Source organism: Ailuropoda melanoleuca, chromosome 10 (genome assembly GCF_002007445.2).
Source record: "Ailuropoda melanoleuca isolate Jingjing chromosome 10, ASM200744v2, whole genome shotgun sequence".
Classification (NCBI taxonomy): domain Eukaryota; kingdom Metazoa; phylum Chordata; class Mammalia; order Carnivora; family Ursidae; genus Ailuropoda; species Ailuropoda melanoleuca.
In genome coordinates this window covers 74,160,795-74,294,230 of record NC_048227.1, presented here as the reverse complement: position 1 = coordinate 74,294,230, position 133,436 = coordinate 74,160,795, and the positions used below count along the sequence as shown (strand labels likewise).

Genomic DNA, 133,436 nt, shown 5'->3' with positions numbered 1-133,436 from the left:
GCCTGATGTGGGGCTCCATCCCATAACGCCGGGATCACGCCCTGAGCTGAAGGCAGACGCTTAACCGCTGTGCCACCCAGGCGCCCCCCTAGGCCCTTTTCTGAAACCTTCCATCGCCCTCAGCGGCTATTGTGTTACATTTTAGCAAGCCAGGCTGATTTCAGGCTCTACGTTACCCCAACACCGCTACCTTCAGGCAGGTTTACGAAAGCGTCTCAGGCACTGGCTGGAAACTGGCAGAGAGCCACTCAGGGAGGGCCAAGGGCAACCAAGGAGATCTACACGGAACACTACGAGTGTCTCCAGCCCTACACATACCAAAATGCAAAAACGAGAGTGCCAGTATTTTAGGAATGAAATTCGAATCAGTTTGGATTTACTCTTACATTTTAGTTTCTGTAGATACTGGTGCTTTAACACGTGGCAGGTGGGCTCCTCCACCTCTGGCTGCCATACCCTTTGAGTCATGACAACACAGCTTATGTCTAACTAGATTAGACACTAACTCCATTTTTATTTTAAGAATAGTTACTACAATCTATCTGTGCCTTAATTCAAACTTATTTTCCTTATATTGTAATTGTACGTACAAGCTGACAAGAAATGATATAAGAAAGAGAAGAGGAATCGTTCCAAGGTGAACACATATCACAGGTACATTAACATTTTCAGGTCAAGAAGACTTCTAAATGAGATGGCAAGAGCTGACTTCTGACTGTGTTGCGTGCTCTGACACGACCCAGGCCACCAAGAAACAATAGGAGTTAAGAGAGGGGCCCACTCTTACTGATGCCCTGACTTCAGAGGTGCCTCATGGGCCATTAAACCCACTCCCAGGCTTTTCAGAGCCTCTCCCTGACTCACTGCTAAGGCACAGAAAAGGCCGAGCAGGGGGCTAGGGAAGTTTTGGCAGCCTGAGTCTCTGTCTTCTGATCCTCTTTTTGGCCCCCATGGGACACCTGTGAATCTCTTTCTTGCCTTTGTGGTTATGCTCCTGCCAAAGGAGAAGGAAACTGAATTTTAAGTATGTTTAACCTCTGTGATGTTGTGGGTGAAATTGTTAAATAGATATTTTCTCAGCTGCTGTAGTCAGTGTTGATCTAGGCCATACCATGCATGAAATTCATGTTTTAATCAATATGAAAGTTGTTATCAACCCAGCTAGAGATAACTCCTCTTGCCCATGTTTGTGGAATATAATACCAATGCATTCTGAGATCTTTCTCTTTCTTTTTTTCTTTCTTTTCCTTTTTCCCCTCTTTCCCTCCTTGCATCCCTCCCTCTCTCCCTTCCTATCCATCTACCATCTCTTCGAGAAGGAGATAGGGAGAGAGAGAGAGAGAGAGAGGAGAGGAGAGAGAGAGATCATGTCAAGGTTAAGAAGTAAAGCAGGCTGAAAGTATTTTATAGAACAAATTAGAGGAGTCAATTCTCTGTAGAAATCAACTGATCGTGAAATTCGAGCATGTAGATATAAAAGAAAAAGACTACTCTGAAAATAGTAATGAGGGCTTTTAAATAAGACATAAATCCCAACGTAGGTGGCCTGCTAAAAACTATCACAGTCATAGAAGAGAATATAAGAGGATTCCAGATTGAAGAGTACAGATACTATGTATCTTCATTTACACCGACTAAGGGAATCTCATAAACTCCTAAGTAAGAAAGGAATTAAAAGCCAATTTTAGAACTCCACTATACTAGGATATCAGAACCCCACATACATATGTATCTAGTTGTAATAAAGTATATGAGTGTGTGAATGTGTGTATATATGTTTGTGTGAACTGCAAAAGATTTTTATGGAAAGAGATATGGCTAGCCAAGACACAGCATCACAAGCACCTTAATTTTATTCTTAACAGCTACCCATACCCACAAATAAAACAAAAACAAAAACCATGCATCGAAAACAAAACCAAAGAACACGTTATTGCCGTGGGTGTTGGCGCCAAACTCCTTTGGAGAGCTCCAGTGGGTGGGTAGACTTGACCATACACTTCTTTCGATTTGGCTAATTGGGCCTAAGTAGCCTAGGTCACACTCCTGTGGAAGACTTACTTGCTTTCTTTGTTTCTGCTTCAAAGTTTAAATCTGAATTTGGAATGTCAGCACTCTCGGAGTCAAGGAAAGCACACTGTCTAGCAACAAACGGTGGAGGAAAGCAGAGAAAACCAAGAAAGTGTTTGGCCTAGGGCAAACTGGTTGGATTCCCTTCCTCTGTGTTTTTTGGGTTGGCTGGGAGAGGAACTCAGGGGAGCTCCATTGGCTCTTCTTACGCAGCTGGGTGGGAGAACTAGCCAGGGTTATGCAACATCCATCAGATAAAAGCCCAGCTCAGTTATATGAGGCCAGAAATATGTGTCTGCAAACTGTTTTCTTTCCATAAAACTAAACAAATTGAATCTCTTCTCTTAATCAAAAACATCCTTTGTTCCTACAGAGAAATGAAAAATTCCTCAGATGGATCTTACTCTCAAATTATTCCTATAGAAATATTAAAATTCTAAAATATACACAGAAACCTCTGTTCTCTTTTTGCTTCTTGTTTTGCTATTGGAACCGATGTTCAGGACTTCCAAAGCTTTAGTATGTCAGCTCCAAGTCGAGCAGACCACTGTTGAGTTGATTTGCTCAGTAGCTTTCCTCCTCCCGCAACTACAGCATCTATGCATTCCTGTTTTCATCCACCTGGCTCACTTGGGGACTGATGGTGATGGGTCCATGGATGGAAATATTCCCCAAACTGGGCAAATCAGAGTCCCTTTGCAGGCATTGAATCTCTATCTCTTTTCTGGTCAGGGACTGTTAGGCATGATTGAATAGCTGGGACGAGTTCCACACTCACCAAAATGAGAAATCCAAGAAAATAAAGCTGACTTCCCCACCCCCCTGAAATAGAGGTGCAAAGTAGGGAGAATGTCCTGAGAATATTACTATAAATAGAAGAATCTTTCAGTGTCTGGTTTATCCCTGAGGCTAGTTCAACACCTGTTCTTCCAAAATCTTGCTTGTTTGGTATTTTTCTAAGTTCTGAGCATTAAATGAATATCCTTCCAATGAAACTTCCCTTTTTGCTTAACGTAGGTCAGTGTGGGTTTCTGTCACATATATGTGATAGAGTCCTGACCATTACATCAAAACTTTCATTTTTTCTTTTTTTTTTTTTTTTTGCTATACCAGTTCTAATTGGGGTTCCAACTTCAAATTCTATACTGGGAACTCTAGTTGATGAGGCAGGCACACATAAAGGACCCCTTTTGTCTAGAGTGGGTTAGCCTGAGTGGCCTAGAGCAAAACTGGCCCAAAGTTGTGGACTTTGCCTATTCCACTCAAATTCATTTCCTGGCTTAAACCACAGGACAGAGACTGCTGGTTGCCTATTTCAGTTTCCAGTTTCCTTTTCTTCCTTATAATGGAAACTCTGAATTTTAGCTGGAAATAAGCTTCCTGGAAAAAAAAACAGTCTTCATTTTCTAATTTTTTTTTTTGCAGCTAGGTATGGCAGGCAATTGAGGTGAATGAGAAGTCAGCAGAAGGTTTTGTTTGTTTTTGTTTTTACAGATGTTGAAAACTCTTCTTAAGGGGCAGCTGGCATATGGTCTTTGCTCCTTTCTTTTCCAGGTCTCGTTCCTTTCAGCTTGTGGTTATATAGTCCAGCTGGAACTTGACTAGTTCCCTTGGACCATGAGGTAGAAGGCATGAGCTGACGTTGATGGTTTATGGCATCATGGAGCCCCTACCAGCCCTGGAACACATATCTTCAGGCTTTTTTTTTTTTTTTAACTATTTTGTTTTATGTCACTATTTTTTTTTTTTAAATATGCAGCCAAACTAAATTCCAAGTGATGAGCCATTCCATTTGGAGAAAATTCCAGTGAGATCACATCTACTGTCAAGAAGGTCCCCTAAAGAGAAGGGACCTCAGTGATTAGACCGTCCCAGATACATCTTAATTGCACCCACTAAGACTGTGGCTGAACACGGTGCTCTAAGCCTTGAACAAAATTAGGATAGAGCTCTTCTTCACTGTAAGTAGAATTTAAGGTAGGCTGATGAAAGATGCTTGAGTTCTCCCTAAAGATGACATATTTATGTTTATGTGTGGTAAAGAGTACCAACTACTCAATTTCATAAATGGGTCTAGTCATTCTCAACAAATATTAATTTCTTAATAATAGTCAGGGTCATCTTCTAAAATGGCCATCTGAATACTATCGCTACCCTGCTAGAAGCCCTTCAGTGACTGACAGCTCTAATCATATTTAGCAAAGATTGCATCCATTTGTTTCCTTACTTGTTCGAGATTTTTGTTTGTTTGTTTCGTTCCTCCAGTACTAACTACAAGCTCTGTGAAGGCTGAAACCATGCCGACTTTATTGTCCGCGGGGCCCAGCACTGAGCCCAGCACCACGCACATGCGGCAGATAGTTAAGGAAGATTTAAGTGAGTCACGGAGTTGGATGAAGGAAGCAAAAGTTTATGAATTTGAGAAATCCTTGAGGTAACACTTTCCTACAACGGCACGTGGACTGAACTGACGATTCAACATAGTCAAGATCTGGGTGTGTCAAAAATATTAAACCAGACAACACTTTTGATAAAATCTTGTTTGAAGTGTCCTATTTGCAGCAGGAAGTGGGTGTCATGATATGTTACCTAAAACAGACAGAATTCTAAGAGACCCCCAGTGACCCACAACGTTGTATAACCTGCACGCTATGAGTGGGTGAAACGGTGACTATGATGGAATTTCACTCTTACGATTAGGTGACTGACCAGTTGACTGATAAATCTCAAAATGGAAATTATCCTCAGTGAGCTTGACCTAATGGAATGAACTCTTGAAAGAGATTAAAAAAAATCAGCAGATTCACTCCAGCTGGCCCAGACGAAAGTAAACATCTATGTTGTGGACTGACTCTGGGAGCCACATGGCAAAGAACTGAAGGAAGCCTCTGGTCATCCACCAGCACGTAGAAAAACAATGGGTACCTCAGTCCTACAACTGCAAGGAGAGACGTCTTCCAACCATCTGAATAAGCTTGGAAGAGAACTCTGAGCTCCAAATGACAAGGGCATCATGGCCAGCGCCTTGAATGCAAGTTCATGAGACCCTGAGCAGGGGATCCAGCTAAGCCGTGCCCAGACTCCTGGCTATGGAGAATTTGGGATAATAAATGTGTTGCTTCTAAGGTTGTGGCAATATTGTCATACAGCAATGGAAATACAAACACTTTCATATATATTATTTTATTCTTATAGCAATACGGATTTATGTTTATCTCAATGTCTGCAGATAATGAAACTGATTTCAGAGAGTTTAAACACCCTGCCAGTGTTTATCCACCTAGGAAGTACATAGAAGAGGGAGAGTTTGAAAAAGGCTGTTGATGGGAACGGAAATACCTGTCTTATGGGAACAAGCGATAGAGCTGGTGGGAACTGAGAAGTGCAAACCCCCGCCACAAGGGGGTGTGTTTGCTCCTAGCCCATGGACAGCGTTGACTGAATCTCTTCATGCCAATCAAAGTGTAATAACCTAAGCTAAATCTTTTTAACTTTTAATTGCTTAGAGATCAACTATCACAGCTCTGTTGGTGCTTTTTAGGCTGACAGATTTGTATTTATTTGTACTTTTGTCTTTCTACTCCTATTCTCATTTTCCCATTTTATTGGAGGTGTTTTTTGTTTTTTTTTCTGTTTTTTGTTTGTTTTTTTTTTTGAAATCTCTCCCAATCAGCTGGAGATTTAACAGGCCAAAGGAAGCAGACAAGGAAGGGAGGAAGGAAGAAAGGAGGGAGGGGCACCTGGGTGCCTCAGGCGTCAGACCAGCCCTGCAGTGGGCTCCCTGCTCAATGAGGAGTCCGCTTGTCCCTCTCCCTTCCCCTCTGCTCCCCCCCAATAATAAATAAATAAAACTTAAAAAAAAAAAGGAAGAAAGGAATGGAGGAAGGAAGAAAAAGAGAGTGAAGGTGAGGTGGGAAGATGGAGTGAAAGAAGGTATAGATGAGAGGAAGAAAGAGTAAGATAAGCAGGGAGAAAAAAAAGAAAGTACAGAATTATGCCTTGCGACTGGGGGAACTCTGACTCAGGTTAAATGGCTTGCCTAAAGTCAGTTTCCAAGATAGAATGCGGAGTTCCCAAGTCTCCTTGCTTTAAAATTTATGCATTGTTTTTTTCAGGCCGACATAAATATTTGATTCTCCTCATCCTAGGGCTTTTCTATTTTTAAAGCAGCGTGTATACTTTCCTTGGGCAAATCATGAGTCAAGTACCTATTCCACCTAGTCTCAATGGAAGAGTCGCCAGCACCCCTCTGTTACCAATTAGGCTTTGTAGTAGGTTTGGCTCCTTTTGCTTTGCTAGTAGGAGGCCGATTAAGATAAAAAACACAATACATTTGGATGAGTTTTAACCCACATATGCTCCGGAAATCACATTTTAACTTCAGGATAAAACCAATGCCATGAAAAAAGTACAATTTTAGAAAGGAGAAAAGAACAACAAATTAGAAGGTAATAGAAGAGAGGAGGAAGGTTATAAAAGTAGAGAAAAATAGGTTTTTTTCACAGTAAATCTTAAAATCCATTTGTATTTATACTGCATTTTTGCAAGTCTTCAACAGTTCCTGTTTGTGACTCATTTATTATAGATGCAGTTTGATTTGTACTATGCTTTAGACCATATGGGCTGTCAGAGTATCTAGAACACACTGATCCATCCAACTTGTCATTATTTTATTGTACATTTATTGATGGGATTGCTTGGTTCAAATTACATTTTCTCCAGGGATCAAGATAGTTTTTTTTCAAAGCTTTGATATACAATAACACAGTTCATTGAGGAGAAACGCTTCTCTTGGAGAGAGAACAAATGCTAAGACCTTACCCGTAGTGCTCCCCACCACAGTCAACAGCCATTCCATTCTTTCAGTTGCTCTCATCAAAAAATACTGGAGTCATCCTTAACTCCTTTGTTTCCTCCACACCCCACTTATAACCTGTAACCTAGGAGCAAATCTAGTGGCTCTGTTTTCAAAATAATTCCAGGATCTGACCTTCTACACCAGCTCTGCTGCTACCGCTCTATTCTAAGACACCATCTTTTCTCAGCTGCTTCCTTTGTTCCTTTTCTCCTAATATCCATTCCCAGCCTAGAAGCCAGGTTGATTCTGTTGAAATATTAGTCAGACCAGGGTACTTCTCTGCTCAAAACGTCCAATGGCTCCCCATTTAGCTCAGAGAAAAATACCCAAACTCAAGTGTCATTTCCCTAAAATCTTCTCAGTACATTCTATTTAAATTTGCCAACTGCCACCCCATCCCCCTCCATAATGGAGCTTCACAGCACAGGGCTTTTTTTTTTTTTTTTTTGCATGTGTTTATTTTATTCACTGATGTACTTCAAGGACCGAGAAGAATACCAGGTACAGAGTAGTCAGTATGTGCTGAATATTTGTACAAGGAATAAATGAACGATTTTTGAATTGAGCATCCTCTAAGGAATACAGCATACCCAGTTATCAGACCTTTTATTAACCTTGGTTGATTTAAACTTTTCTACTGATATTTGGGTATTACTTGGGTATAAGTGTTTGCAAGAAACAAGGCTGGAGAAACAGAGACCAGGTGATGAATTCTCTAATACCCTCTGCTAAAAAGGTTAGATTTTATTCTTGGGGCTCATCAAGAAAAAAAATCTGCCCATGAGAAGCAGTAACACACAGCCAGCTTGATTGGGCAGTGCTTGGACAGGGCTGCATGAAAGGGGAGATCTCTCACAGAATGAGACCTTCCAGAGGCTTCTGAGCAAAGAAGCCCATAAGTACTTACATCATAAGTTTTTAATAAATGGTAGCTGTTAACTAATTTTTTAAAGGCAATGGAGAGCTTTGGGAGGATATTTCAATTGGGAGGATACCTGATGTCTGGCAGACACAATGAGGAATGCCTTGTAGAAAACCACATGGAAGGCTGAGTGTACAACAGTGATCATAGGATAGTAATAACAAAATTATGGATTTAAGGAATACTGTGGAAAAATTCGACAATTTTATCACTGGATAAATGTGAAGGTTGGATGCAATCTATGACTTGACAAAATGGACGGGATGTGGGAGTTTGCCAAGATAGGAAAAAAAGACGATAAACAAATTTCAAGGTAGGAGGAAGATGGGGAGTTCAATTTGGGACCTATTAGTTTGACATGTTATAGGACATGCAAATCAGGGTTTGTTTTTCTTGAACTATCCATCAGCTACATGGATCTAGAGTGGACCAGGGTTGGAGATTTAGATGTTGGAATATTAACATTAAATGGTAGTTAAAATCTTGTAAATGAATGAGATATTCTCTAAGGGAGATAAAGAAGGAAAATCAAGAGTAGTTGATGTTGTAACAATCACATGAGGAAGCAATTTCAAGAAGAAAGATGATAAATAACACGAGTAGTAGGGGTCCTGTAAGGTAAGAGCTGAAACATGTCTACTGTTTTCAGCAACGAGAAAGATGTCTGTAGGATTGGATTTAATGGAGATAAAGAAGCAGAGACACAGTGGTTGAACAGTCTTAAGAAATGGGGAAGTGGAGGTAAGTACATATTGGTCTTTGGAGCAACATGGCTCTAAGAAGAAAAGGAAAAATAAGGCGATCACGAGGAGATAAACAGACAAGATGGGAGCTGCCAAAGAAAAAGAGACATTAAAGATACAGAAGAGAGGAAATACACTTGATTTAAGTGAGGTTCCCGAAGAAATGGACAGATGTGATTCAGAGAACAGATGGAAGGATTGACATTCAAAATTCAGAACAACCATTTGGCTAACACAGAAAGAGAAGGGGTAAGTCCTGCTCTAACTATATTTACATTTGTTTGTGTTGTACAGAGAGACAGTAAGTGGAGAATGTTCTTGCTTCATGGTCTCTATTTTCTCACTAAAGTAGAGTTCGTTTGCTGAGTGTGATGGAGAAGATCAGACTGAGTGTTTGAAAATATTATTGTGAGGAATGAGAGAAAAAGTGGACCGAGAGCTTTACTATGTAGTGTTAATAGCTCCACTGTCGGGGCAGACCTTCGGTTGATAGTGGCATCAGGCCTTGTGGTTGGGGCATTGGTTTTCAGTACTGCTTGGCAGCCAGATATGAAACTGGAAAAGGAGTAACTGGTTGATCCAGGGCCAGCAGTTTCCTAATTAGATGCAGAGAAGAGTAAAGGGCAACAACACTGACAGTAATGGCAAGAGAGTTTCTTGAATAATAAATCTAAGCTTTAGGTGGACCAGCATTGACAGTGATCATTTAATGCCTGCTCTTAGCAAGGGGAAATGCTGTGTGTTTTACATACTGGTTTTCTTAATCCTCGCATCGACTATGTGACATGAGTATGACTACTGTCATTTATAAATGAGAAAAATGAAGCTGAGCTGAATAATTGAATGAAATCCGAAGGATGAGAAATTAAGATAAATTGAAGGACCAAGGATGATCGTCCTTAATGAGATTGAAGAATATCGCCTGTGAACCACCATGTTGAGGGAGCAGAAAATTTAGGACATTGTGGACAGAGAGTGGCAATCCAGAAATTATAAATCCAAAACTGGGAGAATTTTGAATGTGGTATGGTCCAGGGTGTCCATATAGAGGTGTATGGACAATGAGGTTGGAGTGCTGGCCATACTACCTGCACAGAAGAGACCGTCATCCAAAATGCAGAAGAAAGAGGGGTGAAAAGCTGAGCTGATGATTGGTCCACTCAAGGCTTTGATAAACACATGGCCAGTGAGGAGGGAGTCAGCAAATGGCAGTTGCACATAACTGTAAAGCAGGATTCTACTCCAGGTCCCGAGTTTCAATGAGAAGTCAAACTTTAAAAACAACAACAGGAAATTTCATTCTTCCAGCTCTTCTTCCTCCATGTACACTCCCCCCATCTTCAGTCACCCACCAAAATTTGTTCCTTTCCCTCTTTATTCTGTGTTGCTTCAAGTCTGAATTGAATTTCCTCCACCCTTTCATCCCTTCCAACCCCATACCCAGAATCCAACACATTACCAAACTTTTTGTCAATTGAGCCCTCCATTTCCTTGCTCTAGCTGAAGTTTGAATGATTCTTTCAGGACGGAGGTGGACAGGAGAGGGGAGCTGGTGATTAATTAGGCAAACCTGAATCCTCTCCCCTCTTGTGAAAATCCCACATCCTGTGCTGGGATTCCCTGGCCTCACATTTCCCAATAAAGCTCAGGGTTGAACCTGAACAGGCAATGGCGTGAGGACACAAGTAAACTGTCACTTTTCAAGATTCCAAACTAATTGTTGAAGGGATTTTATTACGGGCCTCTGAGAAAATGCCCACTCAGATTAGCTGGTTCCCAGGACCTGAGCCTTAGGTGAAAATAGCAGCCCTGGGGGATGGCAAGCTGTCCAGAGCACCTCGCTTCACTAGCTCTTTTAGGCACCTTATTAGATGTTCAGCTCCTATTCAGCTTGTGATCAACCTTTAGGGGTTGATTGCCCCCCCCCATGCTAATAGCCATTAATTCCCTTGTTCCTGTGTAGTTCCTGAAACTTTAATGTGGACCAATGCTTTCTTTTATTATTGATTCTATAATTTTGGTCCCCGTCTATCATTCTAGACTGTTTGGCTGTTTTCCATTTTTAATTTTCTCATCCAAAGTATCAGTTATTTCTCTTAGTACTCTTATCTTTTTTTTTTTTAAAGATTTTATTTATTCATCTGACACTGAGAGAGACAGAGAGAGCGTAAGCAGGGGGTTGGGGGGAGGGGTAGAAGGACAAGCAGACTCCCTGCCGAGTGCGGAACCCTATGGGGCTGGATCCCAGGACCTGGAGATCATGACCTGAGCCCAAGGCAGATGCTTAACCATCTGAGCCACCCAGGTGCCCCAACACTGTTATTTTTTCAAATTTAGGTAAGCGCGTTTTAGCTTCATCAAAGCTATCCAAGATGAAGTAACAGTAAAGAATAACAGGCAAAGACTTTGGTGCACCATTATTGAACCTGCAGGTTGACATAGATAATTTGATCACTATTCCTTACACAGAGTTGCTCAGCCAGATAGGGGGCCATCTAACCGTAACTGCTCTCGTAAATCTTATTCAGAAAAATATTCAGAGAAACACTGTCAAATCTCTTGTTAAATTTAAGATGTAGTCTATGAAATTTCCCTAATTTGTTACTTTAAAATCTCTAAAAAACCCACAAAACCCCTCCTAAACCAACCAACGAAGCAAATGAATAAACATGACAGACAAGTGCAGCTTTTAAGGCAGAGCCTGACACTGAGGCCTGTGAGAGTCCAGATGGCTCGTACAGCCTCCTTTGACGGGCAAGTCTGGCCTTGTGCCTTTATCAGCAGCTTAATACTAGCTTTAGAATTCTGTCAGATATAAACACAACCTCAGTGTAGCCTTCAGAATCTACCTTTGTTTTCCGGGTAGGCCCAGTTATTTAGGGAAAAAAAAATTGTTTTGAAAATAAGGGAATTAAAAAAAATGAACAGTTTTGAGGTGGTGGTAAAAGGTAATTCATTGTTTTAAAAAATGTACAATAAATATGAGAAAATTGCTTGATTTTCTGATCCTTGTATACCCGATTTTGTGATTTAGGATCTGGCTTGAAAGCAAGCATTTCTCTTTTTCATTTAAGAGGATCTGTGAAGATAGGAGATTTTTTACTGGTTATCTGAGCTTCTATTGGGCAGAAAACTAAAATTCTATATTTAGTGTCGGATCTATACTATAAGCGTTAGGTTAAGTTTCTGTTGTAGACATTAAATAAGTTAACGGAGACAGTGTAGCCCTATTTTTGCTGAATATGCTAAGCACGAGATGCTTCCTGTCAGCAACTAAACACATTAATAAAACATCTAATTTTTAATAGCAGAGCTGAAAGTGTGCCAGTAGATGAAAGATGGAGTTATAAACTGTAACAAAATATAACTGGTTTTATTAAATAGGATTGCATAAAGGGGGCTGCCACTGCATGTATTTGAAAAAAGAAAAAAAGAAAATATAAACAAAGAAAAAAATTATGCTTAATGTGAAATAATGTTTAAGAGATCTTAATTTTTCTTAGTAAATTTTTTCAACTAGGTCTTCATAAATTGCCATAAACAGTTTTCCTTCTTGTCAATGATTTGTATTCATGATTCAAACACTGGCTTATAACTCGATTGAGGAGGGGATAGGGAAGGCATCCTTAAATTGATATTAGTAATATTATTATTCTTTATATTTTCATATTTTATATTAAATATGTATTTGATATATTTTATTGTACTTTGTAGTTTACGTTTTTAAAAGGACTATTACACCTATTTTTATTTTATCTATAATTTATTTCTAAAGTAACATATACAAAAGTGGAAATTCATAAAGTATATGTAAGTTCTGGGCAAAAAGTTGAGTAGTCAATATTGCCAAAAAATTGAGAAACTTAACCCAGGTGTTAAGGAGGGCAGGAGATCTGTGTCAGATAGAAAGGCCAGTTATGGTAAATTCGCGTTATTGAATGCTTTTAAAAGGAGACAGTGAAATAAAGGAAAAGGTTAAAAAAATGATCTTGTTGAGAATTATGAAGTGATACAGGCATTTGAGAGAGAACTGGAAGATGTGTTGGGAGAAACAGGTTAGAATGGCAATTCTGTTTATATCGCTATTTGTCTACTGTGCTTAATACGGTATTTTTAGTTGCACTTTTAGTTTATTACAGATTTACATGATTCTACGCCTGACAAGCTAGGAAATTCCTTTTTCCCCTTGCTGCAGTGGGTTAACGAGCTCTAGTCTAATTTCTTTCTTCCTAAAGCCAACCCAGACCCACGTCAATCACACCTTAACTCAGAACCGCTCGGGGCGCCCCTCTTGCACCCGCAGCTCGGCTCCTCTGCTGCCTGCCGCGCCTTTCACGTGCGCAGCTCCCTGCCTCCCACTCAGTTCTCAGCGCGCTGAGCTCTGAATGCTGTACTTTTTTCAAACAAGTTCTGAAAGATGACCAGATCTGTCAGTCCTGGGCACACAGCGTTTTTAGAACGGTTGATTTTGCTGTGGCACTTGGTGTAATCACACGTTTTAATTCCCAACTCCAGCATCTGTGTGTTACCACCTTCTCTGCTCATTATTTACCTCCCAGTCTGTTTCCCTCATCACGTCCTTGTCCTCTGCTCTCTGGTTAAATTTTGTCAGTTGTGTTCTATGCCTTCTTCTCAACCGCATTCTCCTCAGGCCCTCTCACCCGTGTCCTCAGATTTATTAGATGATTAGTCTTTAATCGATATCTCCACGATGCATACATTCTAATCGAGAACAGACCTATATTTCAGACTCCCTTGAGTTCATCTCCACTGAATGTCTCTCGCACTTTTCAAAAAGAGCAAAGCAAACAAGCTATCCTCCTCCTGCCAGTGGTGGATTCTCTGGGGAGTCACCCTGTCCCCCTCAGACTCGCGGAGAAACAAACACGGGATTCACTTCCCTCACCTGCTTCCTCCTACTGGTCCCCATGTTTTGGGGCTACTGCCTCCAGATGAAGTCTAGCCCCTCCTCTCCTTCACCTCTTTCTCTGAGTTAATTCATGCTGTATGTGTTTTGAAGTTGAATAATATAATTTTATACCCATGTACTTAAAAGTGCTGCTTGTCTGAATCTTCTTTTCTTTATTCCTTAAAAAATCCATCCTTTCGTTGACACCAAAGGCATCTGTGTAAGGCAAAAACAATCGTTTCATTGCCCTTCTTAACACCCTTGCCAGACTTTGTCACTAAGTCCCCAGTCTTGTGCTTAGCATAGGAGGCCATGTGTCATCTGTGCCCAGCCCACACACCTCCCAAATCTCTTGCCAGAGAACACAAAAGCTACTTAGAATTCCCCAAACAGCGTATGCTCTTCCCACACCAGACTTTTTTCATGGCCTGTGATGCCACAAATCCTCTCCTATCTTGTTTCACTGCCAAAGAAGTCTCCCCCATCCAACCCCTGGCTGCCGGACACATATTGGGACCATGGGGCAGGAGCAGAAGTGGGAAACACTGAACATCATTTGGGAGGGAGAGGATGGTGAGACGGGAAGGAACAAGTGTCCCCATCTCCCTCTGAAGGGTGCTAGGATTGGGCTGTGCTTCCCAGGAAGATGGGAAGGACCCCCACTAGATCCCATCAGGCACCCAAGCCCAGAAAGCCAGGCCAGGGCACATGAATCAGGTCAGGGGTCAAATCCTGGTTCTGCACATGCAGCTGAGTGTAGTCTTGGGCTAGCCTCTCCAGCCACAATTTTGGGCCTCAACTGTCTCCTCTGGAAAAGGGGAGCACCTGGTTGGTTGCAAGGAGGAGAGAATACAGAGCTCGCTGTGTATAGCACACCAAATAAGCCACACACTTCCTGTCATTGCATCATCATCGGGACCACCTGGAGGGCCACCTGAGAGGGGGGCCACCTTGTTACCCCATTTTACAGAATGACATCCTTTCTTGTGTGGTCACTGTGAGGAACCAGGGAGGTGTCCCCCAGCAGAATGGCCCACAGGGGACAGTGAGGAAGGGGCTTTGGGCGCCAAGCCTCAGGGACCCTACTCGCCCTCCAGGAGCTCATTGTGGTCCCAGTCCTTCTGCAGTCTTGGGCTCAGGGGCTAGCAGATGAGCTCCATCTGTGGCCCCAGATGCCACCCAGGGCCCGTTCCTCCGCCAAGAGGCTGGAGCGGCCAGCTGGCTATGGGACCCTCCTGACCAACCCACCGGGGCCCCAGCAGAGAGCCAGTGCTGACCCTCCTCACAGCCCGTTGGTGGTGGGAGGACTTAAACCTAAGTGTTCTGGCAGCCTGGGTGGCTCAGTTGGTTGAGTGCTGACTTTGGCTCAGGTCATGACCTCAGATCCCTGGGATGGAGCCCCAGGTTGGGTTCAGCGGGGAGCCTGGTTCTCCCTCTGTCCCGCCCTCCTGCTTGTTCTCTCTCTAAAATAAATAAATGAAATCTTAAAAAAAAAAAAAGTGAGTCTTCCTACCTCCGAAGCCTGGCTCTTTTCACTACCTTTCATTCAGTAAGGCAACCCCAGATCTATTTCCTAGTGTTTTCAGTGACTCCATTTATTCAACTTGTTACAACTTGTAGCCTGGGTAAATTTGACCCACCTCCAACCTTTGCAAAACTGTATCTGATAAAAGACTAGAATTTAGAACATCCTTTAGCAAATGGCATCTGGATTAATCAGAAAAAGAAAAAATACGTTATGAAATGGCTGTTACTTTCAAAAGATAATTTTTAAGAGGAAAACAGAGTTCCCCATTTTGCTGGTATACTGTAGGCCATATGTAAGAAATACAATAAATACGTGTCATCCGGAGCAGGCTGTTAGCAGATGATACTGTATCTCAGACCATGTCTGTCATTTTCCTCTGCCAAACACTACTGCTTATGGAAAGAGAAATAAGTACACTTTTTAAAACTACTTAAATGAGATTAAATATTCTTACATACATACTTGACTAAGTGAGAAATATTTATTATTCCACTAGTTATTAACAGGTTTGTTTCATTTGTTAAAAATCATGATTTATAAGCTGGGAATAAGAAATAACAGAGTATGTAAGTTTGGAATAATTTAGCTGATTATTATTATTATTTACTATAAATTAGGCATAAAGGTTTTTTAGGAGGCTTTACAATTTACTCACAAATTACATAAGTTTCTAATGCTTTTTTTTTTTTATGTTTATTTGAGCGAGAGGGAGAGAGCACAAGCAGAGGGAAGAGGCAGAGGGGAAGGGAGAAGCAGTCTCAGGGAGCCCAACATGGGGGCTTGATCCCAGGACCCTGGGATCATGACCTGAGCCCAAGGCAGGCACTTAACTGACTGAGCCATCCAGGTGCCCCTCCAATGCTTTTGTTCCTTTGGCATTGGACATACAACACTTATTATGTCACCTACAAAATTTTTATCAGAGCATTACAGAAAAATAAGTAAAGTGACTTGTAGGCAAATACCTAGCTAACAATCCTTAAAATTTATTAGTAGAAACTCGAGCATTCCATGTAATTATTTTGCACAGGAAGAGAGCCTGACTGGTTGCTATAGTGTCTCTATAAACAATTGAATGGAATCATCACACCAAGTTGGATTTATATGAGAAGCACATGAAACATGGTCTTTTTCCTTGTCATTGCAGTGAATAACAATTAAACATAATAATTACTATAATATTCTCTTACAATAGAAGTGTTTCGTTCTCCTACTATATTACATTGGAGGTTTTGGGTTCCCAAGGCAAAAAGATACAGTTTTCTTGTTTACCAGTAACAATAATAATTAGAGCTAAACATGAACCATTTTCATATTTAAATGTACTGGTTTAGTAACTGAGCACTTACTATCTTAGTTTCAAGTAGAAAACAAAAGAATTAAAATATCATTAAGATTTATCCCAACTTGTGAAAAGATGTTATGGACAGACAATATTACATTCTTTGGGATTTCAAATTAAAATCAGTACGTCCTTGGTTTGTATTTGGTTAATGATGGAAAGTGTCTCTAACTTAAAGAAAAATGAAATCTATACTTTATTATCGGAACTAAGAAAAATTAACACTCTGTCTCATTCTCATTCCACCCCACCTAAAGTTTTTGGTCCAGATGTTATTTTGTATTTATTTTGCAATGTTTATTATGACAGTCCAAGACCTTTATGTTTTCAAGATACATTGGTCAGTTTATTTATAGACAGCTTCTTGAAGTGAAGACAATTTACTCTGGGTATGGGTTAAGCTCCATAGCACTAGAGAGAATGTGTGGCTGGGTTTCTCTAGTGTGTTCTCTGTTAACTCCTTTTATTTCCTTTCATTATGAGGACCCTTTTTTCCTTTTCTTTTTCCTTTAATCTTATAAGGTTTTACATGATTTACCCTGTGAGAAAGAGCTGAGTTCCTGGAGCTATTATCCTACACAGGAAATGAAAGGAAGGTGTAATGGGTGGCTGGGCCTCCCGTACATTGGCTTACAAATCTGGCTCCTGTCAAAGGTGAAACTGGAGATTGTCCCAAGGCTCCCAGGATACAGAGAAGTTAGTTGAGTTTTGATAGAATCACTGGTGCATCTTCAACCAGGCTGAGTACTGGCTATTGGACAAGGGCAGGGTGAGGCACCAGGTGTTTGCGTTTATGCAGTAAAGCTCCATCAAGGTTGTGGAGGCCTCCTGCGGAAAGATTCTGTTGTCCTTTTCCATTATGTGTTGCAAAATAAAACAATATTAAACTGTAACACCAGTATGAGAAAGTTCAACAAAGTTCTCATTTTTCCCATTGTGACTAGTTCAATACCACTTTGGTAATATTGAATAGCATTTTTTTTCCCAAAAATTGTTTTGTAATATAAAACAGCAGATTTTTTCCCCCAAAATTGTTTTCCTTACTTCTGCTTTGTGGAGTCCCTCAGAGCATGCTTAGTCTTCCTGTTGGGAAATCCAGCCCTGAGTCTGTGGTAGTCCAGGCTGGGGGCATTGCAAAACAGAAGCTGGGAATGTGGTAGCCAGTGAAGGCTGGGGAAGCACGGAGGGGAGTTTTGGATTGGGGCTGGTGGGGCATCTCTAGAACCATACATGCAGCACTTTGCAGTAAGATTGAAGCCTCATTTTGCAAATCAAAACATATAAGTGGGGGGGCCTCCCTGGCTCAGTCAGTTAAGCGTCTGCCTTTGGCTTAGGTTCTGCTGCCAGGGTCCTAGGATCCAGCCCTGCCATGGGGGGGGGGCTGTGCTTCTCTTTCTCCCTCTGCTCCCACCCCCGTCCCCTGCTCATGTTCTCTCTCTCTCAAATAAATAAAATCTTAAAAAAAAATAAGGCATATAGGGGATTCCACTTTTAATTATTTTTTTTCCTTTAGTATTATTTTTCTTTCTACATTTTAAGAAGTGATTTGGGAATGAATTTGTTTTCTGAAGCATTCTTCTCAGTTCGCTTTTAACTTAGTGATTGAGTTTTGTATCCTTTTGCTGGCTAGTTCAGTGCTTCAGTCATGATTGCCTTTATAGATAAAGACGTTTTCCTTCAAAGTGATAATTAAATCACTTTATCTCTGCAAAGGTAGACTTCTGCATTTTCACATTTTCTGATTATTTTTGGCCTCAAAACTAATAAAGTTACATAACTACAAATGCAAAACCATGTTTTCTTATAATTTGTACAGACTGGAAGACATTAATATTTACTATGGATGCAAGGGTGGGTAAAGCAATTATTACCAAATAACACAAGGCTTTTAACCTCTACCTAGAGACCTGATGGAAAATTTTAGGAAAATATTTACGGGGCCTAGACATGTGAAAATAGTAAGTCTGATTGGGTAGCTCTTTTGGCCCCTCAAAGCACTGTTGCTAGTTAGCCAAACAGCAAGGATGGCAGAATCTATATTTTATTTATTTATTTAGATGATACATCAAAGGATGGTGCTATAGTCTAAATGTGTCCCCTCAAAATTTGTATATTGAAATCCTTTTTTTTTTTTTTTAAAGATTTTATTTATTTATTTGAGAGATAGAGACAGACAGCGAAAGAGGGAACACAAGCAGGGAGTGGGAGAGGAAGAAGCAGGCTCATATCGGAGGAGCCTGATGTGGGGCTCGATCCCATAACGCCGGGATCACACCCTGAGCCGAAGGCAGACGCTTAACCGCCATGCCACCCAGGCGCCCCAGTATATTGAAATCCTAATGCCCATTGAAGTATATTAGGAGTGGGGCCTTTGGGAGGTGCTTAGGTTATGAGGTTGGAGCCCTCATGGATGAGACCAGTGCCCTTATAAAAGAAACTCCAGAAAGATCCCCATCTCCTTGCACCATGCAAGGACACAGAAAGAAGGTCCCATCTATGAACCAGAAAGTGGGCCCTCATTAGATACCAGATCTGCCAGCACCTTGATCTTGGACTTCCAGCCCCCAAAAGTGTTATCTGTAAACTACCCAGCTTCTGGTATTTTGCTGTAGGAGCCCAAACAGACTGAAACAGGGAGGAAATACCTCTAGTGATTGGTTTTATACTCATTTCCCAAAGTGATTTAGTTCCCCACATATTAAACCTGAAACAAATGATGGTCTTCTATAGTAAGTTCTCTTTAAGTTTATTAATTTTTAATTATTCTTTGTCAATCTGGTCTTTATTTATGATCTGATTGACTGGTTGTTTTGGAAAGCAGAAAGTGTAGAGGCAAGGAAACTCATACTGGCCCGGAATTTCAAATTGCTTAGGATTGCAGGAATGTCTATGATGAAACAATTTTTTTCATGATTGCAGAAAGGATAATTTTCATAATGAATTTGGAAATCTGGAGACCTAGAACAGCACTTTCTAATGATCTCTTCTTTTCTATAAATAATACTGTTTCGAATTTGATTAGATCATGTGGGTATACAAATTAAGCTCAATTCTCTTGGCTCTTTCCCATGTTGCATATTAAGCTACGCTTTAAATATGCCACAATCAACAAGTGGAAATCTTGGTTTACCCCAATAATTCATTTTTTCCCCTCCCATTCTAAAAACTCCAACATTTAAAAGTAGACTAGGATGGCAATCAAGAAAGCTAGAATTCTTTTGCATGAAAATGACTCCCTTTCCTAAGTGGATTCTGCTTGTCTGTGTCTTTTTGGAATCATAAATTATTCTCACTGCTGTTTGGATGGAACTAAAATCTATTTTCCTGTAGTATTTGGTGTGTTCCCAAAGTGAGTCATAACCATTTTTTTTTGTTTTTTAACCATGGGAGAAAGATCGGCAGGAGCAAACTTAGTGATAAACAGGACCTGCTTCTAGAAAGTTACCACATGAGGAAATTTCCTTGGATGTTAAATACCAAGTGCTTTTATTTATTTTATTTTTTTGTTTGTTTTCCTTGTTTCTTTTTGTTTTGCTTTTATTAAGCTACTCCTTTAAGAAGTGTAAATCATATTGTTTCCTTAGTTTGGTATTAAGAGTAGAGGAACTTACTAAATTATTTCTCTTCCAACTTATTCTTAGATTAATTTTTAAATCATTAGGTAATATTTTTTCTTCTCAAACTAGTCAACCAAAAAACATAAATAAGCAAAGTACAGGACCAAAGCAGGGAAAGAGGCCAAAGGCTAGGACGACTGACATTGCCACCAGGGAGAACCCAATGCCTGAAGTCTAGGAGCACGTCATCTTTTTTTTTTTTTTCCCTTTTGGAAGAGCGTTCTAGGGGCAGTGAATGGTTATGATGGAGTGGCTATAAGGATAAAAGTAAGGGCCCCCATTCCTTTCAGGATCAGAAATTTTTCTTTTGTTTTTTTCAAATCTTGAGACTGTCATGGCCAGATGGTTGACTGAGCTGAGGAAGAGCTTCCTGTCTCTTGGGAGGTTGGGACCTACCAAGAGGATGCATGATCTTGGCAGAGAGCATGCATAGTACCAGCAACTGACTCAAACATGTCTCTGGTATAGATTCAAAATTTAGTAGTAGCTTATGTTAATATGTCTGGGCACCACAACCTTTGCAAAGTGAAGTTGTGTCTCCTGCCTTATTTTTGACATAGCTCCAGTGATAGCAGCTAAAGAAAAATATGCCAGAAGGAAAGGCTGCCTGCTGTGTTCTTATATGTGGTCACCTCATGCATTAGTGCTTGTATTAACGCCTTCTTTGGAAAGATCTGTATAATTTCCTCTAAGAAGAAAGCTTCCATTGAGGTCAACAGTGTGAGGAATGAGGAAAGGCCATCTGTTGCTGTATCTAAAAACAGCAGTGGCTTATATATTTATTGTGTTTACAACATCAAAGCACTTATAAATATATTGTATTATTTTGATTTTATTATAGACATGGATCCTCCTGTAAAATTTTTAATGAGTTATTAAACTGGTTGTAAAATATCTATCTCTTGCTTAAAATCTATTTGTGATGGAAATTTGATAGGGATAACTAAAATGGTAACTGATTTTAGTAGTATAAAAGCTAGTATATCAATTAAACCTTAATTTGCAAGAAAACTTTGGTAATTAAACTTATTATTCAGCTTAGCTTAAAATTTTTCTAATATGTATCTGCCAACCCTCTATTTTTAAAGTAAAACCTAATCTTTAGTAGATGAGTCGGTATCTTGGATTGTCTCAACATGGTTTTCAACAATATTTTTCATTGCATACAGCTGTAGATACAGAAGCATAAGATTATTTTTCAAGCTGTTGATATATCAGATTATTTTATGGTCATGTAATTCTGTCTTCTGAAATTATCATGTACCAATTTTCCAGCTAATGAAATATTTTTACTAGTTGAGGTTCTCTTACAACTATATTTTCATGACTATGAATAAAAGTGGTTACTATTTTTTGCTTTTTTTCTTCCCTCCCTCCCTCCCTCCTTTCTCTTACTTCCCTTCTTCCCTTCCTTTCTTCCTGTGCCCCCTGCCTTAGTTGTTTATATGGTGGATGTGTGGATCTCTGAAATGCTTAAGAGACAGGATGGGCAAGAAAAGGTGTGTGACAATTAAAATATTGATATTGGATATCTGAAGTGGCTGGGAGAAAATGAGGCATTATCTGAAGGAAGTTTTTTTGGCAGTTCCAACAATAAGCAAGAGTTGTTGTTGTTTCTTCCTGTATCATTTTAATTCTGACCAAGGTGGTCATGTTGGTAAATGCCTTGCTTTCAAGGAGAAAGAACTAAGCTGAGCACCAGCCCACAGTCATAAAGGGCGATAGCAATGCAGGACTTTCCCAAGGAGCCATACCTGCTGTTACCTTTCTGTTTAAACTTTGGTCCTTTGCTTATGGCACATCATTCTCATTTCTCCTTTACCTCTGAACATACTAGCCTCCTCCTACTCACTGCCCCACCAGCCAGTCCACAGGCCCTCTGGAGCCCACACACAGCTATGCAGACACGGATATAGGCACACACACATTCATACACACATTCGGAGTTGAATCTTATCCTGGGTTAAGGCCTCTCTGATTGGACTTCTTAGCTTCTTTTTCACGAGGTGCTAATTCAGATCACAGGAAAATACTTCTATAATGTGTGTCATGGACATTCAAGGAAATAATAATAAATATGATTTCAAAGGGATATGATGTAGGCGAGGGAGCCCAGGCTTTGGAGTCAGCCAGAGCTGAGAAGGGCTTCTAGCCTTACTGGTTACTACTTGTGTGACATTGGCCACTTCCCTGTGCTCTAATTTCTTCATTTTTAAAACAAGGAGATCAGTAATTCTCTCAGACTACTTTGGGGACAATTACATAATATAACTTAGCCAAAGGGTGAGTGGCTAGCATGAAGGAGAGACAATTTTCTTTTGTCTTTTTTTTTCTAATTTAGAAATATAATAAAAAATAGTACATCTAACTTGGTGAGATGAAGTGTTATGCTTGCAATGGGAAAAGTCTCAACTGATCCAACCACCAGCTTCATTTAATTTTATTATTTCAGTGGAGGATAGATTTGGCTTCCAGATGAACTCTGAAGTAACAAATCAGCCTTAGAAAGAGGACTTTTCTCTCCTAATTTGCAGAGAATAGTTGCCATTGTTTTGAGAAAGAGTCTAGTCATTTCCTCTGCTATTAAAATATATCCATGGGGAAGATGGAGTGTTTTTATTTATGTTCGCTGATAAAATGCATCTGCATACTTTAAAGAATGAGTAATTTCTCAATTTTAAGAGGATTTAAGACAAAATGGTATTTACATCTTAGTTACTATTATTGATTTCATTTCGGTGATTCTCACGTATATACTTGAAATTATTACATGTGCACATTTATATGCATATTACTACTTATCATTACTCAAGAAATAAAATTGATGTATATGTGTTACTTGTGAAATGAGTCATTACGTTTTAGTGATATTTATTTGTATACGGAATAATTACTCTTATATTGAGTGATGAGACTTTCAATTCTAACAACTTTCCAAGGTAGGCATTGCCATTTCCATTTTGCAGATGAGGAATGGAGGCTCTGAGAGACCACACAACCGGCTCAAGGTCACACAGGTTATGACAGTTAAGTAACACAACTGGGATGTTAACCCAGACTGCCTGACTTTAGCTATAGAGAACCTCCCATTTTCTTTGAGATCTTCTTTTGTGAGGATATTTTGAAATCTTCCTGGCATTAGTTGTGTTTATATATTCCTTTTTTCCTTCTCAATGTTATTCATTTCAATATTTTAATAACCACTAATGGGAACAACTTTTAATTCGATAACGACACAGTTCAAGCTGTATCCTTTATGAGCTTATATATTTTCACATTGGGGAAAAAAGCAGGGTTGAGGAACCCAAAGGACATTGCCACTGCTGAGGACTCCTTAGGGGGCATCACCATGAACTAACAGAGAGGTCACGTGGTCCCCTGCCAGTAATCATCTTTAGCTCACCTCTCTCATGTTGCATTTAAGAAAATGGGAACTCATGGGGCACCCGAGTGGCTCAGTCTGTTAAGCGTTTGCCTTTGGCTCAGGTCAGGATCCCAGGTCCTGGGATTGAGTCCTGCATCGGGCTCCCTGCTCAGCGGGGAGTCTGCTTCTTCCTCTCCCTCTGCCTCTTTCCCAGCTTGTGCACGCTCATGCTCTCTCTCTCTCTCTCTCTCTCTCTCGCTCACTTTCTCAAATAAATAAAATCTAAAACAAAAACAAAAATCAAAACCAGGAACCTAGAGCACTCAGGTGATTTGCCAATGGTTAACATCTGGGACTAGAACCTTACTTTGACTACAGAAGACAGACCTCCCCTCAGTTATAAAGCAGAATTTGGAGACCAGGAGTGTGGATCAGACATAGACAGATTTATGCTGCTGCAGCTTTTGATTCTCTTTGAATCAAGAATTTACCAGCCATCCATTACCATCAATAGTTCACCAAATCCTAGAGACATAATCGGAGCAGAGAGTTAATGCCTTCTGTGACTAGTGTGGGAAATTTACCAGAAGTTGATCTTGAGTTTTTGCTCGGAGTTGAGTAGGCTGCCAGTTTAAAGATCATAATGTTTCCATGTGCCTCAAGATCTATTACAGGTATGTTTAAAATTGATGTTATCTTTGTCTTCATTTATATTTCACCCGAAGTATGACTATTAATGCTACTTTTCATTTTTTTCCTTTGCAATAATTCTACTTTTATTTAAGTGCTGCATCAAGGATTTAGATTATCTGCTGCTTTCTGGAGGACCTCAGGGTAAAAGTCCTGAGTCAAAACACAAGGGAAGACGTTGTCATTGCCACAACTGCTGTGTCCTGGTTGATTCAACCCTTTCCCAGCACTGCATTTTCAGGCCTTGACCTTCCCAGTAATTGCTTTTTGAAAGAATAGAGATAATGATTAACATAGAGAGAGACAAATAATTTGGCTGCTTATGCTTGACTAGATAAGATTGAGGACAAAGATGAAGTCTGAAGCCATCCAAAAGTTCTAGAACATGGGAATATACTTCCATTTAATATAGTTTTGTAGGAAAAGGTTTATTTCTCCATGGTGATATAAACTGTAGTTGAAAATAGAATTATTTTCATACATTGGAAATAGATCTAGTTAGTTGAAACATTTATCTCATGCAGACTAGGAAAGAAAACACCAAAGTAAGAAACAGAAAGGCATCATTCAAAAATTTTATATCTTGGAAGACAACAAGAGAAGTGAAAAACGAATTAAGCCAAGCAGTTCACGTGAACAGTACAGTTGGTGGAAAAAGAGTGACCAGAGATAGGCAGCCAGAAGCCAGATGCAATTGCCAATTCTTCAGAAAGCATTGATCTTTAGAGGGCTAGGAAGAGTGGGCAGAGCAGCCAAGCGTCCTTCCATTACAACAGGAAGGTTAAGGTGGCCCATGAGATTCTGTGCTGCTTGCTCAGAGATGCCTCTTCCTGCCCTGGGCTGGCTGTGTCCTCTGTGAAACACTGGTGAGGCCTTCAGCTAGGGTGACTTCAATCCCCAAAAGAGATCCACGGACTCAGAAAATATGAAGAAGAAAAGGCCAAATGTTCAAGATGGAGGAGGAACTGACATACAAGGAAAGATGCTAATTTCTAAGCAATGAAGGGGGAGCAGTGAAATCATTTCCAGAGGCCTACGCATCTAGAATTAGAATTTTGTTGATTAAGGGAAAAGTTGAATAAATATCTCCTAATATCCTATAAGCAAATCTCTATCTACTTACAAAAGGTGGGTTCAAAAAGCAAACATTAAGAAATGTAAAATGTTCAGATTACATAAGATACAGAATCACCTTTCCTAATTTATGAGTCTGTAACAATTTTCTAATAAAACAAACAATAAAACAAAATGAGCAAAACTTTAAAAACTATCAACAAATATATTTATTGTGGTGGCTTTCCCCCCTACTAGATACACCTTGTTAGAAAGTAGTATCCCTTTTAGTTTCAGGTGGACCATTAAGCAGGTAATAAAATTGTTTTTCCCTCAGAAAACACATGACTTTGCAAACATGTTCTATTCTCCTTGCTCTAGTTTTTGTTTTTCTATGAAATCAGAATTTTCTTCTGATTTTGCTTTTGGAAGTTACAGGTGCACGTTTACAGACTTATATAACCCAAGGGGCAGCAGAGGCTGAACCACACAGTGCTGACATCGATTGGAGACCTGTTCCAGGTAGTCACAACCCTTCACAGTTTCGTAAAGCACAGAAGTCATCTCCAACGCTATGGTTTCTTCCACATTTCGCCTTTCTCCAATCCCATACAGTATGCTTAATTCTGGTGTACACGCTCATGTTTCTTGCGGAAGGACAGGGTGAGGGCAATAGAACCGATCTGAAAACAGTCTTTTCTGTGGTGATAATTCCTATGATTCCAAATGCCAGGCCCTAGGATCTGAGCACTCTCTAGATCTCCTGGACAAAACAACACTGTTCTTTGAAAGATGTTTCTCTTCCCTGGTCTCTTACTTACTTTGAAGGGATACTGCATCTTTGAATTTGCAGAACTATCTTTCGCTTCTTAAAGCAATAGCTTGAAAAATTATTTTTATAGGGAAAAGATGTTGCTTCTCCAGATGTCATCATTATGTTGTTACGTCTTATAGCCTATTGATAAGTATGTACAAAATTTCTTGTCTCTTAGAAATGCACAGAAGCATGTAAGATAACCCTTTGAAAAAATCCCTTCTTTGAACTTTTGGCTCTTTGTTGTTAACTATGCTTGTATGAAGAATATAGCAACTATTTGGAATGTTGTTGAGACTGAGCAGTAACTGACACGTTGTCCATTTGTGGTCCTAATGGCTAGAGCACCTGTCCTGGGCATCTGGTTGAGATAGCAGCATCATGAGTTTCCAACGATCTCATGGGACCCTTTAATGTACAGTGCTGACCGATACCGATTTCTGTGGTTTATCTTGGACCTTTCGCTTCTTCTGCTGCTGTTTGTCTTTGTTTTCTCGTTGTTCTGGAGTTTCTCTGCTGGGTTCCAGACCTTTGTTATCAGGTATTGCGTCCTTACTTTCTTCTTTACTAGGTTTTTTTCTTTTCCTCTCCCTTCCTTTTTTTCCTGAAATGAAAGAATACATATTTTAAAAATATATTCAATCATGTTCTACTTGGTTATTCTAAGTTTTAAAAAATGAATTAAATTTCTCTTAGGTTGCATATCATACCCATAGATACCAAGCATCTACTGTTCAAATCATTCACTCAGCTACTTTTGCTTAAATCTGTACCATATTTCAAGAAATATGAACATGGAGCACAAAATACAATGAAGTAATTAATATATGATAATTTTGGACAGCAGAGGGTTCTGTAGTTATAAGTTTGATCATTATTTTACATTTTAGTGACTTTTGGATATTTAATATAAAGTTTTGAATAGATTTCATATAAGAAATTTTTAACGTGTATATGTTATCTGACTCCTATTTAAGGCACTACTTTGTATTCAAATTTTCCAAGTAGCAGTTTACATATTTGCAATGTGCTGATATAACTACATGCCATCTACTAAAAGAGAATTGACTTACATAACAAATATGCAAATACCAGGATAACTGTACTTTATTTCAACAAAAATACTTATATGTTGAAATTAATTTCCTTTGCAATTACATGCAGGGTGCTAACTATAGCTTATCAATAACCCTATGGTATCAGCTATCCAGGAAGGCACATTGTGTCTCTATCACTCAAATGAGCAAATATTTATTGGATATACACTGGATTCCATGGAGGTCCCTGATCTTGAACTGGGTTTGAAGCACAGATTTAGTTCAGATTCACAGTCTGTGGCATTTTAAAAAGTGGAATTAACACGACCTTAAAGGTTTTGATGTGGAAAGGCATACTGCAAGGTAGACTGGAGCCGAGTGAAGAACTGAGTTTCGTTCTGTTGGCATTGGAAAATTGCTAAGAGTTTTAGGGGAAGAGAGTAATTTGAGCAAAGTGCATGAGACCTCCACCAAATTGGATGGGCTGTTTTCATTACTTTCTTTTTTTGTTTTAGTTTTGTTTTGTTTCTTATTTTCATTTATTTCTATACAGCGAATTAACTAGGTATTTTATTATCATGTAAACATTAATATATATATATATATTTAGTCTACAGTGCAAAACAATTTCTGAGGGCATGGTTTTAGTAACATCCATCACTATATATAAATATATATGTATATATATACACATATATATCCCAATGAGAAATTACTGAATTAAATCACTATCATAGGAAATGAAAACTAATGAAAACTAGGAACCAACTACTCCTTGATGTGGCACAAATTCTGATAACATGTATCCCCACAGACTGAACCATGTAGAATTTGAAATTTGTATCTGTCTAGAAAAATCATTTTGCACAAAGAATTTTGGAGAATTTATTTGTGTGAAAGAACCAAAATATTTTCATGTCCTGAAATAGGCTGCAAATATTGAATTCAGTGGGTTGGCTTTCTTCTTCTGAGCTCTGGTTACAGACTCCTAGGGAGCAATATTATTAATATTGCATATGTATCCTGGGCCAACAAAGTTTCCTTGGATTAATGATTTTATGCCACAACTAGCTTTGTCTAAGACTATATTTATAAAATCTTCCAACTACTTTATGAAAACTTGCCTTGTTGGGCTAAACATAGTGCACCTCCAACTTCCGGACTCTAAAGACAGTTAACAAAAATGAGAATTCAGACCACTGTAAGACAAGTATCAGCTGAATTGTTTTGGCTATGCAGAGATGAACAAAAATTGTTAGAACTGACTATCATGGCTAGAGCTGAACTAGTTGTACATGGATTGACCAATTCCATTATTCTTTTCACTTGAAAGAATTTTCTGGATTGATTACATTTCTGAGGAAGGAATCCAGGTTTTGTTTTTTTCTCATTCTGGCTTTAATTACAGACTTCATGTGCTGACTTGAACTTGGTAATTAAACAGAGAAAACTGAAGAGCAAATTTACCTTCCTGAATATGAAGCATAATTTAATTTTCATGAAACTGTACAAACTGAAAGAGAGAAATGCTGGTTTTCATAATATGTGCTTGGTTTTCAGAAGGACCTGGCCGCAAAGGTTAGATTACATAGTATTTCCATTTTGAGGAGCATTTCGGAGGTGTTCAAGTTCAACTCTAAAAAAATTGTCAGTGAAAGTTATTCCAAAGTTCCATAAAAACTACTGACCCCAAACAAAATGTTATTTTTATGGAAATTATCCAAAAGTTCAGTGTTTGACATTGTTCTCTTGATGATGGTCCAACATCTTACAGCTGTGATCTTAACCATAATATTCTGAACACATAAGAAATATATTGTTTCTTTCTTGGCCACAGATTGATTTATATGTTTTTTAGCTACATGTGACAACATACTCAACTTAACAGTACATTTCTGCTTATTAGCAAACTGATATGATTATTTCTTAAGACAGGCAGAACATTTTTGGAAGTAGCATGAAACTCAGCATTACAGTTTTATTATCCAAGGAGTAACTAGTCTGGGCAGTGAGTGTAAGGGGAGGGTCTAATAAAGTAACAGGAAACTAGCACATTGTACATGACTGTTGCCCAACAGAGGGCTATTGCACAATACAAAAATGGGATTATTATTTTTTACACACCACGTGTTAGTGGTTGGAAACACTAACGACCCTTTTGCATAAATAATGTATTTTCCTCTCATCCAAGAAATAAAATAGAAATGCAGGAGAGTAGCTGCAGTCCACTAAAAATCACATGCAATTCAGGAGATTTTGTAAGGTTTTCATTAAAGGGGACTTCTTTTTCTATTCTGATGACTTTTTATTGATGTGGTCAATAGTTGTCTCATACTTTTTTTGGTAAGTTTGCAAACTAAGCAAACTTACGACAATCTTACATACATGTTTGCATTTCATCATTCACTGATTATGCATGTGTACACATGCACCAGATTGGGTTGTAGAGTGTTCTAATGATCATCGTCCCTCGATGTTCCACGCATGAGGGTGATGTTGGATAGAGACCATCCAAGAGAAATTGCTATTAGCAATCAAGTAGGACCTGGGCCTTTATGGTGCAATGTTTATTTAAGATTGCTGTTTTTAGGGTCAGAAAAACACAGTGCTCAAATTCTAGGCCTGCCACCAACTAGCTGTGTGACTTTTGGCAATTTGTTGGTATCTCTTAGGATTAGCTGCTATTTAACATGTGGCTAATTATTACTACTTGCTAAATGTTGTAAAGATTACATGAGGTGCTTGTAAAGCACTTAGCATAGTGCATGGCATACATTAATCATGGAAGAAATGAAAGCTAATGTTATTAACTCATTACACAAACATGAATTAAGCTTCTACTTAAGTGTGCCACAACTTGGGGATACAAATGAGACATGGAGACACGCACAATAATTATAGTTAGAAACTAATGCTAAAATAGAGAGGGGTGTGTGCAAGCTCCTAAGGGGAGCACAGCAAGGAAAGCAATGACCTCTGCCAATGGAGATCGAAAAAGACTCCCCAGATGGGGTGATGTTTTGAGCCTGAAAGAATGAGTGAGTGTTGCCAGGCAGAAGAGGGCAAAAGGGGATTCGGGCAGTGAACAGTATGTCAGTGAAGGCATGCAAGGACATGGTGAATCTGGGGAACTGAAAAAGTAGACTTCCTTGGTTTGATCACAGTCTAAATATAGGACATTACTCAGAGAGGCTGGAACGATGTACAGGACTCAGTTGCCATGTTGGGAGTTTGTCCTGAGGATCAGTGATACTGAAAACCGGAAAATGGTAAGTATCAGAATCTGACAGCAGGGTAGAGTTTGGATGTTTCTGTGACTAGTTTAGAAAAGGCCAATAGGGTATGCTGACATGTGACCTTATTTCCTATTTCAGGAGCACTTTTGTAATTAGAATCCATAAAGGGAGTGTACACAGTGACAGGTATTTATTTTTGTGCCTTAACTTTTCAAAAAAATTTAAATTCAATTAACGTATAATGTATTATTGGTTTCAGAGGTAGAGGTCAGTGATTCATCAGTCTGATATATACCCAGTGTTGAGCCTTAACTTTTAAAAGAGTAGCTCAAATCTCTGTGCAGATCAGTCTAGCCACATATTATTTAAGATTTCACTGCAAACCAGTATCACATAATTGAATAGGTGATATTTTTGATATACTGAAATTATTTCCTATTAATGCAGAAATACATAGTCATTTATCTAAGCACCTGCTAGGGCCTTCTGCAGGCCAGGCTTCCAAGCATATATGACTTTGAAAAATACATATTCTTAGGCCCCACCCCTGGAGCTTATAATTCAGTAGGTTTAAGAGGGGCCTAGGAACCTGTAGTTAACAAGTTCACCCCGAGTTTATTCTGATAGAGAATAAGAACCACAGCTGTAGACCAATAGAAGATCCAGTTTCCTTAAATGTATACTCTTAAAGTTTATTTCACATCATATGGGTTCTCATTTAATTTCTTTATGTATATAAAATATTTTTTTTTTATGTACTGTATAGCTACTCATTTTTAAGACAACTTTTCTGATTAGGCGCATTTAGAACAGACGCCTAGATACAAAATGAAAATTAGTTGCAGGTTGTCTTTTTAAAATCTGTTCAAATAGAAATATGAACTAAAAGGAATAAACATGTAAAAACGAACAAAGAGAGAAGGAAACTGTCCTGAGTTATTTTCCTATTTACGTTCCAAATGAAAAATGAAAACTATAGAAAATGCTAAGTTACCTTTTAAAATATAACAGGGTTATAAAAAAGGTTGCTTCCATAGAATCACAGATAGAATTTATTTGTTGGGAATTACTCAAATTGTGAATATCAGTTCACAGTTTTCTGAATGTTTAGAAGTGTCTAGGCAGAGGTTTTAGTCACTTTATGAAAGTGACTTCTTGGTGAATTTCTCACACGACACCACTAAGGGGAGCCATTGAGCTTTCAGTAGCTCCTCTTCCAAGACAAGCTGTTACAATCTTTTTCAAAAAGCAAAAATGTATCCCACATTCTCGACGGAGGACTAAATATTACCGAATCTATAACTGAAACCAATTAAATAAATATCCCATTAAAATATAAAATGTATTGCTAGGTGTTTTCTCTTCATTGGCTATGGAATGAAGTTCAATCGGAAACGCATGGCTTTATGCCTTCAAAAAAGCACACATCGTGCGAAAATGGGGTTAATCTAAAGATTTTTAAGTCTAAAATTGACCTGATTTTTATGTATAGAGGATGAGAATTCCAAATTTTATTCCTTTTAGTTAATATATCACTGGGGAAACTTTGCAGAGGAGGGGAAATTGCTACAGTCTAACTTCTTTAGCAATTATGATCTGATATGTAGATACGTGTAATATATAAAGGCTTTTGGATTGTGGGCTATACAAACACAGAACAGCCTAACCCAGTGGTAAAGAACACAGCTGAAAGTCAGAAAGACCAAGTTCCTTTTCAGCTGTATTATTACCACGTAGAATTAGCTTCAGGAATGCATTCAAACCTTTTGCTTTTTGCTTGTTTTTTTAAAAAGAATAAAATAGAAATAGGGGTGCCTGGGTGGCTCAGTCCGTTAAGTGTCTGCCTTCTGCTCAGGTCGTGATCCTGGGGTTCTGGGATCAAGCCCTGCGTAGGGCTCCTCGCTCAGCGGGAAGCCTGCTTCTCCCTCTCTCTCTGCTTGTGCTCATTCTCGCTCTCTCTCTCGCTGTCAAATAAATAAACAAATAAAATCTTTAAAATAATAGAAATACTTATTTCCTTGATATTACTCTAACCTAGGAATTTATAACAAATATAGTGAAAATATGAAGGAATGGATTTGTAAATAGACACTTAATTTCTCCAAATTGACGTTTAAAGCTACCTAAATTATTTATTCTGTAGTTTAATACCTGAATTAACTTAATTGCATTCCTATTTAACTTCCAAGATGCCTCTGATTAATTATTCACAGAAAAATAATTTGGAAAAATAGAATTACATACTCTACCAAATGCTGTTAATTTGGGAAATTACCATGAACCATTTTTGCAAAGAAAGCTCTGATCATTAAAATATATTACAATCGAAATAGCATCTTCCCACCAGTTGAAAAGGACTCATACAAGAGATGCAATCTATTTGTGTCACATTCTTTTAGGAATTCAGAAGCAAGACTGTCCTGACTGTAAGACACTGAGTGTAAATTTTAGGAGGTCAAAGTGGATAAACCCAAGTGTCTTACCATGGCACTCAGGGTCCTGGTCCTCTGTCCTGGCCCCTGCTCGCTTTGTCACTCCCTTCATTGGCCTCATACATCTCTTCCTAGTCACCCCTGCACTTCACACACCACAACCCCCTATGTTTACCGATCCCATGTGTTTGATACATTCACTAGAATGCATTCTCCAGCTCTTACTCAGACTTTGTGTTTCATTCTCCACCACATGTCACTCCTTCAGGGGGACTTTCCTCACTCGCTCACCTTTGCCTAGATTAGGTTACTTATATTTTACTCTCTTTGCTCAATAAGGTCCTAATTAGTAGCCTGTTGCAGTAATCACGGTGAAGATGACTAGGGAGGTCTGCTTCTAAAAATAGTAGGAGTAATGGTAATTAAAGTTTAAGGGACACTTAGGTGTACCAGGCATACTTCTTCTTTTTTTTTGTTTAAGATTTATTTATTTGAGAGAGAGAGAGAGAGAGCTCCAGCGAGCAAGTGTGGAGAGGGGCAGGGGCAGAGGGAGAGTGAAAGAATCTCAAGCCAACTCCCTGCTGAGCACAGAGTCCAAGGACTCCTGGCCTGATCTCGCAACCCTGAAATCATGACCTGAGCTGAATCGGAGAGTCCTCCGCTCACATTGTGCCAGGCAGGCGCCCCTGCAGCAGGCATGCTTCTAAGTGAGAGCGCCGTGTCTACGAGTTCTACTAGAACCTCCACCGAACACTGAGGAAAATGAGGATCTTAGCCACACTGGACTCCTCTGCCTCCAGGTCACATCTCCATAGAGTACGCAGCAGCTCGGCATCCTTGTTTTACTTCACGCTTAAGCTACTGGGTCAAAAATGGGGCAAGGCAAGTGTGTGGACTAACCTAACACAACAGAGACTTTTATAAAAATTGTGGTTTAGAATATACTTTCTTCACCTCTTGGAACTGAATTCTGAGCAGCAAGTTGCTCATCAGATCCTAACAGCATCTTGAAAGAGATACTTTGTGTCAGCACCAACCGGTCACCTCATTCTTTCCTCTCTTCTTTCTTATTGCTACAGTCTGTGTGTTTTTCAGTATTTCCATCCCCTTCCCAGTTGTAAAGAGGTAGGATGCAGTATATGTGAATTTTAGAAATTATTTACCTGTTATGTCATTTATATATAATCCAGAAACCTTATTTTACCTTTACACTACCACTGCTACAGTTCTAAAATCCTCACAAAATTATCAGAGATTTTTATATTTTGTTACACTTAACATCAAAAGAAAGAAAAACTGTACTGATTTAGATTTAAAAATCCCAGTGAGGCATGAATGCAGTCCTATTGTAAATCATTTCATTTTATAGCAAACGTCATAAACATCAACAAGGACAAATTTTTAGAACTTCTATTTTCATAATGTGCTTTGCATAATAAACTTTCTTTTGTCAAGTCAAATACTTCCCTTATGAATTGATTACTTTCAGTTCGCCTTGACAGATTTTTTTTCCCTCTGTTGTTTAAATAATTTCATCACTCACTGAAGATTCAAGATCTGAAATTTTGAATTTTAGCTCTGTGCTGACAGAAATTTCCATGCCCCTTTCACCCAAGGTAACTATTCCATCTCATTGCTTCTGCTGCCCAGAACCCTAGCCTGGCTGCTTGCACTCAAGAGGGACATTAGTCAGAGTCCAAAAGAAACTGTTAAAGATGCTGGATATTGCATACTAGGCATATAGCACGTCTTCCTGCTGTAAATTATCAGTGTGAAAAGAACAGTTAAAAGCACAGAGAAGAAAGTGCCCAGAGATTTTTTACTATTTGCAATATTTACAACCTAGTCATTATAAATGTAAAGTGTACCCTATGTTTTATTTTATAATATTTTAAAAACATAGGAGGGCATTACAATTTATATAACTTTTTTTAATGCTTTTTTTTAAGGATTTTATTTATTTATTTGACAGAGATAGAGACAGCCAGTGAGAGAGGGAACACAAGCAGGGGGAAAGGGAGAGGAAGAAGCAGGCTCATGGCGGAGGAGCCTGACGTGGGGCTCGATCCCAGAACGCCAGGATCACGCCCTGAGCCGAAGGCAGACGCTTAACTGCTGTGCCACCCAGGCGCCCCACAGTTTATATAACTTTTATTTAGGTAACCATTTTAAGTTTAGTATTCTTTTTAAGTAAACTTATTTCTCTTGAATCAACTACCTTTCGATGAAAATTTCATTTGAAATTAGTAATTTCGGTGTTTGTTTGTTTGTTTGAGTGCAAAATCTCTTGACTTTGAAATTCTATCCACCACATTAGGTGAGATTACAAAACTCTTGGAAACTAAATCACACACGTTAATTTATATGTCGAAAATTTTTTGGTCTAAGCATGCTTGCATAACATGTTTTGAACTAGATCTTGGATCTTATACAATTGTATCTACTGCATAAGCATGTAAACTTATTCTGATTTTCACTTGTCAATGGGTATGCAGGTAAATTTCACCTATTGAATCCAGTCAAATTTAGTACGTTCCTTTTGCCATAAAGTTCATAGCTAGTCTGTGAAATGAGCATTAACTGCTCTCTCCAGGAAAAAATGACTCTACATATGATTTTTCTTTTAAAGATTTTATTCATTTATTCGACAGAGATAGAGACAGCCAGCGAGAGAGGGAACACAAGCAGGGGGAGTGGGGAGAGGAAGAAGCAAGCTCATAGCAGAAGAGCCTGATGGGGCTTGATCCCATAACGCCGGGATCATGCCCTGAGCCGAAGGCAGACGCTTAACCGCTGTGCCACCCAGGCGCCCCTACATATGATATTCTGATTGTTTAATATACTGTTCGTGAATTTATGATAGGATTAATGTGTACATTGCTTTTCTTCAGAAATTAGATAATGGTGTGGCTGGCTCCACTATTTCAAAAATTACTGAAGCCTGCCTACTTACACTACTGAACGTCCTCCATGAAATTTTCAGTTTAGACAAATCTCCTCAAAGTATTAATGACTATTTCAAAAAATGAACTGATGTGTTTATCTTTTCTGTAACACCAGGCTCATGCTGGCTGCTGCTGTAGGCCATCAGCTTGTATCTCAAGGTACAAAATGTGTGTGTGTGTGTGTGTGTGTGTGTGTGAGTCTATGGAATGTTTATGTCAAATACTTCTTTCTCATCATCCTTAAAAAAATCTATTGCAGTCCACAATATGGAAAATATGGAAAGGGCCCAGATGTCCATTGATGGATGAATGGATAAAAAAAGATGTGGTACATATGCACAATGGAATATTACTCAGCCGTCAAATAGAATGAAATCTTGCCATTTGCAATGATCTGGATGGAACTAGAGGGTATTATGCTAAGCAAAATAAGTCAGTCTGAGAAAGATAAAAACCATATGATTTCACTCATATGTGGAATTTAAGAAAACAGGTGGACATAGGGGAAGAAGGAAAAATAAAATAAGATGAAAACAGAGAAGGAGATAAACCATAAGAGACTTCTAACTATAGGATGCAAACTGAGGGTTCCTGGAGGGGAGGTGGGTAGGGGGATAGGGTAATAAGGTGATGGGCATTAGGGGGAGAACTTGATGTAATGAGCACTGGGTGTGATATGCAACTGATCAATCACTAAATTCTACCCCTGAAATTAATAATACACTATATCTTAACTAAACTGGACATAAATAAAAAAATTAAAGAAAAATCTATGACAGCAACTTAAATATTTTCAAAAGCCAATAAAATAGTCTCTTTGAAAATTCCTATCCTACACATATTGCCAGACTCAAAGTATATAAATAGTATCATGAATAGGTTTTCTTATAAAATTATTTTAAAGCAGAATACATAACTATCATTCAGACTACTTATTCAGTGATTGCCTTAAGTCTGGAAACATTGTTTCTTTAGTATTACATTATAATTAATTCCTTTTTAAAACTTTTCTTCTTCTTTGTGATAAATCAGTTTGCCTAATTCTGTCAATTTAGATTTTAAATGTGTATTTAATATATCACTAATCAGCAATTAAGTTGAAAGTACTGCCTAAAGTGTAGGTTGGTTTGAAAATCTGAGTCTTAAATATTTTTTTGCTGGTTAAATTTTATTTTCTCGCTCTAAATCTTTCTGAGTTGATAATCATGCTATCTCTGTCCTTAAAACACATTTTAAAGTAACACAATAAAGAATGCTTAAATTTGTGACTCAACCAATTCATTTACCTTAGAAAACCAAAAACCTCAGTTGTAGCAATATTTGATTTTGAAAGTTACTGTTTTTCAAATTTTTTCCATCCTTTCATATTCCTCTCAGGAGGGAGCTCAGTATAATAGTGAGTTTTCATGCACAGCTTAGAATAACATTGGTATTTGAATTTTCCCAATTTTTCTTTAGTTAGGTATATAGTGTCACAGTTCAGTCCTTTACACTTGAAATACATGTTCTGGAATTTGTTTAGGGTAAATATCCACCAAAGGCCTTTTTTTTCTTCTTTTTTAAAGAGAATCAGTAAGCCAAGAGCACTGTCTTCATCCTTGATGAAATATAGCTTTCCAATTAACAGAAAAGTCCTTCATTTCAAAAGACTGAACACAATGCTACTTGAAAATTTATTCCAGCTGGTTAAGTCGAAGAACTGAAAGAATTCCAAAGAAAGAATATTCTCTTGGCATTTATCATTTGATTTTCATTTGGATAAATTTATGTTTGTTCCAAGAACTGGCCTCAGAATTTTGTTCTTCTGAGACAGAAAGAGAAGTGTTGATAGCCATGTTTGACTGGGCTTTACTTCCTGCCTTACTCAAGTTGTCTCCTTGGTTGTATTGACAGAAGGGGATGGCCTCAGACTCGCTGACACATTTGCAGTGATCGATTATACCAGAAGTGTTGATATTATTTTAATCTCTTTCATCATTTTATGTGCTAGTTGATTCTAATGTCTAATTCTCATCCTACCACAGCCCACTCTCTTTTCTTTGAAGCTTTTTATTGTTCTATGGGGGAAAAAATGAAACTCTAATCTGGAATTACATTACAGACGGAAAACAACTACCAAGTTTCCTATTTGGCGTGTGCTACTCCAGGATATTTTTAGTAGAGATGTCACACGCATTTATAGCTACAATTTAATATTTTCAGCTATTTATTGATTACCTATGTAAAGTTCACTTTTTAAATGTACCTTCAGTACATTCTCAAATATTTTCACCTTCAGTATTTAAAACATTTTTTTGAATTACAGACTTAATCTCAAACTATTGATTTCTTAAGCTAGGATGGAAAACAGAAAAATCTCATTTAGCTTCTACTATATTAAAATTTGTAATAAATAAATTTTATTCAAAATGGAAATAAGATCAGAAATGGCAATATTTCACCTGTGGCAGATAATGCAAACTGTTTTAGGTACTTTTTATCCTGGTCTCTTTCTGTGAATATCTGTTCTTAATTAGAAATACTTTCCACATGCATTTTCTAAAACCAGCAAGATAGCTTCTTGTAAGTATGTCATCAATACTGGTTACATATACTTGAGTGGAACACAACTGGTTTAATTTGTCTAAGATATTTTGGCAATTGAATGTTTGCTAACCTAGAAATATTGGCCCTATAATTAAGTGAGATTGGTAAGATTTGACTGTATCTCATTTTATGGCTTTCACTGTCCTCCTTTTGTCACTTCACTGATGTGTTTTAGGGTGGGAGAGAGAGTCAGGAGGGTAGGCACATGTGTAGCAAATGTGTGTGCATGCCTGTGTGTATATAACCATATATGCACATATTTCTTTATAGGTTCCTTCCTACCATAAACAGGAAAGTTCTATTTTTCTGGTGGATTTAAAATATCGGGTCAAAGGCAGAGAGCTTGTTTTCCCATTCAATTTTCAACCAGTCTAATAAGGAGATTCATCCTATAATGAGTGTTCTTCAGAAGCTTGTTCCTTTAAATTTAACAGACTCTGCCAGGCTACGTGACTTTTAACTTTTTCTCTTCAAACGTTATTTCCCATATGTCAAATTAACACTTGTAAGCTCTTTTTTCTTGATGAACTTTCAAAATGTTGTAAGGAAAACAGAATATAGGTCCTCTAATAGGCATCTGATTAATGCAGAAGAAATTAAAGAATTACTTTCATTCTTCTGATACACAACCTTCTGTATTTGGACTTTTTCTTCCAACACTGACATGATCATTAGAAGCCCAATTTCCCACCTCTTTGCTACTAACTAATGAGTTAGCAGCACACTAGTTCATTTCCTAACTAGTTCATTTCCTTCCCTTGTTTTGACTGAGTCCCTAAATGTATCATAATTTATTATCTACTGAATTTTTATTATATTCCTAGCCATTTTCGTAATATGTCAAGGTGATACTGAATTATACTATTTTTTGTAATATTAGGAAGAATATGCAGTAATAATTACAAAAATGATGAACTTATTTTTGTAGAAATGCAACCTTAATTTTGATTCCCTATAAAAATACTTCAGAAGGAAACACAATTCACAGAACAGGTTATTTTGGTGGTAGGTAGATAATATTGGGGCTTCTAGCAGTGGGTTTCTGATTCATTTGCATAATTTTGTACACAGAGAACCTTGAGGTGTATGAGGTCCATATACCAGATACAGAGGTAAGCATTGCTACCGTTGCTCCAAAGAGTGTGGTAGATTTGCCCCCTCCTCCTTCTTCTTCTTCTTCTTTTTTTTTTTTTTTTTGCAAGAGCTTTAATGCAGTAGCTACTCAATAAATATTTGTTGAAAAACTTAAATGAAAGATAGGTAATACTTTTTTCCTCTGATTTCATGCCCAGCATTTTATTTGAGGGAAGGCTGGGGAAGGACAGGTATATAGAAAGATGCTTCTGATGTTATTCTCACATATGCAAGCATGCCATGACTGCTCAGTCTTTCAATCAAACAACTTGTCTTTTTTTTTTTTTTTCCTTAGGGAGAGAGAGATGGGGGTGGTGGTGAAGATGAAGAAAGGGGCAAAAAGGGGGAGAGAGAAAGAATCCCAAGCGAATCCCAAGCAAACTCCAAGCCCAGTGCAGAGTCCGACGTGGGGCTTAGTCTCAGGCCTTGCCCTGAGATCATGAACCAAGTCAAAATCAAGAGTTGGACGCTTAACCATCTGAACCACCAAGGCACCCCTCAAACAACTTGTGTTAATGAGTGCCATTTACTACTACAGAGTCCTCAGCCAGTAAGCCACTTCTGTTGCAATATTGGCTTCAAAAGCCTACTCCAGAGAGCTACATCATGGTCTCAAGGAAACAATTTTGACTTACCATGCTCTAGGTCATCTTTAGGACCAAGCCAATGATGAGTAACTAGAATATCCCTAAGGCTGCTTTAAGAAGAGACCGTAGAAGTCCAGATTGCAATAGAGAGGTACCCTACTCTCTTCTATTTTGAGAAGGAATTTAAATTCTAGAACAGTTTCAGGGATTTGAAGGTTCTAAAGTTTCCCTGAGGTGGGGAATGTGACCATCTCCTAGCCCCAAACTGGGGAACAGTGGCTTAACAAAAAGTTTCTGAGACTAGAGAAGAGAAGAAGTCGGAGAGAGGGAGGGAAAGGGGAAGTGGAGGAAGAGAGGAAGGGACTTTGGATGATTGTGAAAAGTTGAAAGATGGCAAAATAACTTTTTCTTCCTTAAATTATCTTCCAAAGCAGGCATAAATGATGCTTTATTTGGTGGAATTGGAATGTAGTCTTCTTTTAAAATAATGAAATATGATCCTGGCTCATCTTGACCCAATCTTGGGGCTTTTGAAGTGCCACTACACAGTCTCAGAAGCCTGATTTTCCCCTTGATTTTGAATGACTGTGGCTTTTGTTGTAATCTATTAAATTTTGCTTTCAGTGGAATTCCATCCAAATAAAAGGCCATTGGGTAGTATGATGAAACTTCTAATTTAAGAGGGTGTAGCAAGGGCAGCAAATGGTATGTGCAATGCACTTAATGGGGAGAGAAAGTCCTAGGAGAGACTTAAACAGATGAACTAAAAATTAAAGAAATCATGACAATTCCTGAAGGAATGAACTCTGTCTTACTTAATCTCCCTGAAAATCAATATTTGTTTGAATATTTAAGAATAAAATAAGATGATCTTTGAAATAAAAAGGCCAACTGAAACAGAAAAAGTTTTAAAGGGATAAATACTTTTTGATAATTCATGTTTTTAGTGTTTATTTTCTGAGTTATTTCCTGTGTGCCAGAAGACCATATTGAGGTAGAAAGGGGAATATGTGATCAATGATTGTATATAAATCCTTCCCTTATCTTCAGGGACTTTTTAAGAAAAGGGGTTGTAGTCAGGAGGTGATTAAAAATACTGAGGGAGGGGCACCTGGGTGGCTCAGTCATTAAGCGCCTGCCTTCGGCTCAGGGCGTGATCCTGGTCCCTGGGATTGAGCCCCACATCAGGCTCCTCCTCTGGGAGACTGCTTCTTCCTCTCCCACTCCTCCTGCTTGTGTTCCCTTTCTCACTGACTGTCTCTCTGTTAAATAAATAAATAAAATCTTGAAAAAAAATACTGAGGGAGTAAAAATACTTAAGAAAGGCGGAAGAAAGATTGGCAGATTTTCTGGGGGTTAGAAGGGTGGTGGATAAGAGGCAGAATCTTCTCCATTACACCTGGGTCACCCTTAATCAAATGCATCTCGGGGGCCCTGCAAACTCTGTTGGTACTTTTTAGCTGTAGCAGGGCCTTGAGGAGTTCAGCACAAAATGTCTCCTGGACAGCCTTCCTTGAGTATAAACATGTCTGGGTATGGGTGTGTGATTCTGTCCAAACAGAAAATTTGATTTCTAAATGATTTCTAGAAATCATGACATATTTCAGAGATCACTTCATCATAGATGATTTTCACTATTGCTTACAACACATGGTAAGCAGTTGCATTCTTTATGCATGTATATTTGACATTTTTGATTCATACGTGGATTAATATATTAACCCATTGCACTGTACTTGTTAAGTGTTTTGAAAATTACTCCTTGTCTATTTACAACCTTCAAGATAGATTTCAAAGGCGGCTTTCTCCATGAAGTCTTCCCCAATAATTTTCTAGCAGGGAAGCAGGGAAGCAGGAAAGTATAGCTTCTGTGACCTTGGACTTTGAAGTTAGATCTGAGTCTGATTCTCTATCAAACCATTTAGCCGTTGTATATGCTTGACTGATGTTACTTAAACTCTCAAGACCCTATTTTTTTAATGTGTGCTTAAAAATATGTGACATTAAATTAAATGTGAAAAATCTGAACTAGGTATCAGAAATGTGCATTTTAGATAGATTTGGCCATATTACTTATCAGCTACGTGACGTTAAATGAAGTACTTTCTGTGCTTCACTTGACCCTAATTTATAAGTTAGAGCAGATCTTTCCTATTATTCTCACTATCTGAGGTAGGCATGAGGAATAAATGGTATATAAGTACTTAGAAAGTGGAAAGAATTATGAAATTGTACTCCTAAAACAATGGTGATAATCATGGTGATGACGATGATTTCTATGAAAATTTGCAGTAGCTGAGCGGATCAAGTCACCTTTGAAAATAAAATAGCCTTACTCTGACTAGGGTAAAACCTCAGGGGAATTTAATTCTTCTAAGACTTTTGGTGGAAGTCCTTAACCCACTCAAATCCACCTGCTTTAGTAAAACCGTGAAAATTTTACCTCTCACATCTCTCTCAAATGTGCCATTTTCTCTTCATTCTCATTTAGTTCTAGCCTCTTATCATCTCCAGAATATATTTTTGCAAAACTAGGGACATTGCTTTTCTTTGCTTCCGGTTACTTTCCACCTTGCTAACAGGCTATCTTCTTAGACCACAGGGTGCTGGTCTCTTTTTTCCGTTAGCCTCGTTTTTTAAAACTCTCCCTAGCGCCTGTATTCCCAAATTTTATAGAACATTATTTCTTTCCCTAATTTGACTCTGCTTCCGCCACACTATATATCTCATGATTAGTTAGTCACATCATGCTCTTTCTTGCTTTTGTGCCTCAGATGCTGCTCCTCAACAGAGAGCTTCTTTAGCTGGAAAAATTCTAATTGTTCTATGAGAGCCAATGACAATTTATCTCCTTTGTTCCCAGAACATCATACTCGTCTACCTATTTTGCCATTGTTTTTTACAGTCAACTCTCCCATTAAATTATGAACTCTCAAATGAGTCTCGGACATATTTGTATATCTTCCTTATTATTTTTACTTCTAGCATCTAGCATGGGTCCTGGCATATGGCAATTACTTGAAATACAAAATCAAATGAAAGGATGACCAGACAGAATGTTCAGAGCCAGAATCATACAAAGCAAGATGAGTGGTGACACCACAAGGCTTAAACTGAAGAGTTTAATGACCATTATATTCATAAACACTAATTTTCTAGAAGGACAAGGTATTTTATTAGACCTACTTTTCCTCTGTCACAATTATATTGCTTTCGCAGTTTCTCTATGTTATTTTCAGGAAAGAAATCTTTTCTTTCTGGTGATGATGTGATCTACTAAATAAAATCGTCCTATATGAAGCATGGTGTCATCGCATCATTCCAGCTGGGAGCAGCAAGGATGCAAGACGTATGGTACCATTGCATGCAGCTTCCAAATTCTAGGCTCCAATTTGTCCTCTGATTAATATGCACAACACATGCATGCTGAGCAAGGGGTGACAGATTTAGTCATATTTTTCTAGTCTGTTTATGCAAGGGATTAACTTTCCTCTTTAAATCAGCAGAAGATAGAGGGGACACATAGACAGAATAATGAAAGAACCAGGCAGACTTAGCTGAATCTGTCAACAATTTCTCATGAAGAAAATCATCACTGTTGAGTGTTCACTTCATAAAACTGAGCAATGCCAGCTAATGTTTGTCCTTGGCTTGGTGACTACTTACCAAGGGTCCATTAAGAGAGTATTATGTAAATTGGGGGCCCCTCAGATTTCCAAGAAGTATGACCTGCTTTACTGGAACAGCCTTGTGATAGGCAGAATAATAGCTTTGCAAAGATGTCCATGTCCTAATCCTAGAAGCTGTGAATATGTTACTTCACATGGCAAAATGGAATTAAGGTTGTCAATCAGCAGACTTTGAGATGGAGTGATTATCTGGGATCAACCAAGAGGGTGCAGTCTAATTGTGAATCCTTAAAAGTGTTAGGAGAAGCAAAAGGGAGGGTCAGAGAGATGCTGTGTGAGAAGGACCTAATCTAACATTTTTTACTTTGAAGATGGAAGAAGGGGCCTTGATCCAAGAAATGTGGGCAACCTTTACGAACTGGAAAAGGCAAGGAAATGGATTCTCACCTAGAGGCTCCAGAAAGAAACACATTCCTGTGGTCACCTTGATTTAGCCTGATTAAACCTGTGTTAGAACTATAGCTCTGACCTATGGAGCTGTAGGTGATAAATTTGTGTTGTTTAAGACTCTAAATATTTGGTCACTTATGGCAGCAAGAGAAAACTAATACAGGCCCAAACTTTGTAATGGTTTTCTTATATTTAGTTCATAAATATATGCCAGAGACATTTCTGAAGACTGCTATCCTACTGTTCAAATGCTCTAGGTTACCTGAATGGTTCACCTTGCTTATGATCAGCACCTAACTTGTCTATAGAGACCATTAGAGAGCAGAAGTACCTTAAATTTCTTTCTGGAAACCCTAATCTAGGAAATTTGGAAAAAATGAATTTACTAATAACAGATACAAAATAATAAATCGGTCAAAGGCAGCCAAGTGTCAAAAAGAAACACATACTCATTTTTTAAAGTTCATACCTCCTCTCTTTGCCCAACCCTTATGAGAACCAAAAGTATGCTTTTCCTAAGAATTCTCCGATAAATTATAAGCCAAATTGTGAAACAAGATGGGTCCTTACTATTTTTTTTTTATGTATATGGTGAATGCATTTTCAGTGTCAATTTGTGAACAAGAGTTCCTATTAAGCAGAAATTCATCTGGACTATATCATCTGCAAGATCAGCTTTAACAGAAATGAAAGAATGTTAAAACAGGGAGATTCTTTAAGAATGAAATTATGCCTTCCTCCGTGCGCCCACACCAATGTGGTTACAGAACTTTGGGGGAATTTATTCCAGTGTTTTCTGTACTCTTGGTGTTCATTGCTTCAGTTCTTCCTATCAGAACCTCCTGAGGTCAGAAAGTTTTGCCCTTTTCAGAGACTTTTTTCAGCCGGTGAAGGCTTCTGAGCTCACCAGAAATCGAAATGGGATGCTGCACTATGTCAGACCTGCATGTTTAGTCTGCTTTCCTAGAAAATAATCAAGAAAAGTTATATGTGAAAAGACACAGATGCTCCTTTCTCAGCAATATTTTCATACTCTTGAAGTATAATGTGAAAAAAATCGAGTTGAAATCTAGAAAATATGTATTTTGTTTATCCACATATTTTTTTGATTTCATTTATAAAAGTTCACAAAATATAAACATCCTTTGGAAATGCCTAAAATTATATATAATGTAATAGAACATGTTATATTATATATAATATGTAATAGAAGCAATAAATGTTATATCATGTGGATGTTCACTTTTAGCCCAGCATACTTTTCTTTGAAAATTCATAAGAAACTGATATTCTACACTATTAATTCTGACTTATAACATGTTTTTATTTGTCAGGCTTCCAATCATTTTAGGGAACTCTTTGAAGGGATACCTAAAACTAGGTTGCTCCCAGTTTAATCATATTACTTATCTTTTATTTTTTATGATTATGTAAAAAATAGGGCTCAAATTAAAACTGCCTTAAGACATACATTTTGTTATGAGTTTACTAATTAAGAAGCTTGTCTGTATATCTCAGGGAAACTCAAAGAGTTGTCTGTAACATTTATAGTTGTTGTTCAGCCCAAACTCTACAAAATGTCTCCATTTGTCAACTATAATAATGTATAATCTATTGTTTAAAAATCTATATAGTCAAATAGAATTAGTTAACATTTTGAAATTTGGATTTAAAGTGACTATAAAGATTCTCTCATAGGATGGGCAGTCCTGGAAGAACAGCTAAGTAAACATTTATTAATATTAAACGAATATCAGGTTTAGGTCACACTTCATTGCTATTTCAGAAATGAGTTGAAGAAGGACTGTATCCCATAGATTATGAGACTGATAGTAGTGTAATCAAATTCATAATTTTATTCCATTGTTGAAACAAAAAACAACAACAGAACCCCAATAACAAAAACAAAAGACCACTGTTTGGCTCTCTCTGACTCCTTTCCCTGGCCAGCCATTAAATAATTGGCTTTTGAGGAAAAAACAAACACATCTGTAACAAGTTTGGCTTCTTGTGAGTCTGTTATCCCTTTGTTATTCATCTCTTTTACTCAAGTTATAAAAAGAGAGAAAGTAGATGCAAATCTTGTCAATTTACGAGTTTCAAACTTTTCAGTTTTTGTTCCATCATTTCAGTTTTTCACCCAGCTCTCATTATTCATTCCTAGAGTTTGTTATGTACTATATTCACACCTTATCAATAATTCTAATGGAATACAGAGTTAAGTTCTTGGGACAAGCACTTATTACTGTCATGGAACTTTTGGTGTCAACCTCAAATCAATTCTAGATTACATCTGTATCCACATCCTCTTTTTGACAGGGGACTACTCTCTGCGGTCTTAAGACAGATATGTGGCTCCTGCCTGCAATATGGCCAGCTGGGTTTAAGGAGGCAGCAGAACCTCAGAGCTGACAGCTACCAGATGAATGTGCCCCTTCTGTACAGCTGAGATATGGAATTTACCATTGGCGAGCACTTAGTGCAATTTGGTAGCTGGAAGGCTGAGAAATCACATTTGTGATATTTAAGAAAATTCTAGTCTCATTGGCTTAGTCCCACGAATTGGGTAACATGTTATAGTTTTTGATGATTTGTTGGTTATTTGTTATTCTTCTAAATTCCCAAGAAATGAGCAAAATATCCAGTGGGAACACTGACGTGAGCAATAGACTTAGCAGTAACTTTTCATGAGCTATCGGCCATGGCACATCACATAAAAACCCCAAAGGCAGGCCAATTTTGGGTCAGGATTCTCCCCAGTTGGAGAAAATTTCTACCATTAAGGAAGGACCGAGTTCAAAAGAAGTCTTGGCTTATAATGTAAGGTTTGAGAATAGTTGTGGATTAGGTGGGGGAGCAAGTAGTGTTTATTGAAGATAAAAATTTGCTGACCCAGGGAATCACAGGGACTATCAAGAGTATAGTCATTTAGCTACAAGTAATTCATATTTTGCAACAGGTGTCACCTGACCTAATTTAAGACGAACTTTTACTTTTATTTGAAATTGAATAAATATTTAAGCCCTGGAGTAGAATATGTCTTCTTTAAATTGTGTCTTGAGCTTTCTCATTGTCCAAACCCTGGATTATCATAAATTTATCCTAAAATACTTTCTGGTGACTCCTGAGATTAAGTGCCTTTTTTTTCTTCCTAGACAGTAAAAAACATTTTGCTCTTTTAAATAAAGCTTGTTTTTCCACCTGTTTGATCATATTAGTAATGGTCATGAAAAATGGCTAACCTGAAGAACTGGGATTTTAGGACCCAAAGAAGCTGATGGGAAGGAGTAAGTATTTTAGGTCTCTTCACAAAAAAGGAAATGTTTCTTGATACTGGAGCTCCCACCCCTTTTGTTACAGGCTTGTACCTCGGCTTCCTTTTCTGCTTAGTCATCGCTTTAACTCCCACTCTGAGATTAATTGCGTGACTCCAAGAGATGAATGATCTTTCACTTAATCTTAGCCAATGCAATCTGGACAACCTCAGGGTTGGTAAGGCTCCTCTTGGGTGGTTTTCATTTGTTTCAAGAACATTAAAGTATCTCATAAATCTATATTTATTATATTGGTGAGTAATCTACTATAATTAAATATGAAATGCTCAAGACAATGTTAAGGTAATACTGGGGTCACAAACTTTTTTTTTTAATGGTGGTTTCATGGCTGCAAAAATACTCTGGAATTTGCTTTTGTCTTTATGTCTGCATCTGTTTAACATTACGAAGAATCCAAGAGCATATCATCTTCAGATGGACACTTTATAAGTGTTTTAAAATAATAGTGATAATTTTTTATGATAAATACACAATATTTATAAGGAAACAATTTAAGATGAATTTTGGAAAGAATATGGTTAACAATATCCTCATTCAATGTGATGTGTTCTCACTTACCATTATTAGCCAATTTGGTGAGCCAGTCTTAAAAGAATACAGTCTTTAAGAATATCCAGATTTGATACTAGATCTATTCTTAGTAGTTTTCAGACTGAGACTAATATGGAGATGCAGAAATCAGCTTAAGTTCATGATTTTGGAGCCTATGATTTAGAATAGACTGTGATGTGTTCTAAAGTTAACCTGTGCAATACTATCAGGGAGAAGGGTTTGTTAAGAATTTAATATTGAAACAAATGGTTGTTTAAATTATCAGAAAGTAGGAAGTCTTCCAGCACTTTGTATGCATTTACAAAAATAATCAATGTTGTCAAGGAAGTATTATTTGATAACTGAAGCAGTCATCTAACCAACATCCAATTGGCAGCAACAGATTAACCATATGCAATTTAAGAAAGTAACACAGCTGAATGTCTTTCAAATATATTCTTTAATTCCCATGAGCATAGCTCTTACTTCTTTGGATTTCTGGAGTTTTCAATATTCAGCAAGATACATATCCTCCCTTGCCCAGAAAAAAGCTAAATAATGTGCTTTGGGACTTTGATAAAAGTCTTCTAATAAAGGACCTCTATTTTCTAAGTTAGACAAGTAAACAAAACAAAACAAATGGAAATAGTTGAAGGTAAGAAACACAAATATAGGGCTAAAACCACAAATCAATAAATGACCACAGATTAATAAATAACTCCTATACTTGGAAAATCTATATTAAAGGATAAATTATAGAATATAAAAAGAGTGAGGTGATCATTGATTGCTTTCAATAAGCTGGGGAAATCACTTCTTTTCATGTTGAAATGAGCACTATAAAGTTTTAAGCTTGAATAAATTTTCATGCATTTGTGGTTAAAGTCAGGAATATAAATGAATGAAGTCTAAGAGTTCCTTACTCATATGATGTCATGGCTAGTTTAAAGAGTAAGATAAAGCTGCCCAAAGACAGAAAACTTCCCCATAAATCTAAGCACTATTTCTGTCAGACTTCCTTGTAAACTGGCCTAAGACAATTTTACTGAGTACTTCAAATGGAAATCTATCATATGGCTGAGAATAAATACAAATAGATCATAAAACAGGCTTTAAGAAATGTGTTGGTGACTATGTTTCCAGTTCTCTGACTCCATACATATTATTTTAAATTACTATGCAGCACACACATATTTAAACTTTGAGAAATATGAAGACTAGTTCCATCCTAATGGTTCTAGAGAATATGGTGGCAGTGCAGTCAACCTGAAAAGCCATAGGATGTCTACTCATAAGGAGAACAGCAACCAAACAAAATCCAGCATAGAAGCATAGAAGTTATATATTTCATATATAACTATTGCCATCATTTCTTAACATTTCAAGTTTCTTTTGCCCTCTTCACACCTCTTGGTCTTTTCCTGATGGAAGCATATCCACTATTCCAACACTAGGCTAAAAGAAGTGTTTGTAAAAATACACGAACAATGCCAAAATGGCAATCACCAATTTGTTCTTATTTCCAGTAGGACATCCTTGAATTTGAAAATCTCTAATTATGTTTCCAGTGCTTTAGATGGCTTAATAGACCACTAGTAGGTTTTACCACATCTTAATTCCAAAAATCTGTATATAATTTAAAGGAAACATATCCATGTGTTTCTGACTAACTTGCCATTAAGGTTATATTGTGAGTTCAATTTCATGTCTAAGCAATATTTAAATGCCTCTTTAAATTTTTAAGCCTTTGCAAAAGCAAGCTATCACAAACACACCATTAGAAATGGGCTGTTCTTTGACAGCCCAAACTAAAGGCTGTAAACAGGTATTAATAATACTACTGGAGGAGGGGCGCCTGGGTGGCGCAGTCCTTAAGCCTCTGCCTTCAGCTCAGGGTGTGATCCTGGCGTTCTGGGATGGAGCCCCACATCAGGCTCTTCCGCTGGGAGCCTGCTTTTTCTTCTCCCACTCCCCCTGCTTGTGTTCCCTCTCTTGCTGGCTGTTTCTGTCAAATAAATAAATAAAATCTTTAAAAAAAATACTACTGGAGGAAATAAAGGCTCCCATCTTTTTACGAATAGCTTACTGCACTCTGCTGCCCTGCGTGGGTGAGCATGCTGTACATTTATAATGCAAGAACAAAATTCTCATTCGATTAACAACCAGTTTCCAAAATTAGGTTATTACATTCTAGAAAAAAATCTTGCACCATTTCCTGAGCCTCAATCTCACGTGCCTTCAGCAGATGTCTACTGCAAGTGAGAGCAGCAAGTGACTTTTCCGTATAGTCGTGAGTTCTCAAAGAACAACCCAAAAGTCATGCCGCATCTACTTTATTCAAACATGCACATCGTGTTCTATCTTGGAACTCTATCCACTTCGATCTTGCTTCAGGCTTGGAAGCCTCCTGGGGTGGGAACTTTGCTCCATGTCTGGCATATCCACTGATTCACACAACACTTGGGAGACCATACATACTTTGTAAGTTGAGTCAAAAATCTGAACCTTTGAAATGCATTTTTTAGTAAATTCATTTTATGTTTTCAATGCTATTTTAGTGTATTTGAATGGGGTACTGATTTTCATAAGCTTTTAGAAAGCCAAATGAGGATCTTTATTAGGATCCATATTTAAACATAACCCTGTGAAAATTGCACAAAGCTCTTAGAGCCTGAATGTTACTGACACTATTGACTGATAGTGTCTTTGTTTAGACAACATGACGCTGCTCACATAACCATTTACTGCATTTAATGTGATGTTGACAATTTGCAAAAACCATTTGGCTTTAAGACCTTAGTGTGATTTGAAGCAAAAGGAGAATCACTGGCCAATTTCCTCATTACGTTCAAGCTTGTTCTATGAACAACAGAATGTTTGTAAAACAGAAAGACTTAAAGACTTGGTGGTAGAAATAGAACATTCTCAATTTTATCAGCAACAAAATGACAATAATAAGAAATAATGGCTAATGCCAACCACATGTGTGGTGGGTATAATTAGAAAAGGTCAGACAGATAGAAATAAATGATCCTCTTGACCATGTGGCAGGAATGTTGGAAAGGGACAGCATGGAATGAAGGTTGGATTAATAGATAAAAGATCCATGTCCTAATCTTAATTCACTTATCTACTAGCTAACACTCTTGAGGTAGTTTTCAACAGTTTTTACCTCAGTAACTTGAAATCTCACTAGACTTGGCATCAGGTCTGACTTTGAGTCCTGTGTCTGCCACTAACTCTGTGTGATTTTAAGTCAGCTACTCACACGCAAAGCCTCAACTTCCTCATTTTAAAAATGGAGTTGATAACAACAGTGCAGAGATGCCTAGAATATTTAAAGGACTACATGAGCTAATTACACAGAACTGCCAAGGTTGAGACAAATCATATTATTAAATACAACCCAATTGGAAAGGATCCATGTCAATGGATTTGGTTATTGGATTTGAGTAAGCTATACAATTCAAGCAAATTATTTTCCTGTCTTTTGCCTTTTGTGACGTGATTTTTGGTTGATTGTAACTCCCCTGGAAAGCCATTTTTTTCCTTCTTCAAACTAGAAGTCTCATCTCTATTTTAATCATCTTATCAGGTTCCCAGAATAATATAACTAGATAACTGAACTCCTGTGTCCTAACTCTCTAGCATACAGAGGTGAATAAATTCTCTTCCAGTTGTTATATTATTTAATGAGGCTCCATGGAATATAAGGATTTAAACTAACTCAAAATTTTGATATTACTTTTTTAAAACTTCTGATTTAAGAGCTCTACATGTTAAACAATTTGGTTTTAGGTTGTGAGATTGATAGTTAAGAACATATTAATGATTCATAAGCCTCCTTTCCAGAGAAATGCTTGTGAAACAGACATTTAAATGTAAAGGAATAACGTTTCATGGCAATCCAATGCTTAATATGTTGAATTAAAAATATTTTTATGTTTCCTATGGAACTTTGGGTGTTCGTAGTTAGAAGATTCTGGATCACAGGGTGGTAGTTTTATTCTTTTCATTATTCCAAATATATATATGCAAGTCCTTTGGGTCTTAAACTAACTTATTTTTTAAAAGTTTAGTATTGCACACACAATTTTAGTTAAGCAATAAACATCTGTCATCTGCCATTTATTAATATTAATTATAAATGGCCAGTGGCTCATGGGATCCAAGTACAGCAGCTGAGATTTTTCTAAATTTGACCTCCTTAGAGTTTATATAAAAAGTGTTCCTAAGCTCCTAGCCAAGTTTAGGCTGATTTGCAACCTAGTATTTTAGATTATGCATTTAGCAATCAAAAAAAGGAGAGATAAATGACAGAAATCCTGAAAAAAGCATTGTGCCGGGGGACTGGGTGGGACCAATAATAGGGAAAGATGTTCAAAATGATCCAGTGCCATACATTTATTACGAGTTAAAGGTTATGTGTAAAAGTGTATGTGTCTCTTTTCACAGAATGTCTCTTTTCCATAGTTTTGCTGCTTCAGATGGAAGCTACACTTCTATAAATTAGTAAAAGTGAATACAAATTTGAGGAAGAATCAAGAAACAGACAAATACAAAGCCCATCATGTTAGTACTTCCTGAAAGAACTAGTGCTCATAGCTACTTATTTCTTGCCACCCTACAACATCTTACAGCTACAACATAATATACTTTAAGATGTCTGACATAACCTCTGCATGACGCACACTGGGGGACACACTGACATATTTTTTCTTTCCAAGATTCAAGCAATTTTCCTAAGAAAAAATACTGTGCTTTACTCTAGTAAAGTGTCCATAGCAATGTCAAGTTCAGATTTTACCTGAATCTAATTGAAAAACATAAAAGAGATTTCATAAAACACCTTGTTTAATGACTTCCTATAGAGAACTCCAACACATGGCTATTGGTTAGTTAGCCCTACTTCAACACGAGCACTTCTGCATTTTAAATTATTTTACATTGCAGTAAAATGCACATAACAGAAAATTTACCATCTTAATCATGTTTAAGTGCATAGATCAGTGGCATTAAGTATATTCACATTGTTGTGCAACCATCACTACCATCCATTTCCAGAAATCTTTTTGCCTTGCAAAACTGAAATTCTGTACCCATTAAATAACAATTCCCGATTCTCTGCTATCCCAAATCCCTGGCAACCACCATTCTACTTCCTGTCTCAATGAATTTGACTACTCCACCTCATATAAGTGGAGTCATACAGTATTTGTCTTTTTGTGACAGGCTTATTTCACTTAGCACTGGGTCCTCAAGGTTCATCCATGCTGTAGAATGTGCCAATTTCCTTCCTTTAAAATTTTTTAAAATTGAAGTATAATTGACACATTGCACTATATTGGTTTCAGGTGTACAACATAGCAATTTGATATTTGTATCCATAATGAAATGATCACCACAACAAGCCTAGCTACCATCTGTCACCATACTAAGTTAACTTTTTGGATTTACTCTCTTGGCAACTTTGAAGTATGCTCTCAAATATTATTGAGGTCACCGTGCTGTACATTGCATCATGACTTATTTATTTTATAACTGGAATTTTGTACCTCTTAATCCCTTTCACCTGTTTTGCCTACTCCCCAAGCCCCACCCCTCTGGCAACCACCATTATGTTCTCTGTTATCTATGATTTTTGTTGTTTGGTTTGGTTAGTTGCTTTTTAGATTCTACATATAAATGAAATCATATGGTATTTGTTTTTCTCTGACTTATTTCACTTAGCATAATTCCCTCAAGTTCCATCCATCAGCCATGTTGTTGCAAATGACAAGATTTCAGTCTTTTCTTATGGCTGAGTAGTATTCCACCATGTGTGTTGTAAATAATGCTGCAGTAAACATGGGGGTGCATATATCTTTTCATGTTAGTGTTTTCATTTTCTTCAGATAAATACCCAGAAGTAGAATTCCTGGATCATATGGTAGTTCTATTTTTAATTTTTTTTAGGAAACTCCATACTGTTTTCCGTAGTGGCTATACCAATTTACATTCCCACCAACAGTGCATGAGGGTCCCCTTTCCTCCACATCCTTGTCAATACTTGTTATTTCTTGTTATTTTGATATTAGCCATTCTAATAGGTGTCACTGTAACATCTATTGTGGTTTTGATTTGCATTTCCCTGATGATCAGTGATGTTGAGCATTTTTTCGTGTGCCTCTTGGCCATCTGTATATCTTCTTTGAAAGAATGTCTATTCAGATCCCCTGAATAGGGTTGCATGAGTTCTTTATATATTGAGTTGTATGAGTTCCTTCTACATTTTAGCTATTAATTCCTTATTAGATATATGATTTGAAAATATTTTCTCCCATTCAGTAGATTGCCTTGTAGAGTGATGGTTTCTTTTGCTGTGCAGAAGCTTTTTAGTTTGATGTGATCCCACTTGTTTATTTTTGTTGCTGTTGTCTTTGCTTTTGGAGTCAGATACAAAAATTTATTACCATGACTGATGTCAAGTAACTTACCAACTATGTTTTCTTCTAGGGGTGTCAGGTGTTACATTCAAGTCTTTAATCCATTTTGAGTTAGTTCTTTTGTGTGGTATAGGACAGTTGTCTCATTTCATTCTTTTGCATCTGGCTGTCCAGTTTTCCCAACACCACTTAATTGACAAGACCGTCCTTTCCCACTTTATATTCTTTCATCCTTTGTTATAAATTAATTGACCACGTGTGTGTGTGGATTTATTTCTGGGTTCTCTGCTCTGATCTACTGATCTGTGTGTCTGTTTTTATACAAATACCATACTCTTTTGATTACGATAGCTTTGTAGTATAGTTTGTAACCAGGGAGGATTATGCCCACATATTTGTTCTTTCTCAAGATTGCTTTGGCTAGTCAGGATCTTTCATGGTTCCATACAAACTTTAGGGTAAGTTTGCTTTATTTCTGTGAAAAACATCATTTGAATTTTGATAGACATTGGATTGAATATATAGATTGTTTTTGGTAATATGGACATTATAACAATATTAATTCTTCCAATCCATGAGCATGAAATATCTTTCCATTTCTCTGTTTTCTTTAATTTCTTTCATCAATAACTTATAGTTTTCAGTGTATACATCTTTTTCCTCCTTGGTTAAATTTATGTCTAGGTATTTTATTCTTTTTTGATGCAATTGTAAATGGATTTTTTAGAAATTTCTTTTTCTGATAAGTCATTGTTGGTGTATAGAGATGCAACCGGATTTTGTATAGTGATTTTGTACTCTGCTACTTTACTGAATTCATTTATTAGTTCTAACTGCTTTGTTTGGTGTATTCATTAAAATTTTCTATATATAAAATCATCTCATCCACAAACAATGAAGTTTTATTGCTTTCCAATTTAGATGGCTTTTATTTCTTTTTATTGTCTAACCGTTCTGCCTAGTACTTCCAATACTATGACAAATAAAAGTGGGGAGAGTGGGCATCCTTGTCTTATTCCTGACCTTAGAGGAAAAGCTTTCAGCTTTTCACTGTTGAGTTTAATTTTAGCTGTGGGCTTGTCATATATGGCCTTAATTATGTTGAGGTATACCCTCTATACCCACTTTGTTGAGAGATTTTATCTTAAATGGTTTATCATAAGAGGTTTATCATAAAGCATTTTGTCAAATGATTTTTGCATCTACTAAGTGATCATATGATTTTTATCCTTCATTTTGTTAATGCTGTACCTCATGTTAATTAATTTGCAGATATTGAACCACCCTTTCGTTCCATGGAGAATTTCCTTCCTTTTTAAGGCTGAATAATAGTCTACTGTAAGTGTATATACCACATTTTGTTTATCCATTCATCTGTTGATGGACACTTGGGTTGCTTCTATCTTTTGGCTATTGTGAATAATGCTGCTATAAACATGGGGGTACCAATACATCTTTGAGATCCTACTTTCAGGGGTGCCTGGGTGGCTCAGCTGTTAAGCGTCTGCCTTTGGCTCAGGTCATGATCTCTGGGTGCTGGGATCGAGCCCCGCATTGGGCTCCCTGCTCAGCGGGATGCTTGCTTCTTCCTCTCCCACTCCCCCTGCTTGTGTTCCCTCTCTCACTATGTCTCTCTCTGTCAAATAAATAAAATCTTCAAAAAAAAAAAAGAAAGAAAAATATTTGCTATACACATGACAAAAGGTTAATACTTCTACCATACAAACAGTTCCTACAACTGATTCAGAAATTACTCAATAGAAGAATGGGCAAAACAGAAATAGGTGCCCTACAGAAATTGAAATAACCAATAACCATGTGATTAGCCTTACTAGTAGTCAGAAAAATGCCTATAATTAAACAATAGAATATCACTGTTAATTCATCAGATTGGCAAGAGTTTGAAGGACTAACAACATCCATTTCTGGCAAGGATAAAAAAAAATAGGCATTTCTGATGTACTGCAAACATGAACTGTTAAAACCTTTTGGAAAAATAATCTGGGAGAGTACATTAATATTTAAAATGTGCACATCCTTTGATTTACCCATCCAATGTTTGGAACTCCATTTTATGTTAGACCTCACAATTATTGAGTGCTTACCACGTGCCAGATACAAGTCTAAGAGTTTCTTACACATTCATTAACTCCTCACTATAACTTTCAGTATCTGTATTTTAAATACTATGATGTATCCCAGCTCTTTTATATTTGATGGAAAGTGAGTGCATCAGTTCATTAACATTATAGAGATTTTTATTATGGCAGTAAGGGTAAACAGGAACAAATTTTACTATCTATTACACCACTACGGTACATTGGTGTATATACCATTATTCTATGTATACATAATGTAGCATGTATACCATTAGTGATATTAAAAAACAATGCTTTTGTGAAAACTAAGCAAAACCCCAAATAAACAACAAGTCTAGAGTTGAACTGAGATGGTTCTGCCTTTCTGACTGTTGCAGTACTTTCTTACTTCACCAAGCTGACACTGCAAGTATTCAACAGTGTATTTTGAATTCTGTGAATGTGAAAAGGAACGATTCTTGGAAAATTGAAGTCTGCAGGGTGGAAAGGATGATAAGGCAGGAGGAGGGGCACTAAAAGCGTCAAACATGGTAGGAAGCCAAAGGGCTGAGGGAGAGAAATTAAATATAAAAACTCCCTTTTCCTACCCAATTCAAAACAAAATTTGACAGATTGCACAAGTGTGAATCCACCAGAGGTTTGCCCATGAAATCCTTTGGTAAGCTGTGTTTTAGCTGTTGAAACAAACAAAATTTGAAAGAAAACAAATCCCTTTAGGATTTTGGTGTTGGTTGGATATGACATGCATCATACCAGATGTTCACAGTATGTATTTATTATTCTGAGTGACATTTCACTATTATATATACATATTCCATAAAACAAGTAGCTATCCAATGAGCATTCTACTAATTACATTATGGAAAACTAGGTTGTTATTTCTGACAATTAGGATAATAAGGTTGCAATTGATTAGATATTAACTACTGATGCCAAGTATGCATATATTTTAGGCCTTATTTTTGGAATTATTTGCAATTACTCATATTTCCCATTTAGTATGTTGCTATTTTCTTGTCTAAAATGTGGTATTATTCAAAATATAGTGAAAAATAAGCAGCAGTATGCCTCTAGACATTAAATTTCATGTAATGCAAAAATAAAAGAATATCTTATTTAGAAGTGTACATGTCTTGCATGGAGATACAAAATGTAACTGGACTCTATTCAGAAACTCTTTCCTAAATCCGATCCTTTTAAAAAATAAGAAAAGCAGGCTTTTCCAGCAGAAACAACAAATAAACAAAACAACCATTTATAAGGCATATTTCTCAATTATGGCAGTCTGGGCTCACGGAGGCTAGAGTTATGACCGGGCGGTGTATACACAGTATAAACACAAGAGTTCAGTAATTAGGTTTGAGTTAATTTTAAAGTTCCAGTGACCTGGTGTATAATCAAGCCAAAGGTCATTACCCACACTGGTACATTTCACACAGAACGCTCAGCAGCTAGAAATGGAAATGGACACGTCTTTACTTAAGCTTGCACAAATCAATCCCAAGAACCACTCAACAGGGGTTGTGGCTTCTTTTTCTACTCATTTCAGAGCCACTTTACTCACATAAAACTGGAGCAATGGTTTCCAGAAAACCAGAGAAATCAGAAAAAGAATAGTTAAATTAAAATATTATTAGTATTATGCTGATCATGATTCTCTAGTCTAAAACAAAGGGAGAGGAACTTAAAGAGAGGGTGAAGAACTTACTCTTCCTCACTTAAATTTTTCCCCCCATAAATAATATTGGGCAGGGATTACCCTGTAAAAGAGTATAAACTTCTCAATTTTAAAAATTTTGAATTTATTTTTTGGAGGGAGGTAATTTATATCTGTTGCTTTGTCAGTCTAGCATCCTTATTTCTAGGTAGAACTATCACTCAAAATGGCCCACATGTCCCTTGGCTTCAAGGGTGGTCATGTAACTCAGGCAGACCAATTGTAGGACTCCAGTTTCCTGGCCAGTGATTGGTTCAAAGGGATGGACGTGTGACCCAAGCAGGGTCAATTTGAGTCCCTTAATGAGAATGCATGAATAAACACTAAAAGGGACAGCACACTATCCTTTTGGATTGAGAGCAATGTGGACATAGAATTAGGACTGCCCAGAGCCAGCTTCCCCCTGAGTAGAGAGAAGTGCTGCAGCAGAGGAGAGCAAGGCCAATAAACAGAGACAAACAGAAGCAGGATGAGTTGAAACGATGAGAAAGACCCAAATGATGTTGTTTGAGCACTTTGAAGCAAACCGTGCCTAAAGCCAATAGTTTTCTTTTTGCTTAAAGTAATTTGAAACCTGTCATTTTTAACTAAAAGGTCCTGATGAATACAGATGGGGTAACAGTGAGCTTAGTGAAAAGGGATTTATCAATGGGGGATATATATACTAATAAACTGTTTTTCTGTTAGAGAAATAATCACCTATATTAGCAAATAATTTTTTTTAAAGATTTTATTTATTTATTTGACAGAGATAGAGACAGCCAGCAAGAGAGGGAACACAAGCAGGGGGAATGGGAGAGGAAGAAGCAGGCTCATAGCAGAGGAGCCTGATGTGGGGCTCAATCCCATAACGCTGGGATCACGCCCTGAGCTGAAGGCAGACGCTTAACCACTGTGCCACCCAGGCGCCCCAGCAAATAATGTTTTTGAAGAAACTAAAAGAAAGAAAAAGCATAGAAAACTATTTTCAATGTAGGACATGAGAAATGGGGTACTTTACACAAAAAGTAAAAGGAAATGAATTGAAGATGAAATGGAAAGAGAAATATACATGGAAGGGAGCAGAAACATAGTAGATTAAGATGTTTTAATGACTTTGCATTATATATCCATTTTGTACATGTTAATAATAATAGCTCACTGGTGCCAGATACTGTGCTAAAAACTTTAGGTTTGGATTTGTCTATCATTAAAAATTATACCTCATCTTATTTGGGGTCTGGTTTGACAGCAGTGTGTAAAGATTAAACCATTTGAGAGGTGCATGTCCATTCAGGATGCTAAACATGATATGGTTCTAATGTAAACAAGTTTGAGAATGTTTCTGTTTCAGTGATGTCACAGGATTTAATTGTAATCTCGTTGTATTTGCCTGATCACACCTCTTGGGAGGCCTGAGTCCTTTCTGCAAGGCCTTAACAATCTACAAAGTTACTCTGTAACGCTTCTATGAAGAAGTTGCTGGAGTAGATAAAAAGAGGACAAGATAATGATCTACGGAAAGAATAATTCTTTTGTGCCTTCAAATGTCGTGTGTCTTCTCTGCCAAAGAGGTTTCAGCAACACCAGCAGTTTCAAGGAGTGGCTGTATTAGGGAGGTGGGGAGGAGGACAGAAGCATGAAAGGAGGAAGTGTCTTTTTGCTGGAGAAATGTTTACTTTGTAATTAGCAAAGGACAAGAAAGCTCTTTTGGAAACTATACTTGGGGGTCCAGAATTTAAATTTATGCTGATGCTCTCCGAGTCTCTCTCTAGGGAACCCTCCTAATTGGCAGGGATCTCAGTTGGCTAGAACAGGCTGCAAATGAAGCCAAGGTCTTGGGGTCATTTCTCCAAAGGGCCCGTTAACTCAGCTCTGTTCCATAAGCCACAAGCTGTATCTTTAACCCTACTTAACCATCTTACAAACACATATTAGCACATCAATATGGTGATCACGGAAGAAAGACATATATTCGCCTTGAGACCAAAACAAAAGTAGGCAGAGATATTTCATTTTTGCCAGGATATACGAATGTCTTTGTGACTGATTTAGCGAACTCCAATTAAGACTGCAGCTACTGATGGAGCAAATCGCAAAGATGAAAACTCAACACAGTTACATGCTACAAGTGAGCTGATCATTGGCGGTTACTACCTTCTGAAATGACATATCATGATGCCAACATCTAGAATAAGAGATCGGTGTTGGGAGGGGCTTTTGCCTTTTTTGTTCATTGCTATATCCTCAGCCTAGCACATAGCTGGTGCTTTAGTAAATATTTGTTGAGTGTATGAAGGTCCCTTGGCCTGGACTTTGATTTATTCTTCCTATTCTTCCCATTACAAATTGGAAAGTACAACAGAAATATTGTACATACAGAAACAGAAATACAACATCTCCTGTATTAACCACTGAGTGTGTTTTTACAAGGGAAGAGATAGTACTTTATAGTAAAAAAAAATATTGAATGAATGAACAATCACACTCACCTAACTGCAAACAAGAGAAAGACCTTGTAGTAAATGGGAAAAATGCTTGTGGCTCTCTGATCATCCCTGTATATGCACACCACCTTGCAAAGTAACTCTACAGCTTCTCCCACCAAAAGGTGAAATGTATTTCTTCAACTCTTGAATCAGGGCTGGCTTTGACTTGCACAGGCTAAAAGAATGGTGAAAGTGAAACTGTGCCAGTTCTGAGCCTAGCCTCAAACAGAATGCCTTCTAATCTCCCTCTTGGAACACCGTAGATCCCCTAGCCGCCTTATTGATGATAGAGACCTAGCACAATTTCCTCAGTCCTCTAACCAGCCATGAAGGAGCCCAACCACAACTGCGCAGTGGATCTCAGCCCGCATTGCCAACTCACATTTGTTGTTAAATAGACAGTTGTTTTATTCTTCTATGTTTCAGGATTAATTTGTTACGGAGCAAAAACTAACTGAAACAACTCTACCCTCATGCACAGGATCTAAACAATGGCAAGATAATTTCTTGCTCAGGGACTGAAGAATGCTTTGTATAGTACAGCTACTACCCTATTCAAAACACTGACCAGTATGTGCTGTGTTACACATACCAATGGTTTAAAAAGCATTTGTTATTTATAAACGTCACAAAAAAGAAATCTCAGAAAATACAGGCATTTGCATGGATAATTTATTATGAAGACTTCTTTAGAATAAGGATGCTGAGGTACACACCGACCCAGCAGAGAAGCCTAAAAATGATTCTATCACCACATCAAGGAAGGGACTGCACAGATAATACTAACACTTAAGTATTTCCCCCCCTAAATATGTCCACATGAATCTGACCACCATAGATAATGTCTCAAATATCTTAGATAGTACAAAAGTGAAATGATACAAACTTGGCATTCATTATAAAGAGTTCATAACTTCCGGTTAAATGATAAAAATGGTATAGTGCTTAGGATTGCAAGGCATGAAATAAAAGGCTTCTCATTTTCTGTAGAAATTTTCCTTTAACACAGAAAAGTTTAAGAACGTGCAACGGGATTAGAAAATGTGTTAGAGGGGGCGCCTGGGTGGCACAGTGGCTAAGCGTCTGCCTTCAGCTCAGGGCGTGATCCCGGCGTTATGGGATTGAGCCCCACATCAGGCTCCTCCGCTATGAGCCTGCTTCTTCCTCTCCCAATCTCCCTGCTTGTGTTCCCTCTCTCGCTGGCTGTCTCTATCTCTGTCAAATAAATAAATAAAATCTTTAATAAAAAAAAAAGAAAATGTGTTAGAGGCATGAAACCTAGTAACTGTCATTTCATTTTTTTCAACATCTATCTGGGTTCTGGCTGTGATCCTCCTGCTTTGTTATCACAGAAGGGAGAAAACCGTGCATATAAAGGATCACGGCATGGTCTTCAAACCACAAACCTGGGCAGCAGAGAATCCTCACAAAGACCTTGCCATATTAATGTCAATGTCAGAAGAAACAGTGAAAAAGTTTGGGGCCTGTCACAGCAGCTGTAGCTTTCTTTTATCTGGGTGGATAAAAGTTCTGACACTTATCCATTGATTTTGCGAACTGATTTGATGCTTCAAAGATTCAATGGGAGTTGGTGGGAAAGAAAAAGAAATAAAAGTTAAGTAACATAGCCAAGGAGAAGACAACATAATCGAATAAATTAAGGGAAGACGCCATGAGTGACCATGACTGAAAAGGACCTGAAGATGAATTATGAATTTACGGGGGTCTTGAGAGATGGATAGTACTATTTTTAAAAGTCTAATCTTTAAATTAGGTTGAGGTACATGCAACCTGCAATCTTTCAATCAGTAACAACCACACTCTGGGTCTGGATCTAGTACTTAAAAATTCAGAGAGAGAAAATTTTGAAGTATTAGGTTGAACCATATGAAACTGCTAATATTTGGCCCCATTTATGACCTAGAAAAGTGTCAATTTCATATGTTCAACCTAATAGGAGGGGGTTTAAAACAAGAGATGGCTATACATAATTAGTTTTGGTGAAAAGAAAGGTAAGTAGTGATTAAATAACTGCCAGGCTTCTCCATTTAGGACATTAAATGAAAAATTTGGCTTAGCTTTTAAGAGGAGGCATATACATTTATACTAATAAACATCTCTGTGAGGGTGAAGGGTATTATTTACTGCAATGGACTACCTTTCTTGGAAGTTTTAAATATACCTGAATATTTTTGTGCTGCAATATTTTAAATTAAACTATTAATTTTTTAATACGGTTATATCCTTTATATTGGGGAGGAAGATTTCCCCCTCTATTCTACCAGGGATTCAGATCTTTTGAGGGTGTTCATTGGTGGCAACTGGTCCGCCCCAGAATTTGAACAGACAACCCATTTTTGTAGGGGCTGGGTAGGCCCCAAGAAGGGATAAAAGAGAGATACTGTTGAGCTTATGTCACGGTTTCTCACACTTACACTATTAGCAGATAGATTTTGTTGTATGCAGCTGTCCTGTGCAGCTATTTAACCACATCCTTCCTCTACCTAGATGCCGGTAGTATTTCCCTCCCCCAGGCTGTGATCTTTGGAAATGTCCCCTGGGAAGCGAAATCACACCTGGTTGAGAACAGCCATCTCTAATGCCATTATTATTTCTGCTCTGTATTTTCTCAGATTTTCTCTGACCTATCTCAAAGGGCTAGTCTATTAACTGGGTGTAGGGGAAGAGCAGAAAGCTCCCATCCTCCAGTGCTTACACAGGATGAGTGTCTGTAGGCCAGCTGGTCTTCCTCCATGAGGTGAAGGTGGGGAGAGGACATCATCTAAATACTCTAGCCAATTGGCATACTACAAATTTGAGCTAAGGAATCCATCTATTTGGATTTTGATGAACTGTTCTGGGAATCTTTGTTAAATGTCTTGTTTTGAATTTGAATGAATATTTAATATAAATCTTTCCTGTAGGAAACTGGACTGTTATTTACTGGAAGAGTTGTTAGAAAGATTTTAAGAAGTAAACTAAAAGAGAAGCAAGCCTAGGAACAAAGCAGACTCATCATTTTTTATTTGCTTGATTTTTAAAAACTGATTTTGCTGTAGTTTTAAATAGAGTGCTCACGATAAACATAATGCATGTTTGTAATACTGGTATTTGAAGAAATGATTAATAGCGATTATAAATTAACATATAACATTTTCCTTTATGTGAAACCAAGATGACTTTTACAACTTTTAATTTGGGGAAGGCACATAAGGAGACCTATAATATATTCCAATTATGCAATAATTCCCACCCTTATCTCTTCCTTGGAAATATCTCTGGACATTTTATTTATAAGCATACCTCATTTTATTGCACTTTGCCTTATTGTGCTTCACAGATACTGTGTTCTTTGTTTTTGTTTTTTTACAAATTGAAGGTTTGTGGCAACCCTGCATCCAGCAAGTCTGCTGGCACCATTTTCCCAGCAACATTTGCTCACTTTGTGCCTGTGTATCATATATATCCCTGTAATATTTCAAATGTTTTCATTATTCCTGTGTTTGTTATGGTGATTTGTGATCAGTGATCTTTGCTTTTACTATTGTAATTATTTTGGGGCACCACAAACCCCACGGTGAACCTAATCGATAAATGTGTATTTTCTCACTGCTCCACTGACTGGTTGTTCCCCCATCTCTCTCTCTCTCTCTTCTTGGGCCTCCTTATACCCTGAGATACAACAGTATTGAAATTAGCCAATTAATAGCCCTACAACGGCCTCTAAGCATTCAGGTGAAAGGAAGTCACATGTCTCTCACTTTAAATCAATATACTGTATGGTGACTAACATAACATAATAAAAATTATAAAAAAAATTCAACCACCCAGCTGTTTAGTCTACATATAAAAATATACTGATTATATGATGAAAAAAAATAAAGAGTACAACTTTAATTTTGATGGGAAAAAACAAAAAACAAAAACCAGAGATGATGAAGCTTAGTGAGGAAAGCATTTTGAAAGCCGAGCTACACTGAAAGCCAGGCTTCTTGTGCCAGTCAGCCAAGCTGTGACTGCAAGGAAAAGTTCTTGATGGACATTAAAAGTATTACTTCACTAAACAAATGAATAATAACAAAGCAAAACAGCCTTATTGCCGATACAGAGAAAGTTTTATTGGTATGGATAGAAAAACCAAACCAGCCACAACATTCCCTTAAGCCAAAGCCTCACCTAGACCAAGGCCCTAACTTTATTCAGTTCTGTGAAGGCTGAGAGGTGAAGAAGCTGCAGAAGTTTGAAGCCAGCAGAGGTTAGTGGACGAGATTTACAGAAAGAAGTCATCTCTGTGACAGAAGAGTGCAGGGTGAAGGAGCAAGTGCTGATGTAGAAACCGCAGCAAGTTCTCCAGGAGATCTAGCCAGGATCATTAGGGAAGGTAACGACACTCAACGACAGATTTTCTTTTCTTTTTTTTTTTTTTTAAGATTTTATTTATTTGTTTGACAGAGAGAGACAGCCAGTGAGAGAGGGAACACAAGCAGGGGGAGTGGGAGAGGAAAAAGCAGGCTCTCAGCAGAGGAGCCTGATGTGGGGCTCGATTCCAGAGCACGGGGATCACGCCCTGAGCCGAAGGCAGACGCTTAATGACTGCGCCACCCAGGCGCCCCTCAACGACAGATTTTCAATGCAGACCAAACAGCCTTATCTTGGAGGACAACGGCATAGAGCTTTCATAGCTAGAGATGAGAAGTGAAACCTGAACATGTGACTGAACTGCTGCAATCTCAACTTGAATGGATGAGTTGCTTCTTATGGATGATCAAAGAAAGTGGTGTTCTGAGATGGAATCTACTTCTGATGAAGATGTTTGAAGATTGTTGACATGACAGCAAAGGATTTAGATTATCATAAGTTGATAAAACAGCAGGAGGGTTTGAGAGGATTGACTCCAATTTTGAAGGAATTCTACTGTCCTATCAAGCAGCACTGCAAGCTACAGAGAAATCATTTGTGAAAGGAAGAGTCAATCAATGTGGCAAACTTCATTTTTGTATTATTTTAAGAAATTGCCATAACCACGCCAGCCTTCAGCAACCACCACCCTACTCAGTCAGCAGCCCATCAACATCAAGGCAAGACCCTCCACCAGCAAAAAGATAACAACTGTCTCATGATGTTCATTAGCATTTTTTAGCAATGAAGTAAGTATTTTAAAATTAAGGCATGTACATGATTTTTTCAGACATAATGCTACTGCACAGTTAATAGTCCACAGTATAGTGTAAACATAACTTTTCCATACCCTGGGAAACCAAAAAATTAGCCTGACTCATTTTATTACAATATTTGCTTTATTATGGAGGCTTGGAACCAAACCCACAGTATCTCTGAGGTATGCCTGTATTTATATTCTAATGGTTTCTTTTCTCTTTCTGCTTGGACAGATGCTATTTCTTCTTTAATCAAGAAAGTAGACCCTGCGCCATTTCTTCCATGACTCTGCTCTTCTTTCTTCTTTCTATCCCAAGATCATGCACTGCATGTATTTAATTAGTATCTCTTCACGCAATTAGCTAAAGAACAAAATTTCTTTCATTCTTTGTGAATTTCCTCAAAACCCAGTATCTATAGGAAATTCTCTTCAGTTAAAGAAATGTATAAATGAATGAGAAACATGTTTAGTGGTCCTCCTTCTTCTGACCCCCTCATACCTCTACACACATAGTATCACCCTTTTGCATCAAATAAAGGCATATATATATATATATATATATCCTTCTCCCTTTTCACATCCCTTTATCTAAGATGGTGATGCCCAGTATAACAAAAGAGTCAATAAACATAAGTTGACAACTGTTGAATATGCATTTTTCTCCTTGTTTACTTCCATTTCAATATTCTCTTTTAATGCACATGTGAGACTACTCTATATGTTAGCCTTTACACTTTCTTAAAATATATGCTATATATCAGACATTTCAGATACATAGCTCCACTGAGATAGGCTCAAGTTAGAAAATATTGCAATGGTACTAATTTCTTATTAAACCTGGTAATTGAGGGAGCAGTAAAAAGACTGATTAAAAGGTAAGGGAAAAAATTCTAGACGATGCAAACAAATAGTACATCAGATAAAAATTTAGGGTGCTACAAAAATTACATTTATATCCTCGTACTCATTTACTATATTCTAAACATGAGAAGGATGTTAGTAAAAAAAGTGTGTGTTTATAAGATTTTGCAACCAATTTTTTTCAACATATATATTAAAATACATATCACAACTTGAAGAATTCTTTCTGTTACTAAAAACTACTTCCTTCAATTCAGCTTCTTCTTTGTGTACATTTTGGAAAGTCATTTCTGGATCTTATCATTCTTCCCTGGAGACCTTGTCTTTGGCAATTACAACACAGCAGAAAAAAATTCCTGAACACATGCTCCATACCTTTTCCAAATATGAGTTATCTACCTCTCTCTATTATGAGCCTCTTAGACAGGGATGATAGACTTAAATTTAAATTCAAGATTTTCAGGCTAAATTTTATTTTAAAAACCTAATGTTTTAGCTTATTCATCTAGAAATGCTGCAACCATGAACCTAAAAGACCTTATTTTATGAGTCTATAAACATTTAGGAGCAACCTGGGTAACAGCTATTCTAGTGGTAGGAGAAATCAAGCCTTTATCACTTTACTGTGTCTATCTTCATATATCTTCATATGTATTTATAATATATATCTCAGAATCTAAATGAGAAGACTCCAGGTGGCATTAATATTTTGATATGATGTTTGATAATAATGGCCTGTCCACAGTTCATTATTACTTTTTTATTTGGTTTCTTCATGTTCAAATAGAATATTTGGTAAGTTATCATCAAGAAAAGTTAAGAAAAATATACAGTTAGAGAAGTAAGAAATGAAGGGAGAAGTGGTTTCCTTCCTATGTTAAATTTCTGGGCCACTGGAGAAAAATTTTTTGAGACATATACAAAGCTGAATAAAGATTAAATAAAAGTGGAACTAAATCTGGTATAAAATGTGACCCACCTAAATTTTCCTAGTTGGATGTAGTTCTTCTTAGTAAATGTAAAATGTCACTAAATCCTATGCAGAGAGGAGGAAAAAAGACCAGAAAAAACTTTTGAGCCAAGCTTATGTCACAGGTTATTATTTTAAACTTCTTGTGGCATTATTTATCTTATCTGTAGCTGGTTTTAAAAACTGACATTTTCAATGTTAATATTTAAGTCAAGTCCTAGCAAAATATATTAGAAGAACCACATTCTCAAATGAAAAACTAGTATCATAATTTAATTTTTCTATTGTTTAAGGTTTTCTTCACTTATATTTTTAAAGTCAAGTATACTGAATACTGATTAATAACGTAGAATCTTTGTGAAAGAATAATATGAGGAAGGACCACCTGTAAGTCATTAAATTTCAAGAAAATATAGCAAACGTAAGTAAATGTACGGCTATGGGAGTTTACCAACAAGGCGAGTGATGAAATATTTGATTTCCAAATCCAACTTTTTAAAATTTAAGATGTTTTAAATTAATTGGTAACAAATGCCAGAAAGACATTTTTCACTAGCCAACTTTCATTCCTTAAACCTAATTTTAATCAAAACCTCTTATAAATCTACAAAAGCTTGAAGTTCCCTTTAAAATCATCCATGTCTTCAAAATTTTTATCACAGTAACTACGTGATTACTCATAGCAGTCGCAGACTGGATACATTCTGATAATGGCCAATTCTTTTGGTATAGTGAAAGATACTTTTTGCAAAGTACCAGTGATCCAAGTTCTTCCTTAAATGATTGATGTTCAAGTTTGCACAACACTCTCCTCTCTGTTCCCACTGAATTTTGTTCACGTATCTATAATCTTCCTTTCGTATATGATATTGTGATTATCTATTTAAACATCTCAATCCTCCATCGGACCCTGATTATACCTTCACAATAGGGATAGTACCCTTTCAGTTGTGAATCCCCGAGACTTAGCACTGTGTGTGGCCACAAAGTAAAAATTCAATAAAACCATGTTGAATGAATTTATGAAATAAAGCAAAGGAAGTTCGTCTACTGAGGCAGCCAAACTCCTTCCAAGCTGCAATTCATTGAGAGGATCATTTATTGGCTCAACAGAACTACCAATAGGTACATAAAGCTACATAACTTCTTTGTAGGCAGTGGAGTGGAGGCCATTAGTGAGAAAGATGGAAAATTATATTTTAAAGGACAATTGCAGATCTTCTAAATGGAAGCTTAATCACCATAAAACATTATATTAAATGGTATATTTCTTCTTGGCAATCATAAGACTTCAGAACAAGCTCTAAAACAGAGTTATTTTTTTAAAAAAGATTTTATTTATTTATTTGAGAGACAGAGAGAGCACAAGTAGGGGGAGCAGCAGAGGAAGAGGGAGAAGCAGGCTGCCTGCTGAGTAGGGACCTCCCCCCCCCAACAACATGGGGCTCGATCCCAGGACTCTGGGATCATGACCTGAGCCGAAGGCAGACACTTAACCAACTGAGGCACCCAGGTGCCCCTCTAACACAGAGTTACTTACTATTGATCTAATAGGTTCTATAATCTGGTTTATAAAGTTACTGTAACATGGAAATAATCTGGGGATCAAATGTCATTAATGCTTGTATTATATTTATTAAATATAGCCTTGGTGATTTATTTCAAATGTAAAGTCAGAATTAGAAACATATATGGGGCACCAGGGTGGCTCAATCAGTTAAGCATTTGACTTTTGATTTCAGCTCAGGTCATGATCTCGTGGTCATGGGATCATGCCCTGCATTGGGCTCTTTGCTCAGTAGGGTATCTGCTTCAGATTCTCTCTCTCCTTCTCCCTCCCATTAACTCTCTCTCTCTCAAATAAATAACATCTACAAAAAATACTGTAGAAACATATATCCATTTAAATATTTAAAAAATGCTATGTAACCTTTAAAATAGCTTTAGCCACAAAAGCTTACAACATAATTGTACTACCTTGATTTGTAGGCAGTGGAAAAAAAAGTTTATGGCTGGTGTCTCTTCACTATGTTCTTGTACCAAATGGTATGAGACCTTGTGTTTATGAGGCTTCTCAAAAGTTTCTTAGGTACTAGGAAGGATGATAAGATAGATAATGACCCGAAAGACAAATATAGGCCTAAAAATCTATAATGCATCCTTTTTCATCAAGATCCAATTAACATGCATCTATAGTAGTTTACAGTTTTGATATCAGACACTAATTTAAAAATTGCACATCTATATTCTGTAATTTACAGCCAACATAAGCTTTGTTTGGTATACATTTGGGGGGTTTTAGACACAAGCAAGAGTATTAAACATTTCCTAAGAAATAAGTGAAATTTGCATCAAATTATGATAATTCAAATAAGCACATTTTGCTAGTATGATTGTACCTCGTTCTCCCTTCTGACACTTCTTTCTTTGCACTGTACACTTTCTTGTCTCACTGGTGGGGGGACACAGGTTACCCTTTGCTGATGGATGCTGTGTTATTTCTCGGACCCGTGTTTCAGTCCCTCTTTTGAAACCACATGTTTTTCCTTTCTTCATGCATGGACTCCAAGGACTCCATTCACTGGCCTCACAGTGCACTGAAACAGAGCAGCAGAAACAGGCTCAGCTGGCTCACAGATATTTTCACAGTTGTTCAATAAACAAAAAGATTTGCTTTCCACCAATACTTGCTCAAATTCTGAGAAATCCTGTAGAACAAACTTGGGCAAGATGACTTAAAGAAAACAAAGAGAAAGGGAAAGACAGGGATATAATGCTTTCATGATTTCAGTGCTCATAATGTCAGGTTAACTCATTCTTGCATTCGGTTTACTTTTCACTGTAGATTTATAAACCCAGGCACTCATATAATTACTCACAATTGACCAATGCTTCATAATTTCTAGAGCACCGGTACAATTACTGATTGATCCTGACCATAACTTGGTAGACTAGTTATTATTATGTGCTTCAGATCTGCTTCTCAAACTTCTGGTGCAAACAGAAACATCTGGAGGGCTTGCTGAAGCACAGACCACTGGACACTACCCCTAGAGTTTCTGATTCAGTTGTCTGGGATGGGGCCTGAGAATTTTCACTTCTAACAGTACATGTGGTACTGATTTGCAGGTACAAAGAACACACGTTGAGAACTTCTGTGCTACAGAATGGTTAAGCAAAAAAGGTATGTCCAGGACACTGGCCTGGATTCACTGCCTTTCCCACTTCATGTGCCATTGAATACTTAAGTATTATCGTTTAGTAACAGTATGCTTCAGGCATGGCAGCATCTGTTTTAAGCGAATTCTGGGTCAATTTCAGCTGATAAACTGCTTCTAGACTTAACTGGAAGGAGTGATTTTTCAGATGAACAGATGTCATTTTTCTAAAGCTTCTTTAGATTTTTTCCCTCTTTTTCTGTATGTATTAATCTCTTCTTTTCGATCATGGCTTTCCAAAGTCTTGTAACAGATCTCTACACTTCTAACAAAAGTAAGTATCTGCAAGATGCTATCATTCTATTTATGTTCATGCAACATCCCAATTTACAATAACTGAAACAGCTTGCTGCAATCATTCTTTAGATGATATAAGATGCTTTCCACAAAACACGTTTCCATTAAACTTTCTTGCTGCCTTCTGATTTAAAGGATCCTTATTTTAGAGCAGAATTCTATCTTTCATGCAACCTCAAAAAAATATATAACCTAAATGTTTTAGAAACTTAAATTCTTTTACCATACATTTTTCACATACTTCTATAGTTACCATCAGGTACCTGAATGTAACACAGAGGTAAATGCAAATGAATAAATAAGTGAATTTAAGTTTCTGTGAACTTGAATGACCTTTACTGAACCACTCTTAAACTAGTTTTCATGTTCAGTTATAACATAATGATTTTTGCCAAAGAGAAGAGCAACAGGGGCACCTGGGTGGCTCAGTCAGTTAAGCATCTGCCTTCAGCTCAGGTCCATGATCCCAGAGTCCTGGGATCAAGACCCACCCCGGGGGGGGGGGGGGGTCCCTGCTCAGCGGGGAGTCTGCTTCTCCCTCTGCCCCTCATTCCTCTCTCTCAAATAAATAAATACAATCTTTTTTTTAAAAAAGAATAGAGCAACAAAGTCACTTAATGATATCATATCTTTTGCCAGTTAAGGACATATCTCCCAACCTGATATTAATGATGCAAAAGCAGTGGATTTTAAGCATAAACAAATAAAACCACCTCCAAGAAAGCAAATGGAAAAATAAAAATCAAGGTTTGTAAGCTGTCACTTTGTCTAGTATTCATTTATTGCCAGAACCAAGAGGACTAAATCAGAAAAAAGAATTACGTGATGTGAAAATGACCAGAACATTGGTGTTTTTTCATAATTGCAAAGGTGGTCTACGCAAATGCATATTTAGACTTCAGAAAAAAAGATTTTTAAAATTACAGCTAGGAGTCCTTAGATGATAAATGGTTCTAAAAATGAAATTCTTTTTTCTTTTTTAAAGTAGGCTCCACAGCCAGCTTGGAGCCCAGCATGGGGCTTGAACTCACAACCCTGAGATCTAAGACGTGAGTTAGATGCTTAACTGACTAAGCATTTAGGTGTCCCTAAAAATGAAATTCTAATGACAGTCTTAGATAATTCCATTGAGGAAGGAGGGAAAAATATTAAAATATTTAAAACTTATGAGTTCAGTTATTAAAACAGCTCTAATAAAAACGGATAGTTAAAAAGCCTTGAGAGGAAGAGAATTTTTCCTAGAGAAATATTATAGAATGAATCCATAATATTAGCTTCTAAAAATATTTCTGTAAAATTGGGAACTTTGGGAAACATGTAAAGATAACAAAAGGGTGATTTAAGTTACATTCAGGTCATTAAATGAACGATACAGAACTGGGGCATCATTTGGTTAAGAGGTAATGAAGAAGAAAATGAAATTACTCACTTTCTCTATTTCTTCTATTTTCTGTATTTTTAAAAACAATATTACCACTGGAAAACTTTGGCTATTCACTAATGAAGCAAGGGTCTCAAAAAAGTCATTAGCTTCCTTTCCCCAGGAGCAGTCATGCTGTGGTAGATTATCGGTCTGGAATGCTCTAAGAGGGATTCTTGAATTGGGAGAAAAGCTGAACTGGTGTTCCACCAGTAATGACCTTACAACACCATTACTCGTTTGCTCTCATTCTTGTTGACACATTGCATGGCTGCACTGAGAACACAGCAAGGGCCTGTTCCCTGCTACTCACTGTTCAAAGTTGGATATCTCCCTCTGTGAATACTTGAACAAGGCTGACTTTGCAAGAGGAGCAATGAGGACGACACGATGACAGTGCAGATAGGAAACAAATACCTAGAGCACGAAGTAAAAGAACTGTATTCTCCCATAAAATTGGGTTCAGTGGACATTTAAGCCTCATTCGACAGCAAACCATGAGGAACGGATATGTTGAGACATAAGTCTTTCACCCTAGCTCTCTATCAGGGTAGTATTTTCTCTGTTTATGACCTTTCCTCTTAATAATTATCTGGGCAAGAAACAAGTCACACAATGTAGATTTCAGCAAAGGGAGGGACACATTCTTCAATATCTTCGGTGAGCACCAGAGAGCTAGGGTCAAGGTACTAATAATAGCACTGACAATAACTCACAGTGTGTCCTTGGAATCATTATTTCAAGCTCTCGCTCCTAGTTTGGTATCTGTTAAAGGAATAGGCTTTAATGTTCCTTTGTGATATGCAAGCAGGTCATCGCTTCTCGTGAAATACTGGGGCAAGCTCAGTCATGGCCCACCTGCTGCTTGTTGGCTAGACAGCACATGATGGCAGGCATTCTTTACGGCAAGCAGCAAGAGAAAGCCCTGAACAAAAGGTGTGGATTCGCAATATTACTGTGTCCTAGGTCATTTATACCTAACTGTTCAATGAGCCAGATTCACTAAATGGCTTATAGATTGCTAACCTCTATTCTTAAACATATAAATAACTTAAATTTAATTGTGTTAAGAAATAGTTTTTGTCTCAATAGTAGTATCAATTACCAGTCAGCTTTACGAGTTAAGCTAACAGTGCTGGGTGCTAAATGCGCTCTGTGATAGGAGAGCATTAATACATTTAAGATAAACAGCCTTTCAAGGACTGAATGCTACATTTTAAACAACTACGAAAATCTAAACATGTGTTCCTTTTCCTGGGTAGAGAAATACCACAAACTTTCTGCAACTCATCTTGAATTTCTGTCCATGAGTACTCCACAGAACTGTTTCCTATTTCTTCCACAGTTTGGAACTTATTACCTTTAATCATCAGCCCTCAGGACTTACAAAGAGATGAACTTGAAGTACTTTCTCATGTACATTTTACCCTATTTCTAAGTTGTTTCTCTGTGTCTTTATTGACCAGAGTGGGAGAGGGGAAAGGCTAAACCGAAATGAGCCATGAATTGTTTCATGCTTGCTGTTTTCCAGATGCTCCTGAAATTATCTTTAAAATATCATCTATTTGTTCCATTCTCCTACGAACTTTGTTTAGAAGTAAGTGTTTCCTGTGGACCTGAAACAGTTAAACCACCACTTTAGAGTTATTACTCTAGCACTTTTGATTCGAATGGATCTATCTTTGGGGACCCCAGGGGAGTCCTGGAGACTATCTTGTACTGAATCAGGAGGACATTTGTGTGCACATGCCAATATCAGTGCAGCATCAAAGGTTCTTGTAGCTCTTGCCCAGGGGATTTTGAGATTTAGTATGCTGTTTTCCCATTTGGTTTAGCATCTGCTCCCCAACTGTTCATCAAACTCATAGCTGTAGTAGCTGTGCAACATTTAAAAGACGGAAAATAGAGCCTGACAGTGATCTGTTATTTAGACCAACAACTGGTCTGAGGGACCTCCCCTCCAAGAAATTCAGCCTGCATTTAATCAGACCCCGTGACTTGTGCCTTTCTGTCAGTTTGAGTGAGTCCCAAATCGTCTCCTTGTTTCTGAATACCTGTGCAAGCAGGACATTTCAGCAAAGCAGTGCGAGAGAAAAAAGTCAGATTTTTAACTATATCAGTCCCAGTTCTGTAGATCTTTGGCTCATCTACTGAGTGTCAATGGGCTATATCCAGAGAATGCTTTCTCCCTTTGGAAAACAACACTGGTCCCTGCTTGACTTTAGCCCTAGGTGTTTCGTGAAACTCTTGTCCTAACGTGGAAATTTAGTTTAAGACCAAATATATACATGAAGTAGGACTTCACTATATCATAATGACAAAAAGTAAATCTGTAATGATCAGAATAGATGAAACAGTTACCGACAGTCTCTAAGAAATAATGGAACACCCATGGGGTGTTAAATTATACTGTGATACATGCTGGGTAAGGCTGAGTGAATTCTGTTAAGATGGTATCCCTGTAAGGAAGGATTGAAGAAAGCCTCTTGCAAATAGTCCTTCAGGTAGCTGTGAAATAGGACTTTAAGCAGTACTTCCATGGAGACTGACATTATCATCTGAGGTGTTTCTCCTCCCCTATAAATCTTAGAGTTCCTTCTCACCAATACTGACGCACTCCATGGTATGGTTGTTGGCTTCCAACCCTTCTGGGCAATTGTCAAGGCACTTTCCAAGGTGTAAGTAAAATCCACTTTTACACTTTGTGCAGAAATTTTTGTTGAAGCAGGTATCACAGTCAGCTTTGCATTCTGAAAGAGAAAAAAGGAAAGAAATACGCTTTCATTATCTTCACTTACCTGTTGCTGGTCTAGGTCTGTATGCTTACACCACAGGCACATGTGACTTTTGTGTCAAACACACTTAGGATTCAAAATTAATTTGCCAAGCTGAATTATGGATTCTTCTAGTCATTTAGTTGATATACATCAGCCATTGATTTCAAAATTATTGTACTGATAGCCCTATGAGAAGTTTTTGGCAATATGTCTACTGCCAAAAATGTTTATAAGACCAAGTATCCATTTATATTAAATGACAGTAAAAAACGTTTCATCAGAGCTTTAATGAAATATACTAGATACAGCTTTTGGGCTGTTTTGGGAGTCTATTCATTCATTCATTCAACAAATATTTGATTGTCCATTATGTGCTTAGCACTTTTCTAGATATGCTTAAAAGCAGTGCATATAAGAGAGATAAGGACTTCACAGAGCTTACATTTTAGGAGGGGCGACACAATAAACAATAACAACAGTTGACTCATATGGAGATTACTATAAGTCAGATACTGCTGCAAGTATTTTATAATGAGGTGGGTTATAATTTCCATTTTACAGATAAGGAAACCGAGGCTCAGAAAGATGTCACTAGCCCAGGACCACAGAAGAGAGTGGTTTTGGAAACCAGGCTGTCTGGTTCTAGAGAGATAAGTGCTCTGGAAAGAATAACGACGACAATGAAAGGTAGGAGAAAGATATGGCAAATGACTGAAAAGGGGAAAAGGTTTTTTATTGTGAGTAAGCTGGTCATGGAATGCCTCCCTGTGAAGGTGACATAGCAAAATCTTGAATGAAAGAAGAGGGTCAACCAAGCAAAGACGTAGGCAAAGAGCTTTCCAAACTGGCAGAACAGTGAGTATAGAACAGTAACTGCAAAGGCCTTGAAGTGGGAAGATCTTGCAAGAAGGCCAGTGAGGTCAGCGCAAAGTGGCTGAGGTGCAGTCACAGGAGATGAGTTTGAGAGGAAGGCAGGGCTACATGTGGTGTATGCCAGGGGAACGGTATGTCCGAATTTAGATTCTGAAAGGTTATTGGGTCTACAGGGGGGAGAGCAGACTTTCAGGGTCCAGAGGAGAGGGGATATGAGAGTGTTTTCAACGTTTATTTCCAACAAATAGATAAATGTTTCGTTTGCTATACTGGAATCCTTCTTGAAGCAAAAATAGCTGAATTTATTCTTTAAGTCATTAAATACTGGGATGTTGTGATAGTAATGGAAACTCAGATGGCATTAATGCTGATAGTACTTTTCATGAGTAATAACCAGGTTCTCAGTTTTTGCTTTTACAATGAAAAACAACAACACAAAACTTGAGTGCTTTTCATAAGAGGTGAAAATTTTCCTGCTCTGAGGGCTCCAAGTATGGTTTAGCCTAATTATCAAGTAAATATCATTATTTCCTTAACACTGAATATCACAAATATGCTAGAGGCCAGTTCAAATCTGGAAAGTCCCCAAGGATGAGATAAAAACATAATGCTGTGTAGCACTTACTTGTACACTTATTTATATCTGGATATCGAGTTCCATAATATCCACTTGGACATGAAGAGAGACACACTCCAATCTGCTTCATGCCAATTCTTTCCAGAACAAAAAATAGTCTGGGCTTACATGACAAACATCCATTGTAATCTGAACATGTTGCACAGCCTCCTTGACAGCCTTGACTGACGTTAGGATGCACTGAAAGGACAAATGCAGAAAGACAAAAACAAATGTTAAATTATAAATATAGAAGTTCAATGACATTCTCTAGGCAAGAGATACACCTTGTTTCATTAGCTTTCAATTGGTGTTAATGGGTGAAGGAGTTGGGATTTTCCCCTCTCTTTGCTATAATCTAATAGTTCCCTTTAATACATATATATATTGTTTTTAATTTAAAAATTTGCAGAATTTGGGAATTTGGAAACTAAGAAGATACTGCCTCAAACTATTTATAGATACCACACACACACACGTAGTGAAAATATTCTCATTGAACTAGCACCCTGGAAGACTGGATATTGGGTAATTTTCCACTGAAATCAATGCACATTAATTTGCTTGTCACTTATGTGATGGATGAAAAGCATGCATCTAATTTCTTCAAGCGAGGATGACAATATAGACGAAGGCTTAACCTGAGTAGGGACACTTCCTTCTAGGATATCTTTTTTCAACTGTGGTCTATTAGAGAACACAGTTCTACTCTTTGCTCCAATGTAAATTGATTCTGAAACTATGTAGTTCCTTGGACCCCCCCCCATGCTTTCTTAAAATATTTTTTCTCACAGGAGTTTTATATTTATCAGTTCAAATTGATACGATGATGAAAATGTGATATTTATCTTACCAATATTTCCACATGACCATATGTGGTTATTTATATTACTAATTATAATTTATAATATTTATAATGTTCAACATTTTATCTTTGGGGAGAGAATTCTTATAGTTCTTTTGTCTTCATGTTCCATCTACTCAAGAGAAATAATTATTTGGTGAGGACATGACACCAAGGACTACTGCTGCACATATTCCTGTGTATGGTAAGACTGTTCATTAGCAAGTCTGAACAAATATAAACAAACATATGGAAGATTCATGTTTACTTAAGATCTTCACAACTTTAAACCTTCTTATTAACTGGTCATCAACACATACATATGAGCTGAGGGAAAACTGCTGACTGAAGTACATCTCTCACGTATCTGGTGTTTGGGATGATTTCTTCTCCTCATGTATTCTGTATTCAAATATAATATAAGTAGCTTTATTGTCCTTCTAGGAATCCAGAAGGGAAAAACTGTGACCTTTATGAGAAACAAAGGTTGATGCACAGGAATGCAAAGGCATCCCAGCGTATTCTGACTTTTTTGTTGTTTGGGGGGTTGGGGGGGTTGGGCTCTGATGGGCCTTGCCATTATCAGGTCTGACTTCAGAATGATGTTTGGTTCTTGCTAAGTTCTTTACCACAAAAACAAATCCCACCAGGCTTAGTTAGAAGGGGGAACCCATAAGCCCAATCAGCCTTACCACAGGGGTGCAAGGGTTAGCTACAGAGAGGTCATTTGGTTGACCAGAATCCTCCGCCTAGAGGAAACCATCCCTGAATCAGCCACAGGAACCACAAGCAGCTCATTCTCATTCCAAGACGTTTTGTAAATAAACTGAGGAAATGTGTGGGGGAAGGGAAGTCTGCTTTTCCTGTACATGCTCCTCTGTGGGGTGGGGTGGACATATAAAGTGGCATAGGAGGTTTAGACATTATAGGACCTGGGGGACTTGTAAGTGAACACTGTTTTCCAAGTAACAGGGTCATTTTTCATGCCAGTAAGTCAGCATTGGAGACTTACAGAAAATGTGTACGTATTTTAAGCAGGGAAAGACCCTAAAAAGAAAAGGGATGAAGAGAGCTTCCTGTGCTTAGAAGCTAGTTTGGTCCATTTTAAGACGTGAGAGATATAGGTAAAAACCTGTGAAACCTCATAAGAACTGCCTACGGAGAAGAGGACCTCACTTTGAAAGACAATCACTTCAAGCCCAGAGCAGTAAGTGACTCTGAGTTTGAACGAAGATGGGTTTGACTGGTCGACAACAACCTCTATCTCTGAAATGCAGCTGCTCAAAGGAAACACAATTGTAATTTCAAGCACCTTGAAACTTTTGTCAATTGTGATATAACTTTAAATCAGTTATGAAAATAAACATGATTTATATGTGTAAAGCCTCAAAAACTGATATACCTTAAAATACATTTCATTTTAAAAATGGGTTATGGATGTTTGGAAACTTCTCCAGGAGAAGGCCCCATAAAAGGTCCCACAATTGGTAACAGTTCCCACCAAAATTATGGGATGTGCCAAAGTACCTTGCTCAATTCTTTCTTAAAAACTTTCACTGATGAAATCTAACACAATCAACTCATAACATTGTGCTATATTCTTCTTGCTTGCTTCTTATCATATTTTGCCTTTTTAGACAACAGTTTTTGGCAAAGTAGATTTTTGAAAAACTAAAGAAGACATAATTGTCCTAATTGGCAAAGAAAATTTCTGTTTGTGTTTAATAAGGAAGTTTTGGACATGGGTAGGCACAAATGATGGCAAACTTTATTTCTTCGGGAAGGTGTCAGTGTTATACTGTGGGAAGTGGGAAAAGTTGAGACTATGAAGCTCAGATTGTATGATTCTAGTTTTTTTTTTTTTTTTTTTTACAGTTGAGTAGTGATTGTTTCTTGAATGCTGTATAAGGATCACTCAAATTATACAGTTGGTATTACACAGCTAGGTACAAATTTCCCAAACTTCATCTTAAGGCGAGTTTTTACTTTTTATATGGAAACCACAGAAAACTTTGGTCTGGATTGATTTTAACAACTCTTTCAGCCTTAAAATCTAATGATTCTAAAGTTAGAAAATTAAATTCTACTTTTTCACACCTCTTCTTTTCCATTCTAATAATAACTTCATTTTGTATTTCTAAATCACCTTTTTTTCAAACAATGTTTTTGGACTATTATTTCATATGAGCAATGGAAGTGTTAGTGGTGAAGTTCCATAGAATAAGTAAGGTTTAAACCTAATCTTAGAAAATGAGTTGAACAAAACTAAAAGGCAACCTACAGAATGGGAGAAGATATTTACAAATGACATATCAGATAAGGGGCCAGTATCCAAGATCTATAAAAAACTTACCAAACTCAACACCCAAAAAACAAATAATCCAGTCAAAAAATGGGCAGAAGACATGCACAGACATTTCTCCAAAGAAGACATACAAATGGCCAATAGACGCATGAAAAAATGCTCCACATCACTTGGCATCAGGGAACTACAAATCAAAACCACAATGAGATACCACCTCATACCAGTCAGAATGGCTAAAATGAACAAGTCAGGAAACAACAAACGTTGGCGAGGATGTGGAGAAAGGGGAACCCTCTTACACTATTGGTGGGAATGCAAGCTGGTACAGCCACTCTGGAAAACAGTATGAAGGTTCCTCAAGAAGTTAAAAATAGAGCTACCCTATGACCCAGCAATTGCACTACTGGGTATTTATCCCAAAGATACAAATGTATTGCTCCGAAGGGGCAACTGCACCCCAGCGTTTATAGCAGCAGTGTCCACAATAGCCAAACTGTGGAAAGAGCCGAGATGTCCTTCGACAGATGAATGGATAAAGATGTGGTACATATATATACAATGGAATATTACTCAGCCATCAGAAAGGATGAATACTTACCATTTACACTGACATGGATGGAACTGGAGGGCATTAGGCTGAGTGAAATAAGTCAATCAGAAAAGACAATTATCATTTGGTTTCACACATACATGGAATATAAGAGACAGTGCATAGGATCATACAGAAGGGAGGGAAACTGAATGGGAAGTCATCAGAGAGGGAGAGAAACCATAAGAGACTCAACTATAAGAAGCAAACTGAGGGTTGCTGGAGGGAAGGAGTAGAGGCGAGGGGGTAACTGGGTGATGGGCATTAAGGAGGGCACATGATGTGATAAGCACTGGGTGTCATATACAACTGATGAATTATTGATCTCTACATCTGAAATTAATGATGTACTATATGTTGGCTAATTGAATTTAAATTAAAAAAAAGAAAATGAGTTGAAGTTTCATCAGTATGTAAGTGGCCATGGTGGGGCTAGAGGAGGGAATACCCCAATTATCCACATCAAGAAGGAGACTGGCATGAGTTCAGTGCAACTGATGCCTAAACAGTGGTTAATGGAGAAATGATGAATATAAAAAGACTGGAAGCACAGGATAGATCCAGATTACGGAACACTTTGTGGGCTGTGCCAAGGAAATTATTCTGTAGATATGGGGGATTTCAATCTGCTGAGTGATGTGATCACATTTGTATTAGAAAGGTAATTTATCTGGCAGTATGAAAGACATAGAAACTGAAAGACTCATACAGTGATCAAGGTAAAAGACTGATGATAGCTTAAGATATAGTAAAGGCAGTGTAATGTGGTGGGGAAGGTATGAATACTCCAAGAATATTTAGGAGGTGGAACCAATCAAATATGGTGAGTAACAAAATGTGGACTGAACAAGAAAGGATTGAGAAGGTGTGTTTTGAGTTCCAGTCAGTGAATAGAAAAGGTGAGGGATCCCTGGGGAGTAAAAGCTTACAGCTGGAGTGCTAGGGCAAGTACATAAAATAAAAAAGTCTAAAAATTTAAACAATTGCTTAGGATCATTGATTTTGCAGATTTTATGAAATATCCAGGATGTGATGCTTAATAGATGGAACTTAATATTGTAATGGTTGCCAGAGATGCAAATGAGAGTCTCTGGCTGTAGCTACTTAATTAGAGAAGACATCTTGAAAGGGGAGTTGAAGAATGCCAGAAGAAGGAAACACAGTCTTAAATAAGGGACATTTGGTAAGAGAAAAAGACATATTTTCAGCTGTTTTTTAACAATATTTTGTATTTCTATACCACTTTTGCTTTCAAAGCATGCATCTCACAGCAAGCTAAATTAACTATGGTAACTACTGTTAGCAAGGATAGAGGCCATCACAATGATTTATTTTGAAACCTCAAACTAGGACTCAAAGAAATGCTGAAACTGTAAGACAAAGAGCAAGTTTACATCAAAGGTTAGAACCTAGATCTTTGATATCTGGTAACAATCTCTTTATATATAAGAAAACTTTAGATGTGTAACAAAGGTAAATATGAGTGGAAAAATGGGCAAAATTCATGAGAACTTTAAATTGGGACCTTCTTTTTACAAACGTGTCCAATACATGGTAAAATCAGTGTATCTTTCCCTAAAATTAGGAAATAGGAAAGCATCTTTTCTTAACTGGTATACAAAGGTTAAGTATGAAAGGAGTATATATTAATGCATAATTTAAACCAATTTTCAATGTGAGAACTGTCGATACTCCCTGAGTGACTTCAATTTCTCTAGCTGTTGAGCCTTCCTACTATTTCTCTATTTCTACTATTATAATCTTATAATGCATAACTGATGCAACAGTTCATAAAGGCTATTGTCACGAGTTAATTCAACTTTTTAAAAAGATATACTTATTTATTTATTTTAGAGAGAGAAAGAGCAAGTATTGGAGGGGAGGGGCAGAGAGAGAAGGAGAGAGAGAATCTCAAGCAGACTCCCTGCGGAGTGCGGAGCTAAAGTGGGTAGAGGGGTTGACCTGGGACTCCACTAGGGGCTTGATGTCATGACCCTGAGATCATGACCAGAGCCAAAATCAAGAGCTGGACACCTAACCAACTTAGCCACCCATATGGCCCTCAACTTTTTTGATAAAATATCCAGAACATAGAGTTTTAAGTGGTAGAGCATTTGGTAAATACACAATCTTTGGCTAGTTCTCTTCAATGTTTACGATATACCAAACCAATTGTAGCATTGACATCTAAGCTCCATTTCTGTAACAATTTAAGTATAAGCTTCAAGGATTTGCCTTAGTTTAATCCCCTTCTTAACCCAACTGCAAATGTACTCACACCTACTGTAAATTGCTGCATGGAAGAAATCCAATATTGCATGCTGCCAGTTACCTCTGATGGTCATTTATTTGTGGCTAGAGAATTTCCAGAGTACAAAATTTGGTAGACTTTAGGTTTATAAAAGGTTTGACTGAAGTTTACAGTAAGTGCAGTAAATACATGACAGTAATGTAGTTATAATTCAGAGAATAAAAGATAAATAAATTAACAAATTTGATAAAAGTTATTGTTAATAGTAATATTTTAAAGACCAGATTCTTCCTAAAGCATTCTTATCTTCACAACATTCACTGCCTGCTCTTCTTCTCCCTGTAGTGACCTTAAGGGCCAGGGTAGGGATAAAAGGCCAGTGGAATTCTGTAATCAAAGCTAGTTTGACATCTGTCCTTTCTTCCATGTCCTCTCCTTTCATGAGGATGTTCACATTGATTGGCAGCTTCTTGAAAGTCAGTCTTGATAATGTCTTCATAATTTTCTTGATAATTTCCAGCTTCTACATAGGGCAGCTACTTATTAAATGGGTTCTCAACAAAGAGTTTTGATTATTGCACAGATGAAGGCAGTAAATTTGAAAGATAAGCTATTTATTTGTGTTTTTAAAAATAATAAAGATCCCAAAGAGGTAAATACTTAATAGGAAGTACAACTGATTTTAAGTCAGCTGTGCCTATAAATATCTGGCAAAGGAATAAAATTTTCAATCATATATACTGTAAGGATGCTTAATTATGAAATAAATCTTGAAATAAAATAATAAAAGTTTTTCTAGGTACCATTTACTACAGTTATCTGTTCACTTAAAGGAAATGTAGACTTATTTCTTGCCTAAGTAAGGACAGCACATTTCTTTCTTTTTTTTTTTTTAAAGATTTTATTTATTTATTTGACAGAGATAGAGATGGCCAGTGAGAGAGGGAACACAAGGGCAGGGGGAGTGAGAGGAAGAAGCAGGCTTATAGCGGAGGAGCCTGACGTGGGGCTCGATCCCATAACGCCGGGGTCACGCCCTGAGCCGAAGGCAGACGCCTAACCGCTGTGCCACCCAGGAGCTCCGGACAGCACATTTCTATCATACCTTGGGTCTTGATTGTTATGGAAGAATTTTTAAGTTTAATATAGTGTTATGGTCATGGAAAAAGATATTTCATGGATCCTCTGGAATGTTTGGCATTATTCACTCTAAGAAAAATCTAATGTTAAAAATTTGAATTACTTGGCAGTCTTTTTCAAATTCTGTTCGACCCCAGAAATATTATGAGTCAATGTTTCTTATTTATTCATAAATTAAAGCAGCCAAGGCAGAACAGACAATGGCTGGATCTTCACAACCATTTGTCAGGTATAGACTGCACAATATCAAAAGCTGTTTGAATGAATATAATTACTTATTGGTATACAATACCCCTTTACATTCTCAAATGATGATAGCTGGATGAATAGAGGCCTATCATAGTCCTCCACTATTATTTCTGACTAGTAATTTGTTGAGAGAGCCACATGTTTATACATAAAAACATAGAGATTTTGCTATTTTTGCAGCATAGTATCTGATGGTATGTACATATGTGTATATATTGTATAGGTGTATATATATAATTAGACACTTAATGCCCACATACGTAATTAGACACATGATAAACACACTCTATTTGGTCTTTTACCAAAGTCAGTAGCACAGACATTAATTGACCTGAAGCAGTTAGGATAATAGAGTCTGCCACATCTTTTGTCCCAGTGAATCAACCTTGAATACTCTGAAAGTTTGTGCCTACACCAATGGGTTCACCAAATTCCTAAAGTCTCAGAGAGGAATGTATTCACCAGCTGCTGAATACAGCCCAGTTAGGGCTCCACCATTATTATGTGGGGAAACATACTGTTTTTAATGGAAACTATTTCTTTGAGAACTTGGAAAATCTTTCTCTTTCTCTTACTGAATAATAATTTCCTGAAGGGAGTCTAATATTTATATTCTATAAATACTTTAAAATAAAACCACAGCAATAAAACAGACCTAACATTAAATAGCAATTAGCTAGACTTTCCACTGAAATCAAGCCAGCTCAAAATATTATGAAAATGGCTAGCAAATGATGGCAGATATAGAATTCCTGAAATCTAAGCTATGATGAATATTTGGGAGTTAGATGCCAACTTGGTGGCCAATGGCTGTGCTCTGTCTCTCCACAGGCTACAGAATTAGGACCAGAAATGAAAGCCAGATGAAAGTGGGCTGCATCATATACACATTGTAAAAACCATGATTAAGGTTTTCAACAAAAATTTCTGATAACTCACTATGTTCCTAACACTACACATGATGTAGTAAATGTAGAAGTGAACAAGACATCTAGGTCCTGATCTTATGATGTTAATCAGTTAATAAGCAAGTGAACAATAAAATGCTTAAAGATTGTGATGGATGTTGTGAGTGAAATAAACAAGTGAATAAGGCAGGGAATAACTGTGGGGAGCTACTTTAAACACAGTGGTCAGGGAAAGCACCTTTTAGAATGTCACCCTTTAGCTGAGACCTGGAGAATGAGAAAGAGTCAACTATGAAAAGCTAAGGGAGGGAGAGTGTTCCAGGTAGAGCAACAGCAAGTGCGAAGATTTTAAGGCTATGGAAAAGAACCAGGCATAAGGAAGAGTGCAAGGGGAACCCATGAGGCTGCAGCACTGTGAGTGGTAAGAGATGAGTTTAGAGAAGGAGGGTAGAGCCAGATCCTACAGAACCTCAGGGACCAAAGTAAATAGCTGGGATTATATCCCAAGTGGGTTTAGATTCTGCATGGCTAAGCGAACATCAGAATGAAAGGAAAGAACACATTTTGCCTGACATGATCATTCACTTTAATTTTTGTTAATTTTATGGATCATGAAATGGAACCAGCATCTTGTATTTCTTGAAAACATGTTGTTTTATCAACGTTTTATATTAGAGGAGAGCGTTCTAATTAGCCCGACAACATAGAGGTTTATATTCAGATTCTAATCTTTGAAGAGACGGTACATCAATCTACATGTTCTTTGCTCTTGGAAAGATTTCATTTCTCCTTTATTTCTCCTATCTTTCTCAAGCAGTAGTTTTAGTTTGCTTCAAAGTTTTACATTTTTGTTCCCTTTTCCTGGAGTGTGTGTGGGGGGGATAGTGGTGGTGGTAAAGAGAAACAGGAAAATTATGAAATACATAAGAGGTCATAAGAACAAATAAAGAGAATAAAAAATAAAACATTTTGCAATCTCGCATATAATCTTTTCTATATTTTTCTGAATTCTTGCCATTAGTGATGCACATTGACCAAGTCTAGGTAATTTAGAGCAACAACATTATAGTTTTCACTTCTAATCTTCCTTTTAGAATCTCTATGTTACATTCTTGTTTCCATTAAATAAATTAATAACTTGTGGGCTAATTCCAAAGTTGATTCTTCAAAAGTAGTGAAAACCATATTAGTTTTCCTGTGTCCTACCAAATAGCTATAGTTGATTCTGCTGTTGACACTGCAACAGAAAGCATTTTGTACAACCAAAAAACAGTGTTTTTTTCCTAACCACAAGTCGAAAATTTATCATAAGGTTAATGCACCCTGCTACGGGTGTAAAATGTAAGGTACTGAATCAGCATCTCCAGCTGTTGCTAAGGGAGGGAAAGCTTCCCCTTTTCCAAGTGGCCATGTTCCCAAGTGGAGGTGAATAGAGGACAAGAGGGAGTGGATAGGGGTAATGGAGACCCAGATTCCGTAGAGAGCCAGGACCTGTTGATGAGTTAGTGGGTGGTAATAACAGCATTTTTCATGAGACAGATCCAACAGTGTTCATCCAACAGTGGGAATCATTATGTGCTCTGGTCTGGCTGAGAGAGCCATTCCTTTTTTTTTTTTTTTTTTTTTTTTTTTAAGGAGAGAATTAATTAGAAATCAAAATAAACAGAAAATGTGATAGTTTAATGGTAATGAATCTGCGTGGGTTTGATTCCATAACTAGTCAGTTTGCATTCTTGAACGAAACAAACTTCAGTTTGTGCTAAAAACAAACTCTGCTTTGTTATATTATGAATAAACTTGGATCTTCTTGCCACATAGCATGCTAAAGTAGCGTATCTGACGGCTGAAGTCTTAGCATAAGCACACAGCAGGCGAAAGGCTTGCGGTATTTTAACAGGCACAAGAAGATGTGCAAATAGTGGGCATACCATTAAATAAATCCAGCTTTACGTGTCACATTGAAAATCCTGAGCAGAAAAAAATAAATGGATTTTTCTCCTAGATTCACAAAATTGCTGACAGAGGAGAAGGTGCTGACATGCACCTTTGTGAGTTTGACGCATTTCTGTACTTCATGTGTGTGGTTTACTGCATCACCTCCTCATTCAGAAATGGGTCCTGCACACTTCCCAGAGGAGCACAGAGACTGGGGGGTGGTGAACTGGCTTTGGACTCATACAGAGTTCTGACATTTACTAGTTGAATAACCAAAATTTATCTCTTTATTCAGCTACTCATTTAGACAATCAAACTATCCAACATCCACACACTGCTTGTAAGTGAGCATCTAAAGATGAATAAAAACAATCATCTGTATCAAGGAGTTCACAGTCTGGTTGTTTAGACACAAGTTGCTCAACCTGTTGGAACCTAAGCTTTCTCATCTGTAACATGGGAATATCTACTTGATATATACTGGGAGGGGGTGGTTAAATGAGATCACATGTAAGCACCTAGCACTCTTACAGGCACTTGTAACAAGTCAGTATGTGTAAGGCATTTCATTTTACCCAAGAAGGACTAACTATAACCTTATGCTATTTCCACTCTTACTCAAGGCAGCTGTGAAGCTTTAGTCAATAATGACTCTCAAAACCCTCCAAGCAAGGAGGCTGGAGAGAGGGCAGATGCTGATGCTTCTTCTAACACAGGAAATTTTGGGAAATTTGGAGAGCCAGGGACTCACTCACAGTCATAGAAAGAGGCTACTTTTTAAGGACCACAGATGCAGCTTTTAGTGAGTATCAGCTATGGTGGTCTCACACAACATTCTGGACAAGAAGTCCTCTGGGCCTCTAGCAACCCACTGAAGGCAATGACCTGCTCAAACAGACCGAAAGAGGTAAGGCATGCCATAGAAATGATACCAGAATGGAATAGAGAACCTGAAAGTCTTTGCCAGTAAGGTTCTAAAACTGTATTGTGTATAAAATTGAGCTGGAGTACTTTTTAACAATACGAATGCATAGGTTTCATTCCAAAATATTCTGATTCAGGAATGAAAAGGTGGGCCCGGGTAGCTAGCTGCATCTGTAAGAAGCATTCCAGGTACATGCAACACAGGTGATATGGATACCCTACTTTTAATATCACATCATTGCCATTTTCACAAATAAGTATTCATTCAGTGATAACTCTTGTAGGGACTGAGAAACAAAACATGGTCTCTGACTCAAGAAGCCTACAATACAGTTAGTAAAACATTGTTTTTATATTCTAAGGCCCACAAATATATAGACTAGAAATTCAGCACAGCAGAAATGACAAGGCAGGGGCAATTGCTGATGCTTGAGGTTTGTGAAGATGCCAGAGAGCAGTCAGGAAGTTATGGGGAAGGAAAAGACCTTAGACATAGAGAAAGGGAGGAAGACAGTGTTAGGAGAAAGACTGTTATGCATGAATACATAAAGAAGATTTGGGAGAATGGTGAATATAACTGTGGAATTTAAAAGGATTTTAGAGCTCTTCTTTCTCTCTTTAATTTCAGGTGAGAACACTGTGGTCCACAGAGTTAATTAGCTTCCAGCTGATAGAATCCTAAACCTTTGGAAGTTTAGAGGGATTTAGTTCAAACAGCCTCCCAGAACGCTCCATTTAATCATGTCTAGTAAAACAAATCTTATGTTTTGGGGGAAGCCAGTGTAATTATTTTATAGCATCTCTACATACCGAACATCCTAAAACATCTCCCTATTTTGAACATAAACCTGCCTGTCTTTCAGGAAGTTCTAGTACCATGGAGCTCACCCAATACATTTTCTCCTTTTTCCTTAAGACAGTTTGTCAAACTGTGCTTGGTGCTTTGGATGGAAAGATGGATAAAACATAAGAGTCTGAAGTATGGTAAGAGACCATAAACAAAGTAACGCCAGTGTGGTAAATATTATGTACAAGGCCTTTGCAAAAAGGAGACAACTAACCACCTGGAACCACCTACTTGGGAATCCTGACATCTGAGCTGGATTTTCAAAAATATGGGAAAGTGGGTGGGGGTCTGAATTTAATCTTTAATATAACTTGAAGGAACTGTTTATAGACAAATCAGTGACAGAATTTAATTTGGTTTTAAGCAAATACTTTGAAGACAAAGAGAAGAATTTCTGGGGAGGGGAAACTAAAAGTTGAGTTAATAGGATATGTTATATTTGATACCTGGCACTGCTGTTAGCTGAATTAGAATAGCATTAACGGGAGTAATGCAAAAAGAGGGCATGGATTTTAAAGTTGTTTCCAAAGAAGAATGGGAAAGGTTGACAGGATCTGACAATCAATTTTAAAGGGGTAAATGAAAAAAAAAAATAAATGGGTAAACGAAGGAATATTAAATGTTGATTTTGGTATTTCTAACTGGGGAGACCAGGAACAAAATGATGTAATTAACTGAGATATAGGGATTCAGAAATATTCAACTAGCTGGACAGGTGACTGAGGGAGGGTGAAAAGCAGGTAAAGATGATTATATTGAGGTTCTGGGGACTTGAACTTGTCTTATTCTCCCTTTGTATCCAAAAGAGATAGCCCAGGACTAGGCATATTGATGGGTTCATAATAAATCATAAAGAACAAATAAATTCCTTCATTTTATAAAAAATAAAGCCCTCCAAAATAAAAAACTAAGACTTATGGAATTTTGGTGCCTTCACAAGAAGAATCACCCAGCCTTAGTGTCACTCTTTAGAAGTTTTTTGATTTCCCTAAAATATGAAATTTATGGAGAGAAATAAAGGGGAGCAAAAGTTAAGGCCAAACATAAGGAGCATAAATAGCAGGCTAAGGAGTTCACTGTGAAGATAACAAGGAAACATTATGGTTTTGAAAGGTGATGGAATTTTAGGAATTGTTCATGTGTTATAGGAGTTCAGAAAACAAAGTTGGGGGATTCTTCTAACCCAGCATTTCAACCATCACACTTGAGCATGTATGAATTTAGGTGTGGAATCCGAGAGCTTTCTAAAGCCAAAGAGAGCCAAAATGCTGGAGCTAAGCTTAGTTTCTTACGGCATCAATATCCGATTACATTTTCCAGAGTTTGAGATCAGTCCCTGATGTTCAGTTCTGGTGATAGTCACTGTGGAGACAGGACCTGGAAAGTTAGTCATGAAAACTGCCCAGAGTAGGAGCAAAGACACTTGCTGGTTTTTCCTCTGATTTTCTGCCTTCCTCACTGGACAAAACAGATTTTCCTGTGCTCCATCATAAATAATGAGTCTACACTGAGACTACAGAGCCAAAACCTTGTTAACAGAAAGAGACACAACATGGCTCATTTTGCATCATACCCCCAACAGGCATGCTGGTTTGGACACTATCACCAGAAGGTGCACTGATCAATTTTCATTAGGGAGCTGATTTCAGAATAGAATCCTAATTCATTAATCTATATCTCACAAAAATACTAATGATAGACCATGAAATAGCAAAATGGGAACGGTCTTTTTAAATCATTAACAGAATATTACGGTAGTCCTCCCCCACCCCTTCCGCGGTTTTGTTTCCAGTTCCAGTTATCTGTGGAAACCATATTTTGGGAGCAAATGATCCTCCTTCTGACACAGTGTAAGAAGGTCAACAGAAGCCTAACGTTTATGTTATTCGCCTCCCTTCATCTCATCCTGTAGGCATTTTGTCATCTCACGTCATCACAAGAAGGGAGGGGCGTACAGTACAATGAGATATTTTGAGAGAGAGAGCACATTCACATTACTTTTATTACAGTGTGTTGTTATAACTGTTCTATTTTATTAGTAATTATTGTTAACTTCTTACTGTGCCTAATTTATAAATTAACCTTTATCATAGGTATGTACGTGTAGAAAAAAACAGTACGTATAGGGTTTGGTACTACGCCTGGTTTCAGGCATCCACTTGGCGGGTCTTGGAATGTGTCCCCTGCAGATAGGGAGGGACAACTGTCTATCACTGCAAGTCTCTATTTTTAGCTTATTTTAGTTTATAAGGACTATTAGGGGAGCCATGGGCTTAGACTTCATTTTTAGATTTGAAAGCATTTTTGTTCAGTCTTTAAAATGGCTTATTTAGCGGGCTTTTCCCGCAGCATCTCTTTTCCCCCTCGATGGGCTCGCACATGGGTATTTAAAGGGAAAGGACCTTAATGATCCACCAATTCACCTTGTTGGCCAGTAAGAATAATCGAATCCATGATAGAGATTTCCTCTAATTAACATGCTTTTATTGTCAAACACCAAAGAAATTATACAAATAGGAGGAACTTCACAGGAGGTAAATGGGGATCCTGGTCGTGCAGGAAAGGCCACGGACTTGTAGTAAAACAAAACAAATATGCCCCTTCCAGAAATTTGAGATTGAGTTCTGCTCAAATTTACTAGCTTTGTGATACTACACAAATCACTTAACATCTTCAAGCTTGATCTATAAAACGAGAATGGTAAAACCTGCTCTGCCCATTTCAGGGGGTATTGAAAAACTTAAATAAGACAATGTTCATAAGCCATACAAAATTATATTGATATGTATAGTTAACAGTGGGCATCAAGGATCCTTTACCAACTAGAGCCAGATTTGAATCTAACCTTCCCAAGAACAGAATAAGAATACATTTGAGGAGAAAACTGACAAGTGTATTTGATGAGAGTATGTGTAATTGGTTTGTTGTTTTAAAATTGTGCCCTATCATGAGTCATGTGAGACCAGGGTAACAGGTTATGGTAACTTTAGATCCAACCTAGATTTGGATCTCATGGAGTAAGGAAATAAGGAGATTCTGAAATAAGTGTTGTTCCAGTGAGCAGATAATTCCCTTTGAAATGACCATTGATTAAACAAGTAAGAATGAGATTGCCAGGAGATCCACAGAACACTTCTCTGGAAGGCTATCTCTCGAGCCTATCTGCTGTGTGGCCTCTGGTGTTACAGAATGGCCACAGGAGTTGTTTCTGCTCTAGGGTCCACTACAAAATGACTGCAGTCAGCTGACCTACTTCCCTGGACTCTTTTCCCCTCTTAAGTAATTTGAGGGGATTATGCTGTATACACTATGCCCCAGAATCTTCCTACCAACTAAAACATGCTGTACACCTAATCCACACATGCTCTTTCCCTGATATTTTCTATTGACATAGATGCATCAATCCAGTTGCCAAAGCCTGGATTCTAGGAGCCCACTCACCCTCATCTCCAACGTCTCTTCCCTATGGATTCTACATCCTTAGCTAAGAGAGCTCACATCTTTCCATTTCCAACCATGACTACTGCTACCATTTAGCAATCAGAGTGATCTTTTCGGAACAAGAGTTAAGATTTTATCAGGCCCCTGCTTTAAACACAGCGTAAAGGCTTCTCACTGCTCTTCCAGAGTAACCACTTCTGTCAGCTCAGTTTACTCTCTCTCAACCTCATTTCTTGTCTAAGGAGCCATTCGTAGCACCATCTCAGCTGTAGAGAAAACTCCCCCTCATTTAAACCTCCTTTGGCATTGTCTTCTTGAGAAAAAGCAGAGTGTAATGTGAAAGCTGTGCTTTAAGTCAAAAGATGTGGGTATAGTCTGACGTCTGCTGTTGCTGGCTGTCACTTTAGTCAGTTGCTTAATGGTTTTGAGCCTCAGTTTCTTAATTTATAAAATAGTTAAAATATATTGTGAGGTTGTTGTGAGGTTTACAAGAGATAATACAGATGAAAGCACCTGATATTTACCTTTCTTTACTCAAAAGCGTTCATGAGTTAGTAATAACATACAGAAAAGAATTGGATCATGCTATGTCAAGGCTCTGAATTCTGGCAACTGATATCTTTAAAGCTATCAGTTGGTGTTAGGAAAGGTCATCAACAGACTTACACAAGAAATCCAAATAACATGTTGATACCTGTTTGCCAAAGTGGTGCTTTAAGTAGACTGGATGTAGTGGTCAGGGGGTTACCATAAAAGGTTTGAAAAATGCCTCTGTAAGATGGACAAAAATGCACTATTTTTAAACACAAAATATTTTAGTATTTGTTCGGTAAAAGTAATTCCAGTTAGTGAACTAGCATGAAAGTTCAACTATAGAAATTAGTCAATGTGCCGAAAAGGGAAATTTGCTCAGCCAAACTATGTCATTCCATTACAAGCTTTACCTAACAATGCCAACTACGTTTATAGTACACATAGCATACTTCCTATGATTGTCACAGACGTCATGCTAAATGACGACTCTTATTCATTGGTCATAAATTTTCAGACAAGATAATACTGGGAGCCCAATAAATTCCAGTGTTTTCTGTTGATCTTCCTTCCACCTTCCTGCCTCATCCTCTGGTGTCTGGTATCCTTGTTTTCCAGAGAAAAGTCTGGGTGTGCATTGGCTCATTTGTTGTAAACTATCTCATTAATTTCCAATTCTGTTTAAACAAGCCTTAAAAAGAAATGTCATACAGCTTAGAAAGAGTATCTAACAGCTCTGATTTATCTTCAGCTGAATAATGTTTAATTCTAGCTTCCTATGTTCTTTCTTTAACCATGGTAACATGCCACAAAGGCAGGTTTAATGTGTGCTTTACTCACTTTTGTAATCTTAGCACATACTAAATGTTCAATAAAACACTGGTGACTGAATGAGTTTATTCTGTTTAAATTAGGACTAAGTTTAATTTCAATTTTTCCTCATATTTTTCTCCCACTAGAATTTCTTTTTCACTTGTTAGCTTTAAAAACTATGGTCTAAAAAACTCGATGAAAGTACAAAGAGAAACTCATGCTTTTGAACTGAAGCCCTAACTCCACATTCTTGAAGTTGTGACTGACAGCTATCTAACTAGCACGCTACAAGAAGGAAAAGGAAGAGCTCTTTGATTTTCCTGTTGGGGGGACTCTGAGCTCAGTCTTTTGCTTTCAGATAAGTAAAAGATTATGAGACCCATTTTATAGTGGGTGCAACGGAATCATAGACTAAATAAATGGTTTCTCTAAATTATATAGCAGGATGTTATTAGAAATCAATCCGTCTGCCCCCTAATGTGGGATTTCTTGAACTATAGTCCAAACTCCAGAAGATCTAGATCCAAAAAAGGCAATTAGAAAGATGATATTCTTCTGCAATTAAGTTTATGAAGTTTCCATTTCTTCTACCTTGAATTTCTTTTTATTATTTTCTTTGCTAAATTGTGGATAAATTTGGGATTCAAGTGGGATTCAAGTGAAGACTCAGCAGTGAATGATGTCATTACACATTTGAAGCAAAACAAGGAAAAGTAAAATCCCACTGTAGATATTTTAATAACATTATTTACACAGCATCTTTTTTTTCTATAGTGCTTTTCCACAGGGGGGAAAAATCCTATGTAAAAAAAAAAAATCCCACTCCTATAAAGAAAGCAAACTGCATATACTAATGAGAAATCTGAGACAGTGACACCAATAAAGGAAGTGAATTAAAATTCAAGGCTCTTTAGATTTTAGCGTAGGCCCTAAATCATCAAAGGCAGGGAGATACAATAACTAGTCAAAAGGATATACACCTTTTTTGGTCAAGTATCATAGCAATCATTAATAGTGTAAAATTAATTTTAAATTCAGTCAATGAAGCCTCTGATGCTTTCAATTACTTAGCTGTGTTATCCCCTAGTTCATATAAATACGTGAAAATGCCATGCAAACAGGAAGGCGCAGACGAGGAACATAGGGAACTTTGGCCCCTTGAGGCTAGGGTACCACCCTATTTTAACAAGTGATATTTGATATAAACACCAGAGCCTAGCCATTACCCCTTTTAATGGTCTTTAAATAATAATATAGAAGCCAGAGCTTATATAAGATAGGATCTCAGATGTATTACTTTATTTTGGAGGGAACATGGAGAAATAAGTAAGAACTGCTTTTGAACATGTTGATAAAGAGATCTGTAATCACTGCTTCCCCCATCTTTTTTAAACAATTAGAACACCAGTAGCAAATTTTTATTATTTTCAATTTAAATAAACTATTTCCCCTACATTCTGTGCAAATTAAACCATGTCTCTATAGTGATAATTTAAAATAATATTTTGCAGTTCACATTAGGTACAGTTACATGTAATTCCTGTCTTGATTCTTTCACCCTTAGTCTTTTCCAGTGTATTGGAATCTGAGCATCAGACAGCATAAGGCCTGCTGTTGCAAACATTAATAAGATCTATCATTTAGGAACAGTTACTTACACTTTGTTTAATCTCTAATGGAAAGGATTTCTCTAAATATTTACACCAGAACAGTTGTCAGAATGAATCCTGCAAAATTGCTGGCATAGTCCCAGGAGTAGGGAACTGGCATGGGGGAGGGGAGACTCCTGGTCCCTGGTCCTATAATTTTAAGCAGTCCTAGAATTTCAGGGAGCCGCTTGCTACAATATGAAGGGTATTAACAAAAAGGTACTTCAGTGTGTAGACCAATTCAAGTAAAGTATCTCAACAGCCACTTTCGTTTATTGCTCTTGTAAAAATGACTCTCCATTTGCTTCGGGTATAAAGTAAAGGGATTACTTAGGTTTCAGAGACCCAGTAAGTAAATTGTGTATGAGAAAAGGAACTTGTACAAGAAGTGTGAAGAAACACCAAACTTATTCTGTTCAATGGCTCCCAAGGTGCTTAATATATAGAAATGACTTGTTGCTTCCATGAATTGCTGAGTGAGAGTCAGCATGCAAGACTTAGACAGGAGAGAATTGAAATCTGCCAAGATAAATGCAGCAGTGTTTTATAAATTAACTCAGCTGTCTCTCTGTTTTTTTCTTCTTTGGGAGATTCTAAAATTAAGACTGTTCAACTCATCTTAGTATTGGTTTGGAATTTGGAGAGTATTTGAGAAAGTGATTTGAGGCTAGGAAGGGTAGAGAAAATATCCAGCACTGGAAAATCTTGGCAAGTATCATTTGAAATGTATTCTTACCTGAAGAACAGTAGCACTCTTGCCCCTCAGCCTGTTAATTAAGTAGTTTGGTTAAAAACTATTACATAAAGCCTTCTGGGATTACAAGCTCTCTATTTATAGTATGGGCAATATATTAAATTCAGAGGCAGTTTTTAATGAATTTCTGAATGTCAGTGAGATGTGCACATGGGTGCTGAAAATGGCAGTGGTAGCCTGAAATGGCTGGGAACTCCTTTTTCTGGAACTCTCCTTTATCAGAAATTAAACTTTGAGGTACGGACACATAATGCTCACAGATCTGAAAATACACACGAATCAGGGCTGGGTCCTGGAAGCACAGTGCTGGATGGAATGGCAATGATTATTGGTACTAGGGTCAAGTATGCATCGACATAATCCTGCAAGTGTAACTGGCTTTCAAGGGAATCCCACTGATCTATCTTTACAACCTGGATCTACATCAAGCTACAGAGCTGGAAAGCTGGGTGGATGTCTCGGAAATGTGCTATAGGAAAGAGAGACTTCCCTTTCTTTGTAGAAGGGGCTAAGAGTTACCTTAAGAGTTATCTTAAGGAAATGGTATGAGGTGACTGGGTGAATGGAGGGCAGAGGGGCTGAGGATGCCACCTATGGGCTTTTTCTCTCATTACCAAACAGTAATGAAGGTCCTTTTGGACTTAGATCAACACATTGGTCATAAATTGGAAAAGCAAGACGGGATTCTGCAAGAAACAAATCTTCAGCAGCTCAATATGTGCTTATATAGTTTGTGACCAAGCAGCATTTGTCTATATCTTCTGTATTTCATGGCAGAAATGACATGTCATCAAACAGTAGTGACACAAGTAGACACAGGTTACAGTGGGTTTTTTTTTTTAAGATTTTATTTATTTATTTGAGAGAGAGAGAGAAAGAGTGAGCATGAGCAGGGGAGAGGGGCAGAGGGAGAAGCAGTCTCCCCACTGAGCAGTGAACCCAACAAGACATGGGGGGCTCCATCCCAGGACCCTGAGATCATGACCTGAGCTGAAGGCAGATGCTTAACGAACTGAGCCACATAGGTGCCCCTACAGGTTACAGTCTTGCTGCTAAGTTTTCAAAAATTAAATTCTTCTATTCTTAAGATTGTCTCATGGTCAAATTCAAGACCAAAGAAGATCAAATATATAGTGCCACTAAATTGGTAATACCATATTGACTGCAGGTCATTGTAACTCTTCAGTGTGCACAGCGCAGGAGGTCAGGGTTTATTCGCCAAATGTTACCTGGAGATTGCCAGTTGCCATAGAAGCCTGGCCAGAAAAAGAATCTGACTGCCTGCCTCTCTGTGGATTTAGAATAAGCAATATCACCCATCCACATGTTTAAACAAAAAGAGCTAGTAATGCAAAGTCATAGGAATATTATTGAAATATACTGAAATCATTCTGAATTATAAAGGGATGTGAAACTTATCGCATTTAAGGACAGTGAACAGTGGGATCCATCACACGAGGCAGACAGAATATCTTTTCTGGATATTTGAAGCAATGCCAATAGTTTCAAAGGCGGACTTTCACTTAGGTTATTAAGCACAGATATATTTGTGCTGCGTGAATATTTTCCTATAAAAAGGTTTCACAATCTTCTAATTTCTAACATACTGAAAGTTTAAAATTAGAGCACCACTTATTGATAACTTCTCCTTCGCTACTTATAATGTCATGTTTCTAAATGGTATTCTTTTTAGTACAAGAAATCCTAAGTGCACTCTTGGCCCTTTCCTATCTCTGGAGGTTTTAGAATCCCTGTCCTGGAAAGGTACTACAACTTTCTTATTTCTTATGTTACTTCAGTAATATAATATCTAAATTGACCTTAGGATGTTTACAAGGCTCGCTTCCCTTCCCATCCTAACCAGACACCTCTTTCACAAAGCCTTAGACTAAACTCCTTAGGTTCTTATCATCTACTAAGGAAGGGAGGAGGAGTACTTGCAAGTGGAGACAGGAGGAGTTCTGCATGTGTGCACTGGACCCCTGCAGGCAGGCAAAGTGGTTTATAAGATGATGGTGACATGAACGGTGCATCTATACCAGTGGCATATTTCCATCTCTTGCCTGCGTAGGGTGAATAATCTATTGAAGAAAAAAAATTGATGGAAAAGCATTGTTTTCTGGTGGATTTCCTGCTCTCTGTAACTCATGATTGCTCCCAATCCTTAGGGACAAGTAACTAGGTCTGACCACGGAGCAATGGCTGAAGCGTGCTGTGATGACCCTCCTCCCAGGGAGCCTGGCTTTCCTCATTCTAATTACTTTTGGCAATTGTGGTTATTGAGATTTGGCCTAGTGACTCACTAGAACCCAAATTCTCCCAAGGAGCCCCCTTAACAAGCAGAATTAAGTCTGACAGGAAGCCCAGACTTCCACTTTGCTTTTACACGGAGATTTCCCTGGTTTATGACAGGGTTTGGAAATCCTTCATGGACTAGAAAAGAATAATAAATGAAATGTAATGAAGATAACCACCCAAAGAAGAGCACATTAGGAAAGAAGTAAAAGCAGTAAGTTCACGAATAAACAACCTACCACAAAACTTAACCCATTAAGATGGAGTTAAAACTCTGTTATTTATAGCAGTTTTACTGATCAACAGTAGTCAATCTGAAGTTAGTCAGTAATTGTAGAAACTATAAAAGAAAAGAATGTTTATTTCTTGTCAGGCAGTTTCCTAAAAACAAAGAGTACTCTAGGGCACATTACCAGTCATCTGGTAAGACATGAAAACAGTTGTTTATCATTAAGTAGCTTTGAAAAAAAATTTTGGTATGGCTGATACCCCATCATCTATCCATTTACTGCCTCACTCAGCCACGGAAGTGTTCGCAGCAAGCACGCTAACCTCTGGTTGCACCTCACCTAGCCGCAATGTTCTTGTCCTATGAAGTCAGTGTCTGTTAAACTCAGTATCATGTCTTACTGTGTGCACTTTGCTCCCCTTCCTTAGACTCTCTGGCTGAGACAATTCCCTTATCAGATAATCTTGTCCGCACTAGTCAGTGCCACAAGTTTAACAATACACTATTGATACACAATATGAGGCTATCCGACTACTTTATATTTTAAACTACTATCTGTTCAGATGACGTATATCTTATCTCTTATCACACCCCACACAAGTCCATTTTGTCTGTCTAACCCCCATGAAACTGGCATTGTTTTTAACAGTTGCTCAGCTGTAACAGTTATTCTTGAATTAAGGGTCCAATACTAGTTTTCAGTCTTGCGTGCAAAATCATCAGGACTACCTATGTCCAGGCCCCATCCCCAGAGAGTTTCATTTGACTGAGGGTGGAGTCTGGCATTTTGGGGTGTGTGTGTGTGTGTGTGTGTGTGTGTGTGTGTGTGTTAAGAGCCCCAGGTGATTCTAATTTGAAATCAGGGTTGAAAAATCACTGTACCCAGGCCCATAAAGAAAGAATTCAGAGTAGAGGTTACTGTTAATACTCAGGGTAAAAGTAATATAAATAGCAGATTTTATGAAGCACCATAAAGATAACTTTTCTGGAAAACGAAAACTAGCCAGTGAGACATCTATTGTGGTTGTAAATTACATAGAAGGATTTTGATTTTTAACTGCAAAATTATAGACTTTGCCACATCCTCATGCCTAAGTTGATCTTCTCCTGGATATGCACAGAGTAGATGAGAAGAATAATCTTAGAGTATTTCATATAAAATGAGCTATTCTATTGCTTCTAAGGAAGAAAACCCAGCAACTTCTTATGCTTAAAAACCATCAATAGGGCAAGTTTAAGGGAAGAGAGCAAAGGGGTAGAAGGAAAAGTAGAAAGAAAGAGAAGAAGAAGCAGCGACCTCTATAGCAAATGTTTGGGAAAACTTTGTGGTTTGTTAAAGGAGGAGGAAGAAAGAATGAGCAAACAGAATAAGGGAAATAAAAGGTGAGGTGGGTTCTGAGAAAATGCACCTACGACTGCCCCAAGTACTAATCCCAGTAGTTGAGGAGATGGGAAGAAGTCAGGGAAGGACACAGGCTTTGGAGCCAAACTTGGACTGAAATCCTAGTCCACCACATCTTTGTTGAGTGATCTCAGGTAACTAACGTGGGGCTACCGGCACCTTCCTTACAGGATCAGTGTGAGGAACAGATGAGATAAGATTTGCAAAAACATCAAGTACAGGATCTAGCACTCCCAGATGATTAAAACATGGCAGCTATTTAAATAATAATCAGTATCTCAACACTCACTTTAAGAAATAATAAAAATGTGTAGTGAAATAACACAAACATAACAGTGGCTCTGAGAGCTATGAAACGATAGTTTGCCCGGAGGCACTTACACACACTTTGTCATAACATTTTTGTCTCTTTCTTATCAGTAAAATGTGACTGACACTGCCTTTCCTTATAGGGCAGTCTTTGTCAAGATTACTGTCTCATACCTGTGAGGTCCCTTTGGGTAAGAAAGGAACATAACAATGAGAAACTAGCTTCTCCTTTTCTTACCAACTTATCAAGCATATGTTAAAAAAACAGTGTTCTAAAATAAGCATCTCACAAATTCTGTTATTTTATATTGTGTGGTGGTGGTTTGTATTATGTGGTTATAAAATGGGGGCTGCTTTACCACTTACTCTAAGGAATGTGCTTTGTATTGGGGTATAATTATAAATATGCTTACCAGCTAGTTTTCTGAGGACAGTTTTTGGGAGTGAATATAGTGCATTGCATTATTGTGTATTCATTCCAGAAAGATGCTTTAAGGTAACTGAATCTAATCCCATGACAGTGCCAAGTGATCAAAAGAGAACTAGGAGAATAAACACACTAGAAAACATTACCTGCTTCTGATGTAGAAGGCCAAAACTGAGTTGGAGGAGAAGGAGGGCATGGGGCCTGGCTGTTACTAGGGCTGGATAATTACTCAGTGGGGATGTTGCAGAGGTAACCCACACACTGTACAGATGGACTGGATTCCTTCAAGTTCCAACCCATCCTCAGAACCTCTCATTGTAAGAGAGCATACTTTGTAGAGAAATCTGCTTGAAAGGAGAATCCCACTGTTATGAGTAGATGCTAGATCCAAATGGAATGATTTTTTAAAAAAGCATTTTTTATACCTTAAGGGAATGTATCTTTCATTATCATAAAGTTTTTCAAGTCTCCTATGATCTGTGGCAAAGTAATGTAGTTCCATAGGTGAGGAGATTTCCAAGCACGATCTTGAGTTGCATGATTTGACAACTTAAAATTGAAGCTCAGTGACCTTTCTCTTATATAAAAACAAAGAGTACTATAAAAATGAGAGGCTTCACTTGAGAATGATATATTAGACTCTTTAAAATAGACAAAGTACCTTCATGTAATTAATCTTATTTTGATACTACCAGTAAGAGTCTCAATGTCAGCTATGCAAACACTTTTAATAACAATACGCACCACTAGATTTTATCTCATGCATTCGACTATCCCCTTTATATGACTCCAAAATACTTATCTTCAGCCCCGACACTCTGAGACTTTGATTCTGAGTTACTAGATGCTCTACTGGTCCTCAAAGTAAAGATAGCTCAAAAGAAAAATAAGTTTCCTACCAAGTCTGCTTCTTTTTACTTTCCCATCTTTTTGTTTATCTCCCTTGCTTTTCCATTCACCTAGATCTGAGTCCTTATACTACAAAGTCTGGTGCCAAATATGTCTCTCCATCTCTTTTCCCTTCATATCCAATTAATTGCCAAGACCTATACATTTGATCCATATAAGTATCTGCTCTCTACACTCCCTTACTCAACCAGTCACTATCATAACGCAGGGCTTTATTATCTTAAATCCCAGCTGTCACAATTGCCGCCTCCTCCCTAGCACAGGCTACTTCTAACAGCCTGTCATGAGTGGGAGGGAGGTGGTTCTGCAGCATCTCTCTAGCTGGATTCCAAACAGGCTCCCTGTGACTCCAAGCTCAAGGACAAGATGGACCTGCTGAAGACTGAGTATGCTGATTGATGCTATGGCTATGGTTTTGGGGTACTATATAGTGTGAAGAACAAGAAATATCATAACTAATTCCATCTCTACTTTGATAAGGTGCTTATTAATTAATCTTTATATGCATTTCCTTATAATAAAAGAATATTTATATTTGCTTGCATTCTCAATCTTCATCCACTAAACTTGGTTGAAAAAGATAACTTAAGTTTAGAAGAACTGTTTAACTATGACTATTTAAGTCATAGCCATGACTTACATTCTCAGACTGAAAGATGATAATTTGAAGAGACTACAGAAGCCACTTAGATATAAATTTTTGACCAACCACCTTATTTCGCAGATGAGGAATTGCAGCCTTGTGTGGTAAAGGGACTTGACTGGATTACTCAAATATTAGTAGCCGTGCTGGATCTAGAACCCAGGTCTTCTTACTTCTCAGTCTACTTTTTCCCAAAAGACACTGAGGATTTTCCCTCAATGGCATCTTAGGTCTCAGTCTCTACCATGAACTTTTGATGCTTGCTAGTCATCAAATTCTTCAAGGTCAGATGGAACACTAAAATAAGGTAGTATTTTGAAGACCGGATTAGATTCTTTACAGAAGGCATAATGACAGTTAAAAGCTATTAAATATATACTAATTTGGGCAATCATATTCTTTAGTACCATTGAGTTTTCTCTATAAAACTTCCAGAAGAATTTTAGTGACAGAGGATGGCAACTAGGTCCTTTGCCAAGGTTACAAATAAGGCAGAAATGCTCTTATCAGATAAGAGGCACCAGCAACGATATTTTTTAGAATGAATTTTTGAAATTATTCAAACTTTTCAAATGTGAAAAAAATGTAGGTATTTTGCTTAAAAGTTTCATGTTGTTGAAAACTCTTTGGAGCAGAAATTGGGATTTCATAGCACTCAATGGCAGTAAGCATTCTCAGCATCCCCACAATCCTTGAGAATGGAACATTCCATTCCTTTCACTATTGCTGGATAAGTACTTTAAGCAGAATGCTAGTAATATTCCTGAATGGAAAGATCTGATGGGCAAGATTAAATAGAAAAAGAAAATGGCCAGTGAATTTTTACAGATGTATATTTTATGCTTTACATATTTTGTTAAGGTATAACTGCAAAGCATTTCAAACTTACTAGGTTGTCCAACAGATGGTAAATTTAAGATAATCCAATCATTTTAAACCTGAAGAAAACATTCACAATTAAAAAAGTAACCCACATTTTCCCTCAAAATCAAAAGCAAAGTAAAAAATCTGTATAATTTATGATGCAACACTTCTCAAATGATCATTCTCAAAAGCATGCCTGTGTACCATGCACTATTCAGAGAAGAAATAGTTCTAACCAAGTAAAACACGTAATTTCAACACACTGTCTTGCATGATCCTTACCATGCTCTCAAAACTGAATGATGTTTTCCTAATGGTAACCAAAGTTGATTCTTACATTTCATGAAATATAATACCCACTCTGATGGCATTTCAAGAATTCACTACTTGGAAAAGGATTTTTTGGGGAGGGTGGGATGAGTGGATAGTGGGGAAGTGGGAAGAAAGGTTAGGACAACATCCAAAATAAAACATTTAGATAAAGCAGGGAAAGATGATTTAAGAAATCACTATATGTAGAATAGTTTTATTTTTTAATACTTCATTTTTATAATTGCAGCTGCACCATTTGTTCTTAACTCTACTTAGCGTTCTGACAATTCCACACGATATACCACCAACATTACATATAATTTAAAAGAACAACTGCATTAAAAAAAAGATTAACCATGTAATTGGAAAATATTTTTAGATATTTAACAGTAATCTGGAGATCTCTGTTCAGATTTAAATATTTTAAAATGATCAGATGACTAATAAATTTGATTTGTAGTATCGTGGTATGTACGTTCCTCAAAATAACTTGAAAATCAAATGGAACTTCACGTTGCAATTTCTATTCATTGCTTTCTGGGGACCTAATTTGTAGAATATTAAATTCTTGATAAATATTTACTGGAGAAATGATTTAGCAAAAGTTGTCTACTTGTAAGTTGAAATACTGTTCATTTTTCATGCTTAGAGAACAATGAAATGATGACGTTAAGTCAATTTCACACTCATATTCTAAATTACTTTACATGGAATAATTTAGGACTAAAAAGACAATATTTAAAAATTATCATCCTTAATGTTCTAAGTAAAATCCTTCTATTAGAAGTAATAAACAAAGAATTAAAATAGTATAACAAAAGGATATTTTAAGAAATAACTCTGATAGTGTAATAGTGAATATATTAGAATTTACAAAAATAAATGTCTTTTGCTTATATTTAGATATTGCCATTACTGCCTAAGTGTTTAAATTAGTGACTTTAATTCATACAGATACCACATGATATGTTGCAGAATATGCTTTCTTCAGCAAATTTTACTCATGTCTCCTATCTATTAAACAATGTTTCTTTCAAAAACAAAGTAGACTGGTAACTAAAGCAGACAGGTGAGAAAATGCATTGAAGCCAATCTCCAAACCATACTTCCATTCAAAATTAATATCACAAAATGCATAGTAGAATGAAAGATTTTTCTATCCTATAGTTAACTTGTTATTTACCAGAACTGGCAGTGTAATTACCAAGAGTGTATCAGAATCTCAAAGAATGGCTCAACATCTGAAACAATGTCATGAATAATGACCAATATATTCCAATAAGATGGTTTTATTTTATTACCATTAAAATTATTTCCCTTGTATTCTTACTCCTTTACTTCATACTTACTTCTTTACTTATGAAAGATTTTTAAAAGTTTCACAGATTGTGCAATGGGAGCTTTGTAATTATTATGCACACAATGGCTTTTCAAAACTTGCTTGTATCTAGACTCCAGACAATTAAAACCCAATTAATAGATGGCATCAAATAAAAAGGATACTACAAAGGCATCTGATGTTTCTAACAATAATCTTCTGGAATAATATGATCTAACAATGTCTTCTGAATAATCAAGTAATGTTATTATATTTAGCAAGCTTCACTATTACTATTCATTACTACTGTTACTACCAGATATTTAATTCTTTGACACTGGTCACTAATATAATATAAATATCAGTTCAAAAATTTCCAGTCAACCAGAACAGCTTATTCTCCAAACAAAGTGGATAAATGATGGTCTGGAGACCATCATACTTGTTACTTAACATACCTGACATCTTCTCTCCGACATGGATCAGCAGGTAGTGTAAATAGCAGGAGACAAGTTCTACCTACTAGCTGTATGGCTTCCTATAAGTTACTTAGCCTCTGTTATTCGGATTCTTTCTCTGTAAAATGGGAATATTAATACCTGCACTTCAAGTTACTATTTAGGGGTCTGAGTGTATAATTCGACGGAAATGCAGTGCAATAGCAAGGTATCGTGGTTATTATCATTATGGCAAATATGACCTTTACTTTTATTAGCAGATAACCTTGAATTCAGAACCTGACTGTACTAAGTTGCAAAGACTGAGCTGGAAATGAGTTAGAAACTGGATTTGGGGTTCTTGATTCAACACTGTACTTAAAGTCCAAACCCTGCCCCTGAAAACATTGCTGGTTGGAGAATGTTGAATAAGGGTTGCATTTCATTTTTATCTTAAGTAAATTCAAGTTAGTCATCCCTATGAGCTGTATATGTATCCAAATAGGTAAAAAAGTTATTGTGCATTTACTCACCCATAACTCCACAGGTATTTTTTAAGGTACAAAATTTATGTTTAAAATGCTCTTGTTTTTATAAGATCACTAGTTTGCACAAAGTACAGACAAATGGTATAGCAGTTGTTTCAGGAAAACAGGACAATACTAATGTGGCTTTATCTGCTCCGTCTGAGAAGTAGCCATGATTCCTTAAACTTGACAATACTGAATACTACAAACAAATGCCTTTCTTTCTTTCTTTCTTTCTTTCTTTCTTTCTTTCTTTCTTTCTTTCTTTCTTTTTCTGGCAAGAAAGTTTTCTACTGAAACATTCAAGAGACCACTTTAAAAAAAACTTTGAAAAGACAGTTCTTACACCTTAATTTTCTACCTCTTGTATTTTAAAAATTTAGGAAAGTGAAGCTATTTAACTACAGGCCAAAAGGGATACTCTTAAATGTTCACGTTAGTTGTCTCTTTTAGGTAAAAACGGCTTTTTTCTAAAATACCTTTGACTACTACCTTATCTTTCATTAATTTTTTTCCTAGACCGCGTTGGAGGAAAAAGTTCTTATACGTTTCTTTCAGAAATTTCCAAAGAACAAGTATGTGCACATGCAATTTGGCCTTGAGTTTCAGGACATTTAACAAAGCTCTCTTCTTACCCTTCACTCCTTCCCCATTCTCCAAAAACCATACTGCACCTGCCAACAGCCTGGTCTGTCTCCTCGGAGGACGCAAGGGGTCGCCCCTCTCCCAGGATTGTACCAGCAAACCTAGCCGCAAAGGCCGACTCAAGGGCGAAGCAGCAAGGAGCATCCCTCGCTACGGGAGCTCTCTCCCAGCCCCACTCCCACAAAATAATTGGAATTTCCACCCAATGCCACTCACTCACTCCCTCCCCAGAGGACGCCTCCGACTTGGCCTTGAGACGATTCAGGCAGGTCGAAAAGCAGTTCGCCTTTTGACTGTGATTTCTCTGGAGTATGCACCGAAAGGTGCGCCATCCCTCTGGTCCCTGCAGCCTTGGGGCAGCATCACCGGGCAGCTTCCTGCACCGTTGTCCTTGGGGATCACCTGGGGGAGGTAGGAATGAATGGATGGCCAGGTTTCTTTCCCGTGTCTTCCTTCAAACGCAGGGGCCCCCAAACTACGTTGATGCTCAGGACCCTGTCCCGGCCCAGCAATTGTGTAGCTCCTGGCCCTGGGGTCCTCAGTGGGGTGAAGGAAGTAGTGGGTCAGAACAGTGTAAAGCAGGAGACTGCCCTTGGGCCCGGCATCCGTCTCCCCACCGATCTGAGATGAAGTGTCCGCGGACCAGCGAGGAGAGGAGGCAGGGACCACCAGGGCGCAAGGGCAAGGCTCTAGCCCCAGGCCGCTCCTTCTAGAAGGCTGCCGCGTAGTTTCAGTGAAAGGGTGGGTGGAGGACTTACGAAGAACACAAACCATTCAGAGGCCAAGAATACTAAATCGGATGCCCTGACATGTTTAGCTTGGGCCCTCCTGCCCCTTGCTACGCCGTCCCAGAGGTGGTGAGACCCAGCCGGAGCCCCTGGCGCTTGGGCCCAGCAACGTTTTTTAAAGGCAATTTTCAGGTGAATCAGACCTTGTCAGCCTGAGGCTAGCGGCACAAAGAGAGCTTTCAGGGGACCCTCACGTCCAGGGACAGGGCAGAGACAAACAGCAGCGGAGAAGCGATTACTAAATCTCCATCTCACACAAGCCTGGGCTGTATCCCCGCAGCCGCGCCTGCGCCCGCGCCCGCCCGGAGGGGCTTCGTCTGCCGGCGCTCCGAGAGAGAGTCAGCGCGCGGAAACCGTCGCCGCCAAGCGTCACTGGCTCCCAGGCGGCGGCGGAGGTCTGAGGGGCCAAGGCAGTAGGCTCGATCTCTGCACCCCGCGAGCTCAAGGAAGGGTTCTCCCTCTCTGACCCCACCAGCGCCCCCCGCGCCGGAGCCAGGGTCGCCCCCAGCCCTGCTCCCCACGCGAGCACAGACGCCAGAAGGCCCGCGCGCCAGGCTACCCGGGAGCAGGGAGAGGTGCCATTCTCGCGTCCGTCTCATCTCTGAAAAACGCCACCTTTCAGACAGACCAACCCGGGCTGAGGGTGCCCTGGGGTACCCGCCGTTTAATCCCAGCTAGGGCACTGATTTAAGCCGACTTCACAAGCCAACCTTCTAAGTAACACGAGCCAGGATAAGAGGCAGTAAGGAGGTGAGCCTGAGTCCTTAGGGGGAACCCCACGCTCAGTCTGTGTCTGCCCCAGGGGACCCTTGAAAGAGCCTGAGACGGTACAAGCGCTCACGCGTGACAGGCAAGTTCGGTACTGGAAACGCTGCATCTCGGGCTCCCAGCGGCGGGTTCAGCAGTCCTTAGACCCTCCCCGGAGTGGCATCGCGAGGGGCTCTGCAAGCGCGTAGACTCGCGAACCCTGCACGCCCCGACTGCCGTTCGGCTCCATTCGTGCGTGGTTGCGGGCAGAGGCCGCGCAGGCGCCCGCTCGCTAGCTCCGTGGCTGGCCCGCGAGCAATTCGCAACCGGAACGAGGTCTCCCTGCGCGAGGCAGCGACGGGAGGTGAAACGGCGCCGCGCCCGCTCCTCCCTCCGGCGCTTAAGTTAGTGGTCAGGGACACCTCGCGGGCCGGGTGCCTAGGATGCCAGGGGCTCCAGACCCCTGTCCCCGTCACGGAAGGAAAGCACAAATAACCTAGAGCTAGTCTAACGAAAAACCGAACTTTTCCTCGAACCTGAGGTAACGAGGGGGCGGGAGCCACGTTAACGCCCGGTCAGCCCGCTTTGGCACCCGCGAGGATGCGGAGGAAGAGAGGGGCGCACAGAGGCAGGCGTGAAAGACGCAGTCAATACCGGACCCAGAAATACTACCTCCTCTCGGAGGCGTGGGGTGCAGGGCGGGAGGATCGCTGACGCCCGGAGCCGACTCAGGACAAGCAAAGAGACCCGACAGGTGAACGCGGCGGGAGGGAGCAAACGTGTAAAAACAAAAACAAAAACAAAACCTGCACTTACTTCTTCGCTGGCGCCTTCCCCGGGAGGCGTTTTGGCTGCCGATGTATTCCATAAAGTTCAAAATGATAAAAAACCAAGAAATCAGTCGCAAGTGCATAGTAACCCAGTAATGTTTCCCTTCCTTTTCTCCTTTTTCTATAATTAATATAATTAAATGTTTTAGAAATATAGGTAGGTGTTAGGCGTATAGAGAGGGAGAACCCAAGCAGCAGACAACTTCTCCACTCAGATCCGATAGGCTCGCTGGGATGGCAAACGAAGCGGGTCGGGTGCAGGGAAACCAACTATTGTACTTTCAAATTGTCCGAGCCCTGAACCGCGGCGGCTCCGCGAGGGTGGCTGTCAACACCGCGAGCGACGGTTCCAGGAGCAGCGAGCGGCCTCGCCGGGGCGGCCGCAGGTAGCATGGTGAGGGGCGGCGGCGGGCGGGATCCGGGCGGGCGGGTAGCGGCGGCGGCGGCCCCTGGGGCTCAGAGGTTGCGGCGGCTGAGGCGACAGCGGCGGGGGCCCGGGTATCGTAGGGGAGCGGGCGCCGTCGGCACCGCGGCCATGGCCAAGGGGCCNAAAAAAAAAAAAAAAAAAAAAAAAAAAAAAGCTCGGGGGCGGGGAAGGAAACTGCTGGAGCAACAACCCTGAGCGACCTCAATAACTTTCAATTTCAAGAGGGAAAGAGGGAGCTGGAAAAGTACAGGCGTTGCGATTTGGCAGAGGGACGGGAAGAGGCGCCTAAGGGGTCCCGGGTCTGCGACGGAGCATCTCTGGACGCTGCAAAGAAGGCGGAGAACGCGGGCCGGGGGGAGTGGGGGAGGCAGAGTGTGGCGAGAAGAGCCCCTCAGAAGGCAGCTCTAGCGGGGAGAGGTGGGCGTGCTCGCGCCGGGAGTGCTGAGGCCGAAGGTCCCGCGGGCGCGAGACCCCCGCCCTTTCTGAGCCAGGCTGGTCTCCACCGCCTCAGGCTGGGAGCACCAGGCTCTCCCGGCGAAGCGCCCTTGCTACCTAGCGTCTTCACCCCCAGCTCCGGCGCGCAACGACCGGCCTCGGGGCAGCTCGCCCCTCGCCACCTAGGCAGATCGCTGGAGGGTTTCTGTCTTTGGACTCCTTTCCAGTTTTCTGGAGCGCCCCTCCGTTGCTTTGCTCCCTTTCTTTCTTCCTTTCAGTAAAGGTAGCTGCCGTTGGGTGCAGGGAGGCTGGTCCGGAGGAGCTCAGCGGGCGCTGACGGTCACTCCGCCCGCGGGTTACCTGCCCCGAGTGGGAAGGACCCAGCGGTGTGTGCGTTCCGGACCGTCCCTTTGGAAATTCAGTTGTGCTGCGGCTTTCTTCCAAATTGGGCGTTTGCTGCGGCTCTGGAAGATTCCTCCACCCCTCAGGCAGTTTTCTCCTTAGTCTGATCGCCCTTGCTAGGCGCGCGCTCTCTCTCACCCTCTGTCTCCCAATCTCGAAAAGATCTGTTGTGCAATTCGGTTTCTCGTCTAGGGAACAGGGAATGATAGTCGGAAAGATTTTTCCCAATCTTGGGGGAGGAGGGGGAGGGTCCACTACTTCCCCTGTTCCCAGCGCAGGTAAGGGCCCCATGGCAGCGTGAAATAAAGTCTGCTGGTCCACCCAGGGATGGGAGAACCTAGGGCCGGCATTTCTGAGCGGTGTACACCCTGGCTGTTATTATTAGTCAATGGTAAGCTCCCACCTCTTTTCTCCAGTAGCACAAGTCGATGAGCTTCCAGAAGTTACTGAAGAAGTATTATTTGAAAGTCGCAAGCCCCCAAAGTGATTTTAATATAAATAGGTAGCTGTATTTAACAATATCCGAAGGGCTGTACTTTATAGCATTACAGCTTTACACAGCCCCTGAGAGGTCACTTTGAAAAAGTCCCTGATTCATAAACACCTTGCTAATTCTTATGTTCAAATAATTTAGATTTAGAAGATAGCCAAAGCCTTGCTGGAAAGCAAGTAAGATTTGTATTTCTCTCCTTTTCCTCTATTTATAATCCCTAAACTGGATTGCCTTCTATTTATGTATTTATAAATGAGGGGAATAGAAAGGTCACAGCTCCTACCCATCCCATTTTGCAAGCTTGCAATGCTTCAAATTGTTGTATTTCTCTGAAGTCTTCAATGGTGTAGTTGTTACACAGCCCAGAAAAGAGGACTGAGGAGATCAAATGGCCTGGAAGCAAAAAGAAAGGAACATGAAATATACATTCTTCTTCAAGTGCTGAAAGTTAGAATCTGAGAGGCTGGCCTTTCCATGATAATTCCTTAATTAAATATTATTAATTACTTTATATACCTGTATGGGAATTTTGAAGGTAGGATTAGTTTTCTTTAGATTTTATATTATGGGAAAGACAACAACCCCAGCAAGGTTATGATTTTTGGCTTATTTTTAAGAATTCCCATTTGCAATTCTTTCTCTGTGGTAGAATGGTATTTTCTGTACATTGCAGGCACACAGGCACGCGCGCACAGACACACACACACACACACACACACACACACACACACACAGAAACACACTCCCAGTCTTTATCTGTTGCATAACGTCCAGTTGCAAATGACTGAGTTTATCACTTTGAACCAGAAAAGTTACAGATAACAGGACAATTCCAATAATGATTATCCAAAAAAGAAGCTACTCTATTTTTCTGTGCCCGTCCCAGTTAGCTTTGCTTTCCTTCTTACTTAATACCTCAGATCCTGAATATCTGCACCATAAAATGTGGGGGATTTAAAGGCTGTGGGAGGCTCCCTTTGAACAGGACTCCAGAGACTGCCTTTCTAATCCAGGATACTTGAGCCGGATGGGATGAGATTGCAAAAGGGATGTAAAAAAAGCAATTTAGTGAACAACTTCAGGGAAGTAAACATGAAGAAAGACATTTACTTTTCACTCTGTTTTGTGCAGACATATGTTATTTGGGATGAGAATAGGAATGACAGTGTAAATAAATAAACAAGCAGGGGGAGAAGCTGAAGCTCTTGAGCCATCCCAGGAAAGAAGTGCTAGATGCAGTATGCAGGAAAAGCTTGTCAAGGAATAAGCACTGTTCTGAGGAAACATAAGGAAAACATTAAATAAATGGAGAGTGTATTCTTTCTCTCTTGACGCTATGCTTTAGAATAACTTTTTCCTGATCCATGTTACCATACTATTAAATGTGTGTTTACTTGCCTGGCTGAGTTGTCCATTCCCTCAACTGTTCTAACAGCTTATGGAAAGCATGCCATGGCCTATTTTGTGCAACATAGTACCTTTTTTAAATTTTTAATCAATAAAACAACACTCATAGAAGCCTGTGACTGCCAGTGGATTCCAGGGCCCAAGCCGAAAGCAAGTTAAAAACCATAGGCTCAGCATAGAAGTCAACATTTGCTTGTTGTTTTTCCCCAGAAAACATTAAAATCCCAGGGAGTTTGAATAACCAGGAATTTAAGAAAGTCGGGCCAGGAGAATAGAATAGTTTTGGATAAAGATGGGGGCTTAAACACATCCAGACTAGTTACTACAACTTCTCATCTCCCCTTTACCACCTCCCCCACCAGGCAGTGACAATAGTAACAAGTTATTTTTGTCCATTGCAGGAGTGGCACTTTAAGGAAAGAAAATGATTGTCATATTGTTGAATCCATACTCAAATATGTGAAAGGGGGTGTGCTCCAGAAAGAGAGAGCAAGCCCAATCGTTTGGAATGGGATATAACTAGTAGTGATGAGAGATACTTGGCAAAGTTCAGGCTGACATCAGTCATTATACCACAGAGCTAACATGCAGATCCTGAAAATGCTCAACTCTCTAGTTACTCAGATCTGGAGGCATCTGAGTAAGTCAAACAGGGTATTGCTGGCGGGGTCTGTGTAAGTGACGCAGCTAGAAGTCATCCTTGAAATATAGAGCAGAGAGCAGTATTTAAAAGCCATTGAAATTAGCGGATGAAGGACAGCTACTATTTTTAGAGTAAGAAATAAAGGAGACAGAATTATTATAGCAATTTAAAAAAATGATTAAAGGGGCGCCTGGGTGGCACAGCGGTTAAGCGTCTGCCTTCGGCTCAGGGCGTGATCCCGGCGTTGTGGGATCGAGCCCCACATCAGGCTCCTCCGCTATGAGCCTGCTTCTTCCTCTCCCACTCCCCCTTTGTGTTCCCTCTCTCGCTGGCTGCCTCTATCTCTGTCGAATAAATAAATAAAATCTTTAAAAAAAAAAATAAAAAATAAAAAAAAATAAAAAAATGATTAAATGGTTATATAGCATTAAGAAAATGAGAAAGTCAAGACCCATGATGGATTACTTTCTGTCAACAAGAAAGAACGTTCTTCCTCCCAGATGAAGTTATGGGACACTTATAAAATTGTGGTGAGCACTGTCTGGTGTGCCTATTTTTAAAAACTTCTCTTTTTCACAAATAAGCTAATTGTTGGGCTCATTTAAAAGTGAATATCTGGTAGTATTCAATATAAAGAACTTAATACCTCAGAAATTTTTGATTCTAGAGTTAATATAAAGAGACTGTGTGTTGCAGTAAGAAGATTGACTAGCAATCTAGGGATCAAGGTGAAGTTCTTGTTCTGTTTGTCATTGTGTTTCAGATTTCTTCACCTGAAAAATGAGAAAATTCAACTAAATGATCTCCAAAGTGTCTTTTAGCTCTGAAAATAATGGCAACATATCCAAAAAGGAAAGGCAGACTTGTAATTGCAAACGTCAACGCTATTTCTAGTTATGTGACAACACAACTTTCACTTACAGAATTGTGTTTAATTGAATAGGCCCAGATTTAGAAATCTTCTCACAAACTTGTTGATTTTCTGGAAATGCCTAATCCATTAGAATCCTAGATGACTCTGGCCTAGCACAATATGTCCAGAACAGTTTAATCTCTCTAGATGTGTCTAGACTTGGGACAAGGAAGAACAGATTTTAAACCTCAGATTGTGGGCAGACACCTGGAGTGGGTAGTGAAAAAGATTTTTGAACCTCCTGCAGCTACCACTTAGTCTCCATTCCTGTTTTCAGGAATCCTAGGTAAGGAAGGAAAAGGGATTTCATTGAATGAGGACTTTCCTTTTATTTTTTATTATTCCTTTCTTTTTCTATCCATATCTTTGGATGAGGGTTTATATTCATGCCTCTTTTGTCCCAGGAAACTCTTCAGAAAGTCAACAGTGAGGTTTAAGTGGCTGTGGTCACAGCTTTAGGTTGAGGGGTTACTACCAAAAACATAAAAGTACTATAAGACAGAGTGTGCGAGGCTGGGTGACGGATAATTTTAATGAGCAATTTTTTTTAATAGTTGTTTTTGCATGTGTTATCTCAAAACAGCCTCAAAACACTTGTTTCATAGAGGATACAACTGGAGCCAGTAAGGTAGTCACTTACCTAAACTTATATAGAAACTATTCTTGTTATTTTATATCACCCCAACATCTATTTTCTCTGTCCTCCCTCACCCCAGGATGTTGACTTCTATGGACTAGTCATCAAAGCTTTCTTCCTCTGCTTTTTGGTTCGGTTCAGTCAATATCCCCACTGCTGTGGGAACATGCAAGGAAGAGTGGTTCTGCTCCCTCCCTGCTTTGGCATCGTTCTGGAAATTGGTGTATCCCTCAGGGTGACTACAGCTTTGTCAAGCAGCCCTGTTCCCTGGCTCTAGCTCTCAACCAGGTTTCAATAACACCATCTACTCACCCTGCCTCTTTATGGCCAGGAGTAGAAATGGCTTCCCACTATTCCTAGTCCCTGGGTTCCTCAATATCTCTGGTTATATCCCTTAACTCTGCACTATTATAAATAGTCCTTTTGTAAAAGTACCTTCCAAAAATTCTTGCTGGGTCTTTAAGTGACACATAAGTATCAGAGCTGGGGCTTGAAACTAGGTTGTCTGATTTAAAGCCAGTGGTTTGTTTGTTTGTTTGTTTGTTTGTTTTCATGTTATCTGGCCTTTCCAGAGAATGCACCCTAATTAAAACTGAGTTGGGTGTGGGGCGCCTGGGTGGCTCAGTCGTTAAGTGTCTGCCTTCAGCTCAAGTCATGATCTCAGGGTCCTGGGATGAGCCTGGCATCTTATTGGGCTCTCTGCTCAGCGGGAAGCCTACTTCTCCCTCTCCCACTCCCCCTGCTTGTGTTCCCTCTCTCGCATGTCTCTCTCTGTCAAATAAATTTAAAAAATCTGAAAAAAAAAACCCAAAAAACTGAGTTGGGTGAAGGGGAGGATGACCAGGGGAGGCTGGAGGGTTACAGGCCAGTAATGCTTGTCAAGTAAGGAAGACGGCATACAACAGACATCAGATTAGGTCATGGGCTAAACCAGAGTGCATAACTAGAATCAGAATGGCCAGGAGCAGAGCAAAGTTCATGTTCAAAATTGTAGCCTTCATTAGAAATAAGGTGAGAAACAGGAAAAGAAGGATCAAGGCAGGACACAGCATCGGCAAAAGATGAATGACATTTGATTGTAAGGCTGTTTTGACTAAGTCACTTTTTATTTATTTATTTTTTCCTGCTCGATCTAAAACCAGTCTTGAACAATCCATAGGTAAGTAAGAGTACCTTATTGGAAAGGGTAGTAAAGGGTAGCAGCTAAGGTAAATCAGTCCTATATTCATCCCACAAATGTTTGTTGATGCTGACTGCCATGGGTGTCTCCAGGCTGGACAAAGAAGCAGAGATTTATTTATGGTCCTTAAGACAAGAAAACTGAAGAGGTGACTTTATAGTTTTGTTGGTGTTCTGGTTAAAAACAGTGTTATAGTTTATGACAGAAATAAAATGGCATGTAGAGACATTACAGGCATGCTCAACAACAGGCCTTAGGAAACATCTCTTTAAAGCATCTATATTAAAAAATAAAATGCTTTTCTCCATCCGTATAACTACCTATCATTGACGGTTTACATTTGTTACTACTGATGTGGTAACAACTACACGAGTAGCCACTTTTGGTCAGTTGATTACTCTTACTTCAGCATTCACTGACCATGTTGCAAACACCACGCTAGCTTCTAGAGACACAAAACTGTGAAGACTAGGGCTTTGCCCTCAAGTAGAACACCCTCAGTGAGGGAGGCAGGCACAGAAACCATTGATACTTACAGGAAATAAATGCTATGTGATAAAAGCTATGTGGTATGTTGTAGGAAGAGGAAAGAGAAATAAAGCTGGGGTAGGGGTAGCGATAACTCTGTGTCTAAAAAGTACAGCATTTAAAGGAGCGGATGGTGAGTCTTAATGTGGATAAGAAAGGATTCCTTCCTCTGCTTTAGGCTGGTACTGATTCAGAGGTGGAGGTACAAGCTCTTCTTCTGTCTTGTTTTCTGGAGGTCAGTAGTCACAGTTGGCTGCTTGCTTGTTAGGGAGGCAGCCATACTCCGGGAGTGGTATCGGGCCTCCTCCTCCCCCAGCAATTCAGTGTGGCTCAGTATTGACCATGTGGGAGTGTTGTTAATGGCTGATACCTGCGCGGGGGTCTATGTAGGTTAATGATTTGACTAGTTTATTGTAGATACACTGTGGGTAGATTCTTCTCATGTGAGAAAGATGACACTTCATTTCTCCTATTTCCTGTAAGTGTTCGAATGTAGTTAGAGTAACCAACAAAGAAATGAGGGTCAGCCTTCCTAGGTGTCTGGTTGCTCTCATTCTTCTGCTCCAGCCCTATGCTCACCATTCCCCACACATTCTACAATTCCTTTGCAACTTGTTCTCCCCAGTTTTTTATGCCCCCCAACTCACCCAGTAGTCCCCTCCTGAGCCTCATCCATTTGGCTGTCTAGCCCTCTCCCTGTTAGAAGATCCCTGCTCTGAAACCTACCCTTAGCTCACATAGTACTGATAAAGGGCTGGCCTAGCTCTGTGCTTCCCTCTTTCTTCTTTTCTTCCATATAGTTTTCTCTTTATAGAAACATATTTTGACTTCATATTGGCCTGTGGGGTACGCCATAGATGTAGGGAGTTATAACCATTATGAGGAATAGAACGGGTTCTCATTGGCTGGTGATTCTGAGATTTGAATGCTAACCAGCTTGCCATGCTTTCCAATTGCCTCAGTGAGAAGTATTCTGCAAGAAAATGAAGGAAAACAAAGAAATTTCCTCCCAGGGAGATGGTATTCTGTTACATATTGTTGTAACCACCCCTAAAACTTAGTGCCTGAAATTATTGACTATTCATGGCTTCTCACAATTTTGTTAGTTGAAGGGTTCTCCTGCTGGTCTCCCTGCCTATGATCAGCTGCTTCATTCATATGCTGAGTTCAGCTGACAGGTCCCTGAACTTGGGCTCATCTGAGATGTTAGGAAAGGTACACCTCTTTCCTCCCGTGGTTTTTCATGCATTGAGCATGGAGCTCTTTGGGTTCTAGATGAACAAAAAGGGGAAGCTGCAAGGCCCTTTGCAAGTCCTCCAGTGTCATTTCCACTGCATTTTGTTGTTAAAGCAAGTTACAGGGCTAGCCCAGATTCCACGGTTTACCCAATAGACTCCATCTTTTAATATGAGAATTATTGGCTGTTTTTAACCCATCACAGAGCTGGTGAATGGGTTACTGATCTTTGTGTAAAGTCAAGCTTTCAAACCCCTTGGCGGGTCAGAAAACTGACACTGAATTGGAATAAGAAAGCAAAATGAGGTTTACCATATATTCTATCTGTAAAGACTGATCTGGTTCTAGATTCGCTCTTTCTCTGGATTAAGTTTAAATTCTAGTCTGGAGACCTCAGACTATCAAATCAGTACAAAGTTCCAGACTACTTTTATGATAAAGTTTTGGCCTTGAATCCATTAGTAGAGAGCTATTATGGTTTGGAACTCACAGAAAAAGATCACTGGGGCATTCTGATTGTGGGGGAAGTCATTAGGGCTTCCTTTTTGTAGAGGTAACTTCAGCCTGTTATTTTCCTTCCTTCCTTTTTTGTCTCAAGAGCTAAAATGGCATTACTTAAGATTTGTGAATACAACATAGAAGTCCCCTCATTAAAAAGAGCCACTGTGTAAATGTTTTCTTGCTGGGAGGCCTTCCTTTTTTCTACTAAAATTGACTGAAAGACTTATCATTTTAGTGCATATGAACATGAAGCTACTATCATTACATTCTATAATTCTAACATTTAATGAAAGAGATACACTCACTTTGCCCTATAAATTAATAGATGAACTTTCAGGGTTTAGGAAAAGAGGCAAGTAAACTAATGGATTTCCTCCTTCACTGTTAATTATTTCTCTAACTTACTTAGGAATGTTACATTGATTTTGCATGACTTTATGGTGAATTTTCATTATTTGCAATCATAAGAATCAATGCTTTTTTAAGTAACATTATAAATTACACAAAATATGGTCTTTCATGTTTTTGTTAAAGATACATAGTATAAGAGTTAGAAATTAGGCCAGCCTAACTTCTAATAGGTAAGTAATAACTTGAGGATATTTCCCCCAAATAATGATACTTATACATTTAGCTGGCTTTCCTCTGTGTATGTGAAATGTGTATATGTATTTTTTATCTATGTTCTCATTGATGAAATTATGCACATCCCTATGTACACTACTTGAAATCATCACAATTAGAAATTTATTTCAAGTGCAAATATTCTCAAGAAAGTTCAGAACTAGTGAATTATTTTAATTAGATTGTTTTCTTTGTAACAGATCTCTGACATTTGGCAAGTGGAGAAGGTCTGACCTGTGCAGGCCATTATGAAATGTGAGTATTTGGGAGATTTGTATCTAATAAGGATGCTTAGTGAATATGGGAGGTGAAAAGTGAGGGCAGAAACAAACTGCAAGAAAAAGCAGCAGTAGAAGGGAGGTGGAGTGTTTCAAGGATGAACTTATTTTTCTATGAATGGCCCAATAGGGCATTGATAAAAATTTAGATAAGACACTTCACTGCAGTCTCCTTAATGTGGGAGGAGATTGTGTTAAAATATAAAATGGATTGCTCTAAAAAAATTCGCAATTCTCTGATGCAGAGAATTCTCTGAGTAGGGATGTCCTATGACACAGGAAAATTATCCAGAAAATACACTGAAGATTAAAAGTAGATGAGTACAGATGCAAATCAGAACCATAATGAGTTATCACCTCACAATAGTCAGAATGACTAGTATCAGTAACAAGTGTTTGTAAAGATGTGGAGAAGGGGGAACCCTTGTGTACTGTTGGTAGGAATGTAAATTAGTGCACTATGAAAAATAGGAGGTTCCTCCAAAAGTTAAAAACGTAAATACCATATGATCCAAAAATTCCACTACTGGGTATTTACCCAAAGGAAATGAAAATACTAATTTGAAAATATATATGTAGCCTTATGTTTACTGTGGTATTATTTGCAATAACCAAGATATAGGAGCAACACAAATATGTCCATTGATAGATGAATGGGTAAAGAAGATGTGAGATATTTATATATAAAATAGATACTCAACCATAAGAAAATTTGTGAAAACATGGATGGACCTAAAGGGTGTTATGTTAAGTGAAATAGGTCATACAAAGAAAGACAAATACCATATGATTTCATTTATAAGGGAAATCTAAAAAAACAAAACAAATGAACAGACAAAAAGACCGACTCTTAAATACAGAGAACAAACTGGTGGTTTCTAAAGGGGAGGTAGGGGAGGGAGGTTATAAAATAAGTAAGTTATGGAAATGAAAAGTACAGCATAGGGAATATAGCCAATAATATTGTAATAACTTTGTATGGTGGTCTAAATATAGAGTTTCAGTGAAGATCATAGTTAGTAAGAAGTCAGTACTCAAAAGATTTCCTTATCTGAAAGAAGTGGGAGTGGAGAACTTTTCTGGAACTGAAGGAGAGAGGGAGGGAGAGTAGGACAAAGAAATCACAGTCTAGTCTCTTATTGACAGTCAATCATTCCTGTTCCTTTTCATATAGTAGTGGTAGAACTGTTGTGGATACCTAGGACCTTGTGCAAAATGTCCATAAGGAACTTACAATCAAAGGTCAGAGGAGGAACAAAATTCCTCCCTGTGCTGGTGGGAGCTAATATAATAGTTCAAGAACAGATTTACTTGGGGGCCAAAGGCATCTCATACAGCACTCAAGCATGGGTGAAAAGTGACCAAAAGAGCTTTCTCTCTAATACTGGTCCTGACATGGCCTTGTGTGGTAGCCACTGGGCAGTTCAGCAAAGTTAGGCATAGAATGTGTACATGGAAAGAAATGAGAGCAGAAGTGATACTAAGTCACTTGAAGATAAAGGGTCAGGGTCAGGTTTGCCACATTCTCTTTCTAATGCTGTGACAATCATGGAAGCACTGACAAAAAATTAACTCTTCATCAGATTAGGTCACTGTGGGACTATGGGGAACAGACCTCTCACTCCCTAGCCCCTCCTGACTATGCCGGACATAGTATATGAGTGAGAAACACACTTTGTAGTTATTGGGCTTTCTGAGGTTACCCTTAAGTCAGATTCTGATTCTTCCCATCAGCATTGGACCTAGCATAAGTAAACCAAAACGAGCATGCAGAAGGTGAGTAAATAGGGAATTAAAGTAGACAGTTTGCATTAAGATGACAAAGAGGAAAGTAATGTATAATTTACAGGGTAAGATTCAACAGGTCAGTACGAGATTGACTGAAAGATGGAACATCCGAATCCCCTGGGATAAAATATATCTTCTGTTGTTGAATTAATTGGTATTTAAAAGTTAAGTACAAGAGTGGCTTCTTTTATTTTATGTGCGTTGTTACAGAATGATTACCTTTAATATCAAGTTGGAATACATGTATTAAGTGTTGGGCAGTTAATTTAATCATTTATACTTGGCAAGTGTTTCATTCTGGTACCACAACTGCCTCCCTCCGAGGTGCACAGCATTGATGTGATCATGGTACTCTCAGTCACCAAATGCTAAGGGGCTTCAGGATCCTTTACATATAGGGCTCTGTGCTGTGACCATCAATCAATGGGAGCTGGAGTACAATAGGGAAACCTGTTTGCCACTTAAACTTGAGGTAGGAGAACATTTAAAGCATCTTTGAGAGAGGAAAGTGTCTACAGTTTTTAAAGACCTTAGGGGAGGGAGTTTCCAATGTTCTTCGCAGGCTTTTAAAGATTCAGAACAAATTTTATTTCCCACTAATACAAGCTATGCCAGCATAAAGTTTCTGTACTGAATTGAAATTTCTTTCTTTTTTTTTTTTTTTAAGATTTATTTATTTTTGAGAGACAGAGTTAGAGCTCCTGCCTGCGCTTGAGTGTGGGGGGAGGTGCAGAGGGAGAGAGGAAGATTCTAAAGCTGATTCCCGCTGAGCCTGGAGGCTGAGGTGGGGCTCATCCCATGACCCTGAGATGAGCTGAAATCAAGAGTCTGATGCTCGACTAACTGAGCCACGCAGGCACCCTCTGAATTGAAATTTCACAAGGAAACTAGAATCATTGCTTAGAGACTGGTAAAACTTCGATGTTAATGGAAGTTTCAGTTTAATTTGGCTTGTAAAATTAATAGAATTCTAGAACTGTAAGAACTCTTAGAGATCATCTAGTATATATTATTTTGTTTTGTATATGAGGAAACTGAGACCCGAAAGCTTAAATGGCTTGCCCAAGGCCATACTTGCAGAGCTGAGGCTAAAGCCTGCTCCTTTTCATTAGTAGGATACTTTTGCCCACACCAGGATTCTGAATGCTGTTTCATCACTCATGCTATGCTATTTTAAAAATTCGTATCCTTTTGTTTCATATCAATGGAGTTTCAGAACAGCTCATTCATTCACTAGTTCATTCATTCACTCACTCACATTTATTCAATATTCCTTTATCGTTTTCAAATGAAGAACTCTTCACAGAGTTTAAAATAATTATGAATTTATTCATATCCTTTGGTTAAACTCTTTAATTTTTGTTCTTTTAATAATTCTTCATTGATTTTGATATACTTGCATTTTGTAAAGTCTAGGATCAGGTGAATTCTGAATGTAATAGAAGGAAGCTCTAATATTTTTGCATTTACTTTTGGAACTGAAGCCTATATTTATATTTATATATTTATAATAGGGAACTCCAACATGAATTTACTATACAACTGGCCCTGTTTTTATTTTTTCAGTCATACTTAAGGAAGAAAATTACAGCCTGCTTGAATAAATAAGGCAATGTGTTTATTCCATGTATTAAGCTAACTTGTACTGCTGAAATTTATTCATTTATTTTCACATTACTGCAGTGTATAAATATCACTTGGACTCTGCTTCCGCACTGCCAATTAGTGGAAGTGCTGAGTGTCTACTGTGTGGACAATAAGCATAAATTTATTAAATGTTGTGAGAGTAACACCGAAGAAGCGAAGGGCATAGGTCTCCAGGAGCTCATAATTTAGTCAAGAGGAAGATACAAAGAGATATATGAAAAATGAAGATTTTATGTTATATACCTTTCTTATCCCCAGAAAAAGATTACTCTTTAGCCTACAGATAAATGAACAGTTCAGTCAAGGTACCAGTCTTTGAAGACTTGAGTGAAAGCCAGACTTTGAAGCAAATCTGAGGGAGATTTAGGGAAAGGGTAGTTCAGGTGTTATTACTGTTCAAAGGAAAGACGTGGGCTGAAATTTCCCTCTCTTCTTTGAGATCAGTTGACTGGCCCACTCTGTGCACATGCCCCATCACAATGTTCAAATCCTGATTCAGCAGCAATTTCTGAGCTCACATTCCAGGCCCTACATCAGTCACTAGGGCCTACTGTCATATTCATTCACCTAATAGTTCTCCCATCTAGGCAGGTTGGCAGGTTACTCTCAATCTTCTCTTCCATGCTTTTCACTTCACTCACTACTGGAATCTAAAATAGAGAAATAATGTGTGTGGCAGAGGGAGAGGGAAAGGGAAGGTAAGTGAGTAAGCGAAACTAGCTCCAGCTCCAGCTCTGGCTCAGGTCCCAAAGATAACAGTCCAGGCTACTCACCCGTGATCCACAGACTTCACCTTGTTAGAAATGCAGAAGCTTAGGCCCACCCTAGACTTGTTGAATAACAATCTGAATCATTTTAACCATTTCCCAGGTGATTTGTATGCACATTAAAGCATGAGAAGCTTTAATGATACAATCATTTGCAAGAGCTTTTAAAACTACTGATGAATGGGCTCTGTTTCAACACAATTAAATGGAAATCTCTGGTGATTGGGGCATCTGTACTATTTAAATACTTCCCAATGGTTTTAGTGGGCCAACAGGGTAAAATACATTCCCTACTCTTTCCCAAATAGGCCTAAAGATAAGAATCACCTAGAGCCCTTATTGACAAAATAGAGTCCAGAGTCTAGGTCTAGGACCTACGGAATCAGAAATCAGAATTTTCAGTGTATTGAATAAGCAACCCAGGTGACATTTATTAACAAGGAAGCCTGGGAAACACTGGTAATCTTATGATGTTCCATTCCTTTTATCTGGTTGCCTTAAGGGAAATCATTTTTGTCTCAGAGCCCATCTATCCTTTTACCAGGTGACAAGAGGGAATGGACTCACAAAGCAGGGAGGTCAGCATGGAAAAGAGGGAATGTGGGATGAGATTCCAAAATATCTGATAGGGTGGGAGCAGAGGTGGAGGTGGGACTCAAATGAGGCATCCTTTTATCTTTATCAAGATCCATTGCTCCTCCTAGATCAGTGAATGATTCTCAACACCTCTAAGTCTCTTTGTCTGGGAAAGATAACCACAGTTTCTACGGGAAAGAGGGAGAGCAAGTCAGAATGCTTAACTTGACTCTGAGTCTTAGCATTCGTGGCGCAGGAAGGGGTAGGGACTCGTCAGTGCTGTGAAAAGTTATCCTTTGGATTCCTTTTACCCTTATTTAAACCCCTGACTGAGGAACACTGATTTCAAGAATGTGTAGTCTCTTTATTGATAAATGTGATGAAAAGGGAAAAAACCCATTTCTAATACTGGTGTGGATAACACTTGTATTCAGTATGTCTGCCATCTTGACGTAAAACACCACGTTGGTTTGATAGGTTTCTTCTTCATAAAATTGTTGGTTGTCATTCAAGGTCTTGCATTAATTTATAGAATTATTTATATTTGTTATATTTTGTAATAGGAAAACACCCTGTATTTTAAGTATCTATATAGAGAAATGTGTGGAGCATTCTTCTAGGTGTTACAGATAAAAAATACTAGAGGATATAGACCCTACCTCTGAAGGGCTTAAAATTTATTGGCGTGGGTAAGGGGGATTGGTGTCAGAACCAGGATGCTCAAAAAATGAACAACAGAGGAGTAGAGCACAGATTGAAAGCCAAATGGGAGATTCAGATCGTATTTGCAAAAGAAGTGGAGAGTGCCATTAGGCCTGCCTGTGGGTATTGTGCCTTGGACTCTCCCTCTGAAAGAAGCCCATTTTAACTAGGAGACTATATTCTGTTTCATCACCTGTTCTCACTTATAACTCTAACATTTATTTAACTTCTCTGAATATTAATGAACTGAATGCAAATGCTTCCTGGATTTCACCTGGTGCTAAACTTAAAGGTACTTCAGAGACACACTGAGTTATCTTATCAAGTTTGAATATCTAGGGTAATTACAAGACCTTAAGATAATTAGCCTTTGTAATATGCTCACAAACTGGACATTTGGCAGATAACTATTGTCCTGCCTTCTCATTCTAGCAAGGGGTTGTGATTTCCCAACAAAGGCAGAGGAGTTGCAAAACAGCAGGACTTTGCTACAGTTAGTAATTAATGAGGTGCTAAAGTGCCAGAGCAGAGGCTTCCAGACAGTGTGTGACTCAAAGGGATAAGAAGCACCCAGAATTTCAAACAAGAGTGTCACTTAAATAAACAGAAAGTCAAGTGAGTCTAGTCTGTGGAATGGGAAATGGTCTATTGACATCAGGAGTCATCATACAACTGTGTAATACAATATAATAAGGATTAGTCACTACATTTTGCAACTTGTGAAAAACTGGAATTTTTTTCTCAGTCCTGCAGAAACTGAGCAATTATCTGCTTTGCAGTATTCAAGGAAGTCATAATGAACTCTTAATGCCCCATAGTGTCCAAATAAATAACCCATCTGTTACAGGTTCCCACCAGCATGACTTTTCTCTGCCTCTTTAATGTATATTAATCAATCAAGTTAATTATTAATATTAGTAGACAAGCCAAAGCACTTTACTAATCAACTAATAGCTGGGGACCCAAGGCCTAATGAGAGCTTTCTGTACTGGGAGGAACATTACTGAGAAAGAATGATGTAAGGGGTAATTTTGGACCATGAGCTCTGCCTAAAATGGAATGTATTTTCCAGCAGAGTGGAATTTCTGCATAAATTTGGATGAATGTTAAGGTATTTTCAAATTAAGATTTTAAGGTTTCTTCTCCCATGTTATATTCAAGTTTCTTTAAGTACACTATTTAAATTTTGGGGTGGTAGGTACTAAAATAACACTGTAGTCGTGTCTACCAACATAGCTAGTAGCAGCTCACTAAACAGAGCTCACTAGTATACATATATATCCATAAGTACTGTATCTATCTATCTATCTATCTATCTATCTATCTATCATCTATCTATCTATATACTTTATGTATGTTCCTTGCTAGAATGGGAAAGGACAAAAATATTGGAGGTAATTTGATTATCCTAGCATGGATGTTATTCCTGAGAGGATTTCATAAAACTTCTATTATTATTGACGTATCATACTTAATGCTTCAGTGGCATTGAGAAAATTTTTATGTTGAGTAAGTCTACCTTAAACCAAGAATGCAAAGTGTGTGAAAGAAATCTCTTAAATGTATTCAAGGATTAAGATTTTAGGAGAATTAAGCAAGTTCTTGAGTTTCTTTTTTTGCAGTGCAGAACTAATACATTCATATCCTGCCATAAAAGAAGTTATGACATTTTCACATTTACAAATGAATATATGTTTTTTTATATATGTGAAACGCTGAATCTCATTGAATTTGGTTAGTGAATTTTTATTGAAATTGTAGGAAGAAAAAAGGTTTCACAATAAGTTTATTTGATTTGATAACATTTATTAAATTCTAGCTCATTAAAAAGAACACAACCTGCGCCATACTAAGGTATTACTGTGAATTTGGAATCTTAATACTTTAAATCACAGAGCAAGTATTAATGATGTACTTTAGAGATCTCTGGTCCTAGTACCAGTAAGTGAATGAGTTAGAGACATATATCAGTAGTTTATTCAGGAGAAACATTTTAGCTCCACACATTAAGAAAAACTGAATCATTTCTGCTTTTTTTTTCCTAAAGCAAACTTATAGATTCTGTGGGAGAGGGGGGAGTATTGTATCAAGAACTTGCCATGTTTTAAAATGTGTATTGAAAAAGAATTCACTGGATCAAGTCTTTTCCTCCAACATACTCTAGAGGGAGTCAAATCTAAGAAAGTTATGTTTAATGCATTTCAACTGCTATTGGTTCTTTTTAGAAATTTTCTTGGTGACAACATTGTTTTGACCTTCTTAGTTAAGGTGTAGTCTAGGAGTTAGAACCTGGGAGCTAACAAAGCTGAGACAGAGACTGACTCCCTGTATGAACCAATTAGCATCTTATAGAGAAAATACCCTCTCCCTTGGTCATAGACTGCATGGGTCAGCCTGTGAACCAATGCATATTTTGGCAAGAATAAGAAGAGAGTGGGAGGTAGGGTGTGGAGCACGAGAACACTTACGGCCTAGGATAGATCCTTCCTCCTGGACCAGAATGATAAACTCCGTACTATGAGTCTCAAGGCCTCCATTAATTAGCTGTATGAACTTGCAAATGCCATTTATCCTCTTTGAAATTCAGATTTTCAATTCCGCTAAAATAAAGGGTTGAGCTAGAAGGTATCAGATGTAAATGTAATGATATTATTCCAGCAGAAGATAGTTTATGGTTCGTATACAAGCATGCCTTGAAAATCTGAGTATGAGCCAGTAGTTCCTAAAATCATGGAAGTCTAGCATTTTGTTCTTAATATGCTGAACATATACACTAAACATATACAACTAGACTACGTGCTCTTCCCTCAGATACTTCTTGGCCTTTTTCATGTTTGCTCCTTCTGCTGCATAATTTCTTTCATTTGGAATTCCTTCAGTTTTTATCTATAATTATAGAAATTCTACATGTTCTTCAGGGCTCTACTTAGCTGATGTGTGATCCACAAAAACACCTTGCTTCTCCCAACACTGTGAATGTTTTCTGCTTCCTCTGACTATCCTTGCATTTTGCTTTAATATTTAATTTTTCTTGTGACAACTTCTGCTTTGCATCATAGTTATTTTTCTGGACGTATCTTACCTCTTCAGCAAGTCTTCAAGATCCTTAAATGTAGGAATCAAGTGATCTAAACTTTACACTTTTCATTTTAAGCAACATGGCTTGCCGATAGGAGATGCTCAACAAAATGACAGAATGAATAAAAGAAAGCTATTGAAAAAGAACACCTAGTTTTTGAAAATGGATTTAAGGAGAAATGGAGTCTATTTTAGTTCCACTAATTACAGTTCCTTAGGCTTCATACTTGAATGGTGAGATAGCTCCTGTGTTTATGAGGAACTTAGTTTTAGGACACTTGCTCTTTAGGAATTGAGGGAGGAAAAATGCCTTTTATTTCTTTTTCTTTTGTACTTTACATATTTATAAGAAATCATACAGCTTCAGTTTTGGTCTGTGGCAACAATAAGGTGGTATTTACTCAAGCAGATTTTGAGTGAATGTTTTTAAGATTTGCATAACATTTTCATCCAGTCAGTCTCCTGTAGGTGTAGCCCTTGGAGATGAGGAATAGCCAGCATTTTTCTCACCAGGTACCAATTTATTTCCATATTTCAATAGGATCAAATCTCCAAATATAGCTGACATGGAATTAGAAATTCTCATATTTAGTACAAGGTGTGTTGTAGGATTTTGTTTCATGCTTTCTTAGTTATTTTTGTAACTATGATTTCTGTTATTATGCCCTTTTTTCTATCTTCCTACTTCCATTTCTAGATCTTTTCCCTTCCTTGTAGCCCACAGCTACAACAAGGCATTTGTAGATGAGGGGCGCAATGCCTACTTTATTTGCTTTGATTCTCGTTGCTCCTTTTCCTTAATCAGGGTACCGAAAATTCAGGAAAAAGAGTGACATATGTGGAATATTTGTCTTTTCTTTTTTTTTTACTTACAGTTACCTACACTCTCAGTGGTTTTTTTTTTTTTATCACCAACTTTTCATTCTATGTTTAGTTTTTCTGTATTTCCTTTTCAAGTGGCTGGCATTCTATGCGTTTTGGGTGTTAACTTATATTGTAGGATCCGCCTCCCCTTGGTAATGACAAAGGCATAAATCCCTGATGATAAAATGTCAAGGGGAGGGGTTGAGATTTTTGAGCAGGAAGTCCTGTGTATCATCATGTCCTTCATATTATCATGCTATGAGCATATATGGTTTTACCAGTGGGTGTGGGCAGAGTGTTCTTCCTTCCTGCGATGTTGAATCTTTTCGACTTAGTTGTGGCTTCTTCACCTCTCAGCTTAGCTCAGGGCTGGTGGCAGAGCTCTTGCCAGGTTGCCTAATTTTTCTTTCCCCTACCCTTTCAAGCCTTTCTGGACTGCTGTGATGAATGGGGTAAGAAGGCTTTATCATTACCCAAAAATATATCCGAAAATAGAATCTTATGTTAGCAGTTACATATCAGAGTAGGGTCATTGACCAATCACAGAGTCAAAAGTGTCAGAAGTGTCAAAAACAGATTCAAACAGATTCAAAAAGAAATACAGTGTTAGAGAGAGAATAGATGTTATTGCAAGGATGAGCTCTGGAAGGAGTTTATGGCAGCCTGGATTTTAGCTCCGTCCCTTGGATCTATATTCCATTCAACTCCTTTTTTTGGAGTTGCATTGAACTGAGTAGTGTGAAATGTCCAACCTAACAGAAACAGCCCACAGACAATCTGAAATCATTTTCCAGCTTAATTTCTAAGTCTTCATTGTAGAATGAAGATGTTTCCCTATGAAATTAAACTACTGATATGACAGAACACAAAAATTTTTATCTTTTACAAGAAAACTTTGAGCAGAATTTCGTAATAGAGATAATTAGCATCATCCATGATGTTAGAGTCTTAGTTTCTGTATCTTTGGCAATTCCTTACACAGTTTGAGGTGTGCCTTTAAATTACACAGGAATATTTGAAGTACCAAAGCCAGTGTGACAGTACTAAGAAGCAGCTGGCTGTCTGTCCTTATGGCATAGTTGGTATCATTCTTTTCTCTTGGCTTCAGAACTGACTTCAATTTCAGGCTGGCTCCTTATGCTGTTGGTAATAATATAAGTGGTGGTAAAGCATAGCATGTATATGGCCAAGATTAATAGAGTAGACTTAAATCTTATCATAGAATTGATCTACTATCAGTATTTCAGGATTTTAGATTGTGTCATTATTGTCTTTTCTCTTCTTTCCTTTCTTCCTTCTTTAGTTTCTTTTTTCCCTTAATAGAGAATGTAAAAATATATTAAGTTTTATCTTTTTAGTTACTCATTTTTAATTCTATAACTAGCATATTTACATAATTTAATATACCGACGGTGGAATTAAGCATTCATGTACCTTCCTGCATTCACTTGGCCCCATCTGTTCCCTGGGGTCTTGGACACTTTTTCAGTGGAGATCTCCATCACCCTGTGGAGTCACCTTATTCCCAAATAACATTTGCTGTCTCAGGTTCCCCTGGCAGTAAGTTGGCCTTACTGTACATGATGAGGGGAGACCTGTGGCAGCGTCTAAACCAGGCTCAACTCAACTAAATACATGACAATTCTGTCTCTTCCGACTGGTTATGCATTCAAATGAGCGCTGAGTATTGCATATGAGATCTGTCTTTCTCAAAGATTCTTCACATGCAATGAGTAACATGACCCAGAAGTTCAGGGGAGTTCAGTTGTGAGGAAAAAGTTGACCACTGAGGAAAAGGAGATGAGAGCGAGCTGATTCTCTAGTCTACTCCCCATCCCATCCCCAACTGTTCCAAGGTGCAGCTATTCCATGTGGTCTGCCAGGATATGTCCCCAGCTATGCTTTTCCGTGAAGCTGTGCCAGCTCCATACTGCCCCATGTTGTTTTTGCTTTCCTTGTTTCCCTGCCTCATTTTCTGGCTTTTCTCACTCCTGCAACCATTGGCTGCACTCTTCCCCTCAGTCAAGCATTAAGATCCAAGCTTTATCTTAGCCTCTGTGTTTTAGGAAACCTGGATTTTGACAGATATATTGTTATTTTAGAATAAACCCCATAGTGGGGCGTCTGGGTGACGTAGTCGTTAAGCGTCTGCCTTCGGCTCAGGGCGTGATCCCAGTGTTCTGGGATCGAGCCCCGCGTCAGGCTTTTCCACTGGGAGCCTGCTTCTTCCTCTACCACTCCCCCTGCTTGTGTTCCCTCTCTCGCTGGCTGTCTCTATCTCTGTTGAATAAATAAATAAAATCTTAAAAAAAAAAAAGAATAAACCCCATAGAGAATTATAAAATGTAGGAATAAAAAAAATCCCATTCTTTCTTCATTTTTCAAGACTTTCAATAGACACTTTTATGTATTTAAGGCAAACAATAATATGTATCTTTTTGCTTTGTGGTGTTTTTTTTTAAATAAATGAAATGATCTTGTATGTATTTTCCCGAGATTTGATTTCTTCATAAAACTATGACTATTGAACAGTGTTCTATGCCAGTATATAGTGTTCATTCTCATTCTTTTATATTTATTTTTGTAAAAGATTTATTTATTTACTTTTATTTTTTTTAATTTTTTTTTTAAATTTTTTTTTAAGATTTTATTTGTTTATTCGACAGAGATAGAGACAGCCAGCGAGAGAGGGAACACAAGCAGGGGGAGAGGGGAGAGGAAGAAGCAGGCTCATAGCAGAGGAGCCTGACGTGGGGCTCGATCCCACAACGCTGGGATCACGCCCTGAGCCGAAGGCAGACGCTTAACCGCTGTGCCACCCAGGCGCCCCTATTTATTTACTTTTAGAGAGAGAGAGAGAGAGAGAGCGCGCACGCACGTGCACATGAAGGAGCAGGGGGAGGGGCAGAGGGGGAGAGAGAGAAAATCTCAAGCAGACTCCCCGCCCAGCACAGAGGCAGATGCAGGGGCTCAATCTCATCATGACCCTGAGATCATTACCTGAGCCAAAACCAAGAGTTGAATGCTCAACTGACTATGGCACCTAAGTGCCCCCATTCTCATTTTTTTAAATGCAGTATTCCACAGCATGGATGTACCATACTGATTTAACACATTCCCTTCTTAACTCACATTTACCTGTTTCTGATTTTTTGGTGTTATGAATAATCCTTCAAAAAATATTTTGGAAGTGCTTCTCTGAACAGAGAAACACTATGAGACTGTTGGACATGAGCTAAGTTATGCACATTGTAAATTTTACCAGCTACTCCAAAGTCCTACATCTCTCATCATTTGTACACATTTTTACTGTGATCAGTTTCACTGATTTTCAAACTCAGTAGCAGTGGATATATAAATCTCTACTTTATGCCATGCGCATATATGAAAGACATTTCATTGTTATTTTAATTTATATTTCCTTAATTAGGAGGACAAATAGTTTTTCATATTTCCTAGCCACTAAATTTAAAATTTCTTCTGCTAAAAAAGCCTGTTCTTACTCTTTCACCATGGTTATCTTTTGGGTCCATATGTATGATGAACTCTATGGGAATATTTTACTCTCTTTAACCCTTTCTGCTATGGAGGTACTGATTTTTTTTAAATATTGATTTTTATACAAGATTATTATTAACAAATAATTTTTTTTCTTGTGGGTTCTCATTAGGTTTTACTATCAAGTAAGTGTTTCATTTGACTCTGCTTCATAGAGTTTAGCACTTAATCATCATTTTAATATTATGATTGCCTATTAAGTTCCTGATTTTTATTAATCTGTTTACAAAAACATTTTTTATTTTAACTTTCATTGTTCTTATGGCATAAGCAATTGGATACTACAAAAATAGAAATTAAAAAAAAAACCCTTCATATGTGATAACATTTTGTCATAAAAGTTTTTAGGTATTTCTTATGAATATATTTGCAAAGATACACGTTTTTTCAAAAAAGGGTTTACATAATGCCTATTGTTTTATAACCTGCTTTCCTCACTTAATGGTGTAATGCAAACATTTCTTGAGTATGTGTATTCTTTTCATAATTGTTTCAAGTGAAGGATGTTTCTGAACATTTGAATATCTTCAGTTGCCTTCATAGATGAATAATAACTTGGCTGAATATTAAACTATTGGAACAAAAAGTTTTCTCTCAACTCTTTTTGCCAACTATTATTACAGGGGGAATAAAAGCTGTGTTAGCAATTCTTTTTCTTTATAGTCATCATGTAAGATTTTTGCCTAGGTTATTTTTACCTTTATGGATAATAAATCTATAATGTAACTTTTCAAATCCTTTATTAGTTAAATTATCTTTTTTATTTGACTATTTCTTTTCTTTTTTTTTAAAAGATTTTATTTATTTATTTGACAGAGAGAGACAGCCACTATGGCTATAGTGGCTGATTGGTCCACAGAATTGTTCTCAGTTTTTACTATCTGCAACTGTTTATCTAATGTCACTATCTAAGACGTGACTTACCTTTTCATTCCATTACCTGCTATGTCATTTTGAGCCCATACATGCATTAAAAAAACTACAATCTTCAATATATCCTACTTCCACAAATCTTGTCTCTACCTATAAGTGTAATGACTTACTTGTAAGAAGTATACTTTTTAGAAAGAAATGTGCCATCACTATTGTGCCCACACTTTTTCCCTATCCAGTTTCCCAGAGTTTGCAGGATTAGGCTTGATGTAGAAAGGGAGGTCAAATGTTGGGTTGGGAAGTGGAAGTGGGAAAAATGCCCTCCACCTGCTTTGAGAACCTGAGTCTATAACGAGGGAGGTATTGCTTCTGGAGAGTACACTTCTGATCCAATGAGTTGTGGTGAATTAGTTTCCTACCTAAGCACTTACTACTCTGCTTGATATGTGGTAGGTACAAACGTATGTTACTTCCTCTTCTTTATGGTGGGCAGTGTCACTGACTTTGCATTTCGTGAGGATTCTTCCCAAATGCTTCCTAAATTCTGGCATTAGTTTACTGTCAGTCTTAATTTCCAGTGGTATGTCATCTTTTCCTTTCCTTTAGATGATGAATAGTGAGATTTATCGACACCTTCAGCCTTTTCATACTGAATTATGTATGTATGTTTTAGAAATAATGATCTGGTATCAGAGAGGGAGTAAGGTTGAGGAAACAAGAGTCATGACTAGGCTACATTCATGCTTTTAACCCCAAGTGAAAAAGACTTGAACATTAGTAAGAGGATTAAAGAGAAGAAGAAAGATTGAAAAGATATTTGGGTGGTACAATGACAATGCTTAACAATCAGTTATTTGTGATGTCTGGGGAGATTGGTGAGTAAGAAGAAGGGGCTGACAGTGGCTAACAGATTCTAACTTACACTTTTGATTCAATAACAGTTCAGGGAGAAGTAGGTTGCAGGGCAGGAAATTTAAAATTTTAGTTTTTGACATGTTAAGCACATGAAGTCTGCTGAATGTCCATTTGGAGATATTCAGAAGGTAGTTGTAATTGTGAATCTGTGTTTTAGGAGATCAGTCAGGACAGGGTTGGGAAGTTACCAGTTTATGGAAGTAGGATTAGAGTGAATGAATGTTGTATGCAAGGGGACAAATGATAGGGAAAAGCAGGAGACTATGGGCAGGGAGATCAGTTAGAATGTTCAATAGTCCAGGAAAGAAATCATCACTGATTTCTCCAGAATAGTAACAAAGTACATAGAAGGAAGGATCAAATTTCAGGGAGCTTTCTTTGAATGTGCAAT

The 133,436-nt window shown here is 38.2% G+C and overlaps 1 protein-coding gene across 6 annotated transcripts; it reads right to left on the bottom strand.

Annotated features, from left to right (window-relative positions):
* Positions 1-25,308: 25,308 nt before the first annotated feature.
* Positions 25,309-109,115, bottom strand: RSPO3 (R-spondin 3). Of its 6 annotated transcripts, XM_034669099.1 has the most exons (7): positions 108,560-109,115; positions 106,425-106,610; positions 76,721-76,912; positions 75,049-75,195; positions 69,910-70,107; positions 67,520-67,576; positions 26,395-26,514 (listed from the first exon to the last, which is right to left on the bottom strand). In XM_034669099.1, exons 1-6 carry the CDS (start codon positions 108,654-108,656, stop codon positions 67,530-67,532), a joined length of 867 nt encoding a protein of 288 aa, XP_034524990.1. In that variant the 5' UTR covers positions 108,657-109,115; the 3' UTR covers positions 26,395-26,514; positions 67,520-67,529. The 6 variants fall into 6 exon arrangements, with proteins under 6 accessions (XP_034524988.1, XP_002915178.1, XP_034524990.1 ...); XM_034669097.1 differs by lacking the exon at positions 67,520-67,576 and having other exon boundaries at positions 25,309-26,514; XM_034669101.1 differs by lacking the exons at positions 26,395-26,514; positions 67,520-67,576 and adding an exon at positions 65,083-65,460.
* Positions 109,116-133,436: the final 24,321 nt, after the last annotated feature.

Coding starts and splice junctions, on each gene's coding strand:
- RSPO3 (XM_034669097.1), bottom strand. CDS start 108,656: ATGCACTTGCGACTGATTTCTTGGTTTTTTATCATTTTGAACTTTATG. Junction 70,108..75,048: donor CATGGAGTGCGTCAGTATTG/GTGAGAAGGAAC, acceptor GCTCTGTTTCAG/TGCACTGTGAGGCCAGTGAA. Junction 26,515..69,909: donor GTGTCAGAAGGGAGAACGAG/GTACAATCATAC, acceptor CTTTCATTTCAG/GAAAAAAAGGAAGGGAGAGG.